Consider the following 133594-nt stretch of genomic DNA (forward strand, 5'->3'; position numbering starts at 1 on the left):
TTGTACATGGCCATAAGGCCCGAGAGTATGTCATCAAGGTGGAGAAAATGGAAAATGGAAAATGCTAATGGAAATGGAAATCGAGCAGCAAATGAGGCAGATGCAGACCCCTCATGCGGGTTCCCCCCGGGGGTAACCAGAACGACCTCAGGCCTCAATTAAAGACAATCCTATGCTCGATTTTGAGACAAAGATCACAATCTGAAATTGACAGTTCGGAGTAAGAAGCGTGCTAAGAGAAATGCAATTGCCAATGGAAGAAACTGGAAAAGGGAATCAAACATACCTTTTGCAAGGCATTTGGCACGTTCCCGATTTTCAAGAGAAGCCACAATGAAAACTGAACTAAACCCAAAACTGAAACACAGGCCATAAATATTTGGACCACACCTCAAAGTTAAACAATAACCATAGTGTTACCGAAATTGAAACCGAGTCATGACAAAATCATAGCAAAACTGACATCAAATTCAATTCGATTCGATTTCATAAATTAACTTATGCGACAGTTTGAATATTTTTGGTGGCGAGACGAGACTTCTGCTTACTTAATCGGCAACCTGAAAATTAATAGAGCTGCTTAAAAATGCGCAAATCGCGATCTGCATAAAAACTGAGTTATATTCGGATGGTTAATAAATTTTGACAGCTGATGTTTGATGGTTCAACTTATATGGTCCTACGATTTCAGTCTACTGAGTTATCTTCGCAGCATGAGAAAAATTCCAAATCGGGATGGCGTGGGAGTTAGTCATCGGATAAGAAAGATTTCAAAGTGATTAAAACTAGATCAAAATCATTCAGTCCGCTTGGATCTTCAATCAGTAGGTGGATCAAAAAGTAATCTTAATAGTGGTTGCTGTTTAAATCTTTTCAGATGACTTTAACTTAGTACACCATAAAGATTAGTAGAAGGAATGATAAATCAAGGCGAAATTGCCATTGCCGAGTACCTGGAAACACAAAATCCCCGTGTTCATAAAAAGTCTTATTAAATTTCAGTTGAAAATTACTTTGAGTTTATATTTAAGTATTTTTGTGATAACTTCATATCAATACGAATGTTTGAAGCATACATATAGACGACAATGAGATCGTTGTATCGTTGTGCATGGTCACAATTGCTATAGCGACAATTAAGTTGTTAAGTCTAAACAGTAAGTAATCATGACACTTGTCGGGGTTTAACATTACACAATCGATCGATTGATTTATTCAAGTACTATTTAAATATAATAATTAAAACAGTCTTTCAATAACCAAAGCGGGTTTGAGGTTTGTTTGATTGAGCTATTGTAACATAACATTTGGTTTAATCCATAAGCACTACGAACTGAATGGGCTACTACGACTATAAGGTACATACAATAATATATAGTTAGATTACAATGTAAATTAAGTGCTATTTATTTAAGTTTATAGTTTACAGTTGTGTGTGTGTTTTGGAATTGATTTGTAGGAGGCTTGTGCTAGCAATACTTTTCATTGGATTTTTCATCAGTTTTCCTCTGCTATTTGACTTTGGCATTTGTTTAACGCAATTGGGGTCTGCTACATAGAACCGATTGCACGGAGGATGACTCTTCTGCTCACTGGGTTGCGATTGCGAGTTGCTGGCGAGGATTTTCCACTTGCACCTTTGGCCAGAATGCGGGCTGGACTCGCTTGGTTTTCCATTCCAGGCATTTCCCATGCCTGGCGGCCGTCCAGCTCTCTGAATCTCTTCTAGAATGTCTCAAAAGAAACCGGATACCGGGTTTCGCTGGTCCTTCAATCTATCTGCTCATGATCTCATCGATGGTGAAGCCAAGCGTCCGCTTGGGCTTCTCTGAGCTCGAGGATGACGAGGATAGATCCAGGACGGGCAGATGCTGTGCCAAATTCTCAGGTTGAGGCGAACTCAATGCCTGGTTTGGCACGGAATGTGAAGTGGCTGGTGAGGTGGTCACCACCACATCCTTGGTGCTCTGCTCGCTGTGGCTCTGGAGGTGACTCTTGAGGTTGGCCCGCTGGTTGAAGCTCCGCTGGCAGATGGGGCACTTGTGCGGACCCTCCTCCAGATGGGTGACCTTGTGCACGGCCAGGGTGCGCGACTGGCAGAAGCCCTTGCCGCAATCGCTGCACTTGAAGGGCTTGTCCTTGGAGTGGATGTACCGGTGGTCCCGCAGATGATCCTGCCGCCGGAAGGCCTTGCCGCAGATGTCGCAGGAGTAGGGCCTCTCGTCCGTGTGGGTTCTCTCATGGATGAGCAGATTGTACGACTTGGTGAACTGCCGGTTGCAGTACTTGCAGATGAACTGCTTCTTTGGCCGACTGCTGCCAGTTGCGCCGCTGGGAACACCACTCGCTCCACCGGCACCACCCAGTTTCAGGGTGGGCATGGCTCCGAAGTGGCGACCCACGACCGCGGCATGAAGACTATGGAGGCCAGCGGGATAGGGACGCACATGATGGGGATGTGGGTGCGGGTGGTGAGGATGCCCGTGGTGGTGATGGGGGTGCGGATGTTGCTGCTGCTGCTGTTGCTGCTGGTAGATGGCTGCGTTGCGGATCCAGTGGTTCATCAACTGCTGGTGCACGGCCACGGGATCGGCGCTGGCTGCGGGATAAACCGGATACTGCTGTGGAGCCTGATGTTGCTGCTGCTGCTGCTGCATCTGCAGCCACAGGCGATGCTGCTGCTGCTGTTGCTGCTGCTGTTGTTGCTGCTGCTGGTAGTGGGCCATGTGTCGCATGTGCAGCTGGGTGGCCACCGCCTCCTCGCTTATCGCCGGATGCACTCTCCTCAGCGGCTCCTCGGTGGGCGTGTGCGGGGGCGTTAGCATGGGGGAGAGACTCGTCTCGCGCTCCTCCTTGATCACTATGAAATCCTCCTCAGCAAAGTCTAAAAATTAAGGATAAGAAATGAACAAGGTTAGTTTTCAATTCAGATAAATGCACTTCTTTCAAATTTCAAATATTTGAAATTTTTTGAAACTAGATAGTAATCCGTTTAGCCGTCGGCATTTGCCAGCTGCCAACTTGTTCTGAGCCAGTTTTGAACTTGAACCCACCTTGTTCTCTGCTTAAGTTGAGCTCGTCATCCACGGTTATGTTGCTGATGGGCGAGGCCGATGTGGAAGACATTATACTGTCTTTGTTGGCCTTGTGTAGTTTTATTTGGCTTAAAATTGTTTAGTTGCGCGAACTGCACGGTTCACTTTGGCTTAGCACTTGTATCTGCGATTGTATCTTTTCTCAGTATATTTCCCAGCTGACTGAGCGTTCTTTTGGATGCGACGTGCCACCGACAACGTCTCGACACAAACTGAATTCGTTGGCCGTTCGCCGCTCTCCGACTCAAACGCTTGTGAATCGAAGTGAAACGAGGCGAGTGGAGTGCTGATATTCCCGTCTCGCTTCCACGTTTGAGTGACTCGTGTTGCTGTTGTTACTGTTGCTTTTGCTTTTGCTGCTGCTGCTGCCGCTGAGCGATGTTGCTGTTGGGAGTAGCGCTCGTTAATAACTGACTGCAACTGCTGGCAGGGCGACCCGTTTTTGAACCGGCCGAGAAGTGCGGAGGAGGGCGACGAGGGTGGCGAGCGGCCCGACCAACGGCAGCTGCCTGTGGCGGGGTTGAAGTTGTTTGGAAATGGTAGATACGTCCACGCCTACCTGCTGCTCTCGGATTGGCCCTCAGCGTTGGGTATCTACTATCCCATGGATGTGGCTCCGACTGAATGTGCCTGTGGATGTGCATGGATATATGTGCCGTGGCTTTTTCCGTTCCAGCAGTAAGCAAGCGGAAACCGTTGGCCTGACGGTCGCAAGCCTGGGATATTGTTGGTGTTGCTGCTGCTGCCGATGTTGCTGCCGTAGTTGCTGCTGCTGCCGTTGCTGCTGCTGCTGCTGTAGCTGCTGCTGCTGCTTCTGCCGCTGATGGCAGGCAGCCATCGCTGGAGTCCAGCCCGCATCCCAGTCCCAATCCCGAAACGCAGCCCTCCCAGGCGCATGTGCCATCAGCAGGAGCAGCAGCTGCACGAAGGTCCTGGCGCGTCCCTTCCACCTCCATTGCCATGCCCATGCCCATTCCCCGCCAGCTCTCGCTGGTCCTCGTGCCTTTTTAATGTCGTGCTGTCTGCGCCGCAGGATATTGTAATCTATTGTCCCTGTTTGTGTTTGCGCCTGATTCGTTTTCACTTAAATTTTAATTTGCAATACAAATCAGTTTTTTATTCCCCCCATTTCGCTTTACACTTTAATCTGGAATTCAATTAGCCGCTTCAAAGCGATGGCGATAAAAGTTTCGAGTGGGTGGAAACGGCCGTTTGTAGCGAAAATTGATTGGCTTTTAAAAGGGTTTCCGGCAGGATATGCCGGACATATTTTACAGCAAATTAACGACGAGTTTGAGGTAATGGTAATGTAATTGAAAACTTCATTAAAAAGATTGTACACAATCAATGGTTAGTTTTGGGTATGCCTTTCACACACCATTTATTTTCGTTTCTTTTTTTTTTTTTGTTTAATTATTTGACTCAGTATTGTATTTATTGTAATTTAGTTGTTAAAGTAGTTGTTAAGTAATAGTTGAACTTTCACCGATTTCAACCGAAGTGCGACTCGAGCTTGTCAAATCATCTTTAATGAGTTCCTCATTCGAAATGCTTCATGCTACTCACTTGGATAATTATTTAATAATTTGTAATTGAATCGAGACAAGCAGGTGCACTTTAGGGACAGTTTTCTTAACCTATTTTGAAGCCAACTGCTTGGAAACGAGAAGTAGTTATAGTCATAGAAAAAGGTTAAAAAAGAGCAGTTCTACTGGTTGCATGTTTCCAATCAATAGTTATTAAAGCATTAAATTAAAGTAGTTGTGAATTGTAAGATACTGTAGATAACTATCTTTGCAATTATTATAATTATTATCATATTATTCGGGCTATTTATAATTAAGCCGAATTTTTCATATTCAAGAAAATGCGAATTGTTAATAAGGAAATTTTCCTCATTAATGAATAGTTTCCATATTTATGCTTCCGAATTAAATCCTATTCTTCGGTTGGATTTTCCGCAAACTATAAGATGTTTCCCAACTCCGACAAAACATGGATAATGCATATCCTATTATCCTGCTTCCGAATTCCGTACATTCCCATGACTTTGACTTGTCGACTTTCCAGGTGAAGCATTTCCGCAATGGATCTGCGACTAATCCTTTAACTTGGCAAAACAAGAAACATTCCCATTGACTGGTTTTACCCGTGTACGGACTTAGGACCCAAGGATCCTGAGACTAAGCCCATTGCGACACACTCCGTCACAAGCGATCCTTGGCAGGATTGACTTTGGGTGATTAAATTAAGCAATATTTACACAACATTTAGTACAAACTTTCCCAAGCGGCGGCGAGCCAAAGATCAAACAGGCTGAATCAATAGGCAAAGGTCCTGCTGCAGGACGTTTTTTCCCAGAGTGCGTGTGTCTGAAACTCTGGGATTGTAGATTTTCGATCTTCGATCCGTTCCAACATCGGATCGGATGTGCCGTCGGTTTGCCAGAGTCGGATAGCTTTAGCCTCGGCGTTTGGCAATTGTCGCCGCTGTTGACGGTTGGCAAACAGTCGGCGAACTTTTCCATTTCAAAGTGACGGCCCGGACTCCGCCCACCCTTTCGGTTCCCTGCCTTTCGGCCTGTGGAGTCGCGAGCGGTAATTAACATCATGTCATAAGTGTACAAAGGCAAATAAATAAATAAATAGATAAACACCAGCGGAGTGGAGACACATGAAAGACACAGGCCGAATATTTCCCAGCACATGATATATGGCATCGCACTGGCTGACTTCCTGCTATATCCATTTGTTGTCGGTACTAATATTGTTACTATTGTTGTTGCGCCTGTCAACACATGGCCAAAAGGATTAGCCCTCTGCCGGGGGAAACACATGTCCCACTATTTGCATGTGGAAAACGCGAGATCTATAGTGTGGAGATCCTCCGCCACTCGGAAACGGAAACCAAATCCTAGGGATGCGGAAAGCAGGAACGATGGCAATAAAAAATAATTTGGAAAGACCTGAGACGCTTCCTCCGGGCCAAGGACCTGCACCAATAAAGAAGTCATTGGCTCGGCCATAAAGCCATAAAAAACTATAAAACTCTCGGCCTGCTCGACATTAGTAGCCTGCCATTGTTTTGCGGAGGTCCTGGCCCCTGGCCAGCGAAAAAATCGAAATTCGAAGTACAAAAATGTAGAGCGTAAAAAATATAACAACGAGAGCAAAAAATCACAAAATCATCATAAACCGAAAATGACAACTTACTTAGTCGCTTCTTTGGCATCATAAAATCGCCCAAAGACACTTCGCAGAAGACCCTTGGTTCTTGACTCTCGGATCTCCGGACTCTGACCCGGTTTTTAGCAATGTTCTTTCTGTTTTTTTGGTCTGCTTTCATTGTCTGCTCTTTTTTTGGACCATTGCCATGCATATTTTATGGTATTTTTTCGTGTTTCCACGAATAAAATTAGATTTTTTAGAGCAGAAATGTCAGCATCGCAGTGCGCGAAGTCATCGGCAATAATTGTAAAATGACTTTTTAGTGGTCCATATGCCAGGGGTTTCGCTCTTCCACCAAAATCGCTTTTTATATTAGCCGTGGAAAATGAGGCAGGGGCCTTTTTTTGGGAATCTCGACTTGGTGACCTTCACTTGTAGGGAAATCTCGAAGTTTTTCCTTCGAATCGAACTTCTTTGGGCTACTGAAAGAAGTCATCGTAGATTTTGGTGTATTCGAGGAAGTAATAGTAGTGAGAAAATATATTTTATGACTAGACTTCTGCTAAAAAATCACAGCTAGAAATCAAATTTATATGATGAAGTTCTCCGTGCAACTTGTAAGTAACTTGTGCTATAGATTTTATGCCTTACAGATTTCAGTACGCCATTTTCTTTCTCTAGAAACAATTTTATATAATTTTCCCAAATGGGGGAGGGGCACTCGTATAATGCAGCACAATTTTCTCAGGCATCAAGTCAAGATGGAAGAGGGCCAAAAGCCTCGGTTCAAGGCTTCGTTCAAAGGCAATTTGCAATTTCATGGCGAAAACAGACCAACTATAGCCACTGCGATGAGGTAAAGGAAAAAACAATTTCAGTTATTGGAAATGCTTCCAACGAACTGGGCAACAACAACCATTTCGCAACCTCGATTTCGCCGGCAAAACGCCAAAAAGTCGCTAAAATTGTTCAAGTCCTTGGGATTCGCCTGATAATTAGGTAAATCTATTGGGATCTCTTACCCAGCCGTGGACGAAGGGATGTCCAGGAGTCAAGGCTGCCGTCGAAAAGGAACAAGACGGGTGCACGCGGCATTGTTGCGATTTGAATTGCTTGCGAAAAGTATCTAAACACACCATAAACGCGTCACGCCCGCGACTCCGCGAATCGTAAACCCAAGGACACCATGGCCCTAAGTTGCCGCGACCAAAACCAAAACGCTGGCTCGTCGGAAAAAGGGGTGTACCCTTTACTAGCGTAATTAAAGGGGTGTGGACGGGTGAGTTTCGGGCCGGGGCAGCCAGGTAGCCAGGATGCCATCGGTATTGTCGCTGGCATCGTAAAACTGGTATCCTAGAAAACCTAACCCTAAACGTTACCCTGAACTGGACTTTGGCTTCGGGGCCATTGTCTTTCGCATTGCGGTGGGCGCGTCGCACTTTTACTCCTTCCCGAAACGAGGTACCTATGTATCACCAGATATTCCCTAGCTCACGCACGACCATCGTACCTGGAAGACCCTATCGCTATCGCGGACAAAAGGAGTAGCTAAGGGATTACTGAACTTGGACCGAGTATCCTTCGAGCATTTGCACATTCCGTGTTCGCGTCCTTGTCTGTTTTCGCCTCGCATCTTGAGTGTAGCGAATCCAGGAAGGGTTGATCCGCAGAAGGGTTGCACTTTATTTGGCAAAATAATTAGATTGATCCGGAGGGCAGTTGACTTCTCTGGTCATATTAGTGCTGCGCAAGGCAACTCCCCCACAACAAACCCGCGATTCCTGCGATTTCCTGTAGCGAATCCAACGAGCTTAGGGCCGAGTTCGGTTTTTGGTGAGCAACTCCCCGCAAGGGCAATCCTTTCCTGTATTTGTCAAAATAATTAGATAAATCCTTTCACGGGCTGGTAAACAAATTCGGGCTAGGATTACCACACAAGTATAAGCCGAAGTTCGATGTAATTAAATTTAAGGATTCATATATCTACAAGAGGTATTATCTATTGCCTTGCCTATTTAATATAAGATTAAAAAATTTGTAATTTTCATATATAATGCTTTAAGGACTGGATAATAAAAATATCATATGTTACCATTTTCTGGTTAATTGGATTGCTTCAGCCCCTTTGATATCCACCCGAATCCATGACTCACCTTGCGAAACTCCTCCCCCATCGATTTCGATATCGGCGCTTTGTGGGCTGTCAGCTACCTGAAAGCACCTCGTTCCCCGGCTGGCTTATCGATCGGGCGGCAGTCACCATCATGCCATCATATCATCCCGTTCCCATCCCCATAACAGCCCCACCGCGATTGCGTCGCTGTTTGCCGTATGGTAATAAACGGAGTCGGAGCCAACCCCGTATTTTGATAAGTACCACGAAAATGTCGCAAAAACAGAATGAGTTGGTAGAAATCTAATAATAAAAAAACGGCGCGAGGGGCGACAACACCTTTACGATGGCCCACGGCCCACGGGAGCGAGGGAGATGGGGCGAGGCGGCAGAAAGAGACGGGTGACCAGGCAGAGACTTTGATTTTAGCCGCCGCGCTTGTCATAAACATCGGTCGACTTTCATATTTCGCCGGCTGTTTCCCTCCTTTTCCATTTATTTTCCTTTTATGCTTTATTTGCGTTTGTGATTTAGCAATATGGCGGATGGCTCGGTGGATATGGTGGTTAACTTATCCGGTGGTTCAGGGGTTCGCTGGTTGGGCGGGCACCCATTTCCATGGCCTCTCTGTCGGCAGCCCCCAAAGTAAACCGCCGACCGCCAATCAAAATGCGCGCCCCGAATTAACCCATTGATGGATTTGATTGAGTGAGCGGAAGGTTGGGCTTCCACAATCGAATGGTGTGGGGAAAATTTGGAAAGGTAGCAAGGGAAAGGCAGAAATTTGATATGGAACTTTTATTAATATATTGGATTGTTTTATAACTTTTTACATTTAGCTTTAAAATAAAATTACAACATTTATTGAATTGCAGTGCCGTCCATTTTGATCTTTCTTCAGCCCACCTAGGGTTAAGAGTCAGCTTGACTTTGTTTTCCTTTCGAAACGAGGCTTTGATTAATTAATAATGGAGTGGCTAGGGTTCAACTGGGGATCAGCACAGAGGACTAATTGAAATGGCATCAATGGCTTCACTTGGCGATCGATCTTTTCAATTAGCCCAAAAACACCCGGGGAGAGTGTTCGCGCTTCGGAGTGAGCCACGTCTAATTACGGCGAGTATTGATGAAGGGCCAGGGCCTTTGATCTGGCGATCGGAATCTGGGGTGATGGCCACCCATTGATAGATAATCATGGTGACTGAATCGGCCCCACATCACTGGCCATGTAATCCAAGACAAGTGTGTAATTAATAATGCTCCAAGGGGCGCGCTTCTCGCTTTTCGATGATTTCCAGCGAAGATCTCGCGAGCCCTCGTAAAGTATTCAAATTACGGGGCGACGAAAAGTGTGAAAATGCGTTTTGAACGACACGAAAGGTCGCACCCCTGACACGGCGTGATTTATGATGCCAAAACATGTGCGACCCACAAAAAACAAGGTCCAAGGGCCTCAGCTCCCTGCCAGATGGAGGATCCTCCAGGACAGCGATCCTCCGATCCCAATTCCGATCCTTCAGCGCCACTTGCGGGAGTGTCAAGTGTTTGTTTGCTCCGATTACATGCTATGTTGGCTATTTCGATCCGGCTATTAGGGCACTGTTTACAGTGCGGCGCTATCCATAAATTACGGAAAAAATTCCCAATGATCTGTAGCGGAGAAAGCAGATCTCCAGTTCGTAACCCATGGACCGTAACCCATACGCCGTAACCCGATGCGGAATTTCAATTTCTGAAAACTCTCCTCCACTCCCCCAAGTTTGTTTACATTTTCCCTGAGACTAATTGTCGACATTGTATTCATGTGGCAGAGACTTTCAGGCACTGGGCCAAAGTGCTTCCATTTCCAACTAAGTATTTGGAATTTATTGGTCAAATCTCCGGATGGCCAACCGACGCCTGTGTGTGGTCCATAATCGCATTTCCATTTGCATCTCAAGTGTGTTTTTTTGGGGAGTGCTGGCCGTTTGCCGGCTTTCGCAGTTGCCTTTTTACGACTACTTAAGGCTAATGCCCGGTTCGGGGAATCTGGAGATCCGAATACGGTAGTAAATAGTTGCACCACTCAAGTGGCTGCCCGTGGAGTTCCAGCTCTGGGTCCTAGCACACTACCGACCGAACCACACTCCTTTAAAATTCCAAGCCTGCTTATCAGCTCGGTTTGGTTTGGTTTCGTTTTGACAGGCCTGCGAAAGGAGCCATGTTATGCACTCTTGTGGTTGTCACAAAACATCGATGCCACTAAACTCGGAGCGCGAAGTTTCAGATATCGCGGCCATCGATTCCCAGGAGTGCCAGTCGGAATCGTAAAAAGACTTAAGTATAAAACGTATCTTTACACGAAAAACCAGAGGTTTGTTTATGCCTGCCCACTTGACAGCACTCACTATCTATTCATCCACATTTCATTAGTTTTTCATTAGTTTTTATTACTGGGAGTATTCATTCTAACATCCAAATACAATTCGCCCAATATTGTAAGCCAAATTATTTGTAATCCTTTAACCTTCTTAGAAAACGCCGTACGTTAATGTCTTAATTTGAGTCCCGAGAAACAGCCAGCAAATCTCTCCATTAGGTGACCAACTAATCGAACCTGGGTCCACGGTTAACCCCAGACTGCCCGCTCCGTCACCTTGGACCACACGCATCCTGCATGGCAGGTTGGATATCCAGCAGGTTATGCTGCAGATCCCGCTGCTAACTAGTTACAAATAATTATCTGTTTGCCAAATACTCGGGGACAACTTTATCCGAGAAAACTGGACATCCATCCAATTGCAATTATACGCCAGTGGCCTTGAGTCGCCGCTGGCCGCTGGTACGAGGTTAGCCCAACCATCAGAGTTTTGGGTTTCGGAACTGGCATATCGAATGCCAAGGAATCCTCGGAGTCCTCTGAAGTGGAATCTCTGCGACTAATGCTGTGATTAGCATCTGCGTTGACAAACACAGTGAGCGGTCCCAAGGCGAAGATTCTGCGTTTCAGTTTCCTTCAGTTTTTCACGTCTACGGATCAGGGAACTGGGAACTGCGAACTGGCAACTGCGATGCGGAACCCCACCCAAGATGAATAATTATGGGTGATCTTTATGCTAGCACCGGCTCCTCGCTGGGACCGTTAATGCTCAAGTTGAGTCGCGGGGTTCCAGGGCTTCAGGGGTTTCACGGAGTTCCATGGGTTCCGTGGGCCCGGGCCCAGGCGGAGGGCTACCTGCGGCGTTTCCTCTGGCATTCCTGAAATTTCCTTCCTTCACCTTCAATTGATGCGCTCGAGTCGCGCTTTGTTAGCAGATATATTCACGCGTATTCCGCCGAAACTCGCTAATGGTCACAGCAAGTCGTCCGATACGATGCGAGGCGATCCGAACTGGAACCATGTTTCACCTTGGTCCCCGCCTGTGTTATTAATGATGGAAATTTGAAAATACAGAAGGTTCAATAATTGCAACATCATTGGGTCTTCGATTTCTCAACCTTCGGCTGACTTTTGTCCCCGGCCGTAAACAAATTGCCAGGCAGTTCGCCACACTTTCCGATTCCAATACTTCAATACCGATCCGGTGCCTGAAAAACACACGCGCGTCCCTGAGCAGATATATGTACATATATCCCGATTCCGATCCCGAAAATATGGCTTTATGGACAGGGGCCTCTACCTACGATCCGTAGAGATCCGATCGGCAGCACTGCGTTTATATTGCAGCAATTTCGAATCAATTGAATAGTTTCCACGAATGCGCACAAAGGCCATAAAACGCGTCGCGTGGTGAAGGCGCAGCTACAGATACGCAAACTATGAGATATTGTAAGCGGCGGAAGGACAAACTTCTGCTTTTTCACCAACAGCAACGGCAACAGCTTCACCTTCACTTCGCCCTTGCCTGTTGGCCCGTTTTATTGGCCTTTTTGTCATCGTAATTCACGTGTAAAACATGCCGACTGCCCAGTTCCCTTTCGGCCATTTCCCCTCCCGACCAAAAACTGCACTCGAGGATTGCGCGTGCGCACCTCTCCATTTGTTTACACGGCGCGCACGCCCTTCCCCGGCCACTCGGGACTTCCTTTTTAGAGGCGTACGCCCGGAATCCGGAATGCGAAATCAAGTAATGGACAAACAGATCCATTGTCGATTTCCCCGAATTTTCGGCGCACGAATCAAGTTACTTTAACACTTGCCAAGGCGACAGCAAACTCGAAATTGGTACTTAAAGTGGCCTTGCCAAAGGGGCCAAGGTACTGAAATGCAAATAGTGTTTCTCCTTTCAAAGTACACACCATTTCATTTAACATAACAAATAATTATTCAGTTACAGTTACAATCTATCATTAGTCGTCAGTGCATTACGTTGATTAGAGCCTATTCAAATGCTCGCTTATCGCGTGCAATCACAGCCCTTGAAGAAATAGACAAGTTGCAGTTAAGCTCTCGTCTGCATGTTTGTTGCAGTTAAGCTCCCGACCAGAAGAGCTCCTCCAAGTCAAACCCCCCGATAAGCTATCGCCGATTGTCTGCCTAGCTGTGGAGCAGCTTACATCAGCTGAAATCCATTGAGTGGCTAACACAAGTGGCAGTGGGCTTTAGGTGCACGTACCCAAATGCCCCAAACCGAATCGAATCGAATCGAATCGAAGCGACCCAAACCGAAAACCAATTCAAGTAGCTCGTGCAGTCCACCTTAATGCGCCCCTCGGCATTCGACATTCGACTTTCAACATTCGGCACTCGACGGGGGACAGGAAACTGCAGCTCCAAGTGACCGCCACTGCAACTGCATTTCGGACTCGAGATTGGCCAGTTATCTGCTAACAGCCCTCCTCCTCCTGCTCAGTCCAGCAGATAGCTACCCGTCATTGTCCGGAGGCACGAGCTCGATTAGTTGCTAGGGAAAGGTGTGCACTGCGAGAAAAGAGGCACTGGAAACGGATACAACCTAAACTACTTAATCTCTTGGAGTAAAGAGCTCTGAGTTCAGTAACTTCCGCAGCGCATAGGAATGTAAGATTACACATGTTTAATTTAAAGGGCTTATCCGTTTTCCAAGTGTACTGTTTGCCTTTGACCGGACGTTAATTGGATCACCCCCGCTGGACCCCAGTAGGACCTACTCCCGGTTTCAATCTTGGCAGCTGTCTGCCGAACGTCGCCCGCTGGGCACACATGTCCTGCGATGTGTCCACCCATGTGCTGTGTCCTCCTTTGATTGCCTACTAATCCTGGGCATCGATGCTCAGGCGACAATCGAAGTAAACAGCCAGACAAATGGGCAAACAAATGAGCCGGGGCGTGTGTCCTTAAACGAGCCAAATTGGATCATAACTGCGAAATGCTCAAATGGTGAAATGCTGAAATCTGTGCAAACAGCGCTCTAATTAAGTCCTGCGGAGAGGGTCCCCATAAAAAGGACCTCGCTCCAAATAGCCGACCATTAAAGCCGGACAATGGGGGCGCGTGTTTTCTGAATTGCGTCACAAGAGCACTGACTTGGATCGAGAATAAATCATTTTGGGGGTAGTCTGCATATAACTCTGACGTCAGCTGGTTTCTGTTATGTAGTGAAATCACGACATTCAGAAGAGAGGCAGTTAATAATTGAATTAGAAACCAGCTATTTACGGACTTTATCGAAACACTTATTTTCAAAATGGAAAACTAAAAACTTCTAAGCCAGATAAGACGAAATTATTCATGTGTCAAAACTTGGTGGGACCAGCGAAGGAGAAGGGCCTTGGGAACCTTGGGATCGATCCACTGTAACTAGGCTCACGATAAGCCAAGACCAGAAGTGCCCAAAAGCGTGGAGGCGTTTCCCATGTGTATTTGACCTCCCGCTCATGTTCAGAACCCAGTCTCCGACAGAAACAGAAACCAAAACAACGCAATATCAGCAATCTGGGCTTATAATGGGGGCGAAACTACCGATCGAAGCCACTCACAGCCACCAGAATCAACGGAACCAGAGCCACCAGCCCCACACTCCATTGAAATATAATTGGTCCCATGGGCACCTACTTATCGCCAGGAATGTTCGTTTTTAATTGCCCCGCTTTGTCGAAATACAATTTGCCTTTGTAAAATTTAACACACTTTTTATCGAGAAAACAAAAAGACGAACACTTACCAAGAAAAAAACACTTAGCGTTAACTGGCTGCTATCATCAAGTGTGAGAAAGTGTTTCGCCCAGAGCCAATCGGCATCGAAATGGCCTGGGAAGTGGGTCGACACAACGCCCACTCCCATTAGCTGGTGTGGAGCCACTCCAGCGCTCCACTCCCCCACCACCCACCAGCACTTGGATTCCCTTTCAATTTACCCAACGAGCCATCATCGAACGACTCCAATCCAATTAATGCAACGAGCCAATTCTTCTGGCATCCTCAAAAATTATGCCACACTGGAAAATATTGGAAATATTCAAAATATTTTATGAAATATTTCTATTTGAGATACTTCAAAGGAAGTTGAAGATGCAGATAAGTCATACGTACAATGTAAACTTAACACATCATTAAGAAGATACACATTATTTCGGGCAGTAACCTGTCGCCTTGCAAACCCCTTGGGACTTTTCTCCAAGTGCATTTCTGGGCAGGGACAGGCACTTCAAATTACCGCCACTAATCTTGCGGGCATGTCACTGGGACCCGGCCTAACCAGACACAGAACCCAATGCCCAATGCCCATGCCCAAACCCAAACTGGAGTCCAAATCCAAAATCCAGCGACCGACGACCGCAGCTCAAAGTGAAAAGTGCACTTGACAGACAGCCAGCTGCAGCAGCTGGCGACTGTATCTGCGTGTGTGAATGTATCTGTATCTGTAACTCTGGGCGGATATTCTTTCGATGCCTGGCTGCATTTCGAATGGCAATTGCATTTATTATCGCTCCACATCGCTTGCGGTTCAATTAACGCTTACTACTGTCCATTATCGATGTGTTTTGAGGGCGTATTTCCGCATCGCCATCGCAATTCAATTGTCTAGTCGAATATCTTGAGGCCCTTTTGCATTCGTCGTTGAGACAGTTGACTTCAGCTAAAACTTGATTTAATTTTACAATGGATATTTTAAGATAGATTTGAAGATTGCATCTATGTTGAAATCTGGAATATGTATACAACATTAAAATGAATTAATTTATGCTTATTTATATGCGGGAAATTCTTTTCACAATATTGTATTGCTTTTTTGTAAAAAAAATAAACCGATTTAAAAAGGGTATCCTCTTTTTGGCAGATATATATTAAACTTTTTCTTTTCATTTAAATGTTAGCGGCATTAGTGGCGCCACCTATGCTGAGTTCTGTAAACCTGATGGCAATGCAAGCAAAGAATTTATGTTATGCCTGAAAGCATGCTATGATTATAGATGAATATCGACTTCTTGGAATCCACTTAGCACAATTGAATAAAGAATAATTTATTTAAAAAAAAAAGGGAATGCATAGGGATAAGCCATAGATATTCAACTATATTGAAATAGCACCGGCTTTTGCATATTATATCAAAACAAAGTACTTAAGTCACCCGCGCCTTATCGATATATCACTATCGATATCAGTTCCAGTTGGAAGCCAAGCAAGTGCAGCTCACTGCGATTGCACTCTCCAATCAGAAACCACAACAAACACTTTGATTAACCAAAACACATCGATCCCATTAGAATCCCACTGCACAATGGAAGATAAGGTTATCGGATCAGAGAGTTGGGTAACCGATTCAATCGGTGGAAAACTACGGAACGATGACAACGTGTTTGCGCAGCGGAGTGTTAATTGTTGTGCTGGGGATTCTGGGAATTCTCCAACCAATATCTGCCGGTAATATTCTGGCCGTGTATCCGCACTTCGGTTTCAGCCACTTCAAGGTGGTGATGCCCATCCTGAACGAGCTGGCGCATCGTGGTCATGACATCACGGTGATCTCGTACGTGAAGAACCCCCAAGCCGGAGCCTATCCCAACTACGAGGAGCTACAGATTTCGGCGCCTGGAGAGGATCAGTCGAGCACCACGATCAACTTGGTTCCCCTGACGGAGCACACACCCACCAGATCCCTGGGAGTGCTGATCCGGGAGTATGTGGCCCTGCACGAAGAGGGCCAGAAGACCTGCGAGCACCTCTTCGCCAGTGGACACATAGAAGGGGCCATCGATCGCCATCGAAATAAGCCCTATGATCTGCTACTCACGGAATACTTCAACTCCGATTGCCAACTGGCCTTGGCCAAGTTATTAAACCTTCCAATTATAGGCTTGAGTACCTGTGCGCTGATGCCCTACTATTACGATCGCATCGATCTGCCCGACACACCTGCCTTCATACAGTCGGAATTCGTGGGATTCGCTGGCCAGCTGAACTGGCACGAACGACTGCTCAACTTTGTTCAAGCCAAGTTATTAAAGTTCCTGTACAAGTACCATTCCAACAGGGCTGACAACGAGCTGGTGCGGAAGTATCTTGGAGTGCAAGTAGATGTGGAAGAAGTGGCTCGAACTCAAACAGCATTTGTATTCGGAAACCAACATTACTCCCTAATGGGAAGCCGTCCACAATCACTGCAATTTGTGGAAATTGGAGGAGTACATATCACCAAGAAGGCGGAGCAGGAGCTACCACAGAATATCGTCAATTTCCTTAACCAATCAGCAGAGGGTGTGATCTTCATAAGCTGGGGTTCAATGGTGCGGGCTTCAAGTATTGACGAAGATAAGCTGTCAGCCATACTAGAAGTTCTAAAAAGCCAGCCCTTGAAGATCATTTGGAAATGGGAGGCGGAAGAGACTCCCGATACAGATTCCTCCAAGTTTCTCTTCGTCAAATGGGCTCCCCAATTAGCCCTTCTATGTAAGTAATTATCTTAAAATTCCCTAAGCAGGTTTCCAATTTATTAATGGACTAAACATAAAACCAGTTATGCCGTGAACCGCAGACGAGAGCTATTTACATTTTCTAACTTAACATCGCTTCTACTTTAGGTCACCCCAAAGTAAAGTTGTTTTGGTCCCATGGCGGCTTACTTGGAACCACCGAATCGGTGCATTGTGGCAAACCCCTACTAGTCACCCCAATCTACGGAGATCAGTTCCTGAATGCATTCTCGGTGCAAAATCGTGGAATGGGTCTAAAGTTGGACTACCAAGACATTACTGTAGAAAACCTTAAAAGCGCTCTTGCAGAGCTCCGTAAAAATAGGTGATTTTCTAATGTTTTTTAAATAAGCTAAGTTAGTTAAACCCATATCTTTGCAGTTACGCCCAACGATCTCTTGAGGTCTCCAAGGTGTTCAACGAACGTCAGCAGACGCCTCTGGAATCAGCCATTTGGTCTGTGGAACATGTCATAAGCAACGGATTGATTGCTGCCAGACTACTTCAATCTCCAGGCATAGAACTGAATGGACTTGTCTACCATTCACTGGATAGTGTAGCCCTGATCCTGATACCTTTAATTCTACTGATCGTATTCCTATGCTATCTGTGTAAACGGAATTCAACGAAGTTAGCCCACAAAAAAGTTGGCAAGAAGCCAAAGAGATCGTAGTCTACTAAGATTTACACATGACTTGACAATTTCTGTGACATCAAATATATATTAAGCATCGTTAAAAAGGACTTCAGTAGCGCAGACGTTGCATGCAATCCCTGCGGCACTCCTCGAAGGTCAGGAAATTGTTCTCGGTGGAGGCACAGCCCGTGTAGATGAAGCTCTCGCAGTTCCCGGTCTTCTTATTGTAGGCATATCGCAACTGGTGACCTCGACACAAACCAGGTGCCTTGGGCTGTCTGCAGGCTGAATGTAGAACAGAATAGAATTGTTAAATTATAGTTTATTATTAAATAAATCCACGACTCACCTATTATCTGTTCGATTTGTTCGTGCGTCTGATTTTCCAAGCTCGGAAGACCCAACGATAGGCCTACAACCAAAAGCAACACCAGCAAATGTTGACCCCAGCTCGAAATCAAACCCATTTTGTTCAGTTCATTAACATATGGCGGCAATATCACTAAGTTGCGAAATAAATGATATATCCACCCGATCCTCTTGTCACACTTTCGTACTCCAATTGCAGAGCTTCAGTTTTCTGTTGCGATCTGCACTAACGTCAGTGACAGAATGTTCTTACTTAATTTGTGTAGCATTTTGACTGATTTTTCTCGGCTTTCTCTGCATGGCTATTCGTCTTTCGTTCGTCACGTAGTTGAGTTTCGTTTTTGGCCAACTTCGTTTGCATTTCAGCGTTTCCTCTTTTTACTGCATATTTTCCACTGCACTATTTGCCAAGTGAAAACGTGTGCCCAGAGAAGCGCCCATATAGGAAGTACCTTGAAAAAGGTCAAGTTGAGTGGGCGGTTTTACATGCTGTAAAAACACTGTTAATTTCACCATGCACTTAAAGAAATTAAAAAGTGTACTGTGAATGTTGTAATATTGAATATCTTATCTACCACAACCGAAGAAACCCATCGAGGGCAGCAATGGGCAGCCGTATCTAACAATTTCTTGTGATATTGATGTAAAGATACAACGATTTATCGGATCAATTTGTTTATTCAATTTCTAGCTGATTTACTTAAAAAAGACAATTAAAAGGGCATGTTATTCGTACATATAATAGACATGATCGCTAAGACTAATGAAAGACAGTAGAGAGGCCACATAGAATTTTAAGAAATGTGTGACGGAAGATCTTGGTCAAATGTTGCTTTCAAATGTTCTCTTACAGACTATAAGGCAACCCGATTTGTATGCTTTAACAATGATGTGTAATAATTATGTTAAAAATATTTAATAGATACAAATAGCTGAATTTATACAATGCACATGGCTAACAGAGCTCTCGAACAGAGTCACAGACCTACTTACAATTTACATCAATTCCAAGCGAACTAGACACATATATCCTCATTATAAAATAATAGTTATAAACTCGTTAATAAATTCATTGCGTTGCACATCATGGGTATAACATCACGGAGACGTATCTATAAATCTCAAATGGAGCTACGACGATGGATGATTGTGCTTTTGTGTCGGCCCTTGGCCTTGCGACTGCTACGTTTCTTTGTTTTTTTTTGGGCAGCTTTTCAATGCGAGCTGCTGACTGTTGCTGTTGGCTTTGGCGTACATATGGCGCACTTAAGATCAATTTTTCCTTCCTGGCTTTCATATCCTCCTGGTTTTCTGCAGCAGAAGCGTTTAGAGAGCATCGTCTAGGAAACGGGTTCTAATTCTCCTCAGAAGTCCTTGTCCCATCCAGTGACATCGTCTGGCGGCGGACCCTCTGGATCGGGAGGATAGTCATCAAAGTTTGTTGTATCGACCACGCTTTTCACGGCGGGCTTAATGGGCGGTTCCAGGGTGCAGTTCTGCAGGCCCCACCAATAGAAGCCATCGAACCATCTGCGCGGAAAATAATACTCGAATAGTATCTACTTCACATACTATTTGAAATGGGTCTTACTTGTGCTTTTGGATCTCGCTGATTCCCCCACGCTGGTAGCCCAAACGCTCGGCGGGATTGTCGCGACAGAGCTTCTTGATCAGGTTGCTGGCATTGCGGGTGATATTCCTTGGGAATTCGATGGCGTCGATGCCCTTAAGTATAATGTTGTAGGTGCGCATGGGATCCGAGCCCGTGAACGGAGGGGTACCTAGAATAAGCATTACCAATTGGTTATTTACATTATGGCTGTACATAAATCTCTTTCTTTACTCACCAGTAAGCAACTCGAACATGAGCACTCCCAACGACCAGTAATCCGCACTGATGTCGTGGCCCCGGTTGAGAATCACCTCTGGAGCCACGTACTCTGGAGTACCGCAGAAAGTCCAGGTCTTCCTGCCCGTCTGCAGCTTCTTGGCAAAGCCAAAGTCCACCAGCTTCACATATCCTCGTTCATTGAGCAGCAGGTTCTCCGGCTTAAGATCGCGGTAGATGATGTTACGCGAGTGCAGGTAATCAAAGGCCTCCACTACACACGCCGTGTAGAAGCGGGTGGTGCTGTCGTCGAAGTTGCCCTTGTCCCGCAGAATCGTCCAGAGCTCTCCGCCCAGGCAACTCTCCATCAGCATGTACAGGTACTTCTTGTCCTTAAAGGTTTTGAACAGCTTCACGATGAACTGGCAATTGGCCTCGCCCATGATCTCCTTCTCGGACATGATGTGTTGCTGCTGACGCGTCTCCACGATCTGTGACTTTTTCATCTGCTTGAGGGCGAAGGACCTGGAGCTATCTCCATTAGTTTGGACCAGCTCTACGCGACCGAAGCCTCCAACGCCAAGGGTTGCGATGACCCGCAGATCTGTGAGGTTTATGTCCCGGAATTCCTCGTTGATCCTGCAAGTGAGATAGGTTGTTAGTCCATGTATTCAAACATTCAAATGGGTTTATAATCAAGATAAGCTGAAGACTTTTAGGAAACTAACATTTTGATTAAATCAGCTTCTTAAGACCAAAGTAATCATCTTTAATCTTGCCAAGCGTACTATAACTACTAGTTTGAGTCAAATCGAATGTGGTTATTTTGTATAGCCCTCACTTGACTATCGGGTAATTATACATTTAAAACATCAACAAAAATTTGTTGATTTGGAGGTAGTTCATTGACCTTGCTTTCGATTGATTCAATTCCTCATTGCTTATCTTGATTCGTGTTTTTTTTTTCAAATATTCGCTTACTTTCTGCGTTCCATGGCGCCCTCGTCGTCGTAGCGATGCTTGATCTCGTCCAGATTGGAAATTAGCTGATTGAAGGTCTCGCGATCGATGACCAGACAACTGACGCCATCGGCGGACTCGCAAATAATATTCGCCGTGCGCAGATCATCGCTAAAGCACAAATATGATACACATTAGTTATGGAGTACAAATGGTAATCATTTCAATGAAACTCACCCCTGGAGAGCCTTTTCTCCAAAGAAATCCCCTTTGCCCAGCATGCGAATGAACTTCTCCTCCTGCGTGTCCTGCTGCTTGATCGTCACTCGCACTTTTCCCTTGGAGATGATGAAGAAGGTATCGCCTCGGGCGCCCTGGCGCACTATATAGTCGCCACGCTGGTAGTGCGTCTCCTCCAAGACATCGGAGATTTTGATGAGCGTGTCTTCCGCCAGGTCTTTGAAGATGGGCACACTAGCGGTAGATAAGAAGACCAAAAATTGTTAGTTTCATTCGAGATAATCTGCGTTGCAGGCCAAAGAAAGTGCTGTAATTAGTGGCCGAGCCAAGTTCGATCTAGATAAGAGAATTCCACGGTAATGGGAATCTATTGTTGACCTACATCGATCTTCAAGCTGAAAGTCCCACCTGAACTCCTCCCATTACGGTTTTCCCTCCGGCTGGAACTTTTCTGTGTGCATCGCACACATCTTTTATTGTTACACTTAACAAAAAGATCAACAAGTTATCTTCTACAAAGCCATCGTTTCTAAGTTTCTGTTAGGTTCATAGAAATCAATTTGCAGTTTATCTATCAAGCATTTTCGATTCTGTTATACCTTTGAGGAATATTTCTAAACCTTTTTCTCTATCTGTAAAGCAGCGTAATCGAAGCTGAACTCCTCCCATTCTGTTTTTTCCCGCCGGCTAGCATTTTTTCAGTGAATGCTCTCATGTATCTAGAGTCTATAGCCGCAGTTGCAGTTGCAGCTGCAGTATCTGTATCTGAATCTATGATCATCGTCATCATCAGCCCATTGCACTTTCATTTTCAATCTGCTTTTTCCGCTACTTCTCCAATGTGGAATAGGCAACGAGTGCATGGTCGAGGCCTCAATTATGGTTTTTAGCAGTTTTTACGGACGACCAATTAAACGCGATTAATTTGCCGGTCACTCCGGAGGCAGGAGCGACTGGAGATGGAAGTGAGACTTGAAACCGCCGCGCAGACTTGGCCAAAAAACTGGTTGCCATGGCTGGCATTGGGAAAGAAATTTCTATGCGTTCGTTGGCCGCAGCCTGAAGTTTAGCTGAAGTGAGTTTTCATTTGAGTTTGAGCCATTGCACGTCATATGGACGCCCAACACCATGACGATGATGAGATGGCCATAATGCTGCATTCGATCTGAAGAGATGCCGTCGATGGGGCCGGCGGAGAAAGTTACCTTACTTTATTCGCCATACCTTGCACGATTTGAACACACAAATCGACCGGGCTAAAAAAATCCTCAAGCTAAGCGATTTTTACATTTGCCATTATAGAGTAATGACCATACACGAGCTGCACTGCGGAATTGATATAATTAAGTGCAAATGAACATTAATTACGCCCAAATTGCAAATAACCAGTCGGCACCATCTCGCCAACAAATCGCCACAGGCTCACAGGCTCATTAAAATGCACATTAAATCGCCGATTGGCAATGGGGAAGTCTCTTCTGGTCTGGTCTTCGAGAGGAGTGGCCGAGGAGGCGGAGATGGAGGAGGTATTCCAAAGAGGAAAGCCACCGATCGGGGAGGGCAACTCACCTCTTGAGGAAGTCGCTGTACTCCGCCTGCCGGATCAGGCCCGTTCGCATCATGATGGTCTGGAAGCACTGGCGCTCGATGGCCCACAGGTTGCACTCGGTGATCGCGGTGATGGTCGCCGTCCGCTGGCAGTTGTACAGGATCGCCAGTTCACCAAGGACCTTCGCACCCGACAATGTGGAGAGGTACTTGCCCTCGCGGGAAACCTCCACGCGTCCATCTGGGGAGAAAATATTAACATTAATTGGGTATATATAATCTTATCTCCTATCCTATTGAAATAAAAGATACTATGCCTATCTATCCTGACTGATTTGGTTTTTTTTGAAAACATCAAAAACCTTCCACCCCTTACCCTTCTCTGCTTCCTCCTCCTGTCCACCGCTAGATTGCTCCTTGAGATTTCCCGTCCTGCGTCGACGGGCATATGTGTGCACTGGAACGATGAGGCGGGGTCGTGGGATACAGAAACCCTCCCCGTTGAGATCCTTGGAGCTGCCATTACTGCTGGCAGCTGGTGAGATTTGTGGACTCTTCTGTCGAACAGCCTTCTCCCCCTCCAGTTTGAGTCCCTCGATGGCCTGCTCCAAGCTGAGTCGTCTCGGGGAAGCGGTCGAGTCCCTAGACCTGGCCACACTTCTGCTGAACGAAGTGGTCTGGTTGGGCATCCTAACCGTGGCATACCGCTGAACCGAAGTTTGCGATCTGCTCAGGGGTTTCGATACCCTTTTGGGTGGCTCTGGAGGCGGTTCTCTGGGTGGCGGAGCCATCAGTCTCTGTGGCTGCTGGCAGATCACTACTTGATCCTGGGAGTCCTCTGCAGCCGAGGAGAATGTGGAGTAGGCGGAGGAACTGTTGCTGAGATTTTCCTTGATTTTCGGGGGCGATCTCAAGGTGGCATAACTGGGCGGTTGCGACATGGTTTGGGAGCGACGCAAGGAAGGCGGTTTCACGGAGAACTGTTGTCGGGGTCTTGGAACTCTTGGTCTCTCCGTGGGATCCAGGACGTAGTGGTTAACTGCTGGGGGTTCCTGGGTACTAGCCAACTTCTCCTTTCCATCCGAAGCCTCTTCCTGCTCTTCGTGTTCCTGATCCTGATCCTCGGCCACCCAAACGTTGTGCATCTGCTGCTGCTGATGATGCTGCAGTGCCGATGGTCTGTAGCCGCTGAGCTCCTTGATCGTGCTCGCTATGCGTTTGTCCCGCGACTGCAGCTCCAGCTGCCGGATATTCTCCAGGGTCATTTGGTACTTGCTCAGGGCGGAGATGCCCTCGATGAGGAAACTGCTGCCGGCGGAGCTGCTCTGCCTGCTCAATTTGGAGCCCGTCGTGGCTGGAGCGGGCTGATTCGCAGCCCTCAGCCAATTGGCCTCGTACAGTGCACCCATAGCGCTGCTGCCCTCCAGCGAGAGACTCGCATCGACGGCTTTGCCCGGATAATGTTTGATTTTCATTACGAAAGAAAAATTTCACTTGACCAGCTGCAGCGACGTGATTCGTTTGTCTTTGGCTCCACCAGCGTTTAGTTTATGTTTTTGTGCCTGTTGTTTGTTATTTTCGGAGGTCTTTTGCATAACCAAAGAGCTCTGCAGTTTCGCGCACGGAATATTTGAAGAGTCACTGGGAATGGCGATGCCCACGGTTTCAGGCCTGTTGTTGGTAACAAAATCACAATAATGTATTTGTTATTTATATTGCAAAAGCCACACACGTTTGCTGTTTCAGTTGCTGTTTCGTTTCTGCCGTCGACGGTGTTGTAAACTTTCCATGTTTTTGCGACTTGCCTCACGTTTGTGGATTGATTTTGTTTATGGCCTGTTGATCTACCAACTTTGACAAGGCACAGTGGTAAGTGAGCAGTAGAATAGCAATAAAAGGCTATTTAAATGAAATCAAACCAAAACAGTGGGATCTGCAAAAGTTTACCCATGCTCAGCATATGAAAATTGCTTTCAATTACTCGACAGATTTCCCATTTTCTGTCCACAATCCTTGCCGGATTTGGGGAATTACGCATCGAACTTCTCTTGCAACCCATTCAACACACAATCGCACTTAGCTGAGTTGCAAATTAATTTCGGCCAATTGGTAAGAGCGTGTGAATGAGTGAGTCTCGCGTTTTTTTCCACCTCTACCATTTGCGAGTGCATCAAAAGCTTAATCATCGACAAATTAGCCAATTGCGAATGAAAGTGGGCGACGCGGTAAAAGGGGAAGTGACAATTGGCGATGTTGCCAAAGGTAAACAATAATAAAGGCGGTCTGTCTGAACAGCCAAAAGTGACGTATTGCCCGACCTAGAGAAGCCCAAAATAGGTCCAGTGACCATCGGTGCTGGGCTCCAAAATTTGGAGCGTGACTCTGAATTGAAAGGGAGCTGTTAGCTTCGAGGTATTTCCATTTGGATCTGGGTCCATTTACGCTAATTGATCGGGCAAACTGACGCAAACGACGATCATGTATTGTGGACTTTATGACTCAGTTATTAGGGGTGTGCCCAATATCTGCGGGCGATCTCAGGCAAATATTTATTTTAATTTAGTTAATAATATTCAATGAGCAAAATAGGCACAGTAAATTGGAAAGTCTGGAATTTTTGGAACAGGGTGCGCCGCCGACAAATCGTTCTGAGTCTATCAACAAAAGATATTGTGATGCCTGCTATTAGCATTTTCATAAATACAAATGCGTCAGAAGAGCAAGATCACATGCCAAACTAATTCTCTTTAAAGTCAGCTAATAAATTTCCATAAAAAACATGGCATATAGCACATGTGCAGGGAACCCGCTTTATAAATACACGAACAAAGATACGGCTGAAAACACTCGATTGTCACGACTACGCACAATCGGAAACGATGACTAGACAAACAACAATTACCAGCGGCGAAGACAAACAATCAACAAAGATCATTTGTGGCACCTTGAATATGATCAATCAAACAGTAAACATCGGTGTTGTTGAACTATTCTCGCAGCTAATGGCAAACAAATTGCCGCGTTCACAGATACTTATTTACGTAAGAGTAGCGGGCGAGATAAATCGGGAGACCCGAGAACTCTGTTATCACTACTACGCTGTTTTCCCTGTGAAAACAACTCGTGCCTCGGCTTTTAGTCGTGATAACGGGTGGCAGAGATTCAGTATTCCAGCTAACAAAAACTTCATGCAAACACTATTTATATGGAATTTTTTACGCGATTCGAAAGAGATTTTCTTGGCATGAGCTGCACTGCACTTAACCCTCATAAAGGGCCGAGTTTTCCACAAAATAAGTGTGGAAAGCTATGGCCCGCCAAGCTTGGGGCTCCACGAGTTCAGCGGGGTCGAGGTTTGCAGGCTTTTAAAAATGCGGAAATCCGTCAAGCCCAGCTGAGCACCCCAAAACACAAATTATAAAAGTAAATGGTGAAAAAATGTGTACAAATTGAAACTGCAGACATTTTGCAACTTCGCCCAGAGACTGGCTTCAAGTATTAATGGTTGTTGGATGTCGAGTGTTGGCAAGGTCAGCCGGTGTCTGATTCGCCGATTTGAATACAATCGCAGAGCGGAGGAAACAAGAATTTAAACAGCTCGTGCACTGTAGAAAAATCTTTGAAATCTTAGCAACCATTCAGGTTCACTTATCATTGAACGTAATTGTAGGAAAATAGCATTTTGTAATTGGCGCTGCTCATGGGAAAAATACCCAAACTAATGGTTATTGATTGTAATTGATTGGTAAATCTCCTGTTTTTGTACAGTGTGTCTTGTCCACTTGGCTTTTCTGAAGCAGCTATTTATAGAAGTTAACGGATCTCCGGAGCAGGGTTTTTGGAAGCCTCGATTAAGGCGAAGTTAGTCACAGACTTTGGCTTGTGTGCCAAGGGCAGCGGATTCCGATTCGGATTCGGAATGAGATCGAGTCCGAGTCCAAGTCATTTTCGGTTTTGCATGACAGCTCGTAATTTACTTTTTGGTCCGCCCTTTTGGCTGACAATTAAGGCAAGACAAAATTGCCATTGGCTTAGTCATTCGTTTTGGTTTACTTCTGCTTCATTTTTTTACCAACATGACCGCATTTTGGCACACACATTGGAGCTCAAAAATCATCATAATAATAATTTATGGCCATAGCTCAGTTGACGTTTCTTTTGTTTGTCTATGCTAATGAATGATGGCTATAAAGAAAGTTATCCAAGCTGGATGGAAGAGGGAGGCAAGATCAGAGGTCCGAAAGATCTTTTGTGTATACAATTTAGATTGTAGTCAAGCAAGATCGCGAGGGAATCGAGATTCAGAATCAGCCAAACGGGACAGATCGATTTCGCAAAGCACTATTCCTTCTGTTTATTTTGCAAGTGTAATTAAAACAGCGATAAAGCTGACAAACTAGATTCTAAAGTGATCTATAGGGTTCTCAACACTGACTAGCGTTCGAGTTACTGATTAGATTTAAGATCATTGGGGAATGCCACAGAGATTCTGAAAACAGCCACTTTCTCGTACGTGGAAATATATGAACGTATATATAAGCAAACTTCATGGAAACGTCTTAATAGACTTGCATCATTAACTTTCGATTAATCAATACTAAAATGCTGCTGGGCATCTTTTTAATTGGGTATTTAGCTCATCTCTTTTCTTAAAAAGAAAAACATGAACTGGTTTGAGTGCTGAAAATTAACTAAGACCCAGCATCAAGAAGCTACCGAATTCGTTCCACTTGTTTAGGTTCAATTATAAACCACTTCGGAACGATATAATTTTGACCAATTCAGAGCCAAGTTTCCCAATGATTTTGTGATCCACTTCCCGCGAGCCATCATTTTCCACTTTTCGTCTATTACACAATCTTATTTGAGCGCCCAAGCGAAGCCAGTTCATTTGGCATGTCAAAAGGCGAATGCAAAACTCGTTGGGTCGCTGGAAAGTGAGAGTGCCCCTCCGAGTTCCGACCGGTCTGAGCCCCCTAGATGCCCCTGCCAAGTTGGGAAGATGACGAGAGAAGAAGCCAAATGACAGGTGGAGACCCGGTTCCAGGGCATGACATTAGCACAGATGCCTAGTTGCCTCTCCCTCGCCATGATCACCACCATCGTTTTGGCTTTTGACTCTGCGACTTCTTCGCACGATTTCTAAATTTCGGGCTATTTCTTTTCTGTTTTATGTTTCTAGCAATATTTAATTTAATTTTCCACATTCTTTCGCACTTCCAGTGGATTTCTTTCATTTCTGGGGCCATATCAGATTCTGTGTACGATTTGTGTTCTCACATTCTTGCACGATCGAGTCGCAGCAGTGACATTTGGCATTATACGGTTTATAATGTCTGTATTTCTACACCATTATTGCCGATTTTTGTTTTTTGGCTCTTTACGTCGGACCAATGACCGGGACATAATACACATACAAATCAGCGGGGCAGTAACAGCAACCAAAACAACAACAACAACAACAACAGCTGCACAGGAAAACCACAAACCGGAATTCTTCAAGTGATCTTTGCGTTCAATTCGAGAAAAAGAGCAAAATCCAAGTCTCCGTTTCTGCGTCTCATTCTCTTCAAGTCCGTGGGTGTTTTAGCTTATTTCCTTCACTTAATGCGAGTGCTTAAAGAATTCACTTTCACTTTTAATTCACTTTATTCCAAGAATTTGCGAGCAGTTCAAAGAAATTAACACGAAGCGTTTGCCGCCGATCTCTTTCAACATAATTACAGCCGAGCGGAAAAACCGAGCATGGGAAAATTGTGCGGTTTTGTTTACTTGCTATTTAGAACAGCAACCAGAGCTGCTATTTATGCAAGCATTATTGTTGGAAATAGCTCAAAGGCATATGCGCAAGGCATTGTAATTGTTCGGTTTGTGGCTTTTATTATTAATTCACTGGCAGCGGTTGCCATATGCAAAATGCTATATAATACCGTTAAACACACACGAGAGCGAATTGGAAATCACGACAGGCCAGCCGAAGAAATGGCCAAACACGAAGTGGGGGAGTTTTGATTTCTGTTATTCTTGTGGCTAAATTTCAAATCCAGGTGCACTTTTCGCAACCGAGCGCATGCGCATGCGCCACACACGTTTTCTCGCTACGCCGCCTGCCGGACGAATGACGAATTGCCCGAAGATCGGGGATTCGAAACACTGGAGCATTACTCATTCTCATTTCCAACTGAGCGATCGGCTGAGAGAGCAGAACAGAGACAGATACAGGTACAGATAGTGGAGACAGCTGAGCACGTTTTGTTTGTTTGTGGGCGAGAGCCCCAGAGATTGGGGAATATGTGTGTGTGTATGTGTGTCGGGGAGAGCGAAAATACCCACACATACAAGTGAAGAGCTGAACAAAAGCAAGTGCTGTGCACTGAAGAAATAAGTTGCACCAAGCTTAGATCATCGTAATTAAATTTTATGATGTGAGACCATATAAACTTGGTAACTAAGTCTGAATAAAGTCATTTGCAACCTGAGAAAATAAATTTGTCCTTTTTTAAATATCCAAATATCTGGTAATCTTCGACACATTGAACCATTCAATTTTTTTCTCGCAGTGTATCTTTACAGTGCCAAACCGGCGAACTGGTTTGGTCCTAAGTGACAGGCCAATTCGCTACGCGAAACAAAAGAGATTCGAACGTTATCATCTGGAAAACGTAACAATTCAGAAATGGAACAATGAACGTGCAGAAATAATTATAGATCCCGAGGTCCAGTGACCTCAGAGGCGACGCGCATTAAACTGTTGCCTAATCAAGTCTGCATTTATATAAAATATATTTTTCGATTTGGTAATCAGAGCAAAGTTTCAAAACAAATCAGACATCCCTCGAGATTGGACTGTTTATCAGTAGGGTATTATATTATAAATACTTCCTCCTTTCTTATCTCGTATGCGTTTTACAGGGCATTCGCACAATGAGCAAGGCCGAAACCTTGCAGATCTCGTAAACATCTGCTGTAAGCGGTTTTTCGATCATACGAATCCTCTCTGATTTTCTCTCTCGCTGCAGTATCATATGTGCGGGGCTATATGATATATAGACAGATGCCGTGACATCTGCTCATCGGTTTCGAGTAGCGGACATTGGTGCTTCAGGTTAAGGAAGCGAAAATCCCAGACGATGATGTTGCAAGATTGAGGAAGCATCCTCTTCTCCGATTCATCTTGCCATCTTGCGAATGCATAATTCGACTGTTGATTATCATTATTATTGTTGTTACTTTTCTCCAGCGCGCAATTAAAATGCTAATGCTAGTACGTAAATTAAGTCGGCGACCAAATTAACACGAAAGGTACACAGAGCTGATGCGAAACCGAACCCAGCTCGAGCAAATATTTAAAGCAACAATTAGCCATGAGGCTGAAGTCAAAAGGCCCGTAGTAGCACACCCTGAAATAAAAAACGGGCCCAAGAAAAACGCAGAAAAACGTGCAAAAAACTATTAAACAAAATGCTAAGCGAAAACTGAAAGGAAAACCCGCTTCTTGGCCATTGTTCGCTCTAATCGACAGTCAGTTGCTGACATTTCGCTGCAAGGCGAGACTCTGAACTTCTCTTCTTCTTCTGGCGGCGTGGGTGTGACACAGTCCCCCCGAAAACCCCTTTTATCGCACATAACTAAGTTCCAATCCCAGCCCACAACTGAGGCATTCCACATCTGGCCAAAGGCCGCACGTGCAACTAACCAAGCCCAAGGAGTAGCTGCTTATCTGCGCCAACTTGTTGCACGATCTTGGCGGGGCAAGGTGAACGCATATGTTTAGGTATTTGCAAGGATACAGAAAATATTTTACTAAATGCAAGTGTTGAAAAATATCAGTCTAGTAATACAGTTCATTAGGAATTAGTGGATAATATTTCAGATGTCGATTACTTGAATTTAATTAAATAGTTTGTTATATTAACTAAATAAATATCTTGATTAAATATCATTGTGTCATTAAACCTAGAGACTTATAAAAATTTGCACATACAGATACACATTTTACATGCATTCTACACCTGCTCGGTTGCATTTCTAACCAAATATGTTAGCATACTTTTTGGCTGCATGTTCGATATAAAGTATTAGCTAAAAGGCACTGCTTAACAATGCCACAGAAAATATCTTTGTACTCAAAATTGATTTAATATAAATTTATGCATATCCCTAATGTATTTAACTATTTTTCAGAAACTAGAATTGCTAACCAAAAGAAAGATACATCACAAGTGCTTGGAGCTTCAACTCACCTTCCATGACATAAACGATGCTTCCGACATCTCCCTCCTTGATGATCAGATTCTTGGCTGGATACTTGACCGGGTACATGCAGTCGACGATCTCGCGGATCTGCGTCAGATCCAGATTCTTCATGAAATCATTATCCAATATGGCAGCCTTGATAAGTTCACGGGAGCTGCAAAACGGTATATAAATGCAATTAGTTGTGGATATTGAAAATGGCAAGAGACTGCCAATGAAATGAGCAAAGGCAAGAGTCCAATTAATTTTCCGACTGACACATATAAATCGTTTTATCTGGTTGGCCAGTTTGGCTTACAAGCCGCGCAACAAGTTGTGCCACCAAAATTTTTCGGTTGTTTTTGGAGCCCAATGCCGATGGATGTTGGCATGCGCGCAATCGAGCGATATGAAATTAATACAAATTTCAAAATTGTATGCTTCGGCTGGGGAGTGGGGTAGATTGGCTATTTTGGGGGAGTGGGGATCCATACCATGCCATGCTATGCCATGTCGGCAATGCCTGTAAATGTCAAATGACTTTATCTGTCAGCGAACTTGACAACTCGGCCGGGCCAGAGAAACAGTAATGGGAATAGAAGCAGTGGATCGGATAAAATTGGAAGCCAATGCTGATACCTGGGTGATTAATTAAAGCTAGCCAGAGCACTGACAGTGTGGCCAACATTTTGTGTGATTTAAAATACTAAAAATACTAGGGAGAAACTACGATGAAAGGGATTGATGTTAGTTAAATGTGATAAGTATGTTTTCTGGATAAAAAAACATTTTTTTATGATTTAAAATGTATTTTTCATAAATGGCCCCACCAATCTCTGATCAATGATCAAGTTAATCACGAAGGCGTTGCCCTGGCTGTCGTCAATGGGGTTGGGGGCCAATTTGTAAGCCTCGATTTTGGCGGCAGTCTGAGTTGGGTGAAACCACCAGCTACCTGATTGCCCCAAAATGTGGTGATGAGTTGGCTTGGTTCGGTTCGATGGAGTGGGGACATTTGGCCGAAGCCGACAGCTACACCCAGACTCCGACACCTGTGGCGCCCGTTTGGCGGGTAGTCATGTATCTTTGCGGTATTTTCGGGTACACCGCATAACACTCACAATTAAAATTTAATGAAAAATAATAAAATGCGAAAAAAAAACCGAATCATGTCTAATCGATACCCTAGTCACGACCAGTGAGTCTGGGAAGCGGCAATCTGTACTAACATGGATAGTTTTCTGGCATGGTGAAGTATTAGATTTCAGCGCCCCACAAATCGAAACTAGTTTTAATAATGGAGTTGAAAGGAGGCGCACACACTCAGAGAAATTGAGATGTGATATGTATAAGAATATCCTTGCTTGAGGACATTCATAAAACCATACAAATCATAGCACAATCCCAATCTTGAGCAATTCGTTGGCAAATATCTTATAATGACAATTCTGGACTGTTGATTTAAATCCTTTTTTATAACATATTTTTCGAGTGTAGACGAGTCGCCCGAGGCGGTGGGTCGCTCGATGGTGTCAGCCCCGTGGGGTTTTGCCAGCGGAGCACTTTTTATATGCCTAAATTAACATTTTCTTTGGCTGCAGCACCACGCACATGCGTGGCACAATGGCGGTGGTGCCAGTGGTGCGAGTGTTGCAAGTGCTGCCAGTGGTGCCACTGCGTGTACGAGCCAAAACAATTAATAGCTTCAATTAGACCTACGGGCCGGATCGCTCGAGCGTTCCAGTTGTCGGAAGCTATAACCATTCATATGGCTATATTCGTGCGTAAATTGAATTTGAAATGTGTGCCAAGGCATGGAATGAAATTGGCTGCACCTCAGAAATACGCGGAGTCTGTCCCCAGAGAGATCTCCTGCGGATGCGGGTGCGTTCAGTTGGCGGCTGACTGGCAAACCAAATTGAAAGTGCAAATACTTAGCGGCTAAGAGCAGTTGACAATAAAAGCCAACTGGCGTCTCGGCGGGGGAATTGAAAATGGAAATTGCGCATAGAAGCCAGCGCCAATGGAAGCGGCAAAGTGAGCTATTTTGGGTGGGGCTTGATTTTTGGCTCAATCTATATCTGTGTACACATGTGTATATCCATGTGTGAGACGGTTAACTATCTGTGAGATGGCAATCAAGGCATGTTTGGCAAAGGGGTGGAGACTTATCGGGATTCGGCTGCGAAAAGAAAATCTCTGCACGCCAATTTGATGTTGTTATACAAATTAAATAATAGTTAGTAGCTGGCTGCCGTTATAAGTGCATAATGACTGACTTCAGTTTGGGTTTTCCTTGTCTAAAAATGTGAGTGTCTAATTTTTGTATTTTCTATTGATTTATTACATGCTAACAGCTTCTAAAACTGCAATTATTTAGCTACATTAATTAATAAGCTAAAGAAAAAGGCTCATTTCATATGTACACGATCATCTAAATACTTCAATAGCAGTTTATTATTCTCTCAATCTAGCACTGCTCTAATTAGCATTATAATTGCCTGACCCACAAACTGTTTGCTTGCCATCTTGACCGTGGACACATGTATGTGCAACATGTAGCAAGTTCTAACAAAATACCCCCTGCCAGGCACGCCACTGCCCACATGACGCCACCCCCCTGGAAACTCCACTGTGGTGGCGATTTCGCACAATTTTCTGGCATTATTTATTAGATGGCCCCGTTGAAAGCCAACAAGCGACAGTTGCGTGGTGTAAATGGCCACAAAAGTACTCGGACCAACCTCAGTCTCAATCCCGATCTCTCAGATATATATACATATATAAAGCCGAGGTGGAGGCCTATGGCGCTTTTGATTTATGCCATGCAAGTGTCAAAAAATGTCCTGTTGCACACACAAGCGTCGCCGTCGGCACAGATTTTGGTCAGAGATAAAATGGACCTCAATTGGCCGGCTCCGAAATGCAAAGTCTATGGGACCCCTTCTCGCCCCCTCTCCCAACCATTTTGGCCAGTAAAATGTTTGAATGCAATTGAATTTCGCGAATTTGCCGGCGATTTTTTGTGATTGTGTCAACAGCTTGGGGTCATAAAAATGGCCGATTTAAACAAATTTGCCGCATTACTTAGCGTCCGATTCAGATTAATCTAAACCAGCTCCGTGTAAAAACTGAAGATAAATATAAGAAATAAATGTATACCGCATATAATTTTGACATTCAGGTCTTTGAGATTACAGCAATAGTAACGCTATGATCTAAGCAAGTATCTTTTTCACTTTATTTTATTTTTTAATATTCCTATTTTATGGCGTAGCCTTGAACTCCCTGTTTAATTGTTTGTTTAAATAAAATCACAAAAGAAGAAATGGTTATTTTTAGAAAACCTCCAAGTGTTCGCCTATTCTTAACACAAAGCTTTCCATTCTTTAAAAAAAAAACCCATTTAAAATAGGAAATATACATTTGTTTGTTTATGCCAAACGCAATGATAATTTAAATATATTTATTTCAGCTTATCCCCAACGATGGGAAAATCGTGGAAAATATTTTAAATGGAATTTTTCGCGTATAAAAAATAAATATCTCTGATAGCACACAAAACACTATAAAATTAAGTTATAGCTCATAAAAATTAGTCAGAAATGTGGATCAGCGGTTTTTGGACAGCGCGTGTCGCCATTTAAATGATCTGTGATCGCACATGCCCCAGTGTTTTATTGAAAGGCATTCAGGAAACAGCGCCACATAGCCAGAGAATAAATATTTATGTTTTCTTATGTTTTTCAGCAGACAAAGTGGGGAAAGCTGGCCAAGAGCAACGACTTCCAGTGGGCAGCCAAAGTGTGAAAAGCGCGGAGCCGACAGATCCGCCCACGCATTTTCGCAGATTTAATTTTATACTCGCTTGATTATATGGGTATATAGGTATGTAGTTCGGAGTGACTGCAACGAATTTTGCATGATCGAAAAATACACACACAAAAAAAAGTGTCTTAAAAAGTTCCCCACAGAATGAAACGAATGTGTCGCAACGTAGCGTGAGTTGGCTGCCAATTGGCAGCCTCTTTGTGGGTTGCAAATCATATATGTGGCTTATAATTTCATACGGACTTTTATATCCGAGTACTGACACTGCCCAAGGCCATTGGGCGGATTGGCAAGGGGAGGTGGGTGGTGGTGGCTGGTGCAACCCCGCCTGTCACCCCAACTCAATTTTAATAAACGCATTTTGTGGCAGGCGACACAAGCAACCGACGACAGGCGACAGGGCGCTGCTCCCAATATATGATTAAGATCGGCGCAATGACGCCGATTCCGATCGTTATCGTTCCGGCTATGTAGCATCTAGTGTAAACTTTGTACATCCGTATTGGGATCGCTATAATGCAGGGCTAATCTGGGCGGCGCGATTAGGTTTCTTCTGATTCTACTGTGCAAGGAGAGCCAAAGTGTTTTGGTTTCTACAAGCCAAACTGTCAAAACTCTCTCTTGGAGTAAAGCAAACATGCTTACTTAAGCCTTTGATTAGAATATAATAATATACGATAAAAGGCAGGGAAATACTAAGCACACAAGGTGAAAGTAATGATTACATTTACATAGTATCACTGATCACGCGCCATGTTGCTGAGCATCATAATGTAAACAAATATCAATATGTACAATGTTTGGATGAATAATACATAAACCCTTTTATGAATAAATGAGTTAAAGCAGCATATTGCCCACTCACCGCTCATCCTTGTCGTATTTGGGAAAGCTGACGTGCTCGAGGAGCAGTGAGGACTCGCTCTGTGGCTCGGCGGAGATACCCAATGCCCTCTGCCTCTGGAAGTTCTGACCCGACTTGCGGGTGGCACCTGTGGCGGTGCTGGGACCACTGCCGCCACTTCCGCCGGCTCCAGATCCCGATGCTCCGGCCGTGCCCGCACATCCTGCCGCACTGCTGCGGCTGAAGGGGAACACACTCTGGAATTTGTCCAAGTGGGACTTGAGCTCGGCTATTTCGTTGTCCTTGAACTGGAGGGCCCTTTGCATTTCCTGTATCTTGAGCTCCTTGGCCTGAATGATCTGAATGAAGCGCTCCTCCTGCGGCGAGGCGGCCACATAGTTGCTCACTATGAAGTTCGGATCCACCAGGCCCACCGGCGAGGGCGTGGCCGAGCCACCCGAACCGCTGGGCGTGCATCCCGAGATCCGCAGACTCTGCATCTGCTGCTGCAGGTTCAGCGTGGTGGGCGGCTGCAGTTGCGTGGGCGAATGGCAAGTGGCTCCGGGTATCGCCACCGGTTGACTCGATCCCGGACTGGGTTGGTGATACAGCACCGGACTTCCTTGGCTGGTGTACAGGCCCTGCGTCTGCGCCTGAAGCTGCTGCAATTGCTGATAGCGCTGCTGCAGCTGCAGCTCCTGTTGGTGCAGAAGGGTTCGGGGATCCTGGTTCAATTGCTGGGCGCCCGAGGGCGGTGTGCCATAGATCAGCGTGTGGGTCAGCACATCCGAGTGGGTAGGCGGTGCTGGTATCAGTCGCAGACCCGACGCCGTATGCTCCAGACCTATGAGACCACCAGCCGCCGGCAAGGTCACAATGCCACCCACCAGATTATTGTTGATATTGCTGTTGTTGTTGCTGCCGCTGTTGGATCCACTCGGATGGGTGTTTGTGTTATTATTATTGTTGACGATGCTCACCAGACCCAAGTCGGTTGGGAACTGATAGTTGGCGTTCGGCTCCTGCTGCATACTGGCTGCTTTTCGTAACGCCTCCGTAGTATTCGAATCGTTTCGCCTCGTGTTCAGATTGCGATCTTCGGCACTGCTGTGCCGGCGATAGCGCTGCTGTATCGATTGGGCAGGGGGCGGCGGGGGTATCTGTATCTGTATCTCTGCCGGCGACTGTATCTGTGTGTGTATCTGTCTCTGCTGCTCTACGGGTTCTATGTGCTCCCCAATGTCCGGTGGCTTGGCCTCGCTCTTGGTATCTGTGTCTGTATCTCTGTCCCGCTCCCAGTCCCGATCGATTATCGCCGGCTGCAGCTTCTGGTAGTCGGCATAGAACAGATTACTAACTGGCTGTTGTGGTGGTGGTGATTGTGGTGCTACTGGGACAGTGGCTACATCTACATCCGCTGGACGTGGTGGTGCATCTACAGTGCCGCTGCTGTGTGGTGCATTGCTGTTGGAGTTTTGGGCTGGCCGCTTGGTTGCGAAGCACAGCCGATCAAAGCAGAAACGCATCCAGGCGGCTTTCCTGATCAACAGCCGCCACGGAAAACTCAATCAGACAGGCGTTGGGAGCCCTACAAAATAATAAACCAAAGAGTGCATAAATAAAACGAATAATAAATATACAGCAAAACATGCTAGGCAGATAATAAAATACAACCCGCAATAAACAAAACAGAAATATTATCTATTTTCCATTGAAAGTTTTCTGCGTGCGACTTTTATAATATTATAATAATATTGTAAACATGAATCACATTGAGACAGAGTGCCAATCAGGCTATTATGAAATCTAATCGCTGGCTAATCAGTCGAATTGAACTGATTTACGATCGATGGTTTAACACGATTGTTAAATTAACAATTTATGCAGGGCAATTCCTAGCAAACAAAACAAAGCTTTTACACTAAGAACAAAGTTTTAATCAAATAAATCATATAAAATAGTGTTTTTCCCAGTGTACACATGCTTGCCCAAATTCCCATGGCTGGCAACAATTATCACAATATTCAACAAAATTCGGTTATCATTTCCCCTGGATACACAACTTGTTGGACAACTTGACAATGTCTTCGCCGTTTTGTGGTTTTTTTTCTGTTTTTTGGGCACCGACACGCCTTAAGCCCTTCAAGATAAGACAGCCGACAAATTGTCGACGCTTTGTGAAAGAATTCCAAATAGCAAAAGCGAAGCTGGCACATTTTTTTATTATTTACATATTTGCGTTGCCTTGGCCATTGTTTTCGGACACGTTTAGACAATAATTCAAGTGGAATGAGCGGGCTAAAAATAAATCCATCTAAAGTTAAACATGGCCTGGCCAACTTATAAACAAAGCACACAGAAACCCTATAAACAAGTGTGGCTGGTTTCGCTTTCCACTTCATAGAAAAAGCAGTCGAAATTCGCAAGTGGGACGATCACTTGGGTACACCGAGTGGGTTAACTGAAGAACAGCTACCAAAATTATTTTGCGGTTGAGCATGGCCGAAAGTAAACGAAAAGCTGCCGAACAAGATCAACCTGACTGGTTAAGAGAACGCTTCAATATTGCACAGTAGATGTAAGCTTGGCTTTTTATTGTTATTGCAAAGTTAATCAAGAAGAACTAAAATGCATAAACATTAATATAAATGCGTGTCATGCAGCACTTAATTATGATCTGCCCAAAAACTAGCATCTGCCAGAAGTGAGAACAAATATATAAATTAAATCTAATAAAGTATAAACATATATTTCCTGGCTTAAGAATGGGAAGACAAATTGGGCACATAAAAAAAATTAAGTTATTTTTTTAAGATATGAACAAGTTTTATGGCCATAAAAACGCTGATCGTTTAAGCAGCATGCCAAAAAAGCCTTCGGAAAAAAAGACAAAGATCCGTTTAGAAACCCGTTCAAGTCCACATAGTTCGGCGATCATTTGTTCAAGTAGCTCGATTCTGGACTCATCCAAGTGGATCTGAGAATTCTTGACTTCGATTACAGCGAAAACGATCGCTTTAGACGGCCATTAGCATGTTAATGATCGCACTGCCGATTAATGTGCGATTTGTATGCCGTGCTATTTATACGCCGACACTCCATAAACAATGCCAAACGACATTCAGGTGGGGGTGGTGGGTGGTGGGTCGGAACTCCAGGCGGACGCCCTCAAAGTGCGGGCAATTATCGATCTGTAATTACCCGCAAATTTGCTAAATGCAATTGTAGATCTACATCACACCGAAATAGCGAAATGGAGAAATATTGAAACACTGACACAACGAATTGAGACAATTGAGGATGGAATGGTGCTGTCTGTGGGTATTTCTTTATTTATAGAACACAATTGATGGGCCACTCAAAATCATCATCATCATCGTAGTTCCCCGCATATTTGTCTCGTCTGCTCGATGGGTTTTCAATGAATTCGCTGCTCGTGATCGAAGGCAGCTTTTGGGCCACTTAAGCGCAATTACGAGTGCAATTTGTTTCCATCTCGGGCGCATAAATAAGCAATAAGACAGCAGGAGACAGACGAGGCGTATACGTAATATTTTAAACGATTTTATGCTTTTATTGTCATTTAAATGATTTTCGCTTCGGTGGCAACACTGGCGAACAGGTTCTTGTTTAATTTTAATTAGTATTATGAAAACATTTATTAAACGGCAGCACGAAACCCGAAATCTTCCAAATGTCAACTCGCTTTTTCGATGGAGGGTATTAACATCGATCGATCGCGAGTTCATTCATGCCTCTGATAACAGGCCAAAGCCGAGTCAACCACACGCCCGCAGCGAATATAAATATATTGCTTTAAAAATAATGAGTAATTGTAGGGAGGTCTTTGCATATTATATATAGCATCGTATCGCTGGCCATTTAGGGAAGTTCTGCGCCTCGGCGTGACTGGCCATGCGAATTGCGAGTTTGCAACAACTCACGATGGCAGATAGCGCAATTAGTGTGTCATTATGATCGCAGATAAGGATACAGGTTGTGAGCAGTCTACAATTAAAGCTGTTGGCCAGCAAATTTACATAGATCGGTATCTACTAATATTTTGAGCAGCAGAAGAGATGGATATCTGTGAGATATTTAGCTGCTGGTAAAGTGTTGAGTTAAGTGAACTCCATTTATCCTGTTGATATTAAACATATTAACTAAAAGTCATTGACTCACTACTCCCTGATAAATAAAAATTGCAATGGAATGGTGGATGCCTCGATTTGAATCCTTAATTGAGACCAAGTTAAATCAGACATCTTGCATCCTTGAGCTCTGCGATCCATCAAAGTCAATCGCAGTGATCAGCATTTAAATCGCTTTTCCCGAACGTTCAGCTTGGCCCCATGGCAAATTGTGCTCATTGTCGTCGTTGCTAATCAAAAGTGACATTTGCGATCATCAGGAGATCCCAAACAAATATTCCGAATGTCCCGGCTGTCAATCAGCGAGAGAGACGGCAACAGGGCGGGGCGAAAGAGACGGGCATAGAAGTGGGCATGAGTGACAGGCGGAGACAGCATGTTAAACACCGGTAGCAACAAATAGCAACATCAACTTAATGGGCATGCCAAAAATGCGCCTCATTCGAATCGTTTAAACATTTAAACATAATTAAGCGGTTAGTCAGCCAATGACGATCTTTCCCTCGTATTGAGACATCAATTGAGAGTTATGTCAGCCGTATTTGGAAATGCCATCTTCTGAATACATATATGTATGTATGTTTGCTACGAGACTGCCATAATTATAGGTTTCAATTACTGGTGAGTGCCCGGCGCTTCCTCAAAACGCGAACAAACAAACTCACAAGAAGCCGCTCCAAATTGAAACAAGAATTCTCCGGATTTCTACTAGATATGCGAAGCGAACATATATAAATTGATTCTCGGCCGGAATTCATTCCAATCCATTTCACTCCATTCAATTCCATTTACGCCGTTAGCGTGCAATTATTCAACTTATTTTCAATTTCAATTTTCGAATTTCGTTGCTTCGTTTGTGCAATACAAACAATCAATAAAAATGCAATAAAATGTCAACTTGAAACGCGAGCCAAAGTCGTAAATTTCGCAAGAAGTCTGTTTTTAGACTGACCAGACCCCCTGCAAAGAAATATAAGCGAAGCAAGTGATTTAAGTCCCCTCAAAATCGAGCCAATGTCGGGGATCGTGTATATAAGTTTGTACTCAGAGTAATTTGCGGCTAGTTTTCAGTTCTGTCGATTTGTTTATCGTTTATTTTCGGCTTACAAATGTTCATTAGTCCCGGCGACACGTCGGTTGATCGATCGCCATGCCGAAGGCAATTGATCGCCTGATAACACTCGAAAGACATTCAGATACGGCCAGACTAGTGACTCGATTTAGGCGGCTAGTGGGCATTAAGCGAGCTCTAACTACGGATACGGATACCACATTGCGTATGGCGAAAATTGGTATGAAACGCACGTTCAATCAATTAAGCCTTCGCACAGCTGGATTGCAACTCCGCCTGGTTGACAAAATTCGGAATCGGTCCCATTTCGAGGTGAGTCACCGAAGGTTGAGGAAGGGATTATTTGGCATTTGATTTGAGTGGCGAAAAAGGTTCGGTGAAGGTATTTTAAGTACTATTAGGCCTCCAGTTGTCACAAATAAAGCCCAGATGGGCACTCAAAATAATATAAACAGCAATAATATGTTCGGTGCTGCCTTTCGAATAATTAATTGGGTCAAAGTCAAAGAGTCAAATAGCAATCCAACCCGAAATTTCATTTTCTTAGTCCAGAAGGCATTCTGTCATGTTCCGAACCCTCGTAAATAGTTTGTTTACATATGGTACTGATAATTCCAGTCTTTTTCGAGCATAAGACAATTATAAGACCATAAAAGTTCTTAACAAAAAATGCCAACTCAAAAGACCGGCGGTCTGTGATCAAACAAGTTCTAATCAAACCGTTTTTGCTTATGAGCCACTCGAATTGCTCGAGACTTTTGCCAGTCATGTGGTAATCCAATGAAAAATGGATAAATAATGATGCGATATGACGATGTGTGAAAAAACCAAAGTTAATAAATTTCAGTGGCTCTGTTTATAAATTAAAACCAATAATAAGCCACTTTTGCCTTCTAGCCAAGTTAAAACCAACTTGCAATCATGCTAAACTCGTTGGATTGATACCGTATGGCTATTTCCATGGATCGAACATCTTTATTTAGACTCCGCAGTCCGTTCGTTAATATAGAGTTGTTAAGGCATTCCTAATGATCCCAACGATGATCAAACCAGCTAATCAACCGTCACACTTTTTTGTACATTGCTCCTAGTTTCCTCGGAGGAAACCCACTTGACGACCAATGGATACAACTCTGGATTCTGGACCCCACAACAAGTGCATCTATCATTTAACCGTCCCCTTTTCAGATCTCCTCTACCATTCGAAGTGCCAGTTGCTAGCTACTGAATACACAGCGAGAAAATATGACACAGTTGGAAAGCACAGTATTTTCTTTTCTTTTCCAAGTTTGGCGTTTTCACGTTCGAAGCAGTGACTTCCCTCATTATAAACATAGTAATAGATCATAAAGCGACACTAACTAATTTCTTTGCCTGTCTTTATATTCAGTGCCTGGTGGTCACTTGAAGACTTGAAGAGCGTTGTGCCTGTCACATGACTGTCTTCAGGAGCAACTCTTCACCAAGAACTTCTTTTTCCTTTTTGCTCTGGCATTAATTAATACATCGATCCACACACACACACGCACACACAGTCTTGGTAAGGAAAATTGCCCGCCTGGGAGCGATGCGATGTACGAGAGGAAAAAAAAAAGAATCGTAAAAGGAAATTGGCTGTTTTACCTTTGAGAGGCTGGCAAAATTCTCGTAAACAATTTGCACTTTTAATGAGCCAAAACCAAGTGTAACACACGCACTCGCACAAGCACACCCGATAGCCGTTAAGATTCCGATCCGCTGTTTAATTAGTTGGAGCCGTTGCTTCTCAAGCGCTTTGTTACGTTTCTTTTTTTATTTTTTGTTTATTCGATTTCTTATTTTGTACTTTGTCAATCACCGAAATGTACGTTTGCGTGCCTGCGACTTCCGTTGTTGATCGACTGAGCGACGCTCGAGAACTGTTTTTCCGCCGCGAGTGTTGGGAAGCACATACGATCGTAAGATCGTAAGCCTATCGATAGCATAGTTGACTGACTGTCGTCGGTTATCGAAGTGAACCCAAAGCAAAGCCAGCCGAACCCCAGAAGCGTTTGCTTGTCGTTCCGTTCCATTCGTTTGTGGTTTTCGCTTAAATTAAAACTCGGAATTTGGCTTAAACCAGTTGGGTGCACGCACACTATGTGCCAGCATATATAAATTCATATCAATATGTCCACGCCTCGCCTGTGATTCGTGCGTTGGCCTGCCGATCGTTCAAATAAAATAATAGTAGCGCACCACTCACACACACACACGGGTTGAGTTGGAAAAATTGCATTGGCAGTTATCTAATTGCTGGCTGGCATGCTAGAATGAAAAGCGTTGCGGTGCAAAAAGTCGCAAATAACACCATCTAGTATCGAAAGTATGTACTTCCAGGCGCACGCACCACGGACCGGCACTGGTGTTACTCTAGATCCCCTACTTGCATATTCATGAACCGCCCTGGGCTGTTGGGATAGCTTAGCTTCGTGGGTAATTTAAAGGATATGCGGTTGACATCTTAATTTGGGGGCAGCACTTGCAGCTTGATATAAATAACATAAAAAACTGCTAAATGTTACATTTTTTTTAACCGAAAACTGCAATTTGGGTAAAAATCACGTATACGCCAGGTGTGCGCAGGTAAATTGTGCTATTAAACAGGAGCTGAGTCACCTACGCTAAATATTTGTGTCTCATAACTCTCGACTTAGCACACAATTTGAATATCCTAAGTCATTCTTGATTTGCATGCTCCTAGAAAATATTACGCATACGCTGTGTTGACAGCCCCAGGCAATATATCGTTAACTATGCTCCGAGTCACGAGACTGCACTCAATGGATGATTTAGTGCGGATCACTTCATAAATCATATCCTGTAGCTCATGCGGAATTTCGACATGGCCAAATTGTTCGCCGCTTATTCTCTTTTTATGTCATAATTACAAAAGCCTGTTGGTCGAAATTGCTGCGGAAAACGTTTAGGGGAACTGATTTATTTATTACGAACAGCATTACGGGGGCATGTAAACAAAACCGAACTGGAATTATTATCAACTCAACGCAGGCGGAATAGAAGCGGGAAAATGTAGAGGGGGAAATTGAGTCGAGCATGCAACCATCATTTCACGTGGGACGTGATTTAAGCAAAAATCAAAACATTATTAAATTGTTTACATGCAAATCCAATTGGAAATCGTGGCAAAAGTGCCGTGGAAGATTTCCAAACACTGAACAAAATTGAGGAAGTTTTCATGATAAAGATTAATATGCCATATAAATATTATTGAATTTTTATAATGCATATATCATGTTAAATTCGTATTTATGTACAAAATGCTTTCAGTTATCTATAATAAAATCAATAACATTTTTTTATGTGGATAAAGAAAGGAAGTATTATTTATTGTCATGCCTGGTTAATTGAGCTGATTGGCACACAGTGGCGCACCGAAAGGGGATTTTAGCATATAAATTAATACAAATGGCATTGATTACTTAACCATTATTTTGTTTACCTTGCATATAAAGAAAACAAAATGAGTCATGTTGTTTATTTAGCTTATATACTCTTAACCCCTTTGTTTAGTTTCTCCACCCCTCGGAATCCATTCAGTGGCCTGCATTTACTTTTATTAGATTGTTCCGATACAAACTGTTGTTGTCACTGGATTTTGTTTGTATTTGGCGACATTGACGCTATTGATAAGGCGTCATGAGAGTCGCCAGTGAGCGTAGGTAATAATTATATATATTTTATTTAATTGGTGCAATCGGATGGGAAAGGTTATTTGGGCGGCAACAGTGCAGCAACAATTGAGTAGACAACACCCGCCCAGTTTTGCTTTATGTCACTTCTATATGCAACTTTGGGTTGGGCAGGGTTTAAAATAAGATATTGACTTGGTAGAGTTAAAAAAATTTTCAATTATATGAAGGGAAGTAACTTTAATACACAGAAAAACTTGTTTTTTAGTATGTTACAAAAACGATAGAAACATTTTTTACATTTTCCTGCTTTAAAAATTTGTATTTCCTTATATTCAAATTTGTTTGATCCGTTACATTTCCGAAATGGAAGCTTTCACTTGTAAGCAGCGATAAAAAAGCTTACAGACTTGCAAGCTCAAAACTCGAGAGCTTTTTCAGTTAGTGATGACAGCGAAATAAAATATATCGATAAGGGAAACCAGGTTAAATTTAAATATAAAATTTATAAATAAATTACAATTAGTCTTCCTATTAGTATAAGTCAAAGCTTAAATCCAATTTAACTTCAAAAAGTAAAATGGAGTCTTTAAATATATATAATGTCATGTGTTAAAGTTCCCAAGCGAAGAGAATTTCGTCAATCTGAAGAGCATTTTTCTCTTAAAGTCTCCGATTGGAATGTTCTTCTTCCATTCCGTTCCTTCAAAACAGCTGTGCGCCGAAACCACTTTTCAAATAAACAAGTTTCATTGATGAAAAATCAAATTGGTGCTAATTTTTTTGCAAACTGATTGGCGTAGAGTTTTTCTTTGTCGTTTTTACTGTTGAAAATTGGCCAACTTGACATAAATTTGATATGCAGCTTACACAAGATTTTGCTTCTTGAAATTCTACCTTAACCTTAATTTGCTATGGCGGGGGGATAAAGATTGCGAAAATTCGGGTGGAATGGATCCCAAAAATTGAATTTTTACAAATTGTTTATTTTTCGTGCCATAAATGCTTTGCCAAATGATTTCTCGGATAAACAAACGCAAAAACGATTCGCTTTACCACTACTATCCACACAAATTTTTGATTTATGGAATTTCAGATCTAATGATCATAAAATAAAATGCAGAAGCGCAATAATGGTGGCATGTAATTTCATTTCTGCTCCGTATTCCCCATATCCAAATACCCCCCATTCACGACTTAACTTTGAAGCTTAGATAAGAAGGAATTACCTTTCAAGAGTCCAATTTCGAACTGCGACTTAGTTTCTGGAAGAAAATCAATTTAAGACCAGGCAAATGGCTTTGCAAATTTCTTACTCCGCTTCGAACGAGTTGTTGTGCAACTTCTAGAATTACCTTCGATAAGGGAACCCTTTCCTTATAATTACCCAATATGTATATATTTCTACGTTCGAAATCTGCGCAGTTGTAAAACAGAGTCTATACACACCCTCACACCTAAAATCGATCGAATACAAATTTAATGGCACAGTGTCAGCAATTTTTCACCGTTGCCTGGTTGGTTTGTTTGTTAAACTTTATGACAAAATGCTAAAAATAAACTAGCAAACAAAGCGAAAAGTGAGCAGCGGTAACTGAAACAACAACTGAGCTTTGTTTCCTGTGAGTCGCTATGAATGTGAATGTGCAATAAATGCGGACAAAGAATGAGTTTTCAAGAAACTGTCGATAGAGATATACCCGACTTATCCTTGGAATGTCCTTGAGAAGTGGTTCGATAAGCGGAGGGTTTTTACTTCAGATAATACATATAATATTTACTCATACTAGTGAAAGTTTTTGATAAAATTCGAAAACGATATGGAAGTAACCTTCCTACAGATCGTTTATCATTAAGGAAGTGTACATATTGTTTTACTAACTTTTAGTGATTTATCTTATCTGTTTTTGGGCACGATCACTTTCGGCAGAAAAGGGCTTAAAGACCCTGAGTCTTAATTGTTTATTCAAAGCACGGACCAGAAAAAGACAGCACTGGAGCAGTCGAAAGAGATGGGTATATAGACAAAAGGGCGCCTTGGCGAAAAAAAATTATTCAAAGGCCGAACGATTGTGCAATCACAAAGTTCGTAGGCGGCATAAATCCATAAATAAACAATAAGTATGAATAAATAAGCTGCTGTTCGACAACAGCAGACAGTAATTGCATATTAAAATGGAGCTTACATGTTGGACGAAAACTGAAGAAATTCCAGGGGCGATGTAAATGTTATGCTTCCAGTCGCAGAGAATCGCTCTCTTTTCTTCTTGTTGTTGCGATCAGCCGGCTTTTGCGAAGAAAGTTTCTCCGTGTCCACTTGTTGATTTGTGATCGGCCCTCTCGCTCGCGCACTCTTCAGTTTCCTCGTTAATTCACAGGAAGCACAGAATTAAGGCCGAAAATATATTTATAAATGAAATGCAGGCGGCACACGAAACTTCGCCATCAATTTAGACGGCCTGCACTTTTGTTTTCTCGAGTCTTTCCACTTGCGTTGCGTTTCTATGAAATTGGGCATTAAAATTTAAATGCTATTAGCCGCAGAACACGAACACGAAAGATTGGGAAATGAAATGAAGGAGAGAGAGAGAGAAAGATCTCTCACTCGTCGCTGTTATTGTTATCACCTGAGTCAAATACAGTGGCACCCCCACTTATAGGTCCAAACTGAGCTTTTATTATTTGTATTCAATAGTTCACTGATATCGATTTAATAATTTTATTGGATTAAAGAACAATCGATTTGTTAATATTTGAAAACTTGCTTCATCTGATACTTTAAGTCAAGCCCCACTGTACTCTCTCTCGCGGATTTTATCGCTCACTCTTTTTGTTTTCAGTTCACTCTCTCGCGCTCCGCATAGTTTGACTTGTTGTTGTTTCTGCCAGCGTAGCGTAGTTAACTTGAGCGGCAGCAACAACAACATCAGCCATACTTGTTGCTAAAAATAGAAGCGGCGGCGAGACAGAAACAGAAAACAGAAAAACAGCGCGGCAGAATAAAATATGAAAAGGCGCACAAATTGGAAAAAATTATACATGACGAGCAACAAAAACAAGCAGCAAGTAACAAAAAGGAGGAGGAGTAGTTACAACAACAACTGAGCTTCTGTTGAAATAAATCAGAGAAAAGAAAGGCAAAGAGGCAGATCGGCGAAGAAAGGAAATGCGACGCAAAACTGCAGTCAAAGAATTAGTTGGAAAATGGACTGGAAAGTGTCAAGTTTAGCAGGCAAACTTCGTCAGCTGAAGTGCGACAGAGACAGAGCGAGCGAGCAGCAAACAAGTGATTTTCCATGCAATTAATTGCAGACTGCATTTGAATTAATAATTTTCCACTTTGAAATCACAAACTAAAAGAGAGCCGCTCTATCTTCCACTCTCTTCGCTTAATGCACTAAAACTGCATTCACAATTCACGTTTTTCTAATATTCAGTCAACTTTAGCCGCTGCCTTTGCTTTAATTGCTTTTTAAGGCAAATAGTTGCACATATGGAAAACGCTAGTTGTTGTTTTATTTTAGAATTCAGAATTGAGCACAAATGCTAGATCGTACGACTAGCGAAAGCAGCAACAACTAACCAAGTGGCACGCACACACAAACACAAGTCGTTGAAAAACCGCCGAACTAAATGGCGATGTGGATTATTGTGATAAACGCCAATGCCATACATATATTTCTTTTTCTTTTAATAAGAACTTGTGCCAAGATTCGCAGGAAAACCACGCGTTGCATTGATCCTTATAAAAATGCCGCAAAAGTCAATTCCAAGCACGATCGCGACAAGCAACAACCGCACACCACGAGAAATTCCAACAGACTGAAACTGGAACAAACAACTTACTCGCTACCACTACTCGATACTCTAAAATAAAGAGCACATTAGCACTTTTTTCTCTCTTTAATTAAAAAATATTATATTCTCTTCTGTTGCAATGTTATGAATTTGCGTTGATATAAAAAAAAATTTAATAATATATTATATTCAATCCTTTATACAAATTAATTGCTTAAACAAATAAAAAATAAAAATTTTAAAAAAGTGTAAAGTTTAATAACATAAGCACATGTTAAATAATCAAATTCCCAGCTAGTTATCTCAGAGAAGATGTAGCAGTATGATTTTAATAATCATGCCGAATGAAATCATCATTTAAGTTGGTCAAGATCGGTCTTAAATTAATCTAGTATTATAAATTGCCAATACAGGATTAACTTTACGCCATGATTTATTCAACTTTTCTCGTATACTTTTGGAACTAATAGCACACAACGCCTTTCTGTTTATGAAAAAGAGTGTTGGTTTCTGGAACTAATACAGCGCCATTTGCCATTTCAGTGATTTTTACCTTATGTTTTACATTACTTTTTACATTTATTATACATGCAAGATGTAGAATTTTACAGCAACTGGCCGTCATATATATGTAAATATGTGTATGTATAGGCATTTTAGAGCCATTTTCTGCTCATATGTAGGGGTGGAGCCTGAGAAGAGAGAAAATCCCAAAAGGGGAATAAGAAACAGGGAAATTTTACTATTAACTCGTTTCGTAAGAGGGTATACTAGGTTTGTTAAGAAGTACATAACCGATAGAATAAATTTTCCGATCTTTTATGTTACATAAAAGGAAATTTTTTGGAACATGTTTAAAATAAAAAATATTAATTAAACATTAAATAAGTAACATATTGTTAAAACTATTTATTAATTTAAACGGTTATTTATGTACAATTTTGTAAGGTTGGAACAATCCAAGGATCTTTGGTAGGGAATTTCCGTCAAGAAGGCGTTGCAAACTTAAGACCACCCACCCCCAGTATTGTTTCACCCCTCCCCTACTCCTTCATCCTCTTTTCACCCCTCTGCCGCTGTCGCAGTCGACGTCGCTGGGAGAAGGAAAGAGATAGCAGCTGGGAGAAAGGACAAAAGGAGAAACGGGTCTGTGGAAAAGGAGGAGGAGAACGTAGAGGAAAAGTGAGGCGGCAGCAAAAGTTGATTAGATGGATTTCGTTTGGTTTTTGTGTTTTTAATCACACACCAATTTCATTTATTAAATCTTCGCATCAGCATTTCATTTCTCGCATTCCCTCTCTTTCTCTTTCCCTCTTTCTGTCTCTTTTGCTTGTGCAGTGCTTTTCTTGTTTGGCTTTGCGACGGCATTTTTGTATTTTCTGTACCGTAGTGTTTGCTCGTTTGGTCTTCTCTTTTTCTCACACTCCTGTTTGTTTGTTTGTTGTTTTCCCGTTCACTCATTGTCACGAGCAATTTCACTCTCTTTACCCCCCACCACCACCCCTCTCTGCTCCTCTTTTGGCGCAGGCAAAACTTTTTGCAAAATGAAATTGTTTTCGTATTAACAATTTCATTAAAATTAAATTACTTTTATTATTCAGACAGAATCAGACAAACGAAAGGAGAAAAAAGCCAGCCTCCCCTGCCTCTCCCAACCCCCTTTCAGCCATTTTGTGCCCCCATTCCCCCATTCTACCCCCTTACAATAAGCCAAAAGCTTGGCGTCTGTTTTCTTCAGCTGTCAAACAAATTAATTGCGCTTTTAATTAATTTCGTTGGTTCAAGAGTGGAAAGATGTGATCAAATGATCTTATAATATATTCTATACTAAAAGCTAAATTGTTTAGTAAATAAAAAAGTAACAAAATGGTTACCCTTCCTTCGAAAAAACACTTATTTCTTGCAATAAAATAAGATCCAAATAATGTCCCTCGTAAATAAGAAATTCGCCACTTATGTACAGCCGTATAATAAATAAAATATCATAAAAACGATACCGCATTTCCAATAAATAACATTGAATAAGCGCCAATCCATATCCTTTTGGGCCGCAGCTCCTTTCACTCTCTGTTTAGCCATTTATTTTATTTAGGCATTTCATAGAACGATTACCATGCCACACCGCCTTTTCCCAAATTGTATTCCCAAATTGTAGTCGAAGACATGCCTCCAAATGGATTCCGTGGAAGCCTTTTTGCCTCTTTTAGCCAAATGATGCGTAGGCCATAAAACCGAAAGGCCAACGACGGAGTCTTGGCCATTTGCTTAGGCGGTGGGCGTGGCCAGCCCCATATACTCACCCCATCGCCCAATAATAAATATACACTGACAGATTTGCGTTTAGTATTTAAGCAAATATATAATTTAATATTCTTTTTAAACTTAACATAATCATAATCATTTTAATCATTTTGGAGTTGTCTTAAATATTTTCAATATTAAATAACTAGAGGTGCACAATTTTTTGCGTGCCTGAAACAATTTTTGATGGTGCCAATAAATTTTCGAGGCTCTTTTCAAGCCTACGAATGCGAGTTGAAATGTCGCATCATAAATAAACGGGTATCGTTTTCAGGAGTCAGGTGATGAAGGGATCGGGATGCCGAAGCAAAAGTGGTAAGGGATGGTTTTTGGGAAAGGGAAGTGGCCTCCAAATAAACCGCAATGCAATTTGGTCCAAAAGAAGTTAATAAAATTTCGACAAGCGGAAAGGGGACTTCCGTTGATTTTTCATGAGGTTTCTGGGTAGATTGGTGCTTATAAGATCAATGTCTTAGGCAAAATTAAGCAGGGGTTTTAAAAATAAATATATAAGCATATATATAATGTTATTATAACATGTTTTCTCAACTTTAAGTTTTCTGTAATATTTCTGGTTTATATGTTTCAGCATCTCAATGAAGTATGAAGGGCTATTAATAGCCCCAAAACCCCCATCAGCGCCTCTGCCGCCTGCCGTCTCGCTCCCCCATTTCGCGCTGTCCCTTTCGGGCGGCTATTCATTTTCGGAGGCTGCGCCATTTTGGCTTGGAAAATTTATAAACGTAATTGAGATGCCTTCGCCGCAGCGCATTTTCCCCACCCAGCTCTTCCCACCCCCATTTCTCGCCACCCAACTGGCCGCACGTAAAATGCATTAACTGCTGCTTCTGGCCTCGTCCTGGTCCCGGATCAGGATCCGGATCCGGATCCGGTTACAGTTACGGGTTTTCACTCCTGGCAAAAGTCCGAGGCACTCGCAATTTGGTTTTCGAAAAATAAGCAATTTGTAAATTGAAAACGGTCGTTCCAGGGGCCAGCGAGGGGGTTTTTGGGGGGCGAAACTGCAGTTACATGCGGCCATTTACTACGTGGGCGGTGGCCAGGGGGCGTGGCAGGCTAGAACTGGCTTCGCGGAAGCTGGAAATTAATTATTTGCCATTAGGGCTAAGTAGATGATATAAAAAGTGGCAGCAAAGCGTGCTCCAACAGGGGCAGAGGGTGTGGAGGGGGAACGCGGAGTGGAGGGGAAAATGGATGGCAGACTGGAGATGGCCCTGCCATTGAGGCGGTTTTCTGCCGGGTGGGGCTCAGCTCTGCAGGCAATTTAGACAGTCAAGTGCCCATATAAATTACATAAATTTCACCCAGGAACTGCCGGGCACCGAGAAAATGGTGGAAAAGGGATAATAAATAAGTACTTTAGTTCAAATTGTAGAAAGATGTTAGAAGACGAAGAAAGCCAAGGCGGGCCAATTGCTTAAGTTATTAATAAACGCTTCTCTAAGTAATTTTTGTAAAATTTTAACAAATAGGTCGCAGAAATCAATCAGTTTATTAAATTAAAAAGCTTATCGCATAACTGATAACATCGCCTATATAGACAATTTTATGACAAGCCAACTGTTATAAAATCATCCTCCCAAAGTGGAAAATGCAACACGAGTAGTTTCGGTGGCTGGAGAAATCTGTTTTCCTCCTCCGAATCGCAGGAACCTCACCTGCCAAAGGAAGAGGCGTTAGGAGCCGAGTGCCACGCCTTCTCTCTGGCGTCCAAAACGAATCGCAGACTCATCTATTATGAAGTAGGTAATTCCACTAAAACGAACCAACCAAGAAAAGCGCCGAAAACGGAGAGGGAGTGGAAAATAAACACAATCAAAGAGGACAAAACAAAATTTAAGCGCAAAATGAAATGAAATTCGGATTGGAAATGAAACTAAAATACAAACTAATGATGGGGGAACGAAGTGGGGACGCAGTCCAGGGGCCTGTGGGTGGCACAGGAAGTAAGCTAACAATAGACAAAGTCATAAATCAGGGCGCCAATTTGCAGGCCTGACAGGCTTCCCCCAAAAGAAAGGAGCGGCCGGCGAGGGGAAAGCGTAGGAGAGCCAGAAGAAACTGAATAGTTATCCTGCACGTCCAAAATGCCAAATTCAGAACACTTCAAAAAAATATTTTCAAATGAGGTTTCACAACTAGATTATGATAATAAAATAGAAAGCAGTTGCAAATATTACATGTATTTAGAATTTGAAGAGCATCTACTCATACCATTTTAAAGATTGTAAAGCAAAGTATTTTATTTTGTTTGATATTAGGATAGTGTTTTACCTAGTCCTGGAATAAGAACTTTTCAGGTAAGATTTGTTAAGAAATTACGTCAGTGCATAAAAGGGGAAGAATAGAGACTGCGGGAGGCCACAAATTCATTTCGTAATTGTGGCCAAAGAGCCAAGGGGCAAGAGGGGGGAGGGGATACAATGGGTCCTGAGGTCGAGGGGGCGTGGACGGGGGCGAAGGACAGCTAGAGGAGCCCATTCAGGCAAACAATAATAAATGGGATCCAAGATGGCGTCACTGGGATTGGGAATTGCTATTATACGGGGTGTTTTCTTTTTGGGGGAGGAAACAGAAGAGGTTGTAGCCATAACAATGATGCCCCATAATAAATTAACTGAAATTCACTTAGTTATTTATTTTTTTGCCCAAGATGAGAAATTAATCTAAATAAATTGAGTTGTCAAGTGGGGCAAAAAGAAAAGAAAAAGTTCGTGGGGGGTGGGGAGGGGTAAAAAATGATATGCCAAATAAATACCAACGGTGAGTAATCGTTTTCTTATTGTTACTGCTGTAGTATCCTCTTCCTCTTCCCAGAAGAGCACCCAAAGCACAAAAGCTTCGCCTTCTTCTTCTTCCCGTAGCCCCTATTTCTTCCCGCATCCCTCCGTGCCCCACACACATTCACCACACTTAACGATGAAAATCCAATTTAAGGCTGCCTCAGTTGTTTGCGCTCTCTTTCCCCCTCCCCCCCTGGGGCTAGTCCCGTCTCTTTCGCTCGCTCTCTCCTTGCCACCTAAATAAAGTGTAATAAAATAAAGTAGATAGGGATAAGAGTAGATAGGGATATTAGGAACACGAGAGCCCCTTCAACGTTTCTGTTTTTGTTTTTGCAGCTCTCCATGCCGAAGAATTGTCTTACATGCCGGAGAAAGAGCAAAAGAGAGAGGGAGAGTGGGGGTTGGGTGAGCGAGCGAGATGGGTATATGTCTCGAAACAACTGTGCTTTGGTTTGCTGGCTGCGCGGCGCATGCGCGAGCGAAAATAACGGGAAATGGCAAAGGCGGCGCTTAGGGGCATCATCCCCATTCCTCCTCCTCCATCTCTTTCCCACCCGCAGCCATCTTTCTGCCGACGCAGATCTAATTTGCAGCCGACTGCGCTGTCGACGTTGCGACTGCGACAAGCACCGTTAGATCATTCGCATTCTGACGTTTCACGCGGTCGGTTGAACACTATCCACACTATATATGCCATATAGATCATACCAAATCCCCCGAAAAAATACGTATTACCCGGACTGGATTAAATGACACCTTGTAATCTGTAAAAGGAAACTTTTCCGTCGGCAAAACGGTGCTGCCAACAAGGCTGGAAAAACTCAAAACTCCTTATAAACAACATCCAACTCCTTCAAGTGCCAACTCTACGTGCGTGTGTTCTTAACCCAAAACTAACTACTCTTTGCGGCCTATTACCTCTGAGATTGAGCGTGTAATTTGTAGAGGAATCCTTAACTTTGCCCAGCATCCTTTGTGATTCGCCCACGTATCCTCGTTGAAAACTTTTTGCAAAACTTTCCGGCAAGTATTTAGACAATCTCGGGGAAACTTGCGCACCTTTGTCTTACGTGAGTTCGTTCTGTAAAAATTGCGAAAAAGTTAAACTCAAACAGAGCTCAGCGCCAAAACGTCGAAAACCAACAGCAACAAGCGATTTTCTTCTGTCACACGCTTGAAGTATTGCTGCCAAAATTTTCACGGACGGTAATAAGGTAATATCATCTCATATGTATTCATTTCATTTATATCAAAGTCGGAAGTCCCTTTAGAAATGAAAATGTTTTGGAACGTTATGATCTAATTGTTTGACATCCTCAAGCAACTGATTCAAAAGATAATCCTCAACTTCCCATTCAAATCGCAGCACACTGTGCTCATAATTTATTTACACGCTTTTAATTTGCATTAAGGAAATTTCCTAATGAGTGCCAGTGTGATAAGAATCTCGGAGTTCCAGAGTCCTGAGTCCTGGAGTGTGTGTTTTGTGAGCCAGACCCGAAGTGTCTGGCAAAAGTGTTTGTGCCGATGCCTTTCCTGTGAGAAATCGCACAAAACTCGTGAAGCACTTGAAGTGCAAATGAGAAAGAAGCGGGGATTGGAGGCGAAAAAAGAATTAAAACCAAAATTGGCGTATGCATAAAGGATTCGGCAGCAAGGATCCAAAAGGAGATTGCCCCCAAAACGGCAAGGGAGGGGGTATTTCGGTTGAAAACTCGCCGCTTAATTGAAGACAGACCAAAAGTTGATCACTCCGCAAATGCAGTTTGAATAATTGATGGTAATTAAGAGAGGAAAAAAGAGGAGACAGCTCGTGTGGATTCCGATTCCCCATGTGCGCAACGGAGACGGAGCAAGGGTACAAAATCAATGGCAAATAATTCGCCAAAGAGCGGACCAAAAAAAAAAAAGAAGTGGGGAAAACGAAGTTTCAAATTAAATTGATCAACCGCAAATTAATTGGCAGCCATGCAAACGTTCAACGCTCCACTGGATGCCACGCCCACGAAAGAGGGCGGTGGGTGGCACACAGGGGTTCAGGCTCTCGGGGGGTGGGGGCCTGACTGGATGGATCCACATAGGAGTCAATTGGAGTTGACGAACGGTTTTTCCATTCGTCGCCAAGTTTTGTTCGATTCGTTCAACTCAATTAGGGAAGCATGGGTGGCGGTGCAAAAAAGGGGGGAAAGCGCAGTGAAATGGGCACTGAAAGGGGGTTGAAAAGGGGCTGGTGCGATAGGGCCGCATACAAATAAAATACAATTTGGCATATTTAAATTAGCAAATGGAATTACCGCAGAGAACGTTAGTCGAAGGAGGTTAGTTCGGCCATGTTTATTGATTGCTTGATTGAATTGAGCATCGAATTGGTGAATGCTCCAAATTGATGGATAGATCGGGGTCCACACATTCTCGCCGAGGCCTTCCATATGCAAATGAGACATACCACTAGTTTCAAAAAGATGTTTAACCATCTAACTATTTACCTAATTACAATCCATTAATATATAACATAATGAATAATTTGAATAATAATGAATAAATATTTGATTTCGTCATCGTACTCATAACAAATTTCATAGCCCACTTTAATTCTTCCCTTGTGTTTCTCAATCACTTAACGACCCCCCACAAAGCCTAATAAATATATGGTACCAACACCTCCCATCCCCTGCCCCACTGAAATGCACAAAACAATTTGCTTTAATTAAACAGAAAATTCAATCAAAATATTTATAAAACAAGAAGACCAAGTCAGTAGGGGTGATCAACGGATTTTCCGCCCCATGCGGGCGCCCCGAAGATGACGATATACCATGCACATATATAACGTATATATAATTGAAAGGGTTAGCTTTCGGAATCGGCTCTGTTTGGCTTTCGAGTTTGGATAAGCTGCCGGCACTTGGACACGAAAAACTGGCGGGGGTGCAACACGGCTGGCTAATTCAATTTACGCTCATTTTTTGCAGTGCATCATTCGGGCGCTGATTCGCTGGTGGGTGGGTGGCTCTCCGGCCAAATGCACGGCATCATTTCGGTCCGATTTACTCAGAGGCTCTGATTCCCTGATTCTAGGCGCGAGCCAATTGACACAATCAAATTCGAACCTCGCAAATTCGCTTAATGCGCCGCGAGACAAAAACAAAAGCAGCAGAAAATATGGAAAAAAGGAAAACGCTCAACCAAAACTGCAATCAAGAGGGATACTTAGATGGGGGCATATGCAAATGGTTTGGCTAGACAGTGGAGATTCTAGTATCATGGAAGTGTAACCAATTCTATATATTTCATTTATATATTTTATTATTAGTAGTATTATTGAGTAGATAGATCACAACTCTCAGCTACTGTGATATGAATATATAATGGAAAAATGCTTTCCGCACCTGGAAGCTCTACTGTATCCATCATATCACAGCCCACTCCAAGTTGGATCATCAGTGGCAGACTGCGCCAGTTTAGTTTGATTACGCCGGACGGACAGGCGGACATTTCTAAAAACGGATGCACTTTACTTCGGTGGCAAAAGTGATAACCTCATCGCTGGCCGGCCAGTTTACCGCCACCCACCTCCATCTCCACCTCCTGCTGCTCCTCCCATTACCATATCATCTCACCTCAGTGGGAAATTATCGCGCTCTCGGTTTGGGGCAACAGCAACAAAAAACTAGGAAAACTAGAGCTAAACGAGTGTGTGGGTGGGCGGTAGGCAATTTCGCAAATGCGTTTAAGTGGCTCTAATGCCAGCGGGACGGGGCTTTGGAGCAGGGATGCGCACGTGGATATGCCCATGGATGTGATACCCACAAGCGGAGGCACTGCAGCAGTCTGGTTGCGAATTATCCCGCTTTCCAGCCGCACTGCACTCTTGCGAATCTGTGTGTTTCTGCGTCGCGATTTGGCGCACCGAGATTCGAGTGGCCGATAAGTCCATTAGTGCAACTGGCCCTGAATGAAAGCAGGTCGGTGGTCGTTTTGCTTCTGACCTTCAAGAGGCTGCAAAAGTGCAGGAAAAAATTCCAAAAATATGTCTGTCTTCTGACCTTCTGAAAGTGACATTTTCAGACATATTTGAATGACACATGGACGAAATTCTCACAGAAAATAAACATTAAAGTTATCTTATACCATTATCAAAATGCAGACCATATATGTCATACTTGACCATTCTCTGCCCCTCTGATGACCCCTTTTGGTCGCCCATAAAGTCATCGCTTCTGGGTGTTGCACTCGCTGATTGACTTGTGTTTCCATTTTTAATTTGGTTAATTCAAATTAATCAAGCGACAGTTGATAATTCCGGCTCCTCGGGCTTTTTTTTTTCGCTGGCGCAGCGAAGTGCATTTGTTGCATGGAAAGTGCATTGGCATTGGCGTCCAGACTCATCCATATTCATGTGCATCCAATGTTGTTGGGTTTTCCGTTGTCCAGACGCATTGCATTTCCCACTTTGTTGTTTGCTCAATTAATGCAATTGCTCGTTTTGTCTCCACGCCGTTGTTGTTGTCATTCGTGACATTATTAATTTATATTTATATTACTTTTTATAGCTGCAGCTGTTGCATAATGCCCTCAGCATTTGTCGCTTCTGCCGCTGCAGCAAATTGCATTATATTCTGATGCGTTTTAATTAATTTTGAGTTAATTTCGTATTTTATTTTGTGCACTTGTGGAGAGGCCTATGGAAATAAATGCGAAATCAGCTGTGATTGCATTTAAAATACAATTCATTTACAACTTGCAAGACTATATTTTCTACAAACATAGGAAAAGTCATTTAGCACCTCTATAAACAATAAAATTTAATCCTTACTGAAAAAGAGTTTAAGAGTCATTAAACAGAGTGGTTCAATGGCCCTTTTCCGAACGATTTTAGACCTTTCAAGCTGGCCCCTCCTGCATCCCTTCGCCACCTAATGCAATTTGGCGAACACTGCATCCACATCCGCTGCTGTGCTGTGTGTCCCTCCACCCAAAGTCCCCCTCCAAATCGTAATCCTCCCGCTCTGATTGAATTTCCCCGTTTTTGGCGACGGCTCGTGGCAGAAACTAGCGCAAGCTTCCATTACTAAACCCCATGTCCGAGGACCGACTGGACAACAAAGGCTTACCACACAGATTTCCACCAATCTGCAGGCCCTTCCGCCAGCCCCATCCCTCCGTTTAGCATTTCCCATCCGTTCTGCTGCACTGTGGAAAACTAACTAAAGCTATTGCTCCACCTAAATTTCGTTAAACATTTTATAGAGTGCACACATGGTGATCAATGTATCCGGCTTGAAGGACCCACGCTAGAAACGATATATTTTCCATAGGGCTTATATTAAATTTTAAAATATTTCAAAACGAAAGGATTTTTCCATGTGCACCTCGTTTTCGCTTGGCGTTTTAGGGAGCGCAGTCCAATCGAAATCGTTGCGCTGTTTAGTGCGCACTTAATTGAATTTCGCGTGTGCTGCTCCAACGTCCACACACAGATACCCACGCACACACTCGCCAGCACCCTCACACAGATTCACACTTGGACACAGCGAGTTGTGTTGCATTGTCTAGGCCACAAACATTGCCAAGTGCATTTCGTGCAATTGGATAATTGCATTTGGCTTGGCGTCGCCAGTTGCCGGCTGCCAGCGACAGTTGCCACACCAATTGCAATTGCAGCAGCAACAGCAACACCTGCGACAACTCCACTCTCCAGGTGGGGGGATTCGCAGGTGATGACAATTAGCAGGGTCAGCCCAAAAGTAGACACTTCAAGTGGAGTAGGAAAAGGTCAGTGAAAAATTAAAGACAACTACTGGCAATGAAAGGATACAATATTATATAGGTAAATTTTAAATTTATTAGGTAGTTTACTTTGGAGCCGAAGATTCAAATTGGTCGAGGTGTATTTCAAAAGGCTACCACCATTTTAATAAACTATCAAGTATTCATCGATATAATCAGTTCAAGCTTCTTCTAGATATTCTGCCTAAGAGTTGGTTTTTTCGATCCTCTATTCGAGATGCTTTCGACTTCGCTTTCTTGCGAACCATTCACCCAGTAGTCATCGATTACACTTTCTTCCCAATTTCCGATTCCGAAGCTTTCGAAACCAGACAGTGGTCAATTTATATATCCTTTGCATTTGAGCTCGCACTCTTCTCTGGAACGGAAGTAATTTCCGCCCACTGTGCAACCCTTTGTTCTAAACATTTTGCATTGGCTCTCTTCGTTTGCAAAAGTAAATCCTTTGATTATCTGGTCGCAATTACCATCCACAATTGGTTTATTGACACAATCGGCTGAAAAAAGTTTGGCAATCACATTGGAGATCTTAAGTTAGTACAATACTTACCATTCGATTGGGATAGTACGTAGCTTATTAGAAAAGTTATGACCACGAACTTCGTCTCCATTGCTCAGCTTTCAAACGACTAAAAAATGTCCACCCACGTTAAGCCACTTAAACCTGACTTTGCCTCAAATTGAACTATGTTTATATTACCATAAATTAGCGAAAGTCAAAGAGCTGCTTTAAGATTTGGTTTAATATGTATTAGCAAATATAGAAACTTATTTATTCATAGGAATATATCAAATACTATAAAATGTAAAGTATAGTTTAGCTTGTAAGATTCATAGTTTATTGGTTCAAAATCCGGCCCAACTCATTAGGCTTAAGATCATCTGCAGAAACTGCGACACAGTTCGATTGAAGAATTCGAAGACTCCGCTTTGAGCAGGCTTCCCGTTGTCCTTGCACTTCGCATTGCACGCATCCCTGCAACGGAAAAAGTTTCCAGTTACCTTACATGCCTTCGCCCGGAACTTCTTGCAACTATTTTTCCGGCCTTCATAGGTATACCCTTTAATTTTATGCCCACAATTTCCTACAACACTCGGATCAGATCTGCAGATGGCTAAAAAGTACGAGTTTCGATAAGTCAAACTGAATATTTCTTAGTTCAAATGGCACTTACGTTCCTTTTGGCCAAGACAAATGGCACTCAAGGTACCTATTAAGAGAACCATATAAAGTAATTTCATTTCGAAGCTATGTAGTGTTACTTTCAGTTGCTCACAAATGACTGAAAACTGTAACTCAATGCATTGTGGGGATATAGACCTCATTAGATTTGGCATTAAAAATATGAAAATGTAATTTGCATATTAATAAAATACAAAGCAATTATTTTACGATTTAATATCAGCGCAATGAAATCGCTATTCTTTATTTCATCCACATAACTATTTTACCTAGGTAGAGTCAAGATGCTACTTAAAGTATCGCGGGCCTGTTCATAGGCTCTTTCAACGTAATAACTGAATGGATTGTTTCTAAAACTGATAGGGGGCTTGCATTTGGCCTCACACACTTTCCTGTCGGTGAAGAAATTTCCGATGACCTCGCAACCTATGGTCTCATAGTTTACGCAACGGGTTCTCACACTCGAATAGGTATACCCTATAATCCGACTACCACATTCCCCCATAGGAATGGCGTCCATGAAGCATTTGACTAAATGGAAGAAAATATATAAAGTAAATAAATAAGCGAAAAGGTAAAGTAATATTCACCTTCCGACTGTTTTTGGGCATAACCAATTCCGATGCACATCAAGGATAGCAATATCACGAACTTCATTTTCACGATTTGTACACTATCTGCTTGCGTTGGTTCAAAATGACTAAAGTGTACAGTATAACTGGTCTAAAACGGGCTTAGTCTTCTGTACTTATTGCTAAAATCTTAATAAGTTCAGTTCACCTTCTATTACGGTTCGTCATAAAATAAACGTATTTGCACATTAATTGCTTGACTACATTTAAGGTGCTAAAATAGCCAATTAAATTTTGAAATTAAACTAAGATGGGATAAATATTAATGAAAAAAATACACCCTTTCGCTAAGAAGTATTGTACAAGTTGTAGAATTAATGAAATTTAATAAACTAAAACATAACTTTTGATATTATTATTATTACTTTATATAAAATATGAATGAACTTATATATTGACAAATAAACCATATTTTTATAGTAATATCAAAACCATCAAAAAAAGGTATCCCAAAAATTTATATAAACTTAATTTCATTTAAATTTATTCTTCAGGAATTTCGGCAAGTAAATTTAATAGGTTTTTCTGAAACTCGACGAGGTCTTGATATTCGTCCCAGCATTTTTCCACGCATTGCTGTCGTGTGTTAAAAAAGTTACCAGTAACTCGACAGCCTTCGGCAGAGTATCTCGAACATCCGTTTTTTTCCGGTGTAAACGTGTATCCTGTAATAATTTGCTTACATTTTCCAACTGCAAAAGGTTTATTCCTGCACATTGCTGTTTGAAAGAAATTTAGCAGCAGTTAATAATGGTCAATGGTGGTTTACTAACTACTCACGATCTTTTTGCCCTTGAACAAAGGCAAGAAATGAAAATATGGTAAATAATATGGCAAAAGATTGCATTGTAAGTTCTTATTTGTAAGTTGAACCTGGTTTCTCTGCTGTCACAAAGCGACTGAAGATTTGCGCATAAATCTTAAGTGCTAAGAACGTCATGCCTTTTATTAGTTTTCTACGCGTTTTTGCATATTTACTTCATAAAGTTCCAGAATGAGTTTATAATATTTCTGTTATTGGTATTTTAGTTTAGGAAACCAAGTGACTGAGTTATTCTCATGCCAAAATGTCCCTGCAAGTGCGAATTATGCAAAAGTAAAAGCCCTGTCCAATTTGTGTCTCGCACGAGTAGTTGTGCCAACTAATTAGGCCCATATCAGCATTCCACATTGCAGTGGGTTTGCTTTCATAATCTCCGGGCCACGATCCGGACATTAAAATTTCAAAAATCAATTTCAGAAATAGCATTTTGATTTGATTTAAATGTAACGCCCCAAGGTCCAACACAAGTAAGGGCTTTCCGTCCGCACATGCACATGGGAGTATTATCCGGGTACTCCACTCTACTCTGCTCCACTAGTGGGCACCGCAAAAGCTCCTCTGCTGTGCCTATTTAATACGTCTAAAATAATTCAGCATAAATTATTCACTGGAAATTAATTCACTAACAACACCAGTAACGGCCTGCCAGCCCCAAAAGCCCCAACACCGTGCAAATCCCTCTGTTGGCGATGCCACTAAAACTTTGCAACCAGTTCCTGTGGACCTGGCCCAAACCATCCAGGCATCCAGTTGCCAACTGGCAGGCCGCATGTGCAACATTAGACACGAAATGGCAATTTTCCATTTGGCAAATGAGTTTTGCGGCCGACGGACTCCAAATATAACAATTATGCAAAATTACAAATTCTCACAATTCTAATGGAATGCCTTCCCTCGGCGAGCGAACGGGGGGCGTGGCCGAAAAGGAGGGCGTCGCACAAGGGGCGGCAGGTTCGGGGGGCGTGCCCCACTCGTTCCCGCACTAAATGGAAATTTATTGGCGCCACTTGTCGGGGCTTGACTTTTGGGAACGCGGACACATCTGCGACCAGGAAACAGGAGGCTGTATAAGGACACTTAGAAAAATTATGACCTACATCTTCTACTTGTGAATATAGAGTAATACACTTTAAAAGTAACTAGAATAGTGATTGGCGTGCTCTTAAGAGCTTCTATTTCTTTAATAAGCGAATTTCATATGTAATTAATAAATTTAAGGTAAGCAACTAGTTATTTTTCATCACTTTCTGGCTTAAGCTCGCCAGTTTTTCTCAGTGCAATCAGGATACAAGCGTAGGCAGGACACGCGCTGCCCCTGAGCACGTTAAATTATTTTGCGTGTGTAAATTTGGCGGAAATAGTCTGTAACATGATATGCTAACACTTGTGGTGCACTGGGCGGTGGGTGGTGGGTGGTACTACATGGTGCAGGGGGTGGTGCTGTGGGTGCTTGTGCCAACAGTCGTGTGGCGAGCGCCATAAATAAAATTCATACAATTTTTTTAACAAATTTACTCAAATAAATTAAAATGTCTGCACACAGCAAGGCGAAGGACCCACCTGCAATCCGGATGGTGCAACTGATTCGGCGGTTTGGGCTGATGGGCCTTGTGTGTGGATAATGTGTCATATAGAAGTTACAATTAATTTTAATTGCAATTGAAATGCAGCGGGAAATGTGATAGCCAAAAAAGGAGGAAAGCTACATCGTTGCAACAACACAGGAAATTGACCTGGCAACATGTGTGCATAAAGAAATGTTGCATAAAGTGTGTATGGCAAATGGGCTATAATTTATGTATGAAGGAATGTGTAACATTTCCCTTCAAAAAGAAACTATCAATTTGAAATTTAATTTCAAGATGGTTAGACTGATGAAAACATTACGAATATGTGCCACACAATTTTCCCACCGATATTAATTTCACTGAGGAGTGCACTTTCTCAGCGCCTTTCGCTGATCTTGGCTATCTGGCAATCTCTAGCTTGACACTGTGACTTCGTTTCCTACCCATTTGTGTATCTGAAAGATACAGCTCAACTATCCCTGAATATGAGTGTAGGGAGAAATTCCTCGACTAATTAAGCAGCATTCTGCATTGGGAAAGGCGGCGCCAGGCGAACGCAAAACATCGACTCATAACTGAAGCGAGTTCATCAAGAGCAGTTACAGTTGCGGCCATAGTTATATGGCGAGTCTTTTGCGGCAAATGCAATTAATTTAAATCAATTGATTCGTTTGAGGACAATTTAATTGTATGCAGACGACACACAATGCAGCCAGAATCGAGAGCCATATGAGATGCAAAAGCAGATGAAATCGATTGTGGATGATTTGTCAGAAGTCCGTAATTGCCTTTAATTGAATCGAATTGAGTTTGAGGTGCATATGACAACATTAAAGGCGACGCAAAGTCGCCCCACAAAAAGCCAACAGGAGGAATGCCAATACCCGCATGTCTCTGCCTCCAATTCAATTGTGCACTTAAATTACAAGTTTCTCGTTCATCATCATCGTCATTATCACAAACATGATGATCGTGTTGTCATGGCGTGATTGCCAAGTGAATTTATCAAAATTACATGCAATTTAAAGATTCTTTTTCTCAATTTCGATCGTTGATGAGTAACCCATCCCTTTGATTCTACACTACTATTTCGATATTGATTCCAATTTCGATTTCAGCTCGGTCCTGCAGCCGCGGGCAGAGGAATGTTTTGCTACCAGTGCCCCCCAGCCCTCCATCCCTGCGGCCCCCATCCGCCGCGCCTGCCCACCCTCGACTACCCCTTCGCCGCCACCCATCCATGTGAGTATATAAGATAATATATAAGGATACCTCCTATGATAGATTATAAATAACAGAGATAACTTGTTGAAAATGATTTCAATTTTATTTCGATTCATTTAAAAACTATATTAATTTGATTCATAGTTATGAGTTGTGATGTGTTACTTTTTATATTCGCACTTTAACGCACTTCAACCCACCCTAAGTCTATTAAGTAATTTACGTATCGCAACATCATCTGCTGGAACAGATGGATTTCCAACTGCCAAAAGTGCAATCTTCTCGTTCGCATCGAATTAAATTTAGATAAAAAGCCAGAGATAATCGCCGCCGCCTCTGTTCTTCCTTGTCTGTTGTCAATGGATTATTGTATCTCCGGATCGAGTAGTTACATTAACGAATTATTCTATTAGCAGCACGTTGCACGCAGGGTAGTGCTCCTTGTTCCCATTCCCCATGTGGCATATCAGATTTCATGGTCGCACATGTCGGTAGTTTGCTGTTTGCCTCGAAAAGTTTGCCACTCGGTCGAAGGGTAAGTGGTATGCGAAATGGAAGTGAGAAAATGTTGAGATACTGGTATATAATGGATATAATATCTGGTTTCTTGTCAAAATATCTAGTGAACAAATTCTTTTTCTAAAAATGCCAAAAAGTCGGAAAATCTCTATTGCACTGACAGGGCTGCAGAAAAATTCCATTAAACGCTATTTCGATGAATTGGGTGCAAAGAAAACCCACAGCGGCGCAATTCGATTTCCTACTGCCCACCGCTCGTCACCCAGAACGATTCCCTACTCCCAGTCCCAGCCCCAATCCCTGGCCCAGTTCCATGCCCCACCGACCAACAAACTTTGGCTGGCACTCCAGAATCGAGGAACCGGAATCCAGAACCGGAGGACCAGAGGCAGAGCGAGCACCTCCACTGCCATATAACTATAATTGAATAAAAAAAAGCATGGGCAACTCAATCGATATTCGCATGCAGTGCAGGAGGGGATTTTCGGAGCAAAGGAGTGGCCAAACCAAAGGCAAAGTCAAGCAAACGTGAACGTGTCGAAAAGTGAAGCGATCCATTCGAATTGGAATTGGAATTGGGTAGCCAAAAAGGGCGCTAGGGGAAGGGATGGATGGGGTGGTGTGGGGAATTTTGGGTTTCAGATTTCATTTCATGCAATTATCGAATGGCAAAGCGTTAATGCTTTGGCATGCAAATTTTCCTTCGACACTCGCAATCGGAATGCGGCGACAGATTTCGACAGATTGAGGCTGAGTGCTGAGGCATTTATCGAAAATCATAAATCAAAGCGCCATCCGCCGCCGACGGAATAGTTTATTGATTTTTTCTCACCCACTAGCCATAAAAGGAACCGCCGTCTAACAACCGCAACATCTATATATAAAAGTGGGTGTCCCCCAACCAACTAAGCCCCACCGCAAATTGCAGTGCATTTTGTGGGCGGTCGCCGCCATTCGCTGGTATGTGCGCCATCTAATGGGATTAGATGGCGACTTACGAACGCATTACGTAACATCTTGGCACGTTTGCCCTGGCCCGTAATCCTAATCAGGTGCAAATTCTATTTGCTGCTGACTGATTCAATATGACGGACGGATGGACGGACGGCGAGGCGATAACTTATGTTCCATTTAGGCTCCCTCAAGGATCATCCAAGGTCCTCGAAGGGACTGTCGCTTTTGATTTGCGACAGCCTAATTCAATTTGCCAAGCGGATAATTGGAGTCCTGTTCCTCCATTCCTTATCAAGTGTGCCTTACAATAGAGATTCAGGAATATTAAAATATTATATATCTTATATGAAGGCATTCCGACAAAGTTCAATTCAAAATCACTTAGCTCAGTTCAAATTCCCGTTGCGAATCCACTTATGTGTGCTTTCTCCCCTTCCGCCGATGACGCAACCAGTAAATATGGCTCACAAATCAAAATAAAAATTCCACAGCACATTTGCATAGCTAATTCAATTTGCTCGCTGTTTTTCGAGATTCCAATTCGTGATTCCTTGACGTGACACTCCACTCCACTCCATTCCCCTCGAGAAGAAGCCACCCCAAGGAGAGCTGACATCGAGAATGCTTCTCAATTGCTAAACTAATTTAAAATTTTTGCCAACGCGTGCCCGGACTTTCAAGCAGTGAAATCGAAACGGTGACACTTTCCAAGGGAATTCGACCTTATGCAGGGGGGATCCTTGAGTCCTGGCAGCTGCTGGAAACTAGGCCAGCCAAGGAAAACTATAATGAATGCTAATTCCTGGCTCTCAGATTAAGTAAGCGAAACTGAAATCGAATGAGAATTGATTTTGGCCCCGTGTAGATACAGCAACCGAGTCGGCAGACAAAGTTGCAGACATGTATCTTACGGATACGATTCGTGTGGTGGGCGGAGCTGGGTGACTAGCCGTGTGGGCGGGGTCGAGCTGATTGCAAGGACTCTTGACTTGACTGCTCCCAGACCGAAAATCCCTTAATGATGGTTTCGCTTGTTATGCCAAATGTTTAAAAATTGAATTATCTCCCATTACCGGCGCAGCTAACGAGCAGACGCAGAGCAGCTTCAGTGCACTGAAAGAAATCTATACCAAGTTGTAATAAATCGATTTGTAGTATATGAAAGCGAAAAAGCCAATGTTTCAGATACTTTGTAACTCTCGATGAAACTATTTTCATACCTTATAGGTACAGAAACATTTTCAAGTGCCGTACGAACACTCCAACTTTTCTCTCAGTGCACAATGAGACGGGTTGCTTGTGTGGCAGAGAGGGATGTGCAGATATAGATGGTTGGCTGGCTGACTGACTGGCTTGTCTGCGCCCCTTTGCGTACTTTTTGAATCAATTTGGCAACAAGGATTTGTTAATCCTGTCTTCCTGACAAGTGCGGTTAGTTGACTTGTTGTTGCTGCCGGTGCTGCTGCATGACGTTTGATGTTCGAGCTGGGAAATGGGAAATACGGGCTAAATGGGGTGGTGGAAATCCTCCATTGGCTCGGGTTTTGGCCAAAGCTTTCAGCATGAAATTCTTATTGCCCGGTTTTTGGGCAGCTTTGGCTCTGCGCTCTGGGATTTGCACTCGAAACCTAATTGTGCTAATTGCCAGCCGCTTGAACGTCAGTGGAACATGCTCTGGTCTTCTTTTTCGGCCCGAAGCATTTTCCGGCCATCCTGGGGCATTTCCATTTGCATTTTAGGCAATTATTGGCTGCAAGGAATTTGATTAGCAAGAAAATTGCAGTGCAGCCGAATGAACTGGTGATGGGCGGAATGGGTATGGTCGTGATCGTGATTATACAGATGGACATGGGGGTAAAATAAAAGCGACAAACTTAAGATCATTAAAAATAACTAATTAGTTCCTGAAGTTTAGGTAGTAAGTGCCTGGTTTCTTATAAATACATCAATTTTAGATAGAGGCAAGGCTTAGCACCCACTTCACGATGCCAGCTCTAATGGGCACCTAACTTTTCCCAGCCTCCTCGGAAAATTATGCTGAGTGCCCGGAGCTCGACTCATCGACTATTCGATTAGGCTGCGTAGCAATCTATGGCTTTTGCGTACCTCTTTGATTGCTTGATTTAGGCCCCAAATACGTGCTTCATTAGCAGGATATATAGAGCGTATCCTGGGGCTTACCTGAGAGCCTGATGGCAAAAGAAGCCGAAACATTTTGTAATTATTTTCATAATTAAATATTAATCGATGGCAGGCATAGCGACACTTGCCGGGAAATAGAGATAGAGGACAACATGGCAAACAGCATTAGTGCGCATTACAGAGAGTCTCTAGGGAACTGAGAATAAGGCTGAGGGGGTGGTTGTGGGATGACCTTCGGCCTGGCGAAAATGAATGCCAAAGTAACAACATTTCAGCTAATCGGATTAGAGCCCCCAAAAAAGTTAACACACAGGCAGAGAGACACAGAAAGAGACGGAAGGGGCCGGAGAGAAAGAGACGGACAGCTTACTCGGCTTTGGCAAGAAGAAAATTAAAATTAAATTTTGCAATTTGCCAGCTAATTATTTATTTAAAATCAAATTGAAAATTAATTTTACAACACGAACGAACAGAAAGTCCGTTGCGAAAAAGGTCCGACAAAGTTTCCGCCTTTCGACTTTCGACTTTGGTTTTCCATTTTCCGGGGGGTTGGAAAACCGGGCATTTTGGGGCGGAGGTCAAGTGGGGCTGTCAACGCCTTTCCTTTTCCTCTGTGTCTCTCTCTCTTTCTGGCTCAAAAGGCAGTTATAAAATATTTCGTAGCATACAAAATGGCGCTGCTGCTAGAAAATTCAATTAGCCTGCAATTTTTGGCAACAGCTGGCTTTCAGCAAAAGCCAAGTGGACAAGGAAAATTCGGACGGGGGAAGGGAATGGGTTTTCCAGCAAGGGCACGGCAGCGGAGAAAAACTTTTGGCATGAATGAATTCCAAGGCAGTTATAGTTGGGTCATTTAAAATTTAGAGAAAACTTCGGCATCACTGAAGATATTGAGAATAATAATGGAATTCTATGAATTTCAGGGTTTGAAAAACCAAGAGGAATACAATTGAAAATATAGCGAAACAACTAAATAAATATTTAGATTAAATTTGAATAATATACTATATAATTTGTTATGTCTTTTGGATTCCCAAAATACAAACCTTGTGTTTTTTTCTACGCCTTTTAAAATTCTTCATTTTATCTACAAATTTCGTTTATGATTCTTTCAAACATCCTTTTAAAATCCTGCTAAACTGCTTAGTGCTCGGCGACGCTGGAGAAGACAAATCCCAGCTTAGTGGCACTCATGCTCCTACACCTCGGTGCAACTAGTTGAATTAGGAGGCTAATGCAACACCTAACGTGGCTAATACCTCTTGCTTTCTGCAATCTACTATTCCCCAGATACCAGCTACTCGTATCATCCTGCCATACACGATGAGACTTTTGTCCGGCGGAAGCAGCGTCGAAATCGCACCACCTTCACACTGCAACAGGTAAGTCGGGGAAAACATAAAGCGCAAAGAAAAGGTTCTTTAATTTTTAATTTCGGCCAGCTGGAGGAGCTGGAGACGGCCTTTGCCCAGACCCACTATCCGGATGTGTTTACTCGCGAGGATCTGGCCATGAAAATCAACCTGACCGAGGCACGGGTTCAGGTAAGCAAAAGTATAACTCTTTTTCCCCGATTTGCTGACCTCTTTCGGCCAAATTATGCAAAAATATGAAGAGTTACGAGAAAAGTGGAGAATATTAGATGCGAAATTCAAGAAGTTGGCGAATTCATATCAAATTTCATAAGTATATAAGTGTAGGACTACCCTAGAACGGTCATGCCGCCTGATCAAAGCCCTTGCTCTTCTAAATCTCTCCTCCCATCTGGAACTTCCCCTTCCTCGGACCGATTAATAATGCATATGCATGCTGAACAGGCCCACAGATTCTGGGATTACCAACGGGTTTGGGTTTTCGGGGTGGCATGTAGCCAGCCTAATGCAATAAGTGTCTTAAAAAAATATTTCCTATACCCAGAAAGCCAGAACGAGGCGAAGCGGCAAAATATGCAAAGTTCTTAAGCGTTAACAGGGAAAATATAAAAACATAAAATGCGAAAATAAAGTGAAGAAAAGTGGAAAGCAAATCGCTATCCTTCGCCAGTTGGAAAGCCTTCGCCAGCCCAATCAAATTGATTTTTCCATCTTGGAGTTGGTGAAGAGTTTTCCTTGGCTTGGAGCCCTTTAAATGAACTGAAAATACGTTTTTATGAAAACTGTGATCTTTGGAGATCAAATCAGTGTCAGCAGTGACACTTTAGTGTAATTATTTCCACCATAATCCAAGCTTTTCCGTTGCACGAAACGATTCTAACCTTTTTACATTATTCATGATTAATTTCGGGCAATTGTAGCCAAAATTAGAATCACTTTCACGACACTCGAGCAAAGGCGTTTGCATTCAGATGCGAAATTAAGTCAGAAAAAGATTGTTCGCCTGCACATGAGTTTTCACGAAAGAGGTAAGTGCGAGGCCAATTTGCATGGGCTTGCAGCTGCATTTGTCAGATTAAAATGACAATTAGCGGATCTACTTTGGGGGAAGTGGAAGCAGAGATCTCCGGAGATCTTGGGTGGGTGGAATGGCGAATCTCCGGCCACTCGAGCACGTCGTTTCTGAGGCCGAAAGCAAATTATGCACATGGAAATGGAAATGGAACCTGAAACAGAAGCAGAAACTTAATGAGGATGCCACACTAACTAGACACGTTTGTCGCGAAACCCACGCACACTTTGGTGGCTATTAAAACACTTTGGTGGCGTTACGGCATCCTCTCCATTTTTCTATTTCCGGCACAATTAGCCTGAGCTTTTTTTCCCAGGCGTAACCAGATACTTTCAATTCAATTTGCCGTATAAAAAAATGCTGGCAATTTGATATTTGTAAATATAATGTACGGCAATGGGACACTTGCCGCAAACACGTGTACTTGTCAGCCTAACAAAATTACAAGTTAATAGGGTCGAAACCACCCTCCCCCTCACCAACCAAAAGGAAAGAACCTGCCAGTTTGTTACCAACTTTTGTGGTCCGAGTTTGCAGCGTCCGGATATCTTAAACGAAATTGCGGTGAAAATTGTGGAAAAAACCGAAAAACATTTCGACTGGACAGCTTAGTCTGGGATTTCGATAATGGAATGAATGCCAAATGTTTTGATGAGGGTGTGCACCGCACCGAGCACTTTCCAACAGCATTCGCATTTTGACACATTTTTCGTTGCTCTTTCCTTCCTGTTTTTTTTTTTTATTTTTGTGGCCCGCACAACGGCGTGGCGGAAATAAATTTTATAATAAAATTTATTATGTGTACTTCGCTTGATTCGCCAGCATCCCCGGCACTCCGGTTTAGCCGCTCACTTGCCTGTAACCTGATACGTTTTCCACGGGATTTTTTCATCTGTCAATTTTTGATGCCCCGGATAAAGTCCGTGTCTCTCCGGTTTTTCCCTCTCGAGTTCAATGCAAAAATCATTTACTTAATGTATATCCCAGTGAGCTTACGGCTAAGGTCCGGGACCCAGCTGGATCAGGGATATATGTATATATATGTATATTCAGCGGACCCACCTGACAAGGACAAAGCACTTTGAAGTCGAGCTAATGCAGTAGAGCCTTCTAATAACTGATATTGATTGATAAATGAGTGGGAAATTTGATTTTTGAATGGAAGGAAAGCGGAGGAAAACACTGAGGGTGGAATAGAACTTACTCAAGGGAAAATACTGTTGAACAGATTTGCATAGCATTAAGCGATGAAGTGTAAGTGGCTTACTTGATGAAAACTTCATGATATAACTACTGTTTATTAGGTGGCGTCTTTAACTTAACGCAATGATTAAGTTTCAAAATCCCTATCGACTAGCTGCTTCCAATCAAATTCCTTGGGGCATGGCCATACATTAATAATAATAATATCGGCAATAAGCCCACTGCGCCCCCAAAACATTAGTTATCAATTTCCAGTCTGAGGCGATAAATAATGAAGTCGTTAACCCGCTGCGATTACCGGTTCTCACATTTCCAACTACGCACCTCATACATAACTAATTCGATTAGAATTAATGTGCTGCAGCATGACAATTCGGCAGGGATACACCCACCCACCATGGAGCCACCCAATCGGAAATGTGGCACCACCCACTCGAACCACCGCAAAAGGGCTGCCACCGCATATAATGCCAATAATTGATAATTTATTATAATCACAAAGCTCCCAAGTGGCGATGTGAGAAACTGTTCGAGAGAAAAAACCACAAAAGATGATGAGGAGTGGTGGGAAGGAAGTGCACTGGAAAAAACAAATAAAAAAAACAAAAATTAATCTTCGTTCTAGAAACTTTGCATCGGAAGTAGCTAAAACCAAATAATCTACTCATCTTTGGATCATCAATTATTCATAGCTTAAAAGTGATGAAGAAAGAGTTCAGAACTATTAATTATTTATCCAAGTGTACTGGGCTGCCTGTCAAATAATTGCATTTGCTCGAGTAATCCTTTAATGCTGATCCAAGCTGATGGCCGTCGAATCGCATCGAGTCCGCCTTATGTTGGCCTCAGGATATGGGCAGTTTTCAGGGGAAGGAACCGAGGATTCCGGGATTGCTGGGAAAGGGGTGGTGGTGTGCAGGGTGTTGGCTGCTGCGGTAGCCCAATTATTGTTGCAAAGGGTTCGGTTTAGCCGGCAGCAAAATGCGTTTGATATTAACACATCTGTTCATTCATTCCACTTGAGCTGCGTCATCGAGGTCCTTGGTCCTTGGTTTCTGGTCCTTGGTCCTTGGTACTCAGTCCCTGGGTGTTGTTTGCATTGAGTGTTCCGGGATCGGAACAAACTGTTTGCGGAAGCTAATGGTGCGCACTTGTCCGTAATTACCCCACAGACGACCTCCTGCATCCTCGCCCCTTTTTCCCGGATTTTCCCCCGGCTCCTGCCTGGTGTTTCCATTGTTTTCTTCAGCTTGTGTGTTGTTTTCCGTGTGTAATTCGCTGTTGTAACAACTTTGTATTGTTAACGCTACCCGCTTGCTCGCTTATTTGTTTTCGTTTTCATGGCAAATCGGTTTTTGTAACTTGCAACCGCAAAAATTGTGTTTGCCGAGTCCATGAATAATTGTTTTGTTTATTGTTCTTCAAAAATTATGAGAAATTTACGTCGCTTTGGGCGTTAGCTTGGGTAAATAAATTACTTGAAGTGGGTCGAGTGGTTCTTGAGATGATTAATAAGAGGAGACATGTGCAGTGGGGCGATATATCTAGGCAAAAATATAGGTAGTAGCTTCAAATTGTTGTTTGCCTGAATTAAAAATTAATAATTGCCACCCATACTTAAAAAAGCTACAGCTTTGTCTTACTTACGAGAAATCTACATGGTAAAGATAAAAGCGGCTCCCTAAAAGTATGCCCTCTTTTCCCACAGACTTCAACTTGATATATTTCACAATCCCGATTGCCTTTCCTTTGGCCAATTTGAAGCACAATGCAATTTGAAAATTCTATTTTCTATATATTTGTACAGGTCCTGTGACCCATCCACTTTGAAAAGTAATTCCAAGCAAGCAATCAAGAAACTAAACCAAGCGAATTGAATAAACAAGAAACACGTTAAATTTGTGTGTAATAAAACAAAAGAAAATTGTGCATGAAATTATGATTGCGAGGGAGTGAGATGGCAACTGCCGGAGGGAGGGAGACAGACGCACACAATTGTTATTCATTATTCAATTTTTGCCATAATAACAGGAGCAGTCAGAAGGAGAAGCCGCTTTTATCGTTCGTTTTGCTCTCTTTCTCGCCGCATCTGTCTGTCTCTTTCTCCACCTACCCCCACACAGTACAGAGAGAAAAAGTTTATGCAGCCATATTTTATTGGTAATGTGCTTATGGCATAAATATTGTATTAAGTAACTGGTGGGCGTCACCACCAAAAAACGAGGAAGACTGGCAAAGTTCCGACCTCGCTGTGGAGGGTTGTGGGTGCTCTCTTTTTTCTGGGCGGGATGGGTGTCGGTGGAGTCCTCCCTTTTGGGGGTTGGATTGTGCGCAATTTATTGTTTGCCCAGCAAAAATACGGGAGCCGGAGCAGGAGCACACTGGGGAAGTCTGGGGAAACATGGCGGCTGGCAGAGAGAAAGCTGGAGAGGATGGGGTGTTCGCCTGGAGGGCAAAGTATGCTGAAATTGTTTTATCTGCGTTATGATTACAACAATGGAGCCAAAATGCCAACTTTTGCACAATGTCTAATTTGAATTTTGATTAGGAAACTTACTTGCACACACACACGCACTCACACACAGACAGCACATAGAGAGTGATTTCCATTCAAGATGGCGCCCGAGCAGGAGGAAATCCCATTAGAGGGCGCTCTAAGCTGGGGAATCAACGCAAACCGGAACTAAAAGCAAACGAAACGAACGGGAAGTAAGGAAAATTTCTGAGTAAAGGGGGCAAAAATGGGGGGTACAAAAAGGAAGCACGCGCGCATAAGCAAGCAATCCAAAGGATGTGTCTAAGGATGCCGAGGCATTGTCTTGATTGAGCCTCATTAGAGCAGGGCGGCCATGTTCCATGTGTGTGTGTGTGTGTGTGAGGTGCCCCGCCCACCGGGAAAACTCCACCGTTATCGCCGCCATCCACCGCCCAATTTAGGCGCTGATTACGGGCCAAATTTGTTTTGTCTTTCTGGGGAAAATTGAAAATCTGATTTTGTTTGTTTACGTCTTAGATTGGCCGGAGAGACAAAGGGAAACGCAAACATTTTCATTTTTCGGGGTGGCGCAGCCACAGCAAATTGTTAAAGTTTCTGAGGTGGAAAATGTATGCGGGGAAAGTTTTTCAATTTTCCATTGGCTGGCACGGCAGTCAACGAGGCCCCAACTCGCCCCGTGGCATAAATAATAATAGACATGTGGCCATATCATGGCAATTTGCTTCGGAACTTTCTCAATTTCATTCGAGTTTTCCATTTTGCCAACCCGCAGGTCTGGTTCCAGAACCGCAGGGCCAAGTGGCGCAAGGCGGAGCGCCTCAAGGACGAGCAGCGGAAGCGGGAAAATGGAGAGAGCAGCAGCTCCCTGGATAAGGTAAGTAAATTGAATTACAAGATGGCAAAGGACTCCTTAAAATTAAGCAATGAATATTTACATATTTAAATTATCGCTTCTCTGCCTCTTCAGCTGCACGACTCCCGTGAATCCTCGCCAGACATAACGGGTGAAATAGACGATGACATGGATGACTTGCCGCCACGTCAGAGGTCGCACAGTCCGCTGGCCAACGGGCAAATGGAGCAGCAGCACTCCCACTCGCATTCCCACTCCCATTCCCGCAGCCCTGGCGGCGGCATGCACCTGGACTCCAGCGACAACGAGCGCCCGTTGTCCTCCAACCAGCTGACCGCCACCCCGCACTCTGCCTCCCAGTCTCTGGGCTCCATCAGTGCCGGATCCCCCTCCCCCTCGGGCATGCACAGGGAACGGGAGCACACGCCCCTGGTCGGAGGCGGTGGTCAGGGGCCGAGCAGCCCCTCGAACTCGCGGAACACCGACTCCCCCATCGAGGTGGGCGGACCCATGTCCCTGACCACGGGCTCCAGGATGGCGGCCTCCTCCAACAATTCGGCCTCATCCACGCCCACGCCCACCACCCCACACGCCCCCCAGATGCCGCACTCTTCGGCGGCTGCGGCGGCCGCTTTTGGAAGCCACATCTTTGGAAACTTTGGAGGTGGCAGCAATGCCAGCGATAGGTGAGTCGACTTACTAAATGCATATTTTTGGGTATTATACGTTTTTAAGTGCACTGATTTAAATCCGAGTAAAACATGCTAAGAAATCGCATTTAGAATTGTGATTGCCTAATTACACAATTGCAGCCAATAAAAACGAATCAAAGCATCCGGCGAAAATCAATTCGAAGCACTAACATCCAAGTCATTTATCTTCTGATTCACCCGCTGGCGGAGGATACCATCAGGATATCCATCTAGCATATCCCACATATGGCTGAGACAATGGCGGGAGTTCCGCCAATGATTAGACACTGGGCGCCCTCGGGATTGCACGTGTCGGCCATATCGATGATGACCGTCATCATTAGCGGGGGGTCGGCGATCTAATGGGGTGGGATTCCCTCCTTGGGACGTGGGCACTCGGAGGAGGAGACTGCTCTCTTAATGTTTCCGCTGGCGCACACGACATCCGCTGACCGGAAGTGCGCCAATGGAATTTAAACGTTTTCCATCCAAAACATTAAGTAGAACGCCTTCCGCTGCGCACGCCTGTTCAATAACCCGTGAGTCGGGAAAACCCAACGGGAAAAAGACAGAAAGTCGAGAATAAAGAGATAAGAGCCGCAGGAGTCGATGGCATAAATACACTGAACGAAAAACTCGTTGCAAAACGAAATGAATTGAATATTATATACTCAGGTTCTTAGAGCTATACTTGCTGGAATATAATACAAATAAAATAACACACATGAAATATTCCATTTTAAGAGGGTTGTTTAAGTGTCCAATAGTAGGGATATTAATTTCTTTGTGTCATTAGTAAGACTTTTCTCTGAGTGCAAGTCGTGTAGAAAGGCGAAAAACAAGGGATCGGGAGTCAAGAATCGCATTGTCCACCCGGCCAAGCATCTAATGTCATTACAGCTCTCATTGCGGTCATTGTCTGGCTGGCTCGCCCAGCCACCCACTCGCCCAACCCCCTTAATCAATTGCTAATTTAGTCATCGTCGCCAAAAGAAAACCAGAGGGGATTAGACAGAGAGGCAAGAGAAAGGAGAGAGCGAGATGGCTGCATGGGCATCGCCCACTTGGGGGTGACATTTTGTCGCAATTTCTCGTTTTGCCGGATTTTTGTAAATGTTTGCCAGGGGTTGAAAAGCAGTTTGTTTTCACTTCTCCTTTATTTTTTCCTGGCAGTTGTTTTTGTCGCAGCTTGATGACAAAACGCGACACTTGCCATCAATTTTATTGTTTGTTTGTCTAATTCTTCTGTAAGTGGAGGCTTAATGACACGCAGGCAATTAGCAGATCGTTGGGCTTATAATCGTTTACACTGGCCGAAAAGGGGAGGGATCGCGTAAGGGTGCTGAAACGGATATAACGAGGGGTTGAATCTATTGCCACTACAGAAGCTTAACAATTGGCTTACCAACTAATAAGTTTGGATATTTGCATTTAGCAAGTAGCTTATCTAATAAATATATTGATTAGCTGCGAAAACCTAACTATGTTATGATAAATATCAGAAGTCTTCCATCTTTAAAGCCTTTCTTTCATACTTTCAACTGAAATATATTATGATTACATTATTCTAAGTCTCCTGGATGATAATCTTTATGATGCTCTCATATCTGGCTGCTTATTTTTTCCTCCATTTCCAATTCTAAAGATTATTAACTCCGCTATTCCATTCGCTTTTAGCTATTCAGATCTAAAATTCAAAAATGCGCGGCCACAAGGCCATAAAAAGCTACTTGAAAATTAAATTGAGCGTAAACGAGCGTGTTTTGTTTGTCGTTTGAGTTTTTCTGCGGAGAGTCTAACCATATGCCACCAGCCCGAAAACGCACAAAAGGCGGTGGCTTGGGTTAGCTTCTTTTTTGCCAGACTTCCCCTCAAATTATTTTCCTCTATCGGTGGGCGGTCTCATCAGACGGCAAAGAGGCCATGGGTGGGCAGATTCCCAAAAAAACGGGAATAAAAAGTATTGGCTCACATGTCAACGCGCTGGAACAACAAACATTACACCACAATAAAAAGAACAGGATCCGGCGTGGAGGACCACGGACAGCCCACTGAGAAGGGGCACGCGTTGCGATTCCGATTCCGATTGCTGAATCATTTCACCCGACTGCTTCTGTGAATCCGAATCCCTGCTGTTTGTGCTGCTGTAACGGTTGACCAAATCAATTCCCAATCTCGAGCACTCCGAACTGGTGACATCTCGCCTGTGATATTGTTATTCAAATGCCCCAGAACCGGATGTCCTTGCCATCCATCAGCACAAACGAATATCTCGATCTGAAGTGAAGCGTATCATCGCAAGCATTTATCATCACATTAGTCAGGCACTCGATGGCGTTTTCCTTTGGCTCTCGCATATTTTATGCAAATGGGGAAATCGCAAAAACTAAATAAATAATTATTTAGCACTAATCCGCACTTGTTTCGGTTGGCCAAGGTCGTCGACGATGACGTAAGAGGAGACTCTTGAAGTTCGATCCATATTTGGCGAAAAACCGGTTTATACATGGCCACCCAAAAACAAAAAAATTATACAAATTATGCAACGACTCAAAAACACTTAAATGCTGTTTTTATTGCAAGGCTGTACTTAAGATGCGCTGGAAAAAAATATGCCAACTGCAAGTAGTTGGCAAAATAATTGCAATGCATTTATAAAAATGTTGAAATTCATGTAATAAATATCTACGAAATCCATCGAAATATAATTTTCCCCTGAAAGGAGTCCTCAAACCAAACGCATAATCATTCGCTGGAATAAGTTTCCAGTTAAAAATGTTAATTGAATACCCGCCAGCAGCCCCAAATCTCTGAGCTCCACTCCACTTTATTCACCCCCGCCGCAAATTCTTTATGCACAAATAACTAAATATGTATGTTCACGTGTATGTAGCTCGGCCGTGGGAATCTACCCCGAAAATTCGCATAGAGAGGGCCCCAAATTATGTGTACCCACTTATAGTATATATAAATATCTACCCACATTTCAGGTGAAATTCAGGTGTGCGGATACAACGACCGCTTACGCTGCGCGCACGAATGCGAATGCTTGAATAATAAATTAAGCAAATATTTTAATATTCATCATGCAATTAAAATAAGCTGCCTTCGTGCTTCCAAACTTTTCGGGCAGCCTAATATAATAAGCATTATGTGGAGTCGCGAGGGGGGGATCCAAAAAGTTTCGTGGAAAAAGATACACTTTGCGGAAATTAAGTTTGCCTTGTCGGCCAGAAGCGGGAAAGCTAAGCCCGTGTAGGTGTTGATTGCTTGAGTTTAATTTGTTAGAATTGCGTAAAGCATTAAAATGTTTGCCCGACTAATTACACACACACACGCACACAAAAAAGGGGTGAATTTTCCATGTGCATGTCAAGTCGTGAAAACTTTATCCTTCGTTAAATGCAATCTGCGAAAAGTGCGAAAATTTTAAGAAAAACTTCTGCGGCAACTCAAGGTGGAAGCTGAGCTGGAGCCCCCAAGATTGACATTGACATAGCCCCCACTTTCACCCCATTTTCCCCGACTTTTCCTTCATATCTCTTTGCTGCCCGGAGGAAAAGTTATGTACTAACTAACGAGCTCAACGACAACACTCGAGCTTGTGAATGTCTTAATTAGAGAGAGAGGGAAATGTGGGGCGGGGGGTGGGGTCTATGAGTATAGCAATTAAGGCGGCGGCAGTTGAGTGGGCGTGGGACACGGCAAAGCCCCACATTCTCAGCTAGAAGCACTGGAAAAAATGTTATGCCTTACATGCTTGTAATAGTCAATCAGCAAGTATTTTGAAAGACTAACAACTAAAGATTTTAAATATATAATTATGAATAATTAATTATAAATATTCATCTGCAGTAAGTACATATGTATATCTCGCAGTGCAGCAAAGTCGCCTATAGCAATTAGCATATTTTAGCTAGTGCCCAAAAAAAAAAGCAGAGCGAAAGAGAGAGGCATATCTTGGCAAGAGAGATGGAGCTGCCAGGGTTAAAAGGGGCGGCAACGTGGGGCAGAAAAGGAGAGAGCTATTCTAGAACGAAGCCCCGAGCTGCAGACTCTCGGGTCCATCCAGCATCCAACATCCAGCATCTGCTGGATGTGCACATGCAAAATTTAATTACGACCAAAGGATGAGTGCTTAATTATACGCAAACATTTAAGTTTACTGCTTTTTTCGCAACTAGAGGGGGTTGGGGCCAAAAAGGGGGGAGGGGGCGGTGCTGTCTACGCCCGAGTGTTTGCCTTCGTTGTTTTTCCTATGGCTGCTATTTGAGCTTTCTCATCTGGACTTTTGCTTTTTGGCTCGAAGCTTAATTAGGAGCCAAGGGGCAAGTGGGGAAAATGTATAAATAGTTGACTTTCCAATAAAAAGGATATTTCTTCCAAAAATTTCATTAGTTACTTTAGAAGTTTATAGCTATTTTGAACTTTTGAGTTTTGAGTTTCTTTCAGAACATAAACTTATATTTCCTTAAATTGTGTTTAAGGATTTTCCAATCTCAAAATGCGCTCTATTTGTTCCTTTTCAAGTTCTAACTCAAAATGAAAATAAAATTTGAAAATTGACAAAACCATCATTGTGGAACACAGCAAAAAATCCAATTACCTCATTGAAAATTCCGTTTCAAGCGGCCAAGCGTTTTGCGTTTTTCCAACTGCCGAAAAAAGCAAGGAAACGAGAAAAACTCGACAAAAATCACGACAAACTGTGGGTGGCTAAGGGAAAGCCAGAAACATGAGAAGCTTAGGAAAATGGAGGGGAAAATTGTTCTGGCAGGAGGACAAATGAAAAGTGAAATGCGAAGAGAATTAAAAGCGACAGTGGCCGCGACGTTTGTGGTCCATTTCTCTCGGTGGTTGTGGTCGCCATTCGCGAGGTCTGCCTGTCATTTTCCGCGCTGGAAAATCCTCGTAAGTCCCCCAACTCGATTAACATTTCCAGAGATTTGTTATGACCACAGAGCCAGCCCCATCTTTTGCAGGAATTATCAAATTTTAGACACTTTTCCCTCGGCTGCCGCAGGCCTAATGTAAATTTGAACAAATGGAAATTGCATTTTTTTTTCACTAACTGAAGTTGAAGTTTCGCTGTCGTTGATTAAACGCAATTATTTCTAATAAAAATGTATGTATATATTATGTTCCATAATTTTATTAATGGGGATTATGCGACTCATAGGAATTTACCAGTTCCACAAACGTTGTCTCACTTATCAATTAAAATTTTCAAATTGCATTAAATGCTTTTTATTGTTTGGCTGGGGTGTCTGTTTCGTTTTTTATTCATTCCCATTTGCCTTGACATGCGACTAAGCGTAATATTTCATTCAATTAAAACGATCACAAAAATGACAACTGGGTGTTGATTATGCCCCGCCCCCGCCACCGCTCATACAAAATATTTGGGTTCATTAATAATAATGCAATTACGCATAAAAATGTTTTAATTTATTTCAATTAAGCGTTAATTAAAACTGTGTTTGCTGTTTTTGTTTGGCTTGCGTGCTGCGGTGTTTCATTTTCAGTTTTTATATATTGTATTTACGCCTTTGATCTCCGCAAATAAACAGATGGCTCCAATTTTTCTAGAGCAGGGCCTATGTTATATAATTTTTAATAACTTGCTTCTCTAATTTGTTTACTTTCAGCAACTGCGGCTTTCGTCCCGTTCTGAGTGAGCAGAGCGCCGTGGCAGCAGCGGCGGCGGCAGCGGCGGCCCAGCGGAGCGCCAACCACCCACCGCTTTTCCTGCCACCCCACTTGGCCGCCCAGTTCACCCATCAGCCGCTTTTCCCGGGCCTGAAAGGTGAGTCTGGCCAATCGATCAGTGGCAAAGTCAATCCAAATCACTTCAGTGTAATCAAATTAGACGGAGTGTAATAGATACATCAAAATCAAATCTGCTGCCTTGAAAAAATGTTAATTTAATAACACATTGCGTAATATAACTTGAATTTAGGACAAGTTAAATATAATTGAAAATCAGCTAATCCAATTAAAGGCAATTTAGTGCAATTAATCTATTTATTTTTGTACTTTTAATTCGATATCAATCAAATCTGTAGTTTCTAACAATCAGCATAATCTAATCAAAGCAACCAATAAAATTGTCTGCTTATTAGAAAGAAAATTCTACTTAATCTTAAATAAATAATATATATATAAATTCCTTTTTTTTAGGCGTCTCTCCATTCCAGAGCCTATGCTCATGCTGCTCCCTGAAGCCCCCGCCGCCACCGGGCTCATCGGTGGTGGCTCCACTGAGCATTCCGGTCAGCAGCAGCTCGGCGGCCAGTTCGCCGGAGTCACCAAAGTCCTCCGGCCAGGGCTCCGGTCATGATCCGCGGTCCAATTCGGTGGCCGAGCTGCGTCGGAAGGCGCAGGAGCATTCGGCGGCACTTTTGCAATCGCTGCACGCGGCAGCTGCTGCAGGATTGGCTTTTCCGGGCCTCCACTTGCCACCCCTGTCCTTCGCCCACCACCCGGCCTTGGGGCAGCATGTGGTCAATCACAACAATAACAACACGATGAGAATGAAGCACGAGGCTCAGGATATGACCATGAATGGCCTGGGCCCGGGCTCAGGATCTGGTTCGGCAGGAGGCACATCATCGGCCGCTCTCTTGGATCTGGCCGAATCGGCAGTGGCATATCAACAGCAGCAACATGCCACATTGTCGCCACCAACCACGCCCACGCAGCAGTCATCAGGGGGCGTGGCAGCAACGGAGGGCTCTCCAGGATCCGGAGCGATCGCAGGATCGGGTTCAATGAATGGAAACGTGGTGCTGACCAAAATGGAATAAACAGAAGTTCGCAGAGGAAAAATCGAACAGAGTGTGCAATGAAAAAGCTGGGTATTTTATTTTCCAGATTTATAGAATTGTACAAACTTTAGGCCATTTTCTTTGGTCTCCAATCAAAGTCCGAGAAAATCTTTGAAATGAAATACCCAAACCAGCCCGTTTGTAACAATAAACAATGAAAATATTTTAAAGTTTAATAGTAGAATAAGCTCTAGCCTAACTTTAATTGAACCAAGTATACACAAAAGGCAAAAAATTAAAAAAAAAAAACAATTAAACAGATGCACTTCAATAAAATCTTAGGTACGTTAGAATGATAATTAGCTGTTGTTTGTTTGTGGCAGTTAGATTGCGAAACGATAACCCCTGATTGAACCCAACATAATCAGCAACAGCCGAGGAAAACTCCAATGATTAACAATATTAATTAACACGCAAATGCATATGAACATATATACAAAATCTAATGCAATATATATATACATACCTATAAACCACAGCATATAGATATAGCTAACGACGAATCGAACACATATAGCCTAGCCTATGACACTGAATCGAACACTAAGTATAGTAACCGCCAAACCAATATTAATAAATATTAAACGAGTTCATAAAGAAAACAATAAAGATGATCACATTAGGATAACAAAACCGACCTTTCAACTTTATTCACGACTAAATGGGCACTTAAATTTTGCATTTCTCTTCGCATTCCGACACCTTGTGGAATAGGTTGTTGTTTCCTTGGCAGCCGGAGTATTGGAAGGTGATGCACTCGTTTGTATCTGGGCGATACGTCCACATGGGTTGCAGGGAACGGCAAGTACCCTTGACGCCAAACTGCTCGCCACAGATTGCTGCAAGACCAGTTTGAAACACCAATTTTAGAAACAGCGCAAATTAAATAATTTCCATTCTGTACTTCAGATAGGTTTGTAGGCGATAGCTTTGCTAACAGTATTTGCAAATTTGACCGCTTTCTCCGCTTTTACTTACGGTTTTTCAAAGCCCCAAAGGCTGATGCCACAAGACAGCAGATGAGGGCAAAAACGGCTAGGTATTTCATGTTGATTTTGCTTGGACTTGCGTTACTGAGATCTCAAACCGAACTGTTGACCGATCCGAGGTGTTGGTCGTATTATATACTATAGGCCCAAACCGGATCGGTTATCAATCGACGAGGGTCAGGTCTCTTGAGCACTGGCAAAAACAACAAACCTTGATGGTAGAGTAACGTTTTTATTTTGTTTGCAATTTTGCGAAACAAGATTGTCGACTGTTTGTTTTGGCTTTTAGGTTACAAGATTGTTTTGTTTTAGGTCGTGGGTTTTGCCCCAGATGTGGAGATGTGAACCCGTTTTCGTAATTCTTTAGTCCTTGCAGGCCTTTTCGCATTCAGTCTTGGTAGAGAACTGATTGGAGTTTCCACCGCAGCCACCGAAAATGAACTCGGTGCAGGCGTTTTTGGAGGCGTCATATGTCCAGGCCGGCATAAAAGCCATGCAGGCAGCGCCATCCTGCGCCATGCCCACCATCGAAGAAGGCTGCTGGCACATCTCTGTAAGATGGGGAATCATCCATAGTTTAGCAAGCTCTGGGGCAATCCGATCCCTACTCACCCGGCTTAGCATGCACCCAAAAACAACTGCTGGACAGACTCAGCAGAAAGGCGATGGCGACAAAGCCGATATACTTCATTTTCGACAAAACTCCAGTTGAACTATGATGGGCCAGCCTTTGCCTCACCAGCGTTTTATAGAGGTGTACATATACGCAGAAATCGGGAGGAATATGGCTGTGGCTTATCTTGCAGGCCCGCCAGCCTTATGTAGAAAGTGGGCAGATAGCTAAGAACTGGCACATAAGTGCAGATGTCAGTCCAGTAAATCTATTTGTACATTAGATAGTGAAGTATTATGTACTTCAAGCTTAGATTGTGCCTTCCCTTCGTTTCAGAAAGCTTCGTGCTCTTAAATGAGGATTTGTAAGGCTAACTAAACGTTTCTCAAACATAAACGAGCACTGTATTGTGTTTCGTACGCATACATTCAGATCATAGATACAGATATCTTTGTAGAGATATTACTCCACGCACTTAGCTATACACTCTTCCTGGGTCTTAAATGAATTTTCGTTGCCCTGACATCCTCCGTAGGTAAATGGAAAGCATACGTTATATTGAGAATCATAAGACCAGCGACGGAAATATGCCAAGCAAAGGCCATTAGCGGCAGGGGGTAATCCACAGATTTCTACAAATGAAACAATAAAACATTAAATAGTTGAAATGGGACGATCAACTATGAAACAAAGTAATTTGAGCTTACCATTTTTCAGAGCCAAAGAATTGCTTGCAAGAGCGATGATCGCAAAAAGAAGAATCAGCAGCTTCATGGCGAAAAATATTGGGAACCTTTAACTAACTAAGTCAACAAAACTTTGAAGCCTAAGCAAACCGCGTCGCGTATTTTATACTCGTATTCATACAGCTTTCAGTTAAGTGTGAACAATTTAGGATTTCACAGTCGTAATAAGTAATGAGGTCGAGAGGTCTTTTAAAATCTTAAAAATAGGTAAACCCAATGAAGATTAAAGAATCTGTAACTTAAATCTTTATTCTACAGATATTATAGTAAAGATATTACTCCACGCAATTAGCTATACACGCTTCCTCCGAATTAAATGAATTTCCGTTGCGTCCACATCCCCCGTAGATAAAGAAAACGCATTTGTTCGCTTGGGAATCATAAGTCCAGAACCTCATATGTGCCCTGCAGCTGCCTGTAGAGCTTTTGGGTAATCCGCAAATTTCTACAATCATCAGTTGTTAAAATGGACAAATCAGATGTCATATGAAATAATATGAGCTTACCATTTTTCAGAGCCAAAGAATTGCTTGCAAGGGCGATGAACACAAAAAAAAGAATCAGCAGCTTCATGGACAAAAATTTGTGGACCCTTGGCGGCTGTCTTAGGCAAAGAAATTCTGAGACCCAAAACGAAGCGAGTCGCGCATTTTATAACCATACAATTAGCATACCATTAAATGTGAACCAAATTAAATTTTACAGAATAAGCTAATTAGCTTCAGTTCGATTTTATTCAAAGCACTTTTCTTCGCAACTTTGCTTGGTATAGCAACTCTCCTCCGAGAGTGGGAAAGGCCACAGATTTCTGTATAATATGGACTAGACTAAACCGTCCACACCATGTTCCGGGTTTTGTATAGCCTCTTCATTACAAAAAAATGACCGCATACCGCCCAAGAACATTGAACATTTTGAAACAAACACAGAAAGATTTATATACTCAAGGTTTTTTTTTAATAATTATTCATGCCTTTAAGCATTTTTTATTTACTTGGCACTTTTTATGGCATTTCTCTAGGGTATTGAAACTATTGTCATTTCCAAGACAGCCGCCGTATTCAAATTTTCGGCAAGAATTTATATGTGGATAGTAACTGAACTTTTCAAAACTTCCAGCGCACTTAATGAAATCATTGCCATTTACGGCTGGCGGTTGTCCACAGATAGCTAATGAAAATGATCATATTACACAAACATTTTATTACATTTTATTAATTAAACTCACGATCTTTGAGACACCAGCTAACTGTCTCCAGTGCCAGCAGCAAACAGCCAAGAACCACTAGCCTCATTTGAACTTGAGTTCCGAAAACAACGTCTCTCCGAATCCGTAGATCAAGTAATGCCTATCGGGAATGCAAAGTGTAAATGTTTGTCCGGACTTTTAATATTTTGAATTGGGGTCTTATACAATTAAAATGATGACCCAAGTCGGGGAGTCTCAGTTCAGATAGTGCTAGCTAATCAAAAAGTAGCTGCGTCAAATTAAGTACATGCCCATGCCTAACTGAAATACATAAGCTTTCGATTTTTGATTCAGCTAATTTTATTGCAAACACTTGTCTTCACAGATTTCCCTCGAATTAAATCTATTGTTATTGCCTCCGCAGCCTCCGTAGATGAATTTGATGCATTCGTTTCGATCGGCGTCGTAGGACCAACTGGGTATATAAGCCTCACAGGAGATTATGCCATCTCCGTTTCGCGAATGGGGTAGACCACAGATTGCTAACAAAAATTTCAAATTACAAACCAAGTTGAGTTATGAACAGTTAGGAACCAACCACTTTTCAGGGCCAAGGCGTTGGCCACAAAAGCGACAAACACGAAAACCAATATCAACAGCTTCATAGTTCAGAGATTTTCAAAACCTTAAGCCGATTGCGATGAGAACAAACTGAACTGCTGAACGGCTAAAGTAGCTTAATATATAGCCATGCCTTTGGCATTGACTCTCCGCTAATCACCGATTCCATTAAACACTGTGATTGTACGACAAACAAATCAAGCTCACATACGACTGGGAAATCTCCACAAAAAATTGCGCCGATCTATGTAAATATTTTTGTAAATATTTTGTTTACATTCGTCGGCTTCCCAGAAACGACTTTGTTTACTGGCCGCCTGAAAGGGAAAGCCCCTCACATTAAAATTGTATTATCATATGAAATATACAATGAGCTAAACAAGTGTTGTAATTATGAATGTGTTTTCTCTTATCGATAGGAAAAACGGTGTCACACTTACAAAGACCATGGCGAAAACTCCATAAAATATTTCATATGATGTGTGAGTCATTTGATAGGTCCATTTCAAAAGTGTTTAAATATCCCACTTAAATGTTTCAGTTGATACTATAATATAATTAAACACACTCAGAGAAAAACGATCTTGATTTAAGAATTCCGAACTCAATATATAGCTAAGATCGTATAATGCTCATACTCAGATTGACATCGAAGCATTCATTTGCCTCCCCCTCTCAGTTTTTCAGCCTTCCACTTCCGTCTGAAAATATCAACATTGAGATCGTTTTCGTCTCGAAATCAAGAAGGTTTATTCTCAATTTTTGTGGGTGAACATTTTCTAGTCTCTTAACTAATTCAGCAACTTAAACTTTGGCCGATAGTACAATCAAAACGAGCAATTCTTAATGTGATGTAAAATTCGAAAGGTACAAAAAGTCGTACAAAAAGTTATGTATCGAGAATCATTTATTGAATATTTTATATATCATAGCATAGAGGTAAAATTTATTCCTTGCACTTCTGTTCGCAGAGCTCCTGGGATCCAAATCGGTTTTCATTGCCACCACATCCGCCGTAGATGAACTTTTCGCACGAATTGGTTTCGGGATGATAGCTGAAGCTGGGCATAAAAGCGGCACACTTGATGAGACCATTGCCATCAACACCAGCGGGCAGTCCACAGATGGCTAATAGAGAGAGAATGTGAATTACAAGGGTTTCGATTTCCTGAGCAGCTCCCAACTTACGATCCTTGAGGCCGAGGGCCACAGCCACCAGGGCGAACATCAAGCAGACGGCAGCAATGAACTTCATACTGATTGCGATTTTGAAAACTATGTATATCTCCCAGCTTCCGTGGAACGACTAATGGCAATCGGAGGTGTAGCACTAGGTTATATACGCCATGCCGATAGGCAGATGGGAACTACATATCGGCTGGGGATCTTATCTATGTGCTCATGAACTTTCGGTTCATTAACAAGTGCTCGTGAAATTGGTATATAAACAGACGAGACTTCGAGTACTATGTATGTGTTAGTGTTTGTACTGAAATTAATGCCGGAATAGCAAATAAATCTAGGAACTACGTTCTGAATAAAGTAAACACGATTAGGCACCGATTTGTCATTCGGAAGTGTTTTGTTTGTCCGATTGTCTCCCAAATTTCATGTATTTACTCTTTTGCTTGTATAATGTATATTTATACATTTTGTTTTCAGAGTCTATGCGATTTAAGTACACAGACACACCAGTAATAACAATTACATTATAAAAGTAGTCATATTTTATCGATATTATTGTTTACACTGTTTAGTTTCCAAGATTAATTAAAATCGCGTATTCATGACTCAAGTTTTTGTGAGTCGGACGGGTTTCGCAATTAATTACTTGCCACTTCTGACACTTACAAATGTATCTACACACTGTACTGCTAGTACCAGGTGTGCGAATAAAACGAAGTAGATATATAAATCACAATGGTATATTTATTTAAAATTATTCAAATAATCAACTCAGTGAAGAAATGATTTTAAAACGCTGATGAAGTTGGATGACAAATAAATTACAAACTAAGGAACTACAATTGTTTAAGACGAGGTGCTAGTTTCTGTGGCCACTTCGCTGTTTTGTTCGGTAGTTGAGTCTATGGAGGAACCCGTAGACTTTCCCAGGCAGGCCTGTTCGCACTGCTCCTTGGACTCGAAGTTGTTCTTGTTGCCGGCACATCCTCCGTAGACGAATTCCTCGCAGGATTGGGTATCCACGTTGTAGGCGTAGCGATAGAACAGGGCGAAACAGCGACCGGTTTCCTTGGGCTGATGGCAGTCCTCCGGCACAGTGAGCTCACTGGCATCCGGCAGGGGATTGGTCACCGCGGGATCATCCGCCTTCTCCACGACGACATCCGAGGGAGCTGCCCGAATTCCGGCTGCCAGGAGCAGAACAGCCGCGAATACTATGAAGCTATATCTGAAGCACATTTCGAGTCCGTTGAGTGGATGATAAGCGAATGATTTCGGTCCGCTCGGATATTGTAGCTTAAATACTATCCGGCCGAACTGATTTACTCACGTACTATACTCACTCAACTGGGTTTTTGCCCACCGTTTTTGCCTCTTTTTGTGTACTTCATTTATCGGAGCGCCAGCTTGTTTGCCCAACTGATTCGTCGCCGCATGTAAATCACGGCGGTGCCTCTCTGACGTCTATATCCACGTCCATATCCATATCACCTGGCACTGACAGCTCTCGAGAAGCTTTCGCGGCCCAACCTTCAGTTGCAGTTCAACGCACCAACGCAAGTCAATCATAATGCTGGCCATAAAATCATATTCCAAGTGGCTTCCGGATCGGTGTGACAATTTTAGCCAGCCAAATCACGTTTAGCAGGCGGAATGGGAATCTAACTGAATTACCTATAAACTGGTTAAGTGACTGTTGAAGTTTTTTGTGTATCTAACGAATGGGGTAAGCTTTGGAACTTCAGAAGAAATTGATAAACTGTCTGGTTAAGAAATGTTCCTAATAATCATAATAAGCTATTTTAATCAAGTCATCTTCCATTTCTTATATAAGTGGAAAATTTCTTAATTCCAATTATAGATAAACATTTGATATACTGCTTACGTGTAATTAGTTAACTATAAAAAGTTTATATTTCGCATTAGCAAAAACCAATTTCAAGTAATTATTTTAATATACAACAACAAATAATTTCATTTAGCATTTACAATTTGCAAACAATCTCGTATTTTTCGACCGCCATCAATGAATCACTTTTTGGGGATACAAGCCTCCTCACAAGTTTGTCGGAATCCCCAACGATTGTCATTGCCTCGACATCCTCCGTACTTGAAGGTCTCGCAGGCTTTTTTATCCTTGTTGTAGTAGAACCTTTCTAGGCTCATGCGACATGGACCAACCTCCAAGGGCTGCAGGCATTTGGGATCTATAAATGAAGGGATTTAATAAAGATCCAAGTTTTAGCAATGAAAGTTCTTCGATCAGTTCATAAATAAACATACCTGGTACGATTCTCTGTGGTTTGATTGTAGTTGTGGCAACTGCAGGCTTGTTTCCCGATGGGTTTCCAGGCTGCACTTCAATCACAGCCTTTGGCTTAACATTGTTATTATTATTATTATTATTGGGAGTGGCCACTGCCTGCGTAAGTTGCATAAGACTTAGCAATACGAGTGCCCCGAGGCAGAGAAACTGGGTCATCCGCAGAAGCATTTTGTGTTTGGAACCTGATAACTGAACGTTAATAGCAACGACTGTGAACTGAACTGGTCCGAATGTTCTATATTTCAGTTCTATATGCTGTGCTTAGACGACCAATTACGTTCAAATTAAATCATTTGCTCACTCTCTGCTCATCCATGTGTGAGTTAAGCTCGCATTGCGCATACGCCGTGTTGAACGCTGACGAGATTAATTACTTCATTTCAACAGAGCAAACAGATAGCACATAATAGCAACGCATTTTCGAACTCATAGTGCTCGCATAATAATACATACATGAATTGAATAAAATAAACAAAAAGCTATACCCTATCACTTAAAAGAAAACTGTAGACTTTTCAAATTAGGCACACTTTAAGCCAGGTTATTGCGAATTATAGAATTATAAAGACATCTTCCACTAGAAAGTTCTTCAATCTAAACCAAGTTTTACCGGGAAAAAGATGTTTATCAATATATTGTATTTATTCATTGCATTAGCTGGTGTTAATGGGGAATCAGCAGATGGTTAGTGTGTATTTCATCATTATATACCACTCCTAAAATGTAAAATAATTATATATTTAGAAATCTGTCAACTTACGCCTGCGGCTAATGGCTTTGGAAAAATTATGTCCTGTGCACACTACTCCAATTGGTTTTCCTATCACCCAGACCAAAACGAATGCCTGGAGTTCTCATACGGAGGCTGTGGTGGCAACGAAAATAGGTTTCAAACTAAAGTAATTTGCGAAGATCTGTGCAAAAATAAAGTTGAGCAACTTTGAATAATGTGATAAAATTATGATTGTTATTTATTTATAATATAATAAATACTAGCAGGTTTTGATAGCAGATATTCTTTGCCGTGCGATGGAATACCCTCATGGTGTTGTAAAAAGATTGCCTACTTTTTGCTGGCCTTCTTTTTTGTGCTATTCTTAACTTTTGGCAGTCTGAATGTTTAACGAATCATTTAATTTTTGATATGAATTGTGTAGTTTTAATATAATTATTCTTTCTCATACCATAATATCCTAAACACAACAATTAACTTCTCATTTGCATGGCCAATATTTTACATAATTCCAAACCCAATTAATTAGCTTCGGGTAATTTATAAAAAGGATAAAGGTAAGCTTATTTCCCGATATTGGTAGTTTTACCTCAGTTTTTTAACGTTGATTCAAAATATACACACATTGGGGATGAAAGTATATATTTTGATCTGGACAATATTAGCTTTAACGGCGGACATAAATGGCAGTGAGTCCAAATGAGAACTATTCATTAATAATTAACACTTAATAATGTAATACCTTCTCTCAGCGGTTTGTAATCTTGAACCTTTTGTCCAAGGATCATGCCTGGAACTGACAGACCTCTATTCCTATGTTGAATATAAAAACGACTGTGTATTCTGGCAGGGATGCCTCCTAAATGGAAATCATTTTAGCAAAAAAGAGGAGTGCGAAGACATGTGCAAGCAATAAGATTTGTTTTCAATTTTGAGGAGGAGTGCGAAGACATGTGCAACCAATAAGATTTGTTTTCAATTTTGAGGAGGAGTGCGAAGACATGTGCAAGCAATAAGATTTGTTTTTAATGTGGAGCCCCCGTTATTTGCAAACAAATTTTAAGTATGTAATATCCAGAACTAATTATATTAGTCGTCGGTACAGTAGTAATATATAGTAATATGTCTATAAAACACTGTCAGTTTATCAGAGCTCGTTGTTTTGAGATGAGGTCGTTTTATATTTTTGTCTTATTAATTTCCCTTTTTGGGTTCGAAATGGGATATGGAAATTGTAAGTTCCAAAGGAAAACACTTAAAATCATTTTTAAAAATATTCCTTTACTCCAGCTGTCTGCCATCTTGATGCCACTTTCTTTGGATGGTGTAGAAAAATCAAAAGTGGATTTACTTACATAGCTTCCGCAAACAAATGCCGTAGAATTTCTGGCCAATGTGATGCAAGGGATAACTTTTTCATTGACAAAGCATCCTGCGAATCAACTTGCAAAACAAAATATTACCTTGAAATCATCGAGCGAGACACATAGCCATTTATATTAGAATGTGCAAGGTACAAATATATACTTGCTCTCAATCTTGGGAACTAAAATTACATTCAATTATAAGCTGAAAATATTTTCAAGAAAAAATTGCAATCAGAACCGAGTTGTTTTCTAGCAACACCTGAAACTAATTCAATTAGTTAAAGGTACTTCCTATTTCCAGATATTTTCAGTCTATATAAACCTGCTTCCATTTTCTTTGTGTTGCTTCACTCATTGCTAATGAGATCGTTTCGAGTTTCTGTCTTATTATTTACCCTTTTAGGGATTGTGATGGCATATAGAGATTGTAAGTGCTATGAATAACACTATTACTCAGTCTTTTTAATTTCACTTAGCTCCGGACAAGTGCTATCAGTCCCCTCGGTCTTATGGACCTTGTAATGTTAAGGCCCATGGATACACCTATGATTATCGTAGAAATGTATGTCGTCGAATTGTTCTTCGGTGTATGGCAAGGGGCAACTATTTCTTTGACAAAGAATCCTGCGAATACACATGCTTAAAGTATATTCAGTAACATAAATGTTTGTACACGCCCTAAGGATGCATTTGTTATTAGAAAGTAAGAACAGACTATGAAATACAATTATAATAATATGTATTAATATTCACATAACGACTATGAGCAATTGGTTTTGGTCTGCATAGTATAATTATTTTGAGGTTGAACCAATTTAGTTAGCCACCGATATTACAAATGTTTTTATTTTTATTATCGTTACACCAATTTCAGAATATTAATATCATCAAGCCAGGAAAAAGAAACCGGAATTAAATATATAAAAATGAGATCGATCTACATGGCGCTAATTTTATTTTGTTTATGTGCTTTGATAACCGCGCAAAACCGTAAGTTTTATGAAATATGGATACTCCATATCGTTTTTGACCCAAACATTCCTGTTTTATAGCCATCTGTGGCATAAAGGCCTCTTTTGTGGGAAAGTGCAAGGGTTTCGCCTACATACCGAGGAAGCATAGGTGTGTAAGGATAACTGGTGACTGCTCCGGAAGGGGTAACTTCTTCAAACGATTTGGGGACTGCAAAGCCAGTTGTATAGATATTTGAAGATCATAGAAAAGGTTAACAGGACGTACAGTTTGGAAAAATTACATCTTGAATTTGATAAAACTGAATACCAATACATAACGTATTTCACTCCTCGATGGCTGCAAACAATTTGCATAATAAATTCGAATGTCAGGGCCATGTCCAATAGGTCCATTTTCCATTATTCTGTGCGTGTGTGGCACTTTGTGGGGCTCATTAAAGTTGCATTGTGTGCTGACAGGATGGGAAAGGACTCAAGTTCTCGGCAAGGGCGATAATTAGAGCCACATTAGGGCCAGAACGCTGGACAAGCCAAGATGGTCAGCAGGAGAAACAGAAACAGAAACTGAAACGATGCCAGGTGTTAATTCGCAGTGCAAATTGAATTATCGCTCGGCGATGATGATGTAACGATAATTCCAATGCTCGAGGAATGCCAGGAGTTTGGGCCCTGTCAAACTGCCGTGCTATTTATTCATTAGCACACATGAGAGGGTCGAACATTTCGGGCCTGATTGAGTGGCCAAAATGTCAGATGTGCGGGGCGACAATTCAGTTAGCTGTTTAATTTGCCTGAAATAATTGAGCCCCGGACGTTAATTGGCCCCCGTCGTCAGCAGCGTTTAATTACTAAATTAGAGACTTATTTGTGCAGTTGGAAGAAACGCCAGAACGGCATCTATTACTTGGCCAAATGAATTATGCATAACAAGTTGGACACTCAATTTCAGAAGGGCATTTTCAAGTGCAAGACTTTCTATCGGTTCCCTTATTTGATTGGCAGCACCTCTAAAATAAAGATCTGTATTATATGGCTTATTTTGTTTTAATATAATGGGTTGCACTGGTTGAAGTTGAAAGCGAATCTTATATTGAAATTGAAAACGCGTTTCTCGCTGTCAATCTAAACACCTTACCAAGTCGTAGTTGATTGCAAAGTATTGGCAGAGCCGCTTTTGTTGCTGTTGAGCTGCCAATTGAAATGCGGAACATGTTTTTTTTGCCTTCTGCTCAGTCTTTTTACGTCATCTCCGCGAGCGTTGATTTTTATGGGAGCCACTGTAGGGTATGTGATGGGGAGCTTCGATTATCACGCCCAGCCTGACATAAGAGTCATTTTTCATATGTACGAACATTAAAAGGTTGGTTAACTTATACATTAACAAATCAAAATCGCGAGACATAAGACAGCTAATATGAAGGGCATTCCACTTTTGCTTTGGCCTAAACCATTGCCACTTGTTAACTTGGTCAATGTTGAATATTGGCAACAAAAAGTGTTATAAAAACGAGTATGAGGTCTGAGCATTTGAAGGCATTTGTAAACACAGAGAGCCTGGTTCAGTGAGTTGTGGGCCCAAGAACGTGACGGTTGAGTATCGCTGCAAGTGGTAGCCGAGGGGACCTCCGATCACCACCAAGTCTAGATGTCATGATGCCGGCTCATTGGCAGTGGCTTTTGGTTGGCCTCCTCCTGTTGATTCCGCACCATTCAGGGGCGGCCTCCAAGAGAGGTAATGGCACCCACTAATCGGTGATATCTATATAATCTGTTTAATCTGTGTAGTGAAACTGTGCCTGCAGCCCATGATCAGTGGTCGGTGCTTCGGATACGTGGAGAGCTATGCCTACAATCCCATTAAGCGCCACTGCGAACCCTTCATCTACGGCGGATGTGGCGGTAATGACAATCGATTTAGTACCAAAGCTGAGTGCGAGTTCAACTGCCGTGATATTTGAGAATGTCAACTGAAATGTCACAGTTACAATGTACAATAACTACGATTGAAATTAAAAACAAAACACATAGGTAAAAACTACAAACTGGTGGTTATGTTTTCATATATTCTATGTTGTGTTATTGAGGCAACTTCCTAGATATTCATTCAATCTTAGGGTTAGAAAAGTTCAAGCTCCAACTGGGTTTGTTTGCAATTAAGGTTGGTTGGCAACTCAGGTTGAACAAATTTCACCGTCCAAAATAAAAATATAATAATTACATTCCACTAAAAAAGGCACGTGACAATTAACAACGAAGTGTATTTTCTTTCCCTTTGGTGCATTCAATGTGATGTTTCATTGGCCTTTGATTGGTTGCGCCGCTTGATGTGCCGCGGATTGTTGCAAATCTTTTCGCAGTCTTCAAGGGTTAAGAACAGCTTTCGATTACTGCATCCCATGTAGCGACAACGTTGTGTCTCCGGATCGAAAAATATGCCCAGGGTAGTTGGGCTACACAGCCACACATTCTTATTGGGCGCCGTCTGGCATGCATCTCCTGGAATAAATATTATATATATTACAATTCTATCGTTACATTTAGAAAAATATTGTGTTTCCAAGTATTTAAATTTCCAAGTTTCAATCAAGAGGTATTTGATAGGTTAATCCGAAGTCATTGCCCTCAGAATTTCGGCATTGACAGGTTGAAAAACAAAAAGCAGATAACCCAACACCATTTTGATTTTGATTTTTCAATATTTTTCCTCATTGATTATGAGAAATCTTTGAATACTTACGAACAACTGCCTCTGCAGTGAATGGTTGGTCCAGCATAACAGCCAAAATCACACAAAATCCAATGATGATTCTCAGCTGACTGTAGTTGGCCATTTTTACAGAACTTTTGAAAGTGCTCTGGATGGATAGCGATGGAGTCCTCTGACTCAAGTTGGTCAACTCTGTAGAGCAGCTCTGCTTTGCTCCCTGGCCCCGATGATGTCAATCTGGTTCAGGACAAACACAAATGCGCAGCAGCTCGCCATATATAAGAGGCAGTGCGGAATGTGTCCGATTCTAGAGTGATTGAAAGCCTATAGTATATGGATGATCGGCCGATCCGTCTGCTTTTCTTATTTATTTATTATTTATTTTCTTTTTGCAATTTCGCTGGATTTTATGAGTTTTTTATACTCGTCGCACGGCAAAGTTCATCTAGAGTGCAAAAACCCAGTCGAAAAAATGCGCTAAGTATTTGTGGCAGCTGTTGGCAGTTCGGTATGCAGATATGGAATACTCTAGGGTTCTATTGAAACTTTTCTTGGACTTTGCGCAGTTTTGAATTTCTGAAAATTCTTGGATGGATGAAGAAGCGGATTTGGTTCACCACACACTTGGTCACTGACTAAACGGCTAGTCGCGAACTCGACTTGAAGCCTCGAACAAAAGGCATCCGAGGCACACATTTGTAATCGGAGTCGCTCTGCCAGCAGCTCTGCTGCTGATTCGAATTCTGCTGAGAGAATTAAAACGTACACTGAACAAAACTTTTAACTTCGTTTCCCATTCTTAGTCCAAGTTTATGTCCTACCACTAAAACGTATATTCAGCGCTTCACATTGAAACTACCTATACTTTTTATTATTTGCCAGAACACATTGTTTTATTTAATAAAACAACAAATCGTTCTCTGTGTGTTTGGATTGATAAGACGTCAGCATCGCCAACTGAGATTTTGCATGTCTGATCATCGATGATGATGTTGGGGGATGGTGATCGTACTGAGGGTTGGCTCTCCTCCAATTCCAGCTAAATCCGGCGAGTGCCTGTTGCAGAAGGCTAAGATGAACGCAGAGAGGTGCAAGGCTGATAAGGCCAACGTGACGTATACGCAACGAGCTAGTTATGCCCTCAGTAAATAGCCCACATCTATCTGCATCTGAATCATCTACATTACATTTGTTGTTGTGATGTAATGGGGTGAAGCCAAAGAGCAACATTGTTTGCCGATTACATTACTTGGGCTTGTAGATAGCACAGGCCAATAAGTTTAAATTTGCATTGACAAATGTTCGTTGGATTCAGAATTTTTTATAAATTTTCCTATATACAAAAATATTATTATTTTCACCAAAATAAATAACAATTCCAAAAGTGACCAGAACTATCAGACTCCTTTCGTTCTAGGGTAGCACAGGAATATATTATCACAAGAGGCGTTTCAATTTTCAACAAAGTAACTTTGAGTGCCAAACGAGCCACAATCACAGAAATTCGCACGTTTTGATAGTGCGAGCATATGGAAAAAACACAATTACGTCACAGGTCAACGGGGCGGATGATTGACATCCAGCTGAGACTAAGCATTTCGACGTAATTCGGTTGCCGCTCTCGAACATTTGATCCACTCTCACCGAATCAAACTCATTCATTATGGGTACATTTGTTTACGTATTTATTTATACTACTCGTTCAGATAAAAGTCGTGATTCCGGCGTATCCCATGGATGCAGGTGGAAATGCAATCCTGCTGACTGCCGAAACTCTGGCCACGAATCAAGTGGCATGCCCCGATCTTGTACATCTTGCAGTCAAATGTTATCGGATCGTAATAGAATCCCTCGATATCAATGGCACAAACGCCCTCCGAACGTGGCGGTGGTTTTTTGCAAATACCTAACGAGTAAATAGTTATTGATGTTCAACGAACTCTTTTTTGGGGGTCGCAGAAAGGAAAGCTAATCAATTGCGGCATGGTAACAACTTTTACTTCTGTGACACCCCCTGTCGATCTGGCTACTCACTGGGTATCGAAGGCGGACCGGGCACGAATCTGGCATCTGTGCGGCGGTGGTGGATCAGCGCCAACAGCACCACCAACAGCAGCGTTAGCACCACCGACGCGGGCTTGTGTCGAGACATCTGGACTGGCGGCGGGCAACTGAGTAAGCGAGGCAATCGGGAGCACTTCCGAGCTCAACCCATCGAGAGCCGCGATAAGGAAAGCACAGCCAACTACAATCACTTGTAATACATATTAAAGCCCAGCACGAGCGGAGTTATAGTGGTCTTTGTAAATTTCCCACAAACAATCAAAGATAAAGGAACGATGCCCTGTTGAAGTCCATGCATTTTGCCATACAACTTCCGGCTTGTAAAAAATATATGCTTTTTTGTGTATTATTTCAGATAATAAATAGGTTAAAAGACTTGAGTGGGAAATCAATAGAAGTGGGTTAAAGCAGTTCGTGAATGTGAACATCTTTGCGGACGGCATTGTTGAAACCCTCCTTATAGCGATACCAAATAGGACTCTTCACAATTGCATCCGTTTTGGCTGAAAGAAAGAAATAGTATGTTTAAGGATTATGCAAAATTAATGAGATTCGAGTAACTTACATTCTTCAGCTGAGTTTGTCGAAGTCGATTTGTGAGTAATGCGGCCAAAAAAGTCCTTAGTGAGCTGAAAGGAAAAGTAATCCAAACGCTATTTGAAATATTCAAAAAAAACTTAAGGTAATTGAACGAGATTTTTCTGGACAAAAGAGAGAGAGTCTGAAAGTAAGAGCCCTCATGAAGTAAACCATAATGTAGCTTTCCCAGTCGCATTCGCTTAAGACGAGCAATAAATGTTCGTTTGTGCTGATCCCACATTACGACTCCAATGACAATACCGCTGGAATCCCCTTATGGGTTATTAGCTTTGCAAGGATTTGCCACGAGGAAAAAGCTTCGGCTTAAACAGCAAAGGAAAACCTTTTGAAGGAGGAAGGAACGTGAACTCAGGTTTGACCCAAGCATATGCGCACTTCTTTTGAAAGTGGCGAGAATTTGCAAGTAAATTGCTGCTAAGTAAATGCAAGGCATGCAAATGCTTATAGATTCACCTGCTGCTTGGGTGCACTGTGCATATTAGAGGCCGAAATTGGTTTCGGCTTCAATGTTTGCAAATGATTGGGTAGCTGCTTTGCAGCTCCTGATGTCTTCTTTTTTGCGGCTGGAGCTGAGGGTGCACCGCCCTTGGGGGCAGCCCGTCGTATCCGTTCCAAGTCCACCTCGCGGGCTATCAACTGGCGACTAAAGTAGGGAAGCGTCAGACCTGTGTAACCTGAGGATAAATTGAAACGAATTTAGCTTAAAGAAGGCTTTGCATCCCTTCCCCAAGACGCACCTGGAAAAGCACTGAGTGCATCGAGATCCGGTTCGGTTTGAAAGACGTAGTGTCCTTCCTGGGACTTGACCTGCACAAAGGTTAGGCCGAGATCAACCATCACCTCGATGGTGTGACGCAAGTCCTGCTGCTCCCTGAGGTCAATTAAATATGCACTTATAGGAATGTTCCAAGTTAATCCGGATGTACTCACTTTGGCGATAGCAACTGCACCGCCACGGAGCGCAGTTGCGGCGATAGAATCCTCTTAAGCAGCGGCACCGTATCGAGGAGCAGAGTTCCGCCCTGACCCACACCCAGCGCAGAGGTGGTGACACCTTTGCAGAGGGCCTGAAAGATGTTTCTCTGGTTGGTGCTCTTCTGCTGGAACTGCAAGGATACAAAAAAAGGGTTGGTCCTTGAGCAAACAGTGCGAAATCTATGCAGGAGTCTCATTAATCTTGTGATTGCATTTGAGGCACATAATGGACAAGAAATTACATGGCTTGATTGTGTTGATTATGCACTTTCCACAGGGCTTGGCCGGGGATGTTTGCCCCGGCTAATGACGCCTGCATAAATCATGAGCCTGCCTCAAAGACGCAGTCTCTCTGCGATGAAAAGAAATAATGTGGCCCGGGGCCATCATCTCCTCATCGTCATCGTTTCGTTTCTTTTTCTTTCAGAAGCTCACCTCAAAGCCACGCGTGGGAAATGCGATTTTCGGCCAGGCCAGTGTGGCAAACAGCAAATGCCAAGCGACGAAACCGTACTGCAGGTACGGGTACACAGTGTAGTTCTGTTGTCTGCTGATCTGATGCTGCACTGTATCTGTGAAGCAAAACCATTTTAGGGCTTCGCACACGCCCGTAAAGTTTGGATCGGGCATCTTCTGTTGCAGGTAGTTCTCATACACGCCTTGCGTTAGTCTAAAAAGCAAAGGAAAATAAATTTATCATTATACTATTTTTATATAAGTTAACGTGCGATTACCTTTCATAATCCCCACTGGAGTGGACCACCTCCAGTACATTTCGAACTCGTGTTGTCACAGACGTGTTTGTCATGGTGACCTGGGCGGGCTCATCGACCTTATTGGCGTCTGTCTGCAAGGTTTTCCGCGGACGTTGTATCTGAAAACAGAAATAACATTAAATAGCCCCCACAAACACGCAACTCACAAAAGCGCACCCGAAAAATAGCATCCCACACGGCGAACAGACCTTGATGTCTGTCCTTTTGTCCCAGATTGTTGTTCAGTACATCTTGCAGAGTAAGACTATGCTTTTGAGCACTACAAATTCAATTATCGTTAGTATAGTAATGAGTAAATATTTGGTAATTACTCACTTAAAAAACTGCATGGATGATATACAGCTCCTCACATCGTTTCCGGATTTCTCAGCTAGCGCGATAAGTGAACCAAAGTCCGTCTTTAGCTGCTCTTTGTAAGCAATCTTAACTAATCTGAAAGTAAGCCTTCAGCACATATACTATATTTTAAATATAAACAAAAGGTATTGCCTTTCTGCCAGACGTGCTGCATCGATGGGCGGAAACGTGACCACGAAGGCCACCTGCCTTAAAGGACGCAAGGCGGGATCGTAGACATCGTTGCAAATGCAGATAATGGGTCGCTTCAAGACGTTGTGCTCTGCTTTGGCGCCCTTGGCTTTAACTTTGGTGTAAACAGCATCGCTGATGAACTTGACCAGATAATCAATAGATTGACGAGGAGCGCCATCGATTTCATCTAGGGAAATATTAGTTAAGTATATAGCTTTACAATTTCAAAAGATATTTGCTCACCGAGAACTATGCAATTGGGCCGTTTGTCTTCATTCAGAACCGAAGACATTTGAGTGCCATTCTCCAAAGCCAGTTTGAATGCCTCTGGACTGCGATCATCGGAGGCGTTGATCTCCCGGACATTATAACCAGCATGTCGGGCGATCGTGTGCGCCAGTGTGGTTTTCCCCAGACCTGGAGGTCCACATAGCAGCGCCACCTTCTGCATGGGTCTGCCCAAGGCATCCACATTTGTGTTGAGAGCTTGGCGAGATTTGCGCTGCCGCCAGCCGCCATTGGATTCGAATTTGCCCGTGCGCTTATTGAAGCTATTCAGATGGTTGGCAGCTCCGCCAGCAGTGCCGCCCTCTCCAGTCACCGCCTCCTGTTCCCGTTTGCTGTGGAAGGCTTTGCCAAAGACCACTTTGTCCCACATTTTCAGCCAGTAGAGCAGGCTTCTGTTGGTCATTTCATCGGAGAGCAGGTCGATGTATTTCCTTGGCTTGTACTTGTCCACCCAAAGGCGTCCGGGCTCTGAATTGGCGTTGCTATTTACGAGGGTTTCATCTGCGTCTTCTGCGGCTGTAGCGCGACTCAAAACCTGCAGGGGGAAATGACAGTATTACTTGGTTTTGATGACATCACCTGATACTTACTATTTCGCCGGCTTCCTGCCAAATCTTCTCCTTGTCCTCACCCAAAAGACTGCCCACCACCTCGCCCCTGGCACTGATCAGATCCAATTGCCTTCGCTCATAGTCCTCGGAGTGGAATCTTACGTAGATCCGCTCGAGATCACTGCGCTGAATGGCCTGGAAGGGCCAGTTTGGGATCTCATACGATAGGTTTCTCATCTTGAAGTCGTGCAGTGCCTTCAGGCGACTAACGTCGTCCTTTCGCAGAGTTTTGCTGGACTCTCGCATTTTGCGCCGCAGCTCGAGGATCCTTTCGATGGCTTCGTGATCTCGTTGCTCCTCGGTTCGGGCTTTCTTCACCATGGGATCTTCGTAGGACTCGTGAAAAAGGTCATCTATGTCCCCGAAAAGATCGCGTTCCAGGCGGCGCTTATTGACATTTTTGAGACCCACTTCCTGGAGCTGATAAGCTGCTGGATTTTCTTTTTCTAGGCCAAAGGAGCGGCTTGTTAGTTGTGTATTTTCCAGCTCCTGGATGGCGGGCATGCGCTGGAAGGGTGTGGAGCAGCCTCTGCCCACCGGTGGACCTTTGGGCGTTCCAAAAAGGCGCCGATTGACCTGGCCTCCAGCTGAAGTTCCTTCTGCCTCATCTTCCCCAACCAACTGGCTAGTTCCAAAGGTAATCTGCGAGAGCTGGGGCGATCCCAGTGTGGAGTTTCCAAGCCGGGTGCTATCTTTTAGTGCCGCTACAGGAGCTCTGTTTTCCTTTTGCTTTTCAGCCGCCTGTTTGGATGTGCTCGGTCCATCGTACGCGTTAAACTCGTCCGGCAAGTCCTCCAGCAGCTCTAGTTCGTCTTGGTATTGCAGCTCAAACTCCTCGTTTTCGTCCGGGTACTGATCCATACTGGTTGCAAACGAGAGTCCAACAAACAATTGATTGAAATCCTATTATATATAAACAAATTGTTGCACTGGTATTTTCGCGCCAAAATGGCAAACATTAACAGCTGTTCGATGGCAGAGTTGCCAACTATCGTTGCCAAAGTGATGGCTGTCACAAGCTGATTGATTTGCTAGCTTCAATTATTTTATTTATTTCTTTTGTAAATGCATTGAATGTAAATGTACTTATACTACTATATATATACTACTTAAGTAGTTTTGATATTTAAATTTGTACAGGCATTTGGTAACCATCGCTCCTGCTGGCACTCTACAGCTTTCTACCATGGCACCCACATTTTCCAAACAGCTGTTTTTCAGTGACTTGTTTACCTTTCTCGTTTCTTCTTCTTGCGCAGACGACACTTTGCTTACTGATAAAGTCTGTCCGCCAAAATGGAAGGGAATCCGAAAATGAGTATTCTTTGTAGTATTCTTTCTTTCCTTAATTCAAAAGCCAAGTGGCTCGCCATTATCTCTAATGCGAAAGCGAGAGCAAGGTGGCAGCACCGTCCCGATTTTGATGACGTGATATGTACTTTCCCGCCAAAATGAAAGTGAATCCGAAAATGATTCACCTGAAGAGCAGTTGCATTCCTTGTTTAAAATATGTTTATTTGAGTATATATTGAAGATCAGTATTGAAGTTTAGTAATAGATAATGTATGTATGTTGAAGGTTATTTGCATTCGTCACTAGCTTTTTAGAACTTTGGTGGACAAAATGGACTTATGACACCGCGGACACTTGATGCAAGTTTCCGGATCTAGAAGACCTACACTTAATTTGGAGTCCGGCATGTATGAAACGTGTTTTTCGTCGTCGTATATATATTCGAATGTTAGATCAGAACTATGCAAAATTGCTTTGCCCCCTTCCATGGTGTGTTCGATAAAAAAATTTTAATTGAATACCTCTTATCACGATCAGCTTCTGCGATCGAATGAGAACTACTGCATACTGCAGGCTACTGGGAAGCAGGCAGATCCGAACACATTGACTCATTTTTATCAAACTGCATTCGAGTGGGAGGGACATAATATAAAGTCCAAGTTAATTTTATAATCATAAACTACGGTTTTATTAAATAAATATCTGAAATAATGTCTTGAGTTAGGTAAACAACCAACAAACTTTTTATTTAGTAGTAACTGAAAGTTTAGATACTTTGCCTAAATTGCTGAGATACTTTTCGAATATTCTGAGATACACTGTTGCAGAAAACGGTCACCCTACAAATCAGCTGTTCGCGTTGCCAACCTGTGAAAATGCGCTCAAATCTTAAATATAAAACTTTTATTTTAAGTGCTTGTAAATACGTGAATGTTGTGTAGTATATATCTAAGAAAGCTATTTTTAAGTGTTTTAAGCATTTAGCATTGTGAAAATATTTACTTCATTAAAAACCTATCGATATGTTGATATTCAAATACTTTTCACATCCCTCGCTAGAATCGGTTGGTGGATATATAGATAACAAAATAATGCAACTCACAGTTTCAGGCGGATCGGAAGCCCCTGCGGCGCTGAAATCGTTCAGATAATATAAAGTTATATCCACATTATAACTCTATAACCCGCCACGAAAAGTGAAAAACATCGTGTGTTGTTAGCAGAAATCCGTGAGCAAAAACAAGAACAGCTGCTATGACCAAAAAATCGGCCGACTCCCCTCCTCAGTTTGCACACATTTGTTATAGTTTCGTGCACGCGTAGGAATATCACAGAAAATCTAGGAAAATCAAGGAGAGAGAAAGTGGAGGAGAGCGAGAAATCAAGTCCAAACAAAGCGATTTCGGTTTATTCTTCTATTTCAGCACACAACCACGCAAAGTAAGTGATACAAGTTATTTATTTACGTCATCTACTGATAAGGGAAACCAAAAACAATCGGACTGCAAGAGAAATTAATGTTGTGTTAATATCTTCGAATTACAATACAATAAACAACTTGTGACCGCAGCTGAAAATAATTGAAGTACAGTGCGTATACGCTAAGGAGCACAGTACTCGAAAAAGAGAGAGTTGGCATAAATAACTTGTGCGCATGCAATACAATACAATTATACTGAGTTTCAACTTTTTTTTTAGTAATTACTATTGTAATAATATATATAGATATTACTAATTATCCATCCCCACAGAATGCACAACTGGCTGGCCTCACATGACGGCGATGAGGATGCGATGGCTGCGCCATCATCCTGTCCTGCGTCCTCGGAAAACGGCAGTCGATTGGAGTCCCGCCGGATCTTTGGCGACATTACCACCAACAGACTGTGGACCTTTCGAGTGCTGATGAACCAGGATCTGGCGTCAAACGAGCAGTTGGCCATAGTGGGTAATTGCGAGGCGCTTGGCAACTGGCAGCACTCGGGAGCGACTATTTTGTCGAAAAATGAAGAGAACGATGAGTATAGCAATCTGTGGACAGGAGAGATCTATATTCCGCGTCATTGTGACACGGAATATCGCTATATGGTCTGTGCCGTCGATCCCGGCACGGAGCAGCTGATTGTCCGCCGTTGGGAAACGCAATTACAGGTTTACCAATTCATTATGTACTGACCGACCCTATACGAGTAGAGTCCAAAAATCCAGCTGGACCTGGGATCGGATTTGATTTGTATGCACTCGTATGGGATTCAAGGTTTGGGGCTTGTCCAATAACAATGCTAAGAGATTTCCTTTCCTTACAGCCCAGAATAGTCAAGGAACTGGATGAGCAGCCTGCCAAGAATCAGAGTGACATATTTGGCTCGTTCAATGGCCAGGAGAAGGTGGATCGGGGCTGGCTGACCAAGGAGACCCTTGTGCAGCTGAAGTTCTTTTATGCTCCGTTCACGTTTAAGCAGCGCATGAAACGAAGGCATATTCAGGTCAAAGTGACGCCCATGAACCTGAGTATCCCCAGTGCCGGCTGTGATACCATGCTGCCCTCATCTCCCATGGAGGATTCCTTGTCGAACGACACCCATGATACCAAGGAGAACGGAGGTGAATCCTCCACAGCCTTTGCCTTTAGCGAGGTCGTCACCTTGAGTGCCGACGAGTGCGAGATCAGAAGTCAAGAGCAGTTCGGCACCGGCTGTGGACCCACCGATTTGGTTATATTCCACCTGACCGTTGGAGACTTCGAGAACACGGCCTACCTGATTGATTTGTACAGCTACAGCTCCCGGGTGGCCAGGGAAGATGGTCCACCGAACCACTTGGGCTATCATTATGTGCTGCCCAACCTTTTTAAGCGTTCTGAAGGCAACTTGGAGCTGCCCATAACCTGTGCCAAGGGCCATCGACCTCTGGGAATGATGCGTCTTGGTTATCTTATCGTGAAGCCCTCTTCGCTGTGTGCTCTGATGGACATGAGTGTCAGCTATGCCCGATACTGGAACAACAAGTGGACGGGACTGGATGTGGGCCATCGTGGTTCCGGAACCAGCTTCAAGGCCAAGGACGCTGTGATTCGGGAGAACACCATTACTTCTTTGAAGAATGCCGCAGAGCATGGTGCCGATATGGTGGAGTTCGATGTCCAACTTAGCAAGGATCTGGTGCCGGTGGTGTATCACGACTTCATGATCTATGTTTCACTAAAGTCCAAGTGCAGCATGCAGGAGCACGATTTCCTCGCTCTACCGATGAGGGAGTTGTCCCTGGAGCAGTTGAAGAAATTGAAAGTCTATCACATTGCTGAGGGTCTGTCCAGGGAGACGCGTTCGTTTCACAACGATGATTGTTTAGAGCACCAGCCGTTTCCGCAGCTATGCGACGTCCTGGATGCCCTAGATGTCCATGTGGGTTTCAACATAGAAATTAAGTGGTCTCAGAGGCTAGAGGACGGCAAAATGGAGGAGGAATTCGAGCATGTGGTGGACAGAAATCTCTATATCGATTGCATATTGGATGTCATCCTACGAAAGGCAGGGAATCGCAGGATAGTACTCAGTTGTTTCGATCCGGATATCTGCACCATTCTGAGATTCAAGCAAAATCGATACCCTGTCATGTTCCTAACTCTCGGCAGGACGACGAAATACCAGAAGTATATGGACCCCAGGGGCAACTCCATGGAGCTGGCCGTGTGGCACGCGGTGGCCATGGAGTTCCTGGGTGTTGTGGCACACACGGAGGACCTGCTGCGAGATCCCAGTCAGGTAACATGATCCACTCTCGAATCGTGAATCATTCAGCTACGGACGCTTTTAGGTGAATCTGGCCAAGGAGCGTGGATTGGTGCTGTTTTGCTGGGGCGACGACAACAACTCCAAGGATACCATCAAGCTGTTGAAGGAACTCGGCCTGCACGCCATCATCTACGACAAAATGGATGTCCTGACCACCAAGGAGGTCAAGGTGAGTCCTTGAATTCATTGCCCAACAAAGCATTAATATCATCATTATCTTTTTAATCCGTTTACTTGTATCTACCCCCAGCAAAGTGTGTTCCACCTTCAGGCCAAGGACAGCCAAAAGGAACTGCTCAAGTTGCAGGCCCTGGAAATGGGGCATGTGTGGCACACCTCTGCCGACGGAAACGAGGAGCAGCAGGCATAGAATCTGAATATCGGAACTGCTCGACTATTTTATACTCATCTTTATGTACGAAAATAACCGCCTGGCTAGGACCAAAACTCATCAGATTACGAAATCTGCCATTATCATTTCTCCATTTCGCCACTTAGCTAATTGCATTTGATTTTTATAAATAGGCTTATTACAAGTTACTTAAAATCTGTCCGACCAAATTAGGAACCTTTAAGTGTCTCTTTATGGTTTCCTATTTCAAAAAAACTGCTCTGTACTTCAGTACTTACGTTCCCAGCAATCTTAAAAAATACAACTTTTAAAAACAATGGAATGTGTTTGTTTTATTTTCGAAGCATTCAAAATGCACAATGATTTGATTTTCTTTTAACTGGCATCTAACTGGCATATGAATCTTTTTTGATAAGTACAATTGCTCACATACATGTGTCTTCGCACGATTGAAACGCATCGCTCTCGGTCGTTAGAGTGATCGGGCTCACCAGGACTCCACTTGAGATACAAACAACGTTTTCCGGAGACTGCAGAGACAAAGTCACCGATTTTTGTGCGATCGTTGATGCCCAGGAAGTATTTCTTCGAACTATCGAGCTTTTCTACGATTGCATCAAACTCCTGTTTATTTTTTATAGAGGCTAGGTGACCTCCCATTCGACGACAGCTGGCCTGAGCATCCAGTCAATTTAGCTCAACATCTTTTTCGATGTGGAAATATCTATCGCCTATCTTCTCAAATCCTGGCTGTAGGCATTTCTTATCCAAAGTAGATTGAACTTCATTTATGGCTGAGAGATAGGCGTCCATTTGGGCCTTCATAGATTCCATTGTACTTTTGATCGCCTCAAGCTGCGACTTCGTTCTGTCCAGTTTCCCTGTAAGATCCCGATTCATGGTCTTCAAAGATTCCTGCATGGCTGACTGCTCTCGCTTTATCCTGTCCAGCTATCAAAGGATGATAGCTGCGATGCCTATATGTTGGAAACGTCTGCTTTTAAGGCATCCAGCTGGACACTCAACTGGTTCTGATCCTTGAGGGTTTCGTTCGCTATGATTTCCGTACAAGTATTCCATTTGTCCTGGTGGATAGCAACATACTGCATAACTGGCCTCAGGGTCGAGAAGCAATATCCGTTGCATTGAGCTTTCATGTCCCTTGGCTGACTTTCAATTGTAGCGGTTCCTGCCGAAGATCCATGGCTAACAAGAAGTACGTTCAGAATTACGGCTGACAATCTCAACATGATTTTATTTATAACGTTTAGGTGCGTTTTATATCACCATGTTAGTAGTAGTACATAAATGCACTGCTTTTATACGTTTCAATAGGCGCTTATCAATTACTTGATTGCTTTATTTTCTTCAGTCTTGTAATTCTATTTAAAAAACTTGATCCCAGATAGCCTTACTTATTGAGACGCAAAGAGATGTAAGTTAATTCCATTTTTAACAAATATGTGTCAGTAAGAAATAGTTACTATTCTATGTATGAAATGTTGTGAAGTATTTAAATATTATTTAAATGAAGTAAAAGAAATTTAATAAATAATTCTCTAAATATAAAATTTGAAAATGCTTTCTACATCACTCATACGCAGTGTTGCATATTGGGGCCACACTCAAGTGAATGTCAGAGCAAAAGAAAATGAAAAATGGAAGAGTGGCAGTGCGCATGCACTCGATTCTGAGATGAAAAACAAATCAACATCCCTCCAGAGAGAGAGAACGGAGCATGAAAATTCCATCGGTGTTGGTTCGGTTTGTTCGGATTCCTTTTCAGTTTGTTAAATCGCCTCGAACGGTTCGGAACGCGCGCGCGAAGAGATCGGACGGCCAACTCCCCGGAAAGAAAGAAAAATAGTGGAAGGAGGCGCCCCCACAAGGCGAACGAGTGTAGTGTAGTAGTGAAATAGTCCTCGATTTAGTTTACCCCTTTTCCGCAATTTTCACCAAGCCCGAAACATTGGCTTTCCTGTGCTTTTCCCACTTTTCCTGCGACCAGACTCCCCGAAATCCCCAGTATCGGAACTATGTTTATGGGCAGAGCGCAACGAGGCCGCAGGATGAGAGAATAGGTGAGAATGGGTGAGAAATCGGAGAAGGCGGGACAGGGATATGGATATGAATATGGATGTGGATATGGTTTTCTTCCACGGCGAATGGCTATGGGGTATATGCATATCGGGGCAGGTTGAGGAGTTCTACTTAACATCAGCCTTTAAAGTCGATCCTGCGGTGGCGGACAATAAGGAAGTTTGTGATACACCAAAAACGGAAAAATCGATGCGTGCGCGACGACAACACACACGTGTATGTCCTGCTGTGTGTGTGTATATCAAGTATACGCCAAGTTAACCGAGGCAGGCAACTTCATACCACAACAAAAACACGCTACTTACAAAACACTCCTGACCTACTGTGTGTGCACCACCCCTTCCATTTCCATTTCCCCCCAGCTTTTCCCCACAGGAGGCAGTTAAGCCACCTTCTAACTACTTTACTTGCGTGTAATGTTCTTTCTGGGGGAAGGAAAGTCGGTTAAAAAAATATCGTAGGAGGGAAGAAAAATGCCGAAACCCATTTTAAATACTTCTGGTTGTGGCCAAAAATTGTGTGTTTTCTAGGGGAGCTTACAAGTTGGCCCCCGCTCATTAGAAGTGAATAAATAATGCGGCTAAATATATACGTACGTATATGTGCACCATATGTATGTATATACTCACATTTTAAAGCCATGAATATTAAGCTAGAGTTTGGCAATCCCGAAACGGCAGCAGAGTGTGTATAACATAATCATTAGCATTAATTGCAACTGAATTCCACCACTTTCCCGGACAGGAAAACTGCCCTCAGCGTGTGTTTGGCTTGTTTGTTTTGTTTATAAAGCCTCAAGAAAATCGTGTGAGTTGTTTTGTATTTTTATGGCGCTGATTCGAAAATCGAGAATCCGAATTGAGGGGCAGCCGGCTGCGAGTAAACATCGAATGGACAATGATGGGAATCGACAACAGAAAAAGAACAGCCGGACAGACAGGGACAGGCGGACATGTGGACCAAAAAAGTCAGACGGACATGACGCTGTTGCTCACTTTGTGTACATGATGTGCACACAGCCTGGGCCAACACAATAGTCCCCTTTCCACATAAATATATACACAAAGGCGGTAAATGGCCGCAGAAATCAAAGAGATTTGAAGTAACTCATAGAACTGTCAAAAAGTAGGCAAATAATAGAATCTATCTATATATTGTTATTTAGTTTCCTGAAAACATGATTATACTGCATTTCGGTTGTAAGGACATTTCCGGAGTTATATTCTTGGCCGCTGCTGTAGCGGAGAGTACCCAGTACCCAGATACATTTGTATCGGTGCGTGCGAGAGTGTAAACAATGCAGCGCCAAAACTAAATATTGTTTAAGAACAAATATTTGCCTTTTGTGCAAATCACGAAAGGCAATTTCATTATTCCGTAACGTTCAGCTCCTTTTATATATTTTTTTTTATTATATACCAAAAGAATAGTATTTTTCGTGCCACTCTCCTGAATTGATGACGCTATCGATGATACGGTTCAACTATATTTAGTCAGATCTCGGAAAAAGGTACAATAATCATCGGTGGGATGCGCTTCACGAGCTGCTAATGGGTCAATTCAATCGAAGCGAATATTATTGCCTATTTTCCAAATAAATGGCCTTAGACTGAGCGTTGGGTTTGTTGATTCTAAAAATTTATGCGGCGTAGAAGTACTCGCTAAATAAAGTGAATCCAGGCATTGAATCATCGGATGCATACATCAATTCAAAGAAGGCGTTACTTCAACCGATTCCATCCGGCACACTTTAATACATAACTGAATCATTTCGATTTGGCATAACTGATCTATGTTCATTATCTTTTGGGTAAACAATTTGCCCGGTATTCTTCCATAAACCGAAGATGTGCGAAAGTTGGCCACGCATCTGAAATGATATGAAATATTTGAGTTTCCCAATGATTTGTATACCCCAAATATTGATTCAGAATCATACTTTTCGAGGCGAGGTCAAGAGGGAAAATCTTCAGCGATTCATTATTATTACAAATTTTTAAAGTAGTAAGTGTAGAAATATTTCTCCAAAATGTATTACATTTTCCATGGACACCCTCTAAATTAGTTTTTCCTAAAAATAGTTGTGCGTGCGTATAAAAAAGCCGTTTTGGATATGCAGCACATGTGTCTAGGCCATTAAACTCATAATTACGAACCATTAAATTGAAGGGATCCATACGTCTCCTCAAAATGAATGTGTAATTACTTCACGAATGCCCCGAAAGCTTTCTATACTAAATATGCCTTCAACTAAAGTATAAGAAAGAATTTAAAGTCGAGAGATAATATTTGTAAACCTTTCTATTGCAGCGGCATGTTGTCCAACTCAGCCCCAACATAGTGAGTAGCTTGATTGCAAGGATCAATGGAGGTGTTCCTAACATCTGTCCAAATATTTTCCAGTGGTGGTCCGAGGTCCTGAGGCCTGATCCCCATTGGGTGCCGAAGAGTGGATCGAAGTGGTGCCTTGAAGGAGTGGTACGCATAACTGCATAAATCGTGGGCAAGGACAACGAAAAGCATTCAGGTTGGATAGCGAAACCGCAGAACATTAAAGTCCCAAAAACAATTGAAAACATAAGCCCACACAAAACACACTCACCCAAGAAACATTAAGGCTTAAGTAAAAACCACAAATAGAAGTTTTACTTTACCTATTACCTTATTTGCTTAATCTTAATTTAATTAACAAATTATACAAAAAGAAACCGTTCAGCCTCACACCGATTGGTTGGCTTTTGAGCTCCTCTTGATCCCGACAATGACTTATATACCTAAAAAAATGCAACACTATGCGCATGCAGCCATGAATCTGATCAACATGGACTCGGAGAACCGGGTGGTGCTCAATGTGGGTGGCATTAGGCACGAAACCTACAAGGCCACGCTGAAGAAGATTCCGGCTACGCGATTATCGCGATTGACAGAGGCGCTGGCCAACTATGATCCGATACTGAATGAGTACTTCTTTGATCGGCATCCAGGCGTCTTCGCACAAGTGCTCAACTATTACAGGTGGGTGTCCTAGAATCAGATTGCTATATATATATATATATATTTCACAATCGTACAGAACTGGAAAGCTGCATTATCCCACGGATGTGTGCGGTCCGCTGTTTGAGGAGGAATTGGAGTTCTGGGGCCTAGACTCGAACCAAGTGGAGCCCTGCTGTTGGATGACCTACACACAGGTTAGTGCAATATTATATTTAAAAATTCCTACACTTAAACTCTATTTTATCACTTGCAGCATCGCGACACCCAGGAAACCCTAGCCGTACTCGATCGTCTCGATCTGGATACGGAAAAACCGTCCGAGGAGGAATTGGCACGTAAATTCGGCTTCGAGGAGGACTACTACAAAGGCACCATATCCTGGTGGCAGGAAATGAAGCCGCGCATTTGGTCCTTGTTCGATGAGCCCTACAGTTCCAATGCAGCCAAGGTAATGCATATCTATAGATGTTTTGGATTGCATTCTATATTTATCAAAGTCTTTCATCATTTCCATGCAAAATTGCATTTGTCAGAGGAAACACTTTAATTCATTTTTCAATTAAGATATATGCATGCTGAACATTTTTCCGAATGAGTGAAAAATCCACTTTAAATTCATTCTAATAAGTAATTATATTATACTTACAAATACACAAACGGCTAGACATCTATTTTTATTTCAAGTGAATGCATATCAAAGCATATAACCACATTAATCATCCCAACAAATTGCTATAGATACTAAATTTATTTAATTATATTATTTATTCCAATTATCAACTATCTTCTAGACTATTGGCGTGGTTTCGGTGTTCTTCATCTGCATTTCGATCCTGTCGTTCTGCCTGAAGACCCATCCCGATATGCGGGTGCCCATCGTCCGGAACATTACAGTGAAAACTGCGAATGGAAGTAATGGCTGGTTCTTGGACAAAACGCAGACCAATGCGCACATAGCCTTCTTCTATATCGAATGCGTGTGCAATGCCTGGTTTACCTTTGAAATATTGGTAAGGGATCATAACTGTAAAGTACCTAGTAAAGACCTTTAATAACTATCCTATCCTTTTATCCAGGTGCGCTTTATCTCATCGCCGAACAAGTGGGAGTTCATCAAGTCATCTGTTAACATCATAGACTACATAGCGACGCTTAGTTTTTATATCGATCTAGTGCTTCAGCGGTTCGCATCGCACCTGGAGAACGCTGACATCCTCGAGTTCTTCTCGATCATCCGCATCATGCGTCTGTTCAAGCTGACGCGCCACTCGTCCGGACTGAAGATCCTGATCCAGACGTTCCGGGCCTCGGCCAAGGAGCTGACCCTGCTGGTGTTCTTCCTCGTCCTGGGCATTGTGATCTTCGCCAGCCTCGTCTACTACGCGGAGCGCATCCAGCCCAATCCGCACAACGACTTCAACAGCATACCGCTGGGCCTGTGGTGGGCCCTGGTCACCATGACCACCGTCGGCTACGGCGACATGGCCCCCAAAACCTACATCGGCATGTTCGTGGGCGCCCTCTGCGCCCTGGCCGGCGTACTAACCATCGCACTGCCAGTGCCCGTCATCGTCAGCAACTTCGCCATGTACTACTCGCACACGCAGGCCAGGGCCAAACTGCCAAAGAAGCGGAGACGAGTGCTTCCCGTCGAGCAGCCGCGCCAGCCCAGACTGCCAGGTGAGTGGATCTACCTTCAGTTAGTCATAGAGCATAACAAAAGATGAGGAAATTTTAATCCAAGCTCAGAATATAAAATCTATTCATTATTTTAAAGTTACCTCAAATACGTACGTATATTTTCTAGAATATGCACAAGCATCACACTTTCCTATGCTGATTTATTGAAATTACATTTACTATCCGAGACGTCCAAATATATCGTAAACTACGATTAATGCGAATATAATGCAAATAGAATCGTGTATAATAAATTAACCATTTAGGCGTGTTTACAATATGGCGTAAATTAGTAGAAGAAATAGGGGAATACTAATACTATATATTCATTACTACTAGCTAGAAATTTGTGTACTAACTAATTGTACTAACTTGTTGTATCTTCCAGGTGCCCCTGGTGGTGTCAGTGGCTGCGGCACCCCGGGCTCGGGTCCCCACTCCGGTCCCATGGGATCCGGCGGAACTGGACCACGTCGCATGAACAATAAAACAAAGGACCTGGTCAGCCCCAAGTCAGGTGAGTCTCTGAGTGTCCTTAAAGGAGTTACACCACACTGATTCCCGCAATCCAAGCAAAATGCAAGCCAAAACTAAAGCCACCAACAAAGTACAAAGTAAAAAGTAAAAAAGAAAAACCTATTGGAACCGAACTCAGCTTCAAAAAGGCACCGCCAAAACCTAATGTCTTCCACTAAAAGTACTGAGGACGAGCAAACCAGCTAATGCAAACCAAACAAGTTCTTAACCCGTCTTTAAAAGCTCGCACAGCTGCACCCTCAGTTCAAAAGTAATCTAGTTCAATGGATTAACTTTGCAATACACAACCAAGTAATAAATACTCGTTATCCTTTGTGCCGTCTCGCAGTTTCTCCTGGCAAATGAATATGAATAGTAAAAGATAAATGCTGCCACGAAATGCGAATCTTTGCCCATAACGACCCCTGATTTTGGGTGCGCTTCCCCTTTTGGCTAAACTATATCCATTATATAACATATCATTCGTCGTGTACGTGTATATATGTACTCTATGTAATTACCATGCATTTAAGGCTTCTTTACTCATACTCCAGTTTTTCAATTTCAAGCTTAGCTTTAATTTCACGCAAATCATTCAAAGGAACTTTAATGGTGTATCATGGAGCTTAAGTGGAAAATCGATGGGAATGTTAAGGAAGAATTATTACTAGTCAAATATAAATTGCTGCAAATATTGGATACCTTCTCCTAATTCCTTTAACATACTTATCGATCTCAAATTACTTGAACTCCAAGCGTAAAGCCAAAGATTCAAGTCATTTCCATATCATATATGTACTAAGCAGACCTTTACTTTTTCTTCATCCATCGAAGGCATACTTGTATATTCAAAGTCATCGCCCTTCAATCAGTTTGGGATGTACTTTATTCCATTGAGTCAGCAAAATACAAGAATATGTATCGCAATATATATTTTTTACCTTTCTTCAATGATTTTTATACCCAGATACGAGACTCTATTTTATATATGTACCTACTTCAACCATTGATTTTTGATATCTATGCTCCAACACACTTTCGTTTACTTTAATATAATTTCATTTTATTGATAAACGATCCAATCCAAACCCCAAAAATCTTGTGTAAATAGATGAATATACAACCATGATTGGCAAACCGCGCGATGGCAAAAAGAGCAGGCTGCTCTAAGCCAACAAACACAACAGCAACAACATGCACCACGATACGACAACAACCACAACAGAACCAGCTGAAGAACCCAAAAACCCCACATACCATTACTTCCAAGCTAGAACTTGCAATGCGAGATGATGATGATACTTTCTGTATAAGAATTTGGCAAACTGATCTATGAGTAAACGAAGGAAAAGTTGAGAGTAAACGAAAACGCAACCCAGGGACTGGATAAAGATCATATAGCGGATATAGACCAAATCGGATTGTGGTACGTGGATCTGGATGCCAAATAGCCATAGATATATGATTACTCGTATGGTTACTTTGAATATGGACGACGTCTGCTACTGATATCTACTGTTACTACTACCACTTCAAACTGCTATATAATCGTATATATAACTACAATATGTAATTTTCTACGTGTTTTCCTCTCTCTCTATTTCTCCACCTATCTTTACATAAGTTATATTATATACTCTCTATATATCGTGTACGTGTTGTTCTTCAGTTCTGGCTCGTTCGTTTCTTCGTTAGCAGTGTATAAGATACTATATACTATATTCAGATCTGTAAACGTATCCTCTCTCATTCTCTATGTGTGCGTGTGTAACTTTGTGACCTTTCGTTCTAGTCTAATTGCCCCGAATCAGAGATCCCCTAGCTATGTAATTGATCGAAAAACTTGGAATATACTTTGTATTATCTCGAACTCTTGTATTTCAGATATGGCCTTCAGTTTCGACTAAAACAGAAAACATAACAGAACCAGAAAGATATTTTGTAATTTGATAAGCCAGCTCAAGACACAGTATAAAAAGAAACAGAAAAACTCGGCAACAAAATCGAAAAAAATCGAAACAAAATCAAAACGAAACCTCAGTTATATACGAAATGTAAAGAAAAAAGAATTACCCGGTTCGTTCATCTATCATCTAACTATCAGCTAACCAAAACTCGGACTCTGCTGGGCGGGTGTGTGTTGGTTAAGAAACCTTTATTAACTACCCCTAACAACCTCCAACTTTCTTGCTCTCTTCCAACCCGAAAAATCCCCAACTAAAAGTGTCAAATAGTTGAAAAACTTGGAAACTAGTTCGTAGCAAGCAGAAACTCTAGAGTTTAGAGCCACCTTCACAAATCCGATTTCCCAGCATTTGATTCTACAAAGTTTTACCCCCCCACTCTCTGCCTGAGTCCAACTTATCCAACCGAGCGGAAATCTTTGCCGAACGTAGTTTGCAGATATTGTATCTAGCCTTATGTGTGTGTTTATTTGCCGAGCATGCTGCATGTGACCCGATTTTGACCTGAGTCTTGGAGTGTGATTAGTGTTTCCATAGTTGTGTGTGATGTTTGTAATCATGTTCGTGTTACACCCCTCCCAACAAAACCACCCCCCACCAACCCTCGTATATCGTAGTAACCAAGTGCACCCAGTAATATACCATCAGCAATTTTGAAAAAATATAAAAAAAAATAAGAAAACAAAGTTGCCTCCCACCTGCCATATGAAAATCAAAGTTTACCAGATTTGGAAACTCCAGCTTGACTAACCGACTTAATGAAAATAATATTTATTTCTCTCTCTCTTTTTCTTTCTCTGTTTTTCTCTTACTCTTCCCGGACTTCCCACTGCTATATCTATCTATTGTTTCCGGCTATATAACTCCACCTACTCCACCTACTTCCTATCCACCCGAAACCGAAACTGATAATCCTTTCTGTGGCGGGGTTAAAACAAAAAGTTGCTCAACTTTTCGCAGGTCCGCTGGGCGCAAGCATTGTGGCCATGAGTCCCCGGACAATGCTGGATCTCAATCCTGCCCTGGCGATGGGCAAGCCTACGTTTCAGCCCCGTATACCCACCCCCCTGGCAGCCACGCCCCCTCCCCCGGTCAGTTCCGCTGGGGGGCTGACGGCATCTGGAAGTGGAGCCACTTCAGCCACTGGAGCCACTAGTGCAACACAACCAGCAGCAGCACCACTACCCAGCATTGCGGTGTCCACCACAGCGAGTGTGGGCAAGGATTTGGGCATCTCGACCACCACCACCACGGCCCAGGAGACCAGCAAGAAGGCGTTCCTCTAAAGGAGCAGCCCAGCCAAGGACTCAGCCACCTGCTATTTATATTTATCCACGATCCCCATATCCCCCAATAAGCAATATCTATTCGATGTCATACAGAGCCTTCGCATACGTATTCACTAAGAACAAAGATGGTGTGTTTCAAAGTTAGCAAAAGGATCCTAACCAATTCGCATCACTGACTTGACATCGTCTTTGTTTCCCTCATATCACTCACTGTGTTTCGCAAAGCCTCATATCGAAAAATATCGAAATGAATATCATATATTCACCAACGAGTCTACAATGGATCAGAATTAGCTGGAGATCAACCTTAAATCAAATATCGATTGTGATGCTATATTATGAAAAGTATTCTTTGATTTCAGCAGAGGTTTAGGATATTACTCTATATAAGCATTTTGACTGTTATTATATATTAGTTGCTTACTTTTATATATCGAATCCTATGTATTATGTCACACTGAAATGAAAAGGCCAATATTAAAGCAATACCTTGGTTCAAGACCAGCTATACACTTAGCTAAAAATTAACTTTCTGTTTAATCCAGCAATAAAATATGTTTTTAACATGATATATTCGTATTCTAATAGTGATCTATCCATCTCTGATACCTAGACTCGCAATTTGTGTTGACCATATCACGACATACCTATCAATATCGAACCTAAGCATAACATTAGCTAAATATAGATAATCCAATTGCTTGACGCCAACAATTTACCATCGAGAGCTAACCAAGACAGAGCGGAAACCATGTTTTTAACCATACAAAGTGTTTTTACCGATTGCAAGCTTGCTAACGATCCATTTTTCTATATAAGCCATAGATATTAAATCGACAAGCAGTGTATATAATCCTAAATGCTTTACAACTCGGTTTGCCAGTTCCTTATGCGTTGTGTAAAGACTCGACTGCCCCCATCAGTTCTCGTGGGGCAGGGGCAGTTCGGTTGAAAGCTTTAATTTGATATATTTACTATATAGAGGGGGACTCCAACTCAAACGCGGCTTCAGAAGCTTAATTAAACAGAAACCAATCAAAAAGGTACATCTACTTTTTTTAAATTCATTCGGGCCCAGCGCACGTGTTGACTTCAACTTTTTCTCGAACTAAAAATAGGAAAGGTGCTGATTTCTTCAGCGAAAGACGCAAAAGTTTTCCGGGGAAAAGTTGAAGCCGAAGAAAAACAAACGAAATTTTCCAACTGTTGGCACTTTTCGCTCATCACTCACTCACTTACATGCTGGGATTACTCGGTTAGCTGGGAGTAAAATCGCTTCTTATATTTTTCCAGCCCGAAAAGTTTGCTCACATATCAACAAGCTAGGGAACCTTAAAAAAAATTTCAAATTTTGCGTCAGTTAAAATGCAAATTATTTCTATTAAATTTTGTTTGGTTCTCCGCAAGCAACGACTTCCCTGAGTAAATGCAAAACAAACAAAGAATCCAGAAGCGGCAGGGAACTCCTTACAGTTCCTTTCAGTTAACTTGAATTTGTTGAGAAAGTTTACAAATTGCTGTGGGGTTAAGTGGGTGGATTTAGCCCAAAAACTCACTGGGCGGGTTAAAAAAATAAGCAAACAGGTTAGCAAATTGTTTTTCCCCAATTTTCCTTGGATTTCACTTGCGCAAGTCATTAGCTAATTCTCTTGTACATTTTGAATATACATATATATATACATATATCTCTCTCAGCAGTCATTTTGCCCACATAATTGTAAGAATAAACATGATAATTACTGAAAACAAACAGTGGAACAAAAAGAAGCGGAATAATGAGATGCAAAACTTAAGCAACATTAAGATCGAAGATGGGCAACAAATAAACGAAGTTTGGCTAACATTTGTTAAGTTTTTATAATGAACAAAGCATTAATAATAACTAAATTAATATTAAATATTGCAAGCTATAGGAAATGGATACAAACAATTGTTTATATCGTTTCGTTTTCTCGCTATGATTTCGAAACAGTTTTTTAATTGTATAGTTAAGCAAATTGTATACTATTTGAACTAAACAAAACAAATTGTTCTCTCAATAACTCTTGAACAAAGAAAATTAAGCTAATTATATATACATTTATATATATAATTGAACAAATATATATATATGAATTTAAAAAAAATAAAATGCAATAAAGAAATCTATTGAACACCAAGCACACCGAATTTACTCAAGTGGAAAATGTGGTTTAAGTTTAAAATCAGCAAAATATTATTTAATGTTTTCATTTTTTACATTTAATAATTTTAAGTCATCATAGCTTGGATAAATGTCTTTCTCCACCTCTGTACTCTATCGCAGACCTTTGAATTTGTTGCCATGCTTTTTAAAATTCCACTCTGGCTGGAGCTTGCGAACCACTTTATTGCCAATTTCGGCATTTGTTTCGATTTCATTACCAAAATTTGCTATTGCAATAACAGCTCAGACACTTGGGCCAACAAAAGGCGAAACAAAAGAGAAGTATCGCTTTGGCCCCCGAGGGCCTGACCTTCAACACTTGGTGTAAAAGACCCATGTAGCCGACTAGCTCCAGCCAACCAAGTGCGAATCGGGTCTCGGTCTGCTCCATTCACCTCTTTTTTGGCCCTTGGCGATGGTCCAATAAAGCGCTTCATTAACCAGAGACTTTTCGGATGGGTTTTGGGGCTGGGATGGGGCTTAACATGGAGCTGCGCTGGACTGGGCTGGAGCACCCCAACAAAAAGAGCACAAATTCCAATGCCGAAACGGGGACGGGAGGAATTCCCTCATCCTAAGACCGTTGCTATTTCGGACTGGCCTCAATCAACAGTTGGTTCTAAAAGGGGGGATTTTGGGTGGTGCCTAAGCACTCGGATGGTTAGTGGTTTTATGGAAGAAGAGCAGAGATTTGCTCTCGAACGATTTTTTACTATTCGCCCACAAGCTGTCTGGGTGAACTAATAATCCATGAAATTTCAATTACAAGTCAAAAATTATATCCCCCTCGCTCTATCTTCATAGCACCTCTCTCTTTCGAACTCTTATCTAGCCATCTCTCTCTCTCTATCTGTCTGCTTCTCTGGTGTAAGTTGTAATCACTGAGAGCTTTTTTGTTGAGCTGGAAAAACTCTGTTACTATATATTTTTGCCGACAATTTGCAGAGTTTTCCAGTTTCGTTGACGGGGGGCTTTCCTTTTCTGGAAAAGCTCTCTCCTTGTTGGGGGACTCTCTCCCAGTTTCTCTTTGTGGGCATCCCCACAGAGACAAACGTGCTCTTCAGGCGAATTCCTCAGCTATTTGGCTATTTTGCATAGAGAAGAAAGCTGTATCTCTTGAAAAACGAAAGAGAGAGTGGTGCGGTTTTTGGGGGTGGTGCTGCTGGTGGTGCTGGAGGCGCGGGTGTCTCTGCCGGTCCGGTCTCTTTGGCTTTGGTTGTGGAACAGCGGATTCAGTTGAATTTCGACTGCCCGACAAGCCAGTCTCTCCGTCGCTTTTCTCGCCCGCTCGCGTCGGTCTTTTCTTTGTCCGCATCTCCGCATTTTCCCAGTATCTCGGTATCTCAGTGTCTCAGTGCCTCCAGTGCCGACAATTTTCGCCCGAAAAATTGTCAAAATAATACAGAAAAAAAGAGCGGAAAATAAGGCAATACATGTAATAAATAAAAACCAGCCAAGAAAAGCCAACCGTGAAAATATAAATATAAATTCCTGGCGTCAACTGTCAGCGACAGCGGCATTTTCCAGCACAATGTTGTTTCTGTGCATTCGGCGATTTTAGGTTCGTTTTGGGTGCCGTTTTCCTACTTGCTCTGTTCCTATTGCCATTTTCCTATTTTGAATATTAAAAGCCAAGTGCGAGGACGGACATCAATAGCAATGACGCTGACAGTTTTCACGACCCCCCGGCCGCTTTTCCCCGGGTTTTCCTTTGCCAGCGATTAAGACCAGTCAAAGTTGTTGGCCGTTGCCTGGCTACGTTTACAAGCCAAGAGTCGAGAGATGCCATGCATTATACATAAGCTCTAGTGAGAGGTTTGCACCGAGAAAAATGTTGCCAAAAATTTGTCATCACTTTGACAGGTCTTTAACGCACGTCAATTGGCGTCAAATTAGCCATTTATGCAATGCCAGTGTGTAGAAAGTTGATTAGCCCGGGTAATATATATTGTAAGTCATTCATGCAACTTGTATCTATATCTTCACACCTACGAATTACATTCTCATCAGATTTTAAAGCATATCTCTTAACTGTTTTGTTTCGGTTTGAACTAATTTAACATACTTAGCTGCACGTAGATCTTGCTGTTAATTAGCTTCCTCAAAATCTCAGAACGTTTTTTAGAGTGTAGGGAGAAACATGAGAAAGGTGACCGAAGGGGGTGGGCATTGGCTAAAGTGGCGAAACCGAGCGAGAAAGGAGTAAAGTGCTAGTAGCTGCTGGTCTCCAACTAGATTAACTGTGAGCCGAGCTTTTATTTTTCAAGTCTTTATTATTAGCCCGGCAATCAGAGTTTCCCTCCGTGGAAATTGGACACTTCTGCAGGACACTCGTTATATATTAATGACAATTTCCCTGACAAATATTGAATCGATTGTAATGGTTTCTGGCAATGGTAATTGTAACTCGATGCGGTTAGTTAAGGGGTATCTGAATAATTGCGGTGGGCTTTGGTTTACCGGTTGATCAGGCGGAAATGCGAAACAGGTCGTATTCGGATTAGATGGAATTGATTGAGATATGGCGCCGATAGAAGGTGTGGAGGTAACATTTTATCTTCACTCAATTTATTCGCATTTTTATGAGAAGAAGATATTTTTAGATTATTCTCACAGTAGACGGAAATGCAGCTGGGTAGCAACTCCTGCTTGGCTCCTGAAATAGATTTAAAATTCAGCAATACGGTTGAGTTATGTCTTAGGCACTGGAGAATGAAAAGTTGGATGGCAGGTGCTTTAATTCAACTTTCTTCAGCAACTAATCCGAACTTTAACCGTCAAATGCATACACAATTTCCACACTTTCAGCACACAAAGTTTTTCGCATCCTTATTTATTCATCATTGCGGCGGGGAAAATATAAAAAGAGCATATTTAACTTACATGAGCACTTTTTGCATTAACGTTGGAATTTTACAGTGAATTAAAAATATAAATATATGGCACCGAGCACAGTTTATTTAAGGTTGATATAAAAGATTCAAAGTGCATTCAAAGACCATTTTTGGGTATACCTCAATTTGTTCAATTGCTAGTAAATGAAACAATATGCAGAGAACAATGGCAATTGTTTCTGCTATTTTTCGATACAAGCTACGTGTTTTTAGAGCCGAAGTTTTCAATTTTGGTCAGCAGGGAAGACCAAAAATCGTTGAATAGCTATAGATTTGCCGGCTTATTCAGAAAATACCCAAAGAGAGTTAACATCAAAGTTTGCCCAACGCGAAGAGTGACAACCTGACAATTACGCGAAAAACCCAACTAGAACCGCTGATACCAAATAAATGGTGAGGAAAACTTTGGCCCAGCCAGAGAGTGGCGGTGGAAAACCCGTCGGAGTTGCTTGAGTTTTCCGTGGCATACTTTCGGGCGAACACTCCGCGTGCGGTGAAAAGCGTTGGGAAAATTGCGGCCATGAATGAGGGAAAATCAAGGTATCCACGGGTCGAGCCCAGCGTTTAGCGCGATTCTTTGGTTAATTTTTTATGCGATTACCCAGCAGGCAGCTGGCAGGCGGCAGACTGTAATTGCATTTTAATATTGATGATATATTGATGCCATGCGCCATGCCAACTGAATGGACGTGTGCTCACTTCATTTATGAAATTTACATTTATTTCATTTAGTGACAGGCCACCTTTTCGGTTTTGATTAAAGCGATTCGCAGGTCACGAGCCAGCCAGCCACCCAGTCAGTCAGCCAGAATTCATTTGCATAGTTTGATTTCGCGATTCGCATTTGGCATTCCGATGCCGAATGTTGACACTAGCCGTCAGCTGGGAAAACAGGCGAAAGGTGAGGTGTTTGTCGAAAATCAATTGAACGGTTAAGTGCCAGGACACTTCACGCGAATTTTCCGCGCTCTACACTTGCCAACACGTTGTTAAAAATAATTGCCACACTTCAAAGTGCGCTATATTTTAAGCATAAACATTACTTTTCTTATAAAAAAAAGGTATTCAAAACGTGAATAAAATTTGAGAAAATATTATATATAAAAATGAGCCAAGGGATATAAGTAAAAAATATTTACATTTTTCAAAATCCTAATCTTTTTTACACTTCGAACTGTTGTTTCTATTTTTCCGAGTGAGCATTCCATTTCCATTTACAATATTAAATTTGTGTCGAAGGAGTCGTGAGAGGACGGAACTCGTCCTGTTTCGTCCCTTTTTCCTGCTGAACTCCGCACAAAATTTTCCACAACTCCCCGCCCGCAGACAAATGCATTATTTTTGCTTTTCCCTTTGTTTTTCACTCCACTCGAATAACAAGTTCATTTCGAGTCCTGTAAACATTGGATTCCATCACAACAAAATTCGTATATGTCAATCGAAAGTATTTCGTTTCATTCCGTCCTGCTGATTCGCCTCAAAAATTGTTTGAAACAATTTTGGGTTTCATTTTTTTTTTTGCTTTTTGAGATGAGCTTGTGTGGAGAAACCTTTTCCCGTTTGTTTACAATTGGCTTATCTCAGATTTGTCTATGGATTTCGATTACAGTGAAATGGATATTTTGTGAGGCTGCATCAACAGGACATGCCAATTATTTATTGATTAGATAGATATTAAGATTTATCTTTCAAAGGGGATGCCGCAAAAAAAGAAAAAACAAAAGGGACAAAAGCGTATCAATATCCATGGATTGACCTGTGAGCCCATTGTTGAAACATTGTTGTTTGAGACCCTTTCGAAAGTCATTGAGTTGAGCGCCCTGACCTTTTCGATTTGAAGCAATTTGCCAGTCGCGTCGCCGTGGCAGGAAAAAGTTTTTAATTAGATGGAAGTCGTCGGCATAAAGTGCGGATAATTTGCATATTTCTTGAAAATTCACGAAACATTGAATAAGACTCTTGGCTAATTTAGTGACTTTAAAAGTTTTAAATTGTTAAGAGTATGCTAATAAAGACACAGCCCGAAGTTTCTCCTACAACTGTTGAGCATTTTTCAGCATTCAGCGGATTAACTTTAGATTTTCCTTGTTCGGCTTGATCATGATTCATTTAGAAGTTTGAAAATATCTTTTCACGCTGCATAATTCGGCGTTTTGCTATTGATCGATCCATTTAATGCAAATCCTCAAAGCTAATTAAACGAGACGGTTTTCTCATTATGCGTAATTTGCATACTTTAGAATAAATTAGATGAACAAGTATTTTATCCAATTATGTTCTTTGGTACTTTGTGATTTTACATTAATAAGCCAGTGATGAGTAAATTTTTAGTTAGCACCATTTCCTTATTGCATTGTGAAATATTTTACTTTGGATTTACAAGTTTTTTGAAATTTTCTTTTAATTTTTTAAGTAAGCTCATTCATTACAAGCAAACATGCACATATTTTCCGCTTGTCTTTCCGCCCAATTCTCTCAAAACTTTCTTTCTAAGCCGCCCCGAAAATGGGTCGGAAAAATTCTTTGGCTTTCCTCAAGAATAAATTCTCAACTTTACTTAAAGCGCTCAAAGGAGCGGATTCCCTGCAGTGTTTAAACCAATTAGTTTGAATAATTTGCCGGCGCTTGTATCATTTATAACCCGAAAAACTTCTTAATCAAGCCGCACAAACCACACAAGGGTTTCCCTTGGTTTTCCCCGACTTCCATTTCCCATGGCTTTTCCAGCATTGCTTAATTGTCCCTCGGTGTGTTTTCTTCGCCCTGCGAAGCCTGTGCGCTTGTACTACCCTCCAGAATTTTGGGGTTTAATCCCAAGGAGACTTTTGGGGCTTGGGAATGCGAAGTGCATCTTATCTTAAGCACTAGCAAAAACGCATTGACAGCCACTTGATGCAGCGTTTTATTTTCGGTTCCTTCGTTTTGGTCATGGCAGTTTATGGCTTGCAAATCCTTTGTGATTTAGTAGAGTGTCACCCCCTGGAAATCCCTCTCAGCTGTCACATAAACCGATTAAACTTTGAGCAGCTTATGCATTTTGTATCTGTCAGCTATCTCGTATCTGGCAAATGTGCAGCTCTAAGCAGGCATCGTCGCCACCAACTCCTCCATGAATCCCCCAAAATCAAACGTACATATAAGCACACACACGATGACCATAAATAGCAAATTGAAAGCACTATCGATAGCATCAAAATGTTTTGCTTTGCGACGAGATGTTTTTAGAAAAACTTGTTAAAACTTTAGAACCAAAAAAGTAATGTTAGGTTAAGCGTAAAAATAATTGTTTGTAATGATAAATGCTTATGCTATATTATGGTATATTAATTATTGATGATGGTGTTACTTTCGTTACACTGTAGAACCAGATTATGTTTCAGCATTAATGGCCTATAGCTCAGTTTTCGATCTACTCGAATGACACTTATTTCAGATTCTCCTGCTTAATGTTTTTGCAATTATCCTTGCCTTGATGACTCCTTTCGCTCGGTATTTTTGCAAAATTTCCTTCGTCCGCCTCGCAGGACCGAAAATAAACATGGACAACTTTTCCCTGCGATTTGTTTATTATTTCTAGTTGCTCCTTGAAGCAACTCCAACTCATCTCATTGCTGCTGTTCAAGGAGCAGAATAAAATTTAAAGCGTAATAATAAAATAATGGGTATTACACATTTATTGTGCAGCTTGAATAAGACAAAAGCCGCGAAGAACAGAGAAGAAAGTGGAGCAGATGTAAGAATCTTCTAATGTTTGGGCTTAAATGGAACTTCAGTGTGGAAAAGCCTTTTTACTAAAATACACGAGTGCTTGTGCAAGGAAAATGGCTTATCTTCTAATTGAAAATTATTAATGTGAATGGCAAGAAAAAGCTTATCTTCGCGAAATTCAATTTAAAGAAAATGATATTCAAATGCATTTCTTTGTTTGCTGGGAAGATAATATTAATAATATATGTTTGTATTCATAGTATGCTTTAAGAACTAAGAAACTAACCTCATTAAGAACTTATAAAAATATTATATGTAAAATTGTAATATCTACATTTCACCTTTATGATATGAAATAAATTTACTTGAAATTTGCTTTTACGACCAAAGAAGAAAACTTCGAAGTGCCATTTAAACTTTTTCACTTTGTCTACAACAAATTTCCCAGCTTATTTTTCCTTGAGCCTGGGTGCCACTCGCTTAATTTATTATTCAATTAAAGCGGCAAAAAGTAAACTTTAATCGCAGAGCAGTCATCAGCAAAATACCCCAAAAGACACAGGAACCCACACACAGGCAAAGGAACAAAATAATCAAAAGAAATATGGAAAATCGTGTGCCAAGAAAATTGCAGCAAGATTTTCGTGGTTTTTTTATGCTGATTTTTGGTTTTCGTCTCTGATTTTTCGTTGTTCGTGCAAAAGTTTTTGCAGTTCCCCCTATTTTTTTTTTAATCGATTGAAAGTGCATGTCAAACTGTGCGTGTGCTCGCATTTTTTTAATGGGCTGCTAAAAACAACAAAACACCAGTGCGGAGGAAATAATAAAAATACAACAACAAGGATGAAAAATAAGCTCGGGCGCATTAACATGAAAATGTGCGATGAAACAGCAGCAGCAACAAACACTCCAACAACAACAACAAAGGCAAAAGCCCAAATGAAAAGCGAAAAAAATTTAAGTGCAGAAAACAAAAAAGAATGAAAATAACAGATGAGAAGAAAAGCGAAAAAATATGACAAAATTTACGAGCATCGCTCGTTCCTCATATTTGTACATACCAGACTCTCGCTATAAGCCTTGTAAACTTGTAGGCCCCCTTCCCCATGGAGATACTTTCAAGACGATGTTCGCCGGAAGAATAGAATAATTTTAAAATATGAGAGAATACTATTAAAATAAAAAATTATTTAAAATAAATACTAATAAACCAGGTCTTAATTTTTTTAACTTGAGAACGTATAATAGAAATATATCGAATCTTGTAAAATCTTTGCTTAATCTTAGTTATTTAAAAATACCTTATATGATTAAAGTTTTTATCAGTGTGAAAAATGCCGTCTGTGTATTGTGTTGATATCTATTCGGTTCAAATTCTAATAAAACAATATCCGGCTACTATTTTTGTGACCGCGTCTGTGTGTTCCCTGCTCCACTTCTGGCCACCAACTTTGGTGACGCTTCCTCGTGTGGCTTGTTTTTAGTGCTTTGGCACGTAATGGGGTCGTTCCACAAGCCCGTTCTTCTGCCTTCTGCCTCCTGCCGACCACCACCCCCTTTCGGCCCGCCCCACCACTCCCCTTGCCGACAAACGCCTTTTGTGTGGCGCCCGTTGTTGTAGTTGTTGTTGTTGCCTGCATGCCGCCTGGTTTTCTTTGGGACTCCTCCAAAAACTCATCGCTTGCCACTTGTGTGCCATATGACGATGATGAGATGAGCGCCAAGTTGAGTTGAGTTTACCAGGGGCTGAGCTACGAGTCAAGCTCCCCAAAACTAACTGATATGGAAGGGCTGCATAGAGCACTTAGAAAAAAAAATTGAAACTAAAAGGTGAAATTAAGTTTAATTACATTTTGAAATTCCAAATCCCAAAAAAAAATAAAAAATTTTAAATCCCAAAAATCATTACTTTCCGCTTATACTTCGCCCCATTAAATTCCCTTAAAAGGATTCCAGCAAGATGATTTTGTTTTGCCTATTTTACGATAAGTGTTCTTATATTACTCCATAAAAGTTGATTACATTCCTAGACATGTTATGAAAGAAAAGTGATTTTTAGAATGCAAAAATATTTATGTATTTACCCACGAGTAAGTTCGGTTTTAAACCAGATAAACAGTATTTTTTCCGGTGCACTTTAGGTGCTAGAAACTTATGGCTTCTTTCCCTACTCCGCGCAAACTGTCCACACTTATCACTTGATGATGATGCCAACTCGGCGGAGTCAAGTTGGAGCTCGCTTGGTTGGCTGGATGATTTGGTCCTGGGGTCTGGCGGTACTTGCCTCTGTTTGATGTGATCTGAAGGACCGATTAACGGCATTCAAGAGCCTCAGAACGAAGTCCTTTAGCCGACTCCTTCGCCTACTTCGACTCCGCCCGCCCTTGTCTAACTGCTAACTGCTGCTGGCAGATTTGTGGAAACCACGAAAGCAAATTACGTTGACGACGAGCATCATTTTCCACTTTATTGAATTACCCCCAAAAAGCGGTAAATATGGGGGCAGGATGTGTGCTGGATTTTTCATTGGTCCTGGCCTTGTCCGCAGGACCAAGCCAGATAAACAGAATTTCAATTTAAAATAATTTTATATATTTTCCTTGGCAATTTCTCCGGTGGTTCTGCTGGCTTGGCATAATTTTTCGACTGTTTGCTTTTTTTTCGTTTCTTTTCTGGAAAGCAATGTCTTTACTTGGCCCCAGACGTAAAGAAGTTATCAGCATGGCGTTTATGGTTGTAGCTTTCAGGGGGGGTGGAGTTTCCCCGAGGGGGGCGTTGGGTGGTGCTGGGATGTTTATCCCCCCGCGAAACCGACTGTCAGTCAGCCAGTGAGTTTTCCCCGATGCCTTTCATTAGCCGAACGACTGTCAGTCGCTTTGTTTAACTTTTTGTTAGCCCCTTTTGCTGGGTGTCTGTTTGTTTTTTTGTCACAATTTTGATGAGCCCATCACCTACACAAAGCCGCCTAGTCTCCCCTGCATTTAAGGGCTTGCAGAGTTATATAAATACATATTTATATATGTAAGAATATAAATCTATGTGCATATATACGTACATCATCATCATTGTTATGCGCGTTTGAGGCACTTTCGCCAGACACCCAACTTTCGGGGGACAGTGGAAACGATTTGGGGGTTTTGATTTGGACAGTTTGGCAAATGAAATGAGGAAACTTGGCTTATTCGATTTGCAGAATTAAAAAAAAAGTCCAAATTACACACAAATGTCTGAAATGAAAGAAGTTCGCCCATTATTATGGTATGGTATTACTTTTATCAGTAAAGAATTTAATCTTTCAAACTAGTTCAATGCAAACCAATGCGGATTCTGGCAAACCACTTTGAGTAGTCCTTCTAAATGAAATTCTTGTACCAAATACCATTTAAACTAATACTCAGCTTTGTTGGAATTATAACTATTGCGGCGCATATTAACTTTCCGATAAATTGGAGCCACTGTGCCCTGTCAGCCGCATTTCTTTCCCAGTGGGCGCCATTCAAGCTGCGTGCTTAAAAGAGCATTGCCCGCCGGCATTATGTTTTGTGTCAGCACTAAAAGACGAGGGCGGCGGGAAAAAGTGGTGAAAGTGGGTGAAAAGGGGGCGGGGCTTGGGGAATGCACGTACATTTGTGGGTTAGCAGGCCTTTCATCCTGGCTGCTGCTCCGCTTTCTGCCATCGCAATAAGTTGGCCATGTTGACTATGTCATTTGCTAATTTAGCACAAACTGTTTGAGTCTACTTGGCCTAGCCACACTGGTTCAACTTGCATTCGCCAAAAGGTCAACAAAGATTGGAGGGGACACATCTCGGACACACACATCGCCATCCTGATCCCCATCCTCATCCATTGCAAACGAACATTAATTAAGCAGGCCAGCGATGGATGGCAAACAGCTAAAAGGATGTCAGACATGGGGCACAATGCTGGCCAGCCGTATAATGACCACACAATTCCATTCATAATTTGCAAGGATCCAGTGCTTTTTTGCGACCTCTTTTTTCCTCGCCCCCGTGCAGTACATTTGGTGCTTTTGTCACCTAGTATGATATTTTTGGCACAAGCGAAATCAATTTGCAAAATTGTTAGCAAAATTTTCTCGACAAGATTGATGAGGTTTTGCGGAATGGGCGGCTGGGGATGCTGTTCCCATTTTCGTGGCTGCCATTGTGCCCGAGGCAGGAACGGAATCTGAAACTCGGTGGCAGCTCTATCAAGGCCCTAATGGCGAGATGTCTGGCTGGGATCCAGACTCCATGCTCCATGCCTCATGCTCCATTCTCCATACCATCGATGAGCTGACAGAGACTAACGTTTTCTCGTCACACACGTTGACACATTGTTAGTCAAACAAAAGATTTCGCATGCTAATTCGATTCTCCGGTCCAACACAAACACACATCTGGGCTAAGACCCCATTTTTTTATTATTCTTTTGCCACGAGCCTTTTATTTTAGGGAAGCCCAGAAGCCAATAATAAAAATGTTTATGTGGTTTTCCGGGCTCAGCCGCTGACGCTTTTCCATGCAGAGGGAAAATAACAAAAGAGTTTTCACATATCAGTTAATGTAAAGGAGGCGTGATAATAAATAAAAGCTTTTAAAAAAATACTTTAATAATCCTTTACAAATCACTGAAAAAAGGGTGCTGTACATTGACCTTTCGGTGTATAATCATATTGCTGCATACATTTAGTCACCATTTTATTCTAGGCATAATATGAATTCAGCTGACTCGAGACTTGACACTAGATTTTTTTCCAGTGCAGTCTTAGCCTAAGCACTGATGTTGATAAACCCAGGCGCACGACACAGGAAATTTGTTGCGAATTCCCCTCCCCGCCCGCCGGAATGCCTTGTAATTTTCATTGTTTTTAGGCCGGGTCGAAACGAGATGAGACGATGCTTGACTTCCGCCGGGGATTCATCCCTTTTCCATTTTGCACGCGAGATGTACGGAAGGAAGTGTCGTTTTTCAGCTAAGAAGGGCTTAACTTTTTCCTTTATGATGCGGCTCACGCCTGCCAAAAGAAGCAGACAGAATTTCCGGATGGCCGCCGATTTTTGGTGTGGTTAATTTTTTGAGGTCTCAGCACGGTTAGCATTAAAAATGTATATCGGGAATAATATCAATTTTAATGTCTGGCTGACGCTGGCGGCAAACCTAATTATGCCCGTGATAGGATTTTTGAGTTGGGTTCACAGCTCGTCGGGCACTTCCACCTCCGATAAGGATGAACCTCGCCTAACCCGATTATTTACGAGGCACCCCTTCAAATTGGCTTATTGGGGACACTTTTTAATGCCATGTACGGTTCAATTCGTAATTTGGCTGAGAACATAAATCCATTAGTCGGCACTGCTGAGGTTTTCTTGGCCAAAAAATATGCGCAAACTTACAGGCGGCGCAAGAAGTGTTCGAGTTGAAAAGTTTTCGTTCCTTTTTTCGGGATGTCTGCAAACTACCATAAATGAAAAAGTATTAATATATCCCTTTGCCGCTGGCTGCATTGCAAATGATTTTGCCCCAGGGAATGCCGAAATTTCTTCGCATTTCGCATACCCACACAGCCACACAAAGAGGCACTTATATACATATACATATACGTATACAGATTGTATATCCCGAAAGGAGCCAACAAAAAGACATCAAAATTCGTACCCTTTTCTGGCAAGGCGGCCAAATAAAAGTTGTAAGTGCATATGGCAAAAGAAATGGAAAGAAAGTCGGGTCAGCGTGTTCTGGCAAACAATTTCGATACAGTTCACAAAGTCGTTTGTTCAAAACTTGTTTTGAATTGAAAATGGTGCTCCTGACTGTCACACATATCTCAATATTGTTCGATGTGCGCAGAAGTTTGAATTGTTCGATCGGGAAAACAAGTGGTAAAAGTTAAGCTTCTCTGTAAGGTAATTTGTAATGGATGTGAATAATAATTCTACCCTTCATGCCTAACTTATAAACATACTTTATGTATAAATGAGGATATAAATATGTCAGCTAAAGGATGTTCAGGACCTTTTAGAAAGTTAAATGTGCTGTAAAAACGCTGAATTGCGAAGTTGTTTTAAGTCCACGTGTTGTGTGCTAGCCTTTTCACCTGAAACCATTGAGTTTTTCCTGCGTCGATAAATTACTTTTAATCCCAGCTGAGAAGCATTTTATTTTAAATACTTAACTTTCATCCACCGCATAAGCTCTTGACGGGACGCCTGCTGTTTTGGCCACGAGCAGAAAACTGTAATTGGAACATGGCCACCACGAAGCCGGCTTCCTCTTATTATCTTCGCTTTTCGCTCGGCGCATTTTATATACTTCTATTTTTATTTAAGGGTGCTGATGCTGTTTATGGTCTTGCCACTGAATGTTGCTTCTGCTGTTCGCATATTGTCGCGTGTTTATTACAATGCAAAGTGCAAAAAACGGGCAGAAAGAAGCAAACTAAAATGCGAAACCCGGAGGCAATATGATACCCATTATCTGCCGGTTGGGGGCGACAAACCCGAACTGCGCAGAAAAACGTTAGCTAAAAAGTTTAAATAAATTTTATGTGGCTGAGCCATCGCTGTTCTCCGCACTTTACCCTTTATTTTTCGCCTTTTTGTTGCGGCTCGCTGATGTTGGCGCATATGTTTAATCAG

General features: G+C 42.4%; 30 protein-coding genes and 1 long non-coding RNA gene across 41 annotated transcripts; 9 read left to right on the forward strand and 22 right to left on the reverse strand.

The window, feature by feature from the left end:
• Positions 1-1183: 1183 nt before the first annotated feature.
• LOC117150990 (protein odd-skipped) lies at positions 1184-3513 on the reverse strand. The gene is made up of 2 exons (XM_033318194.1): positions 3054-3513; positions 1184-2884 (listed from the first exon to the last, which is right to left on the reverse strand). Exons 1-2 carry the CDS (start codon positions 3124-3126, stop codon positions 1776-1778), a joined length of 1182 nt encoding a protein of 393 aa, XP_033174085.1. The 5' UTR covers positions 3127-3513; the 3' UTR covers positions 1184-1775.
• Positions 3514-15958: 12445 nt separating this feature from the next.
• LOC117150988 (UDP-glucuronosyltransferase) lies at positions 15959-18238 on the forward strand. The gene is made up of 3 exons (XM_033318190.1): positions 15959-17223; positions 17355-17571; positions 17628-18238. Exons 1-3 carry the CDS (start codon positions 16122-16124, stop codon positions 17917-17919), a joined length of 1611 nt encoding a protein of 536 aa, XP_033174081.1. The 5' UTR covers positions 15959-16121; the 3' UTR covers positions 17920-18238.
• On the reverse strand, positions 17980-18503 carry LOC117151002 (kunitz-type serine protease inhibitor). Its single transcript, XM_033318208.1, has 2 exons — positions 18233-18503; positions 17980-18168 (listed from the first exon to the last, which is right to left on the reverse strand). The coding sequence occupies exons 1-2, from the start codon at positions 18348-18350 to the stop codon at positions 17993-17995; spliced, it is 294 nt and encodes a 97-aa protein (XP_033174099.1). The 5' UTR covers positions 18351-18503; the 3' UTR covers positions 17980-17992.
• Positions 18504-18910: 407 nt separating this feature from the next.
• Positions 18911-48441, reverse strand: LOC117150979 (cGMP-dependent protein kinase, isozyme 2 forms cD4/T1/T3A/T3B). Of its 3 annotated transcripts, none has more exons than XM_033318171.1 (10): positions 48306-48441; positions 46819-47134; positions 35760-37326; positions 31072-31238; positions 22850-23069; positions 21278-21514; positions 21062-21211; positions 20100-20719; positions 19844-20033; positions 18911-19782 (listed from the first exon to the last, which is right to left on the reverse strand). In XM_033318171.1, the coding sequence occupies exons 3-10, from the start codon at positions 37262-37264 to the stop codon at positions 19617-19619; spliced, it is 3255 nt and encodes a 1084-aa protein (XP_033174062.1). In that variant the 5' UTR covers positions 37265-37326; positions 46819-47134; positions 48306-48441; the 3' UTR covers positions 18911-19616. The 3 variants fall into 3 exon arrangements, with proteins under 3 accessions (XP_033174062.1, XP_033174061.1, XP_033174063.1); XM_033318170.1 differs by having other exon boundaries at positions 48216-48441; XM_033318172.1 differs by lacking the exons at positions 31072-31238; positions 35760-37326; positions 46819-47134; positions 48306-48441 and adding exons at positions 23205-24499; positions 28318-28950.
• A 5752-nt stretch (positions 48442-54193) lies between these two features.
• LOC117150987 (homeobox protein aristaless) lies at positions 54194-83503 on the forward strand. The gene is made up of 8 exons (XM_033318189.1): positions 54194-54749; positions 64650-64773; positions 69661-69752; positions 69813-69914; positions 75288-75389; positions 75483-76054; positions 81709-81866; positions 82241-83503. The coding sequence occupies exons 2-8, from the start codon at positions 64677-64679 to the stop codon at positions 82864-82866; spliced, it is 1749 nt and encodes a 582-aa protein (XP_033174080.1). The 5' UTR covers positions 54194-54749; positions 64650-64676; the 3' UTR covers positions 82867-83503.
• Positions 59358-59963, reverse strand: LOC117150995 (kunitz-type serine protease inhibitor homolog beta-bungarotoxin B3 chain). The gene is given in 2 exon segments (XM_033318200.1): positions 59358-59822; positions 59876-59963. Coding segments are annotated over 2 exon segments (387 nt in total). The 5' UTR covers positions 59937-59963; the 3' UTR covers positions 59358-59496.
• Positions 60154-60727, reverse strand: LOC117150993 (kunitz-type serine protease inhibitor homolog beta-bungarotoxin BF B2 chain). Its single transcript, XM_033318198.1, has 2 exons — positions 60501-60727; positions 60154-60440 (listed from the first exon to the last, which is right to left on the reverse strand). The coding sequence occupies exons 1-2, from the start codon at positions 60661-60663 to the stop codon at positions 60172-60174; spliced, it is 432 nt and encodes a 143-aa protein (XP_033174089.1). The 5' UTR covers positions 60664-60727; the 3' UTR covers positions 60154-60171.
• Positions 60695-61223, reverse strand: LOC117150997. Its single transcript, XM_033318202.1, has 2 exons — positions 61099-61223; positions 60695-61039 (listed from the first exon to the last, which is right to left on the reverse strand). Exons 1-2 carry the CDS (start codon positions 61163-61165, stop codon positions 60774-60776), a joined length of 333 nt encoding a protein of 110 aa, XP_033174093.1. The 5' UTR covers positions 61166-61223; the 3' UTR covers positions 60695-60773.
• LOC117151001 (kunitz-type serine protease inhibitor C6) lies at positions 61585-62030 on the reverse strand. Its single transcript, XM_033318207.1, has 2 exons — positions 61921-62030; positions 61585-61859 (listed from the first exon to the last, which is right to left on the reverse strand). Exons 1-2 carry the CDS (start codon positions 61985-61987, stop codon positions 61624-61626), a joined length of 303 nt encoding a protein of 100 aa, XP_033174098.1. The 5' UTR covers positions 61988-62030; the 3' UTR covers positions 61585-61623.
• Positions 83502-84042, reverse strand: LOC117151010 (male accessory gland serine protease inhibitor). Its single transcript, XM_033318217.1, has 2 exons — positions 83866-84042; positions 83502-83726 (listed from the first exon to the last, which is right to left on the reverse strand). Exons 1-2 carry the CDS (start codon positions 83933-83935, stop codon positions 83557-83559), a joined length of 240 nt encoding a protein of 79 aa, XP_033174108.1. The 5' UTR covers positions 83936-84042; the 3' UTR covers positions 83502-83556.
• A 46-nt stretch (positions 84043-84088) lies between these two features.
• On the reverse strand, positions 84089-84603 carry LOC117151003 (male accessory gland serine protease inhibitor). The gene is made up of 2 exons (XM_033318209.1): positions 84489-84603; positions 84089-84427 (listed from the first exon to the last, which is right to left on the reverse strand). Exons 1-2 carry the CDS (start codon positions 84565-84567, stop codon positions 84240-84242), a joined length of 267 nt encoding a protein of 88 aa, XP_033174100.1. The 5' UTR covers positions 84568-84603; the 3' UTR covers positions 84089-84239.
• Positions 84604-84864: 261 nt separating this feature from the next.
• Positions 84865-85301, reverse strand: LOC117151012 (hemolymph trypsin inhibitor B). Its single transcript, XM_033318219.1, has 2 exons — positions 85197-85301; positions 84865-85121 (listed from the first exon to the last, which is right to left on the reverse strand). The coding sequence occupies exons 1-2, from the start codon at positions 85261-85263 to the stop codon at positions 84952-84954; spliced, it is 237 nt and encodes a 78-aa protein (XP_033174110.1). The 5' UTR covers positions 85264-85301; the 3' UTR covers positions 84865-84951.
• A 157-nt stretch (positions 85302-85458) lies between these two features.
• On the reverse strand, positions 85459-85860 carry LOC117151011 (male accessory gland serine protease inhibitor-like). The gene is made up of 2 exons (XM_033318218.1): positions 85742-85860; positions 85459-85680 (listed from the first exon to the last, which is right to left on the reverse strand). Exons 1-2 carry the CDS (start codon positions 85806-85808, stop codon positions 85511-85513), a joined length of 237 nt encoding a protein of 78 aa, XP_033174109.1. The 5' UTR covers positions 85809-85860; the 3' UTR covers positions 85459-85510.
• A 348-nt stretch (positions 85861-86208) lies between these two features.
• On the reverse strand, positions 86209-86666 carry LOC117136799 (hemolymph trypsin inhibitor B; the record flags this gene model as incomplete). The annotated part of the gene is made up of 2 exons (XM_033297864.1): positions 86464-86666; positions 86209-86405 (listed from the first exon to the last, which is right to left on the reverse strand). Coding segments are annotated over exons 1-2 (264 nt in total), but the record flags the coding sequence as incomplete, so codon positions are not given.
• A 94-nt stretch (positions 86667-86760) lies between these two features.
• LOC117151008 (male accessory gland serine protease inhibitor-like) lies at positions 86761-87140 on the reverse strand. Its single transcript, XM_033318215.1, has 2 exons — positions 87023-87140; positions 86761-86966 (listed from the first exon to the last, which is right to left on the reverse strand). Exons 1-2 carry the CDS (start codon positions 87087-87089, stop codon positions 86785-86787), a joined length of 249 nt encoding a protein of 82 aa, XP_033174106.1. The 5' UTR covers positions 87090-87140; the 3' UTR covers positions 86761-86784.
• Positions 87141-87973: 833 nt separating this feature from the next.
• LOC117151007 (male accessory gland serine protease inhibitor) lies at positions 87974-88358 on the reverse strand. The gene is made up of 2 exons (XM_033318214.1): positions 88234-88358; positions 87974-88173 (listed from the first exon to the last, which is right to left on the reverse strand). Exons 1-2 carry the CDS (start codon positions 88298-88300, stop codon positions 87992-87994), a joined length of 249 nt encoding a protein of 82 aa, XP_033174105.1. The 5' UTR covers positions 88301-88358; the 3' UTR covers positions 87974-87991.
• Positions 88359-88954: 596 nt separating this feature from the next.
• Positions 88955-89487, reverse strand: LOC117150994 (early lactation protein). The gene has a single exon (XM_033318199.1). The coding sequence runs from the start codon at positions 89467-89469 to the stop codon at positions 89077-89079; it is 393 nt and encodes a 130-aa protein (XP_033174090.1). The 5' UTR covers positions 89470-89487; the 3' UTR covers positions 88955-89076.
• A 631-nt stretch (positions 89488-90118) lies between these two features.
• Positions 90119-91072, reverse strand: LOC117150996 (tissue factor pathway inhibitor). Its single transcript, XM_033318201.1, has 2 exons — positions 90514-91072; positions 90119-90437 (listed from the first exon to the last, which is right to left on the reverse strand). The coding sequence occupies exons 1-2, from the start codon at positions 90722-90724 to the stop codon at positions 90262-90264; spliced, it is 387 nt and encodes a 128-aa protein (XP_033174092.1). The 5' UTR covers positions 90725-91072; the 3' UTR covers positions 90119-90261.
• Positions 91073-91155: 83 nt separating this feature from the next.
• Positions 91156-91503, forward strand: LOC117151004 (male accessory gland serine protease inhibitor). The gene is made up of 2 exons (XM_033318210.1): positions 91156-91240; positions 91301-91503. Exons 1-2 carry the CDS (start codon positions 91177-91179, stop codon positions 91498-91500), a joined length of 264 nt encoding a protein of 87 aa, XP_033174101.1. The 5' UTR covers positions 91156-91176; the 3' UTR covers positions 91501-91503.
• A 375-nt stretch (positions 91504-91878) lies between these two features.
• On the forward strand, positions 91879-92295 carry LOC117151014 (kunitz-type serine protease inhibitor conotoxin Cal9.1d). Its single transcript, XM_033318220.1, has 2 exons — positions 91879-91978; positions 92042-92295. Exons 1-2 carry the CDS (start codon positions 91921-91923, stop codon positions 92203-92205), a joined length of 222 nt encoding a protein of 73 aa, XP_033174111.1. The 5' UTR covers positions 91879-91920; the 3' UTR covers positions 92206-92295.
• A 72-nt stretch (positions 92296-92367) lies between these two features.
• LOC117150999 lies at positions 92368-92826 on the forward strand. Its single transcript, XM_033318204.1, has 2 exons — positions 92368-92523; positions 92580-92826. Exons 1-2 carry the CDS (start codon positions 92412-92414, stop codon positions 92777-92779), a joined length of 312 nt encoding a protein of 103 aa, XP_033174095.1. The 5' UTR covers positions 92368-92411; the 3' UTR covers positions 92780-92826.
• Positions 92827-92933: 107 nt separating this feature from the next.
• Positions 92934-93338, forward strand: LOC117151009. The gene is made up of 2 exons (XM_033318216.1): positions 92934-93083; positions 93133-93338. The coding sequence occupies exons 1-2, from the start codon at positions 93017-93019 to the stop codon at positions 93312-93314; spliced, it is 249 nt and encodes an 82-aa protein (XP_033174107.1). The 5' UTR covers positions 92934-93016; the 3' UTR covers positions 93315-93338.
• Positions 93339-93488: 150 nt separating this feature from the next.
• LOC117151017 lies at positions 93489-94088 on the reverse strand. The gene is made up of 2 exons (XR_004460800.1): positions 93896-94088; positions 93489-93838 (listed from the first exon to the last, which is right to left on the reverse strand). It is a non-coding gene; the product is annotated as an uncharacterized LOC117151017 (long non-coding RNA).
• Positions 94089-95176: 1088 nt separating this feature from the next.
• Positions 95177-95656, forward strand: LOC117151005 (chymotrypsin inhibitor SCI-III). The gene is made up of 2 exons (XM_033318211.1): positions 95177-95362; positions 95416-95656. The coding sequence occupies exons 1-2, from the start codon at positions 95281-95283 to the stop codon at positions 95586-95588; spliced, it is 255 nt and encodes an 84-aa protein (XP_033174102.1). The 5' UTR covers positions 95177-95280; the 3' UTR covers positions 95589-95656.
• A 17-nt stretch (positions 95657-95673) lies between these two features.
• On the reverse strand, positions 95674-96987 carry LOC117151000. The gene is made up of 2 exons (XM_033318206.1): positions 96368-96987; positions 95674-96126 (listed from the first exon to the last, which is right to left on the reverse strand). Exons 1-2 carry the CDS (start codon positions 96459-96461, stop codon positions 95912-95914), a joined length of 309 nt encoding a protein of 102 aa, XP_033174097.1. The 5' UTR covers positions 96462-96987; the 3' UTR covers positions 95674-95911.
• Positions 96988-97998: 1011 nt separating this feature from the next.
• On the reverse strand, positions 97999-98522 carry LOC117150998. Its single transcript, XM_033318203.1, has 2 exons — positions 98372-98522; positions 97999-98243 (listed from the first exon to the last, which is right to left on the reverse strand). The coding sequence occupies exons 1-2, from the start codon at positions 98487-98489 to the stop codon at positions 98032-98034; spliced, it is 330 nt and encodes a 109-aa protein (XP_033174094.1). The 5' UTR covers positions 98490-98522; the 3' UTR covers positions 97999-98031.
• Positions 98523-98537: 15 nt separating this feature from the next.
• Positions 98538-103497, reverse strand: LOC117150981 (chromosome transmission fidelity protein 18 homolog). 2 transcript variants are annotated; one of them, XM_033318174.1, is made up of 13 exons: positions 103416-103497; positions 102162-103044; positions 101527-102106; positions 101242-101470; positions 101068-101184; positions 100909-101011; positions 100711-100850; positions 100412-100646; positions 99932-100107; positions 99739-99872; positions 99455-99675; positions 98967-99030; positions 98538-98904 (listed from the first exon to the last, which is right to left on the reverse strand). In XM_033318174.1, the coding sequence occupies exons 2-13, from the start codon at positions 103041-103043 to the stop codon at positions 98804-98806; spliced, it is 2982 nt and encodes a 993-aa protein (XP_033174065.1). In that variant the 5' UTR covers position 103044; positions 103416-103497; the 3' UTR covers positions 98538-98803. The 2 variants fall into 2 exon arrangements, with proteins under 2 accessions (XP_033174065.1, XP_033174064.1); XM_033318173.1 differs by lacking the exon at positions 103416-103497 and having other exon boundaries at positions 102162-103138.
• A 222-nt stretch (positions 103498-103719) lies between these two features.
• LOC117151016 lies at positions 103720-104199 on the reverse strand. The gene has a single exon (XM_033318222.1). It carries the CDS (start codon positions 103961-103963, stop codon positions 103778-103780), a length of 186 nt encoding a protein of 61 aa, XP_033174113.1. The 5' UTR covers positions 103964-104199; the 3' UTR covers positions 103720-103777.
• A 334-nt stretch (positions 104200-104533) lies between these two features.
• Positions 104534-107939, forward strand: LOC117150984 (glycerophosphocholine phosphodiesterase GPCPD1). 2 transcript variants are annotated; one of them, XM_033318181.1, is made up of 5 exons: positions 104534-104915; positions 105227-105626; positions 105782-107239; positions 107292-107438; positions 107520-107939. In XM_033318181.1, the coding sequence occupies exons 2-5, from the start codon at positions 105228-105230 to the stop codon at positions 107637-107639; spliced, it is 2124 nt and encodes a 707-aa protein (XP_033174072.1). In that variant the 5' UTR covers positions 104534-104915; position 105227; the 3' UTR covers positions 107640-107939. The 2 variants fall into 2 exon arrangements, with proteins under 2 accessions (XP_033174072.1, XP_033174073.1); XM_033318182.1 differs by lacking the exon at positions 104534-104915 and having other exon boundaries at positions 105545-105718.
• A 13-nt stretch (positions 107940-107952) lies between these two features.
• On the reverse strand, positions 107953-108904 carry LOC117150991 (accessory gland protein Acp29AB). The gene is given in 2 exon segments (XM_033318195.1): positions 107953-108574; positions 108577-108904. Coding segments are annotated over 2 exon segments (873 nt in total). The 5' UTR covers positions 108872-108904; the 3' UTR covers positions 107953-107996.
• Positions 108905-109425: 521 nt separating this feature from the next.
• LOC117150985 (potassium voltage-gated channel protein Shaw) lies at positions 109426-120230 on the forward strand. 7 transcript variants are annotated; one of them, XR_004460799.1, is made up of 10 exons: positions 109426-109702; positions 112032-112061; positions 112125-112736; positions 112795-112912; positions 112972-113166; positions 113510-113728; positions 113795-114398; positions 114787-114915; positions 116026-116340; positions 117839-117927. XR_004460799.1 is itself a non-coding variant. In XM_033318185.1 (10 exons), exons 4-10 carry the CDS (start codon positions 112528-112530, stop codon positions 118162-118164), a joined length of 1818 nt encoding a protein of 605 aa, XP_033174076.1. In that variant the 5' UTR covers positions 109426-109702; positions 112032-112061; positions 112125-112248; positions 112526-112527; the 3' UTR covers positions 118165-120230. The 7 variants fall into 7 exon arrangements, 5 of the variants coding, with proteins under 5 accessions (XP_033174076.1, XP_033174074.1, XP_033174075.1 ...); XR_004460798.1 differs by having other exon boundaries at positions 117821-117906; XM_033318185.1 differs by lacking the exon at positions 116026-116340 and having other exon boundaries at positions 112125-112248; positions 112526-112736; positions 117821-120230.
• Positions 120231-133594: the final 13364 nt, after the last annotated feature.

The sequence above is a fragment of the Drosophila mauritiana genome, chromosome 2L (assembly GCF_004382145.1).
Source record: "Drosophila mauritiana strain mau12 chromosome 2L, ASM438214v1, whole genome shotgun sequence".
NCBI lineage: Eukaryota > Metazoa > Arthropoda > Insecta > Diptera > Drosophilidae > Drosophila > Drosophila mauritiana.

Bases quoted from the DNA above. Each gene is read 5' to 3' on its own strand.
- LOC117150999 (XM_033318204.1), top strand. From the start codon at position 92,412: ATGTCTATAAAACACTGTCAGTTTATCAGAGCTCGTTGTTTTGAGATG. The intron at 92,524-92,579 runs GTAAGTTCCAAA...CCTTTACTCCAG, and splicing joins CGAAATGGGATATGGAAATT to CTGTCTGCCATCTTGATGCC.
- LOC117150998 (XM_033318203.1), bottom strand. From the start codon at position 98,489: ATGTCTCGACACAAGCCCGCGTCGGTGGTGCTAACGCTGCTGTTGGTG. The intron at 98,244-98,371 runs GTGAGTAGCCAG...TTTACTCGTTAG, and splicing joins CGGTCCGCCTTCGATACCCA to GTATTTGCAAAAAACCACCG.
- LOC117151010 (XM_033318217.1), bottom strand. From the start codon at position 83,935: ATGAAATACCTAGCCGTTTTTGCCCTCATCTGCTGTCTTGTGGCATCA. The intron at 83,727-83,865 runs GTAAGTAAAAGC...CTGGTCTTGCAG, and splicing joins CTTTGGGGCTTTGAAAAACC to CAATCTGTGGCGAGCAGTTT.
- LOC117151011 (XM_033318218.1), bottom strand. From the start codon at position 85,808: ATGAAGCTGCTGATTCTTTTTTTTGTGTTCATCGCCCTTGCAAGCAAT. The intron at 85,681-85,741 runs GTAAGCTCATAT...TGATGATTGTAG, and splicing joins TTCTTTGGCTCTGAAAAATG to AAATTTGCGGATTACCCAAA.
- LOC117150993 (XM_033318198.1), bottom strand. From the start codon at position 60,663: ATGCCAAATCTAATGAGGTCTATATCCCCACAATGCATTGAGTTACAG. The intron at 60,441-60,500 runs GTAAGTGCCATT...CGTACTTTTTAG, and splicing joins TTGTCTTGGCCAAAAGGAAC to CCATCTGCAGATCTGATCCG.
- LOC117151008 (XM_033318215.1), bottom strand. From the start codon at position 87,089: ATGAAGCTGTTGATATTGGTTTTCGTGTTTGTCGCTTTTGTGGCCAAC. The intron at 86,967-87,022 runs GTTGGTTCCTAA...AATTTTTGTTAG, and splicing joins CGCCTTGGCCCTGAAAAGTG to CAATCTGTGGTCTACCCCAT.
- LOC117150997 (XM_033318202.1), bottom strand. From the start codon at position 61,165: ATGAAGTTCGTGATATTGCTATCCTTGATGTGCATCGGAATTGGTTAT. The intron at 61,040-61,098 runs GTGAATATTACT...TCTTCCATTTAG, and splicing joins TGCCCAAAAACAGTCGGAAG to TCAAATGCTTCATGGACGCC.
- LOC117151016 (XM_033318222.1), bottom strand. From the start codon at position 103,963: ATGGAAGGGGGCAAAGCAATTTTGCATAGTTCTGATCTAACATTCGAA.
- LOC117151009 (XM_033318216.1), top strand. From the start codon at position 93,017: ATGAGATCGTTTCGAGTTTCTGTCTTATTATTTACCCTTTTAGGGATT. The intron at 93,084-93,132 runs GTAAGTGCTATG...AATTTCACTTAG, and splicing joins TGTGATGGCATATAGAGATT to CTCCGGACAAGTGCTATCAG.
- LOC117150985 (XM_033318183.1), top strand. From the start codon at position 112,483: ATGACTTATATACCTAAAAAAATGCAACACTATGCGCATGCAGCCATG. The intron at 113,167-113,509 runs GTAATGCATATC...ACTATCTTCTAG, and splicing joins ACAGTTCCAATGCAGCCAAG to ACTATTGGCGTGGTTTCGGT. The intron at 114,399-114,786 runs GTGAGTGGATCT...TGTATCTTCCAG, and splicing joins GCGCCAGCCCAGACTGCCAG to GTGCCCCTGGTGGTGTCAGT.
- LOC117151005 (XM_033318211.1), top strand. From the start codon at position 95,281: ATGATGCCGGCTCATTGGCAGTGGCTTTTGGTTGGCCTCCTCCTGTTG. The intron at 95,363-95,415 runs GTAATGGCACCC...TAATCTGTGTAG, and splicing joins AGGGGCGGCCTCCAAGAGAG to TGAAACTGTGCCTGCAGCCC.
- LOC117150994 (XM_033318199.1), bottom strand. From the start codon at position 89,469: ATGTGCTTCAGATATAGCTTCATAGTATTCGCGGCTGTTCTGCTCCTG.
- LOC117150990 (XM_033318194.1), bottom strand. From the start codon at position 3,126: ATGTCTTCCACATCGGCCTCGCCCATCAGCAACATAACCGTGGATGAC. The intron at 2,885-3,053 runs GTGGGTTCAAGT...CTTAATTTTTAG, and splicing joins CAACTTAAGCAGAGAACAAG to ACTTTGCTGAGGAGGATTTC.
- LOC117151004 (XM_033318210.1), top strand. From the start codon at position 91,177: ATGTTTATCAATATATTGTATTTATTCATTGCATTAGCTGGTGTTAAT. The intron at 91,241-91,300 runs GTTAGTGTGTAT...TTATATATTTAG, and splicing joins TAATGGGGAATCAGCAGATG to AAATCTGTCAACTTACGCCT.
- LOC117151007 (XM_033318214.1), bottom strand. From the start codon at position 88,300: ATGAAGTTCATTGCTGCCGTCTGCTTGATGTTCGCCCTGGTGGCTGTG. The intron at 88,174-88,233 runs GTAAGTTGGGAG...TCTCTCTATTAG, and splicing joins GGCCCTCGGCCTCAAGGATC to CCATCTGTGGACTGCCCGCT.
- LOC117150988 (XM_033318190.1), top strand. From the start codon at position 16,122: ATGACAACGTGTTTGCGCAGCGGAGTGTTAATTGTTGTGCTGGGGATT. The intron at 17,224-17,354 runs GTAAGTAATTAT...CTTCTACTTTAG, and splicing joins TCCCCAATTAGCCCTTCTAT to GTCACCCCAAAGTAAAGTTG. The intron at 17,572-17,627 runs GTGATTTTCTAA...ATATCTTTGCAG, and splicing joins GCAGAGCTCCGTAAAAATAG to TTACGCCCAACGATCTCTTG.
- LOC117151001 (XM_033318207.1), bottom strand. From the start codon at position 61,987: ATGCAATCTTTTGCCATATTATTTACCATATTTTCATTTCTTGCCTTT. The intron at 61,860-61,920 runs GTGAGTAGTTAG...TCTTTCAAACAG, and splicing joins TGTTCAAGGGCAAAAAGATC to CAATGTGCAGGAATAAACCT.
- LOC117151003 (XM_033318209.1), bottom strand. From the start codon at position 84,567: ATGAAGTATATCGGCTTTGTCGCCATCGCCTTTCTGCTGAGTCTGTCC. The intron at 84,428-84,488 runs GTGAGTAGGGAT...CCCATCTTACAG, and splicing joins TTGGGTGCATGCTAAGCCGG to AGATGTGCCAGCAGCCTTCT.
- LOC117150981 (XM_033318174.1), bottom strand. From the start codon at position 103,043: ATGGATCAGTACCCGGACGAAAACGAGGAGTTTGAGCTGCAATACCAA. The intron at 102,107-102,161 runs GTAAGTATCAGG...TTCCCCCTGCAG, and splicing joins GGCAGGAAGCCGGCGAAATA to GTTTTGAGTCGCGCTACAGC. The intron at 100,851-100,908 runs GTGCGCTTTTGT...TTCTGTTTTCAG, and splicing joins TGTGGGATGCTATTTTTCGG to ATACAACGTCCGCGGAAAAC.
- LOC117151002 (XM_033318208.1), bottom strand. From the start codon at position 18,350: ATGGGTTTGATTTCGAGCTGGGGTCAACATTTGCTGGTGTTGCTTTTG. The intron at 18,169-18,232 runs GTGAGTCGTGGA...TTCTACATTCAG, and splicing joins ACAAATCGAACAGATAATAG to CCTGCAGACAGCCCAAGGCA.
- LOC117151012 (XM_033318219.1), bottom strand. From the start codon at position 85,263: ATGAAGCTGCTGATTCTTCTTTTTGCGATCATCGCTCTTGCAAGCAAT. The intron at 85,122-85,196 runs GTAAGCTCAAAT...TTTCATTTGTAG, and splicing joins TTCTTTGGCTCTGAAAAATG to AAATCTGTGGATTACCCCCT.
- LOC117151014 (XM_033318220.1), top strand. From the start codon at position 91,921: ATGAAAGTATATATTTTGATCTGGACAATATTAGCTTTAACGGCGGAC. The intron at 91,979-92,041 runs GTGAGTCCAAAT...ACCTTCTCTCAG, and splicing joins AACGGCGGACATAAATGGCA to CGGTTTGTAATCTTGAACCT.
- LOC117150987 (XM_033318189.1), top strand. From the start codon at position 64,677: ATGTTTTGCTACCAGTGCCCCCCAGCCCTCCATCCCTGCGGCCCCCAT. The intron at 69,753-69,812 runs GTAAGTCGGGGA...AATTTCGGCCAG, and splicing joins CCACCTTCACACTGCAACAG to CTGGAGGAGCTGGAGACGGC. The intron at 69,915-75,287 runs GTAAGCAAAAGT...GCCAACCCGCAG, and splicing joins TGACCGAGGCACGGGTTCAG to GTCTGGTTCCAGAACCGCAG.
- LOC117150984 (XM_033318181.1), top strand. From the start codon at position 105,228: ATGCACAACTGGCTGGCCTCACATGACGGCGATGAGGATGCGATGGCT. The intron at 105,627-105,781 runs GTTTACCAATTC...CTTTCCTTACAG, and splicing joins GTTGGGAAACGCAATTACAG to CCCAGAATAGTCAAGGAACT. The intron at 107,240-107,291 runs GTAACATGATCC...GGACGCTTTTAG, and splicing joins TGCTGCGAGATCCCAGTCAG to GTGAATCTGGCCAAGGAGCG.
- LOC117150996 (XM_033318201.1), bottom strand. From the start codon at position 90,724: ATGCTTCTGCGGATGACCCAGTTTCTCTGCCTCGGGGCACTCGTATTG. The intron at 90,438-90,513 runs GTATGTTTATTT...CTTCATTTATAG, and splicing joins ACCACAGAGAATCGTACCAG to ATCCCAAATGCCTGCAGCCC.
- LOC117150979 (XM_033318171.1), bottom strand. From the start codon at position 37,264: ATGCGTTTCTGCTTTGATCGGCTGTGCTTCGCAACCAAGCGGCCAGCC. The intron at 31,239-35,759 runs GTGAGTGGGCAA...ACCGTTTTGCAG, and splicing joins AAATACGACAAGGATGAGCG to CTCCCGTGAACTTATCAAGG. The intron at 21,212-21,277 runs GTGAGTTTCATT...TTTGTGCTTTAG, and splicing joins GGAGAAAAGGCTCTCCAGGG to CGATGATCTGCGCACGGCGA.
- LOC117151000 (XM_033318206.1), bottom strand. From the start codon at position 96,461: ATGGCCAACTACAGTCAGCTGAGAATCATCATTGGATTTTGTGTGATT. The intron at 96,127-96,367 runs GTAAGTATTCAA...TATTTATTCCAG, and splicing joins CACTGCAGAGGCAGTTGTTC to GAGATGCATGCCAGACGGCG.